General features: G+C 38.2%; 1 protein-coding gene across 1 annotated transcript; it reads left to right on the top strand.

Moving 5' to 3' along the window:
• Positions 1-11877: 11877 nt before the first annotated feature.
• On the top strand, positions 11878-116251 carry RSPO2 (R-spondin 2). The gene is made up of 5 exons (XM_062568378.1): positions 11878-11971; positions 65023-65211; positions 76576-76719; positions 78118-78306; positions 115526-116251. The coding sequence occupies exons 1-5, from the start codon at positions 11878-11880 to the stop codon at positions 115633-115635; spliced, it is 726 nt and encodes a 241-aa protein (XP_062424362.1). The 3' UTR covers positions 115636-116251.
• The last annotated feature ends 7953 nt before the right edge of the window (positions 116252-124204 follow it).

The raw sequence follows: 124204 nt of genomic DNA, 5'->3' as shown, positions 1-124204 counted from the left end.
TGCTTATATGCACATCTCCTAGCTCTTCGGTGCAGATGGCCAGGCACTTTCCTAAGTGAAAGCTAGCAAGACATGCATTCCCTCCTTCACTCACAGTCACTTTAACATTTGATCACAGATAGAGCGTGCTTGTGGTCGGAGTGCTCCAAAGGGAATGAATAATTGTGGGTTTTGAGCCTTCCACTGTGAAATATTTCTTTATCTTGACACATCTTACATTTTATACAGTAAGTGATGAATGTACACATATATTTTTCTGGGAGCAGAAACTGAAAACCCAAGAATGATTCTTTCCTAGCCTGTGGGTTCCTTTTTACTCTTTCTCTCTAATCTAACAAATTTTGATTTACTCCATGCACAGCTGCAATAGGAGTCGTATAGACCATCTCCTTCCTGGCCTCCCCCTCCTAATTACTCTTTATTCTGGTGCTTAGGAAACCTTCAGAGATGTAGATTTTGGTATTATCATGCAAATGAAGGAAAACAGTCAGTTATTTTACAATATGAGCATGCTATCATTGGTCATGTCTTTAACAAAAAAGTTACCGTAGCTGCATTTCGTGAGGAGACCATTTCAAGAGATTTTCTCAAAATCTGATTGATGAAACACACTAACAGGGCTAGGATAATAGAATGAATAAATGATACACATTTTATACTTGTTTTGCACTTGGGTTTTGAGAATGCTACTGTCAGAGAAGGTCTCCCCCTTTTATATTTCCTGTCTTGAGGTAGAAGCAAAACTCTCTTTCTGAAGGATCTTTGAAATCAAGAGTACTAAAGAGTTCAAAACCACCTGCCTGAGGAATAAGCGTTTTTTTTTGGATTTAAGTTCAGGCTAAATTTAGCTGCAGATTTAGCCTATAGTTCCCACATACCTTATCTTCTAATATTTAAAAAACATCCTAAGGTTTGAAGGCAAGACTGTGCTAAGGGGACGGCAACAGCACAAGCTGAATTCACTTCTAAAAATTCCTTTCCTGAAATCGTCCTAGCCACATTCCTCTGTCTCTCTCAAGCTGGGTAGATAAAATGTGGATTTTGATACCACAACAACTGCATACAATGCAAGCAGTTATTCCACAGAAGAACTGAACAGTGGGGAGTGGATTTGAGCCCAGTGTTATTGCTAGTTGTATGCACCAAGAGGGATATCAGTCAGGAAATATTTAGCTGCCAGCTGTGGGCCAAAGCAGGACTGAGGTGAAAGAAGGTTTTGGAGCATCGTGAGGACATTCCAGATGATCAGACTGAGCCATGCGATTTGTTGTATTCTCTTTGTTAATTGTCATGCTGGCTAAAAACCCCAAACCTTTTGTTTTCCACACCGGAGAGAAGCTGACATTAAACAATGAAATCATATCTGAGTTCCAACTAATCCTAAAATGTCAGTTAAAATGTAATAAAAACTTCAGTGCTGAGTCAAGGAAAGCAAAGCGAGATATCTGTGCACAGCATGGCTTCATTTGCTATCCTGCTTTCAAAGGGCTCAGTGAAGAACAAAAGAGAATTCAAAGGAAAGTAGAAATTAAAGGTGGAAATCAGCTGCTAGATTACTGTGTGTATTATTCTGCCAGCGCAGGACTGAGCCCTTTAATACTTTTTAAAGCCTTTCAATCCCTAAGGAGTGTGCTTTATAAGCTTCCTGCTGATCAGCAGAAGATAGGCATAGTTAAAGTCTAAAGCTACTTATGTAGCATGGTTGATGCTTTTGGCTCTAGCCGTCCCCTTCGCAGCCCCTGGTGTATTGTTGAACTGTCAGACACTGCGGTTTATCTGACTTGTTTTATAATTTAATTTTACTCTGAAGAATGGTAGCCTTAAAATTTTAGGTTTTTCCCTTATGGATCAGCAATATCTCGCTATAAGGACAGAAATAAGAGTCAAATTCTTATTCCAGAAGAAAGGTATACCATACCTTTGCAGAACTTGTAAGGGAGCAAAGTCTGGCAATCGGTTCCCATAGTGATTGGTAGGGTAGAGAGCCCAAGCAAAACAGGCTTCTAGTGTGGTTTATACACTTTTTAAATTAGAAGGTATATTTTGTGGCTCTTACTCCTGAAAATGTGTCCCCTGTACTGCTGTGTAAACCCTCTGACAAACCCGAATGTAAGCTATTTTCTCGCCCTTCCACCGAAAAGCTTCGTTTCTGTGTTTAGGCACTTCTCACAACATGTCAAGGGCTGGCATCCTAAGTGCAGGGAGATCATATGGCCGTTTCCTATTAGTGTCACTCTCCATTGCTCTGTCGGTGAAGGATTATCCACTGATCCAGGCTTTCTGGAGAGCTGGGCTAAAGGAGGCGACAGTGTTTTCAGAGAGAATGGTCGTGAGTTCTCTTTTAATTTGTTTTCCTGATCTCTGTTTGTCAGACAAATAAGACAAGGAGTAATCAATGACGTGCCAGTGGAGAAGTATAACGTTCTACAGATTACAGAAGCGTTTTAAACATACGCTTTTATATTAATGGAGGCCATTTTACTTCTGAAACTCACTGTACATCAACTACACAAGTTGTTAGGATTTTATCTTGGGATTCTTTACTGTCCAACATTCTTTTTAAACTCCCTTCTTTATTATCATTTGGCAGAAATACTTCTTGTATATTCCAACAAATATTGCAATCACTTTGTTGCTAAACAGATATTCTAGAGAAAGCATGTGCTCAACTTCACATCAATATTTAGCACTTAGCCTCTATATTTTCAAATAATGGCATTAAGCAGTGTAGGCCTCTAAGTTGCACAGAATACCTTTCCAAAAACAGTTACTAAAGTAGATTATTCAGCTGAAATGTTCTTGAATACCAAATGGATCTAAACTGAACAAGGAAATGATCTGCCTACTGACATTTCAATTAAAAAGTTTCCATCCTGTAACTCTCCCCTTTAAAAAGCATCATTTCCAGAGCTGCTTGTGGAAATCACTGATCATCACTGCTAATGCAGGAACAGTTTTGTGTTCACAATCATCTTTGCTCCTCTTTTCTTCTGTAATCAATGCAAAAATGGGGAAAACAAGATGTTTTTCTTGTAGAGGTGAAGCAGATCTTGAGGATGTCATTTTTAAAGTTTCTTAAAAATTTTCTCTGTTTGATGCACAGGTGACAAAGAAACAGTGCAATAAAAGCAAAGTATACACGTAAAACAGAATAAGCCTGCAAACTCATATGTAAGGGGGACTTATAAGAAGATGGGGTACACAGTGAAAGGGCAAGGAGCAGTGGTCACACCTTGCAACAGGGGAAGTTCTGATGGGACGTAAGGAAAAAATTCTTCACCATGAGGGTGGCCAAGCACCAGGAGGTTCCCAGAGAGACTGTGAAATTTTCATCCTTGAAAATTTTTGAAGCTGGACAAGGCCCTCAGCAGCCTGATCAAATGCTGAAGTTAGCCATGCTTGGAGCAAGAAGTTGAACAAGATGATCTTCCAAGATCCCTTCCAGACTCAATTATTCTATGATCCCATGTGCGTGGTTTTGTATATGTGTGAGAGATAAAGGAGTGAATTTGAATTGCGTAAAGCTTAGGGCAGGAGACATGAAATCATCTATGTAAAACTATGTAAAAAACTGAATCACATTTCATCTTTGCATTCCACAGGTCCTTATGAAGCCACTTTTACGAGGCCGTATTAGAGTAAATTCAAGCTCATACATACGTGTTGCAAACCTCTACTCTATAGTTAGAGTGTGATGAAAAGCATTCCAAAACAAAAAAATCTGACTGGCTTGGTATACATTAATTTTTCAGGCATTTTCTGATCTATATGCTGGCAAACTGAAATCACCACTCTCCAAAAGAAGCGGATTATCTGCAGCTGCCAAGCTGGAATTTGAACTCTTACCTTAGGAATGCAATATCCACATACTAGTAAATTGGATCTTGCACACTCCAAGAGAAATAGGGTGTCCACAGCTGGCAGACAGGAACTGGTTGTCTTATGCCAGTCCAATTTGGGAGAGGAGGATACACATCATTTAGAGCATATTTTTCTTATTACTTTTTCTGTGTCTTTTTTTTTTTTCTTTATAGAAAGAACTGGAAATTCACAGAATCATAGAATCGGTAAGGTTGGAAGGGACCTCTGGAGACCATCTAGTCCAACCTCCCTGCTCAGCAGGGTCACCTAGACAGGTAGCATGGTAGACAGGGTTGCATCCAGGCAGGCCTTGAAGATCTCCAGAGAAGGAGACTCCACAACCTCTCCGGGCAACCTGTTCCAGTGCTCCGTCACTCTCACAGGGAAGAAATTCCCCCTCACGGTCAGAGAAAACTTCCTGTGCTTCAATTTCTGCCCATTGCCTCTTGTCCTGTCACATGGAACAACTGAAAAGAGTTTGTCCCCATCCCCCTGACACCCTCCCTTCAGATACTTACGCACATTGATCAGATCCCCCCTCAGTCTTCTCTTCCCCAGGCTGAACAAGCCCAGCTCTTGCAGCCATTCCTCATAGGGCAGATGCTCCAGCCCTCTGATCATCTTTGTAGCCCTATGCTGCACTCTCTCCAGTAGCTCCATGTCTCTCTCATGTTGGGGAGCTGGATGCAGCACTTCAGATGTGGCCTCAGCAGGGCTGAGTAGAGGGGCAGGATCACCTCCCTCCACCTGCTGGCAACACTCTTACTAATGCACCCCAGGACACCATTGGCCTTCTTGGCCACAAGGGCACCTTGCTGGCTCATGGTCAACTTGTTGTCCACCAGCACTCTGAGGTCCTTCTCTGCAGAGCTGCTCTCCAGAAGGTCAGCCCCCAGCTTGTACTGGTGCCTAGGGTTATTTTTCCCTAGGTGCAGGACCCTCCACTTGCCCTTGTTGAACCTCAGGAGGTTCCTTTCCGACCAGCTCTCCAGCCTGTCCAGGTCTCTCTGAATGGCAGCACAGCCCTCAGGTGTGTCAGCCACTCCTCCCAGCTTGGTATCATCTGCAAACATGCTGAGGAGGCACTCCATCCCCTCATCCAGGTCACTGATGAAGAAGTTGAACAGGATGGGACCCAGGACTGAGCCCTGGGGGACGCCACTAGCCACAGGACTCCAACTAGACTCCACGCCACTGATGACGACCCTCTGAGCTCTGCCTTTCAGCCAGTTCTCAATCCACCTCCCTGTCCACTTGTCTAACCCACACCTTGCCTAGGAGGATGTTATGAGAGACAGTGTTAAAAGCCTTGCTGAAGTCAAGGTGCACAACGTCCACTGCTCTTACAAAAGTTATTTTGGAGATCTTAGCCCTTCTATCCATTTGCTTCTCTGAGCCCTTAATGAAAACATACACCTTTAATGAATTTGTTCTTTTGCAGGCAAAGTGCTCCTGGACACTACTGGAAGTTTTACATGAGCAAAGCCTGAATAATTAGATTCCAAATCAAGGAGTTTGATAAAGATGAAATTCTTCCATCCTCTACTCAATATATAAGAGAACTTAATTGGATTGTCTTCTGATCATAGCATTTTAACAATATCTGCAATCTTCTTCCACAAGGTAGGCGATATTTTTGTTGGGATAAAACATTTTAAAAAAATCAGAATAATTTTGCCACAGAAAATACTGAAAGCTCCATAGCCTGACAGAATAGCCCAGGATAGTTTTGCCTCACATGTTTTACAAAGAAAATTATTTTTAAAGATCCTTCATACCTTAAAAGTACAGTGACTGGACTTCTTCCCTTTGCTTCAAAGCCAAGAAAAACAAGAGTATGTTTCTTTGCATACAGTGGGTATTGCAGGTGGCCGGTTAGGCTGTGAAGGCAAGCTATGTGCTTCTGTCTGAAGGGTGCATGGGGTAAGCTCCTCACTCTACTTTGGAATTTCATATATTTTAAAGGGTCAGCAAATCATCTAGGTTGTAAGGGACCTTGGCAGGTCCCTCGTCCAACCTCCTTCTAAAAGCAGGGTCTACAGAATGTAGCCCAGGTTGCTCAAGACTTTTGAAGGAGACTTCACAGCCTCTCTGAAACCTCTTCCAACAGTTAGTTATTCTCACAGTGATTTTTTTTCTTTACATCTAGTGAGAACCTTCCCTGTTTTAATACATGAACATTGTATCCCATTATTCTGCCACGCACCTCTGTAAAAAGCCTGTCTCTACCTTTCAGTAAACTCCTTATAGGTATGGGAAGGCTGCTGTTAGGGAATCCTGAAGCCGTCTTTTCTCCAGGCTGAAGAAGTACCATTCCCTCAGCTTCTTCTCACAGCACAAGTGCTCCAGCCCTGACCATTTTGGTGGACCCCAATGGTCTCGTTCAGTTTTATCCACAATTTTCTGGAAGGATCCAAACAGGGCAAAATATTCCATATTTTACTTATAATTTTAGATCACATTTTGAAGAATTCATTAAATAATTATATATTATAGGAAAGAGAATTTAAAGGAGGTAAAGATTAACTTGGAGATAAAAAGTTGGAAGCTGGCTTGTAGATAATTTATTTGTAGTTTAGATGTAAAGCTCATCAGGATCACACATTTCTTTCACTGAAGATATACATCTCCTCTACTGTAGTGTAAAGCTATTTAGACTTCAGCATTACTGCTGGAGTTCCGGTCTTCGGAAAGATCATGACTTTAGCATACAGGAGACGAGTTGCCCAGCTACAGCAATATAGACTGATGCTGAAATTTCTTTTAAAATAAATACTGGTATTGTTCATTTTAAGATTTGTCTGCTGTGTAGTGAAATTAGGATGCTTGGAGATAACATTTTATGAAGTCCCATAAAGCATGGAAAGGTTCAATTACTTTATATTGCAAAAGCAGCAGTGCTTTGGCTTTAACAGTCAAAGTGTAGAAGGCAGGATTTTTCACAGTCAGTGAAATCTCTGTGGAACACAACATATAAAACTGAATTTTCAATGAATAGAACTCTAGTTCTATAAAATAATATAATTTCAAAACCGTGTACAATCAATCATTTCAGCACTGTTCAAATATATTAATTTGGTTGCTCAGACTTGAATAACATATCTAAAATATATCATTTTTTAGCTTAGCATCCAGCAAGGATAAAGCTGTTGCCCAGATTTTCATCATCTGGTATTTCAATTATCGCCACATCATCTTTTTGGGCCTTGACTAACGTATTCTTTCTATGACTGTGTCCATCAAACACACCATTGCTAAGATCATTTTCCCGGTTCCTTACTTTGACAATTCAATTTCTAGAACGTGTGCAGCACTTATTAATGCCCCCGGCCTGCAAGATGCTATACACACCATTCAGTGTCTGTAGAAAGTTCCTTTCTGGTGATTTCAGCGGGATGCCACACAGACACAAACGTCTACCCTATCCTGCAGAATCCATCCCACTTCCTTTCCTTCCACTGCTCTTTAACCCCTCAAGCCCCCTTACTCTTTTCTCTCAGAATGTAAGCACACTATGGTCTCTCCAGACTCAGCTTCAGCTTCTGAACCATTCTCCTCAAAATATTTAGTGATTTCATCCTAATCAAATCTCAAATTTACCTCCATTCTTCTTGATTTGTAGACTATCATAAACAGCTAGCTATGCACTTGAACTCTTGTGCACTGGCTTGTCCATGGTTCTTCTCATTCTTTTTTCCCTGTCATTCCTTCAGAAGACCTTCAATATTCTTCCTTATCCACCTTCCAGCTGCCTGATAGGAGCTGATCAGTGTCTTCTAAGGCATCCCTCTCTTTTTTCCTCCCTTTACCCTCTATTTCTGGGTAGTCTCTGAAAACACAAATTCTGGATTCCATTTCTGGAATCATGACCGAGTTACCTTTTTTCTGTCTCTTCATGCTAAAGCTAGTCTCTTGGTCTTTTTCAAACACTCACTCAAATAACAAAAATTTGTTCTGAGATGCTCTTCTGGTACCTTTAGTCATGGTCATTGTGAACAACATCATGTTATATTTGACAGTGAAGTCACTTAGTCATCATCTCAGATTTGCCTGTAGGCTTCATCATCTGATTACATCTGATTTATATCTAGAAAGTAGTTTTTTTTCTATGTAATCTATTTTAAAACACGAATTTCCATCCATTTATCCAAATTATGATGGAAATTATCATCAAATATGTTGCTTATTGTAACATATTCTGCAAATTTAAATGCGATTTTAACCTATTCTCTATCTAGAATTGTGTTCTTTGCCATTAACTTTGAGTATAATGGTCATTTTCTTGCATACTTCACTGATTCTCCCTCATAATAGAAGGATAAACTGCTTAGCAACTCCTTGAAAACACTTTTGTCTATGATACCTCATTCACTGCTAAGATCACCTCCCATCTCTATTTGATCAAGGATGCAGGTCTCCATTACTCAAATTCTAGACCTTTCTAACAAGTGCTTTTAGGCTGTCTTCCTAGCAGCTCATCCAGCTTGGGAAGAGCTCTTCATAAATACTAAGAAACCCTCCCCCAAACTAATTAATTATATACATTTAAAGCTGTCATAGCTGTGTTCCCTACAAATGTCTCATTTGTGAGGCATCTACCTATTACAGACCAATACTGTCTTGTTGTTTCCTGATGCTCCCTGTCAGCTGCCTCGACACAGACGACGCTGAGCACTCCTGAGGAGGGAGCTGTGCCCTGCATTTACACAGCACGATAGGATGCTCGTTCATGGCTGCTGCTGCCAGGTGTGACGGGGGCTGCCCTGAGGTGGTCTACCTGCTTGGCTCAAACTGGATGTTGAAATCCCAAGCTCCTGAACCACTGCTTACACCCACTCTCAAAGGCTAAGAGTTTCACCTAGAGATACTTTCCAGGTCTGGCAGACTTTCACTGGAGCCCAGACTGAAGGCTGAAAAGCCATTCTCCCTCGAGAACTGGGGAAATACCTGAGACCTGCTTTCCCTAATGCCATTTCCGGAAGTCAGTCTGTGAGACCTCAATCATCCTCAGCCATTTGAAGGTCCTTTTATACACGTCTGATGCATCCAGGAATGGTGCTATATTAGGGGGGAGGTGCTGATATCACTGTTTACACACAGGAGTCTGAGACTCATCTCCAGCTAATTGTACTAACTCAAAGCCCCATGACTTTGAGGGTTGGTGGGTATGTGGACCTAAAAACAAGATTATTTACAAGGTCCTGTAGTTCTCTCAAATGTGTAATTAACACCTCTGTTTGATTCTCCCAATCTCTTGTAGTTTAATATAGCTCTCCCTTGCCCTGCAATTTAGGAGAGTCTGTGGGGTGGTGATACACTTTCTATTTCTGCATCAGCAGATGGTAACTCTAAAGCTACTGCTAGTACAAAAAGTCTCAATCTTAGCTGTCTGCGGCACACGATCCATCATATAAAGTTAGAATGGATATGTGGACTATACATCTTGGGGAATTCTGGTTGACAATAAATATCCTCCATTAAAATAAATTATGATATCTGTTGCAACAAGTAATATATATATTTAGCCTCATGAGTGTTTCACTGTATAAGAAGACTGGAGAAAACAAAGACCACAAACCACACACATACATGCCTGATTTTTTATACTCTTTCCCTTAGCATCCACTCCAAATCCACTTGGAGGCCACTCAGGCAAGATACTGAGCTAGAATGACCTTGACTGACCTCGTTCTTAGGTTTTTGTTAATCTGTTGAAAGGTCCTGTCTCTGTAATTCTTAGATTATAACAACACTGGAATATATGGCGCTCTATATGTAACACAGTGGGATCTCACCCACTGAGACCCAGTAATGACAATTACAATAAAGAAAGATTTGACATTAGAAGCTATCGTTCTATATTGTGATATGACTTTCTAAAATCTTCAGAGCAGTTAAACTAGTTTAGTACTATTACTGTATAGTAGCTTAGTTTAGAGAAGGGCAGCCCAGTGGTCATGGTACTATCTGAGAAATACTTGGAAAACTTGGGATCAAGTTTCTACTCTGTCACATATTTGCATTATGATTTCAGGCAGGTTATTTGGCCTCTTTGTAACTCAGTCCTCCATCTGTAAACTGAGGATAACAGCACTCCTCTGCTTCCGAGGAATATTATCAGGACAAAAACATCAAAAAGTTCTGAGGTCTTGGGATGATAAGGTCAGGGAGGCCATATAAACACCATACAGTAAACTTCCATTTACCTGTGGTCAGATCACCGAGGCCCTGGGTAAAAAACCTGCTTAGGGTCTAACACATTTTATTAGTCAGGCACTGTGCCACGTGAATGTTGTCACGCTCTTTCTAGGGCCAGTTCTACTCTGGAAATAGTACATCTGCTTTTGTCGGAACCGAGCTGGCTCTGGCCTGAGGCAGCTTGGGTGTTTCAGCACCACGTTCCCACAACCAGAAGTGTTGGGCAGAAAGCAGCAGAAACTCCCCGTAGCTCTGTGCAGAGCCAGCTTGGATCCAGCTGGGTCTGTCAGACCTGGCTTTGCGCCAGCTGTGCCAGACCCAAGCTCCCTCTCCAGTTTTTACACCTGCTTCTCAGCGCTCTCAGCCCTCCGCGCCTCATTAGGTCCGGCACAGCGCCACATGAACAAACAGGTCCCGCACTGCAACCCCTGAACCAAGGTCTCTCGGCACCTGCAGGGCTGGGGAACAGGCTGCCAGCGAAAAGCAGAGAAACCCACTGGCTCTGCAGCCAGCCCGGGGGTGGTGCGGCCGATGCTGTGAGGAGATGGTGGACTGTCCTGGATGGGAGCTAACCTTACTCAGAATCCCTCGGGTGCTCCCTCCTTTCCTCTATACTGCCAGGGTTTTCCCTTTGCCTGGGAAAAACAGCTCTACATCTCTGACGGTAGAAACTGGACTATAAACAGTAGAAATCACTTACTAAAGTTACACTTCATCTTCCTACAGTAATGCAAACGGCACTTTAAAGAAGAGGCTTTTGGAACTAGATTGGATTTTAGAGACCCGGGGGGGAGGGGGGAGGGAGGAGAGGAAAACGAATTGATCTTAAGTTGGTGTTAAGAACATGCGTGGGGAAAAAATATATTTGATTCTGAAGCACTGCAAAATAAAAAATAAAAAAGAGAAGGCGCGAGCAGGACGCGGTTTCCCAGCGCTACAGAAGCGCAAGGAAAGGCAGCACGCCGCGGGGCCGGAGGGAGCAGCCCCCGGGAGCGCTCCTGCGGCGGCCCCGGGCGTTAGGACCGCGGGCGGCGGCGGCGGCGGCGCTAGGGCCGCGCGGCGGCGCGCGGGCCGCGGCATGGCTTGGGGCACAGCACCACCTACGTCCCGGAGCGCTGCGCGCATCCCCGCGGAGCCGCGCGGCCCCGCCGCCGCCCCGGCCTGACAGCCCTCGCGTCACCGCCGGGCGGGCCGCATAAAAGAGGCGGCGGGAGCGCGGCGCCGCCGTGCCGCTCGCCCCGCGCCGGCGGCACCGCATGCATGTGGCCGGCGGCCGCCGCCGCCGCTGGCCCCGGCGGGCGCGGGCGCGGAGAGCCGCTCCGCCGCCCTGCTGACGGGGCGCCTCGCGCAGGGCGAGCGGCGGCTGCGCCCCGCGCCGCGCCGCGCGGGTGGGCGGCGCGCGGACGCGCGGGATAAATAGAGCGCTCCGCTACCGCGACAGCGCATCCCCGCGGCGCACGGGGTGCCGAGGAAGTCGGGGCGGCCCGAGGCTCTGTCCCGGAGCCCCGCTCCCGCCTCCCCCGGGGAGTTTCTGCTTTCCGCCAGGCAGAGGCAAAGCGGGTCCGCGGGGGCGGCACGCCGCCGCTCTCGCCCCGCGCTTCCCCCGCGCCGTAGAGGAGATGCCGGCAGCCGCGGGGGGCTCGCGGCGCTTGCGAAGGGCAGCCGGAGCCGCGTGAGCCGCCGCCGGTGCCGCCGGCAGCCGGTGCCCCGCCGCCGCCGCCCTCCTCGCCCGCGGCCGCCCCGCGCCGGGCAGCGGCCGCCGCCCTCCGCCGCTCCTCGCCGCGGCCGTGCGGGGGCTGCCCAGCCCAGCGGCCCAGGATGCAGTTTCGCCTCTTCTCCTTTGCCTTGATCATCCTCAACTGCATGGATTACAGCCACGGCCAGGGCGCCCGCTGGAGACGCAGCAAGAGAGGTGAGCAGCGCGGCCGGCTCGCCGGGACGCCCGCCCGCTGCGGCAGCCCGGCGGCGGCCGAGGGCGCGCGGGGCGGGAGGCGGCGGCAGCCCCGGCGCCCCCCGGGGCCGCCTACCCTGCCCTGCCCTGCCCCGCGGCGGCGCGGCAGGTGAGCTGCGCCCGCCGGGCACGGCCGCCCCCGCCGCCGCTGCCGCCGCCCGGCGGGCTCGGCGGGCAGCACGTGGGGCGGCCCCCGCCGCCGCCGCCGCGCGGAGGATCCCTGGGCCACGCCGCCGCGTGGGGCTGCCGGTGCGCGCGCGGGACGCCGGGCGAGTGCGAGCCGCCGCCGCGAGCCGCCGCTCCTGAGGCGGCGGCGTCGGAGCCGCGCGCGCGGGCGGACGGGGGTCGCCGCGCGGCCGTTACGGCCGTTACGGCGGTTGGCGGCGGCGGCGCGCGGCCGGCCGTTGCGCAGGCGGGCGCCCCCCGCGCGCGCTTGGGCAGCTCTGCCGGGCCGTCCGCGCCCGAGCAGCGCCGGCTGCTCGGCGTTCGCCGTGCCTCGCGCGAAGTTTGCCTCCCCCTGTGAGGGGGGGACGTGCTCGCGCCTAGTGCCTTTGGCTGGGATGCCGGTGCTGGGATGAGCGGAGCGGCCGGTGCGGTGAAGTATGTCAGTACAGCACCCGTGTGGACGGAGAGGTTACTGCAGCTCTTCCCCGGCGTCAGCGCCGTGTGGGCTTTCTGGGCTCACCTTCGGTCAAAAATGTCCACTTACCCCTGATGCCTTAGCTGCCCCTTTCCCTAGTCTTCCCTCGGCCATGCCTCCCCCATTCCTAAAGTTAAAATTAACAGAAAATCTGGAGCTGCCACTGGTATTGCAGAAAGAATAGCACTGAAATGTTATGTAGACGAGGGAGCCAGCTAACGTCTCCAAGGTTAAACCAGTACAAATGCTAATAAAGCTGCAAAAGTGAAATGTTTTGCACTTTCAGGCATTTGTAAACTTCGGAGTAGGTACAAGTAAAATAAAGTTGTAAAGCAATTCAGTTTTGATGTCTTTTCAACAGATGGTTTCCAGAATTTAATTTTTGTGTGTATGGCTAAAACGAGAGCAGTCCTTTTAAAGTGACCAGACTATCTGTGCTAACAAAGGGTATACTGTGTCTTTAATTAAATGTGGAACTACTTAAAGTGCTGGCTAGACAGCGGAGGGTGATAGTGGCATTTCTGCTTTACAGGGGAGCTTAAGGACTGCATTGTGGGAGCACTGAAATGAATAGACATCTAACTTGAGTTGTGTGAATTGTCCTTCTACAAAAACTTAAGCTGGTTTTAATTGATCTCATATTCACTGATTGATCTTAGACCAATTGTTGTGCTTGTTGAACAATTGGCTTTTCCTTAGGAGATTGATTTAAATTAGTTTTTAGTTTAGTTATTGGATAAATAACTTTGGTATTGACAGTTGACTTACTGGCACTGTTTTGTTCTGTCACCTAAGGTTTTTGTTTTGTACTTTGAAGAATGCAGTCTTTTTTTCAGTTAATAAGTTTAAAGAAGCAAGCATAGCCAGTTTTAAGCACTGAAGGCAAAATCTAAGAATGTAGTCAATGTTATAATAGACATTTGCCATGACACATGCAGTCTGAAGTAATGCTTTCGTTCAGGACCCAAAATTCCAATAATTTCACAATTTTTCCATATCCCATCTGCAAATAATCAGGCATTCACTGTGGGGTACTGGCAGTTAAAATTTCTCTGGCATTCTGTTTTGTCTGTTATATGAGCTCAGATGCTCCATAATATCATTTTCTTAATGAAATAACATTTTTGGCATAGATTTAGTCTCCTGTGCGGTAGAAATCAATTGCATTCAGTCTGGAATCAGGGGCAAATGTATCATATGTAGCAACTTTTTTTTTTTTTTTTTTTTTTAAGAGCTGTATACAGTAAACTTCATATATTCCTGTTTTGAAGTGTTTATGGATTTGTAGCTGGTGTAGAATACACTAGTAAACAAGAATTTAGACAATCTGGGATGAAGTTTCCAGATTTCTTTATTCACTTCTGCTTTTAACCCTCTCCCCAACCAAGGCATTCAACACTGCAATAAAAGTGGAATGAAAAATTGAGGCTTAGAATGTGGTTCCTACCTGGCATTGATTTTTGTTTTATTAGTCAATCTTACTGAATTAAAAATTAATCTTTAGCCTCATGATAAAACATAGATTCTGCTAACTCTGTTGCTGTTCTTAGTTTCTTTTGCAGCTTATTAAAATATTGTTTTCCAGAGTCAGTCAGTTCAGTACCCTTGCTTCCACTGAAACTGTCCAGGACAAAGGCTTCCAAAGCTAGAATTTGCTAAGAAGGTAATTACGGTTACCAGCCTTTCCTTCGGAAGCTATTCTAAAAAATATTTTGGAGTTACATAGCTTAAGGGTCAGTAGACTTATCTCACAACTAGCTAAGCCTAATATCAAAGCACCTCCTTCCCCTTTCTCGATTAACTGCATAATCTGATTTTTCAGTTCTCTTGGATACCTACTCTCTTACATGCTTACTTCTTTGAAAATTTTTCTTATGAATTTTTCTTATGAATTCTTATGAACCTTTTCTTGGATTTTTTTCTCTCTAGCAATCAGTGTAAGATAAGCAGCTTCATGTCTTAGTATTTCACTGAATATCACAGGGCACATGAGACCAGTTTATTTTCATTGTCTTTGAGAAGCAATGATGATAATTTTCCCAAAGAGAATCTCAAATTAATATAGTAGTATGTAGAAATAAAGGTTAGCCTGACTTACTAGGATGAGTGGTAGTATTCTGCAAAAAATATTGACTGAAGGAATGTAGGGTTTGTTGTAAACTACCATCTAGAGATTAGTTGCTAAATGAGTTCTCTGGCAAGAAATGTCAAAGTGATAGCAGTGCATGCATTGACAAGGAGACTTCCTTGTAGTATAGAGAGGCTGTAATACCTCCTAGCTGGGGCTGATGAGACCACTGTTCAAATGCGGAGGATGTTGAATGGGACACATTCACACAGGGAGATCAAAAATTACCTCTATCCAAGAAGAACTCGAGCAAAATTGTAAATGGGGAAAACTTGTCATTCTATTTAATTCATAAGAAAAATGTTCCCATCTAGAATTTGATGCTTTGATATTAGGCTTAGCTAGTTGTGAGGAATCCCAGGATTTCCTGGATGTTATCTATCATTATATAGATGTATATAAAGAAAGGGGCTACTTCTATGGCAATAAGTGAACAGTAAACAACAGTATGGATGACAAAATATCTAGAGGTGGAAATAGGAAGAGTGTCTAGGAATGGAAATTCCCCAGGTGTCAAAGTGGTTCACTGTACTCTGGGTATAGTATTTGTATGGGTGTATGCATGTATGAAGGAACATATTAAGGTAGAATCAAGATTTTTTTTAATTAAATCCGCATCCTGCTAATGTAAGATGGGTGCCTTGACCATAAACCTGTTTAGGGGAGAATTAAGACAAGCCACACTTTCTGGAATAATTTCCCAGCTAATTATGATCCATAGTAAAGCAGTGGAGGATAGCTTCTGTTCCTCAGCACCTTACTGCTTAGGACAGTTAATTATAAAGTGTTCTCGATACACTCATCATAATATAACAGTAAGAAAATCCTAACATTGAAACTATTAAAAAGTCAGAACTTGAAAAAACATTTTGGCTAGTTATGCCTTAGTGTCCAATGATTTGGAGAAAATTTCTTAAACTAAAATGCCAGCAGAAATCAGAACTTCTGCTATCTTGAACAGATGGAAATGTGTATCACCAGGGCAGAACTCTGTTCATTCAAGAGTTATACAAAACCTCAAATAGGAAATTGCTAAGCTAATAACTGGAGTATTAAAGCTATGGCTTAATTTTCTTTGGTACTAGAGGAAAGGAGGAAAGCAAATTTGTCACTGAATTTTAAAATCTGGGTGGAGGAGTTGAGCATGTGGTTAGTTATTCATACTAGGAAAATTGGTTGATACTGGTCATACAGAATAGTATTAATATGTACATAATATATAAGCGAGAAAAAATATTAAAGCCATTGTAGAGATTTCTCACAAATACTGGTTCCTCAACAAATACTTTAAAAATGCTAAACTACCATGAGGTAAAAAGAAAGACTTCAACTAATAAAAATATAGCAAATAAATGATGAGAATGACTGATCAATTTTCATCCTGGTGCTGCTGATGCTGGAATTTTTTCAGTATGTTAATTAATTGCATGGGAAAGAAAGTATGAATGAGTGAATAACTACCTAGTAATGCAGTATTGCTAAGAGTATCAGTGCTAAAGCAGGTTGTGAAGATTTGTGGAAGAGCTGCTCAAATTGCCAAGAGTGGGATTCAGCTTGAAATTAGCAACGAAGTTTAGATGCTTGTCCATTAGGTATTTGATTCACTTGCCTAAAGGAGGTTTGTAGCGCTGTCTGTGATATTTTAAAGATATCTATTTGTGCCTGGCAACTGTGACATGGGATTTACATGATTATAGAGCAACAGGCAGGATACCCTGGAGCAAGTCACATGCATCTGAATGAAACCTTTAGGTGTCCTAACTCCCATGATAGTGGGAAACTGAAAACAGGCAGCACGTACTGGCACACTATTGCTGTATGTATGCTTTTCTGTATGCTTCTCCTTAGCTTTCTTTACAGGTCATCGTTGGGATTAGGATACTGGGCTATGGGTCTCTGGTCAGAGCCTGTAAGACTGTCCTTATATTCTTATATTCTTTTGTATTAAAACCTGTAGGAAGGATTTACAAAGTGAATGCTCTTCACTGTGATGGAGGACTTGCATTTGTCTGCTTGATAAACTTGGCTTAATTGTGTTCTTTTCCTTTTATGAGAGGTATGTTTCCCAGGGTTTAACTGAAATCTGATGCCAGAACAGTTTAAAATACACAACTAATACCAAAAGTGAGAATGTATACTAACACAGGAGAGCTAAGAATGATAAAAGCAGGAATGCAGTTTCACACTTTAATACGTCATCTACAATGTACTGTATACAGGGCAGCATAATTGTAGTGTGTGATAAGGTATGTTATTGTGGTGTTGTTTATATAGGTTGCTTTTACTGAAAAATGTGCTGTTATTAGAAGTTAAAAAGTTAGAGTTATTCACTATCAAAATTCAAGGCTTAAAGAAATAGACAGTGTTTTTTAACTAAGCATTCTTTTTTGTTGTTGTTTTTTTCTCTCACTGCGTCTACCAAAAGCCTGATTAACCCATGGAGGTCTGCATTCTGTTTTTGATCATCTAACTATTTTTTTAAATACCAAAAAACTTCTTACTTTTTTTCATAGCTTAGGAGTCAAACATGCTGGTCATTACAGATTTTTCCCAGTGGTCCGTACATATAGCTGAGCCATCTCTTTCCAAAAATGCATCCTTACTTTAAACTCCAGGGGTAGGATTTGTGAGAGTAGACATCCGTGTCACAGATAATTATGTTTATTTCTTCTGTTATAGTTAATGGAATGCTGATCAGTGCAATCCATGCTGTAGGTACAATTTAACTCACCCTGTGGTAGGTGTCTGCATTTGATTAGATAAAGCATATCTCAAACTCTGTTAAGTAAGATGATTAGATTGCTTCTAACTATAATTGAAGTGTAGATCAGATACACACATCTTCATTGTTGGCACTTGAAGTATGCTGAAACAAACCTCATATGAGAAGGGACCCACCACATCCTTGATCTTCTGACCTCTATCATTAAAATTATGTGTTTCTCTCCAGTCTCTCTTGTCCTGGGGAGCCCACAACTGGACACAGTACTCGAGATGAGGCCTCCCCAGGGCTGAGTAGAGGGGCAGGATCACCTCCCTCCACCTGCTGGCAACACTCTTCCTAGTGCACCCCAGGAGACCAATGGCCTTCTTGGCCACAAGGGCACGTTGCTGGCTCATGGTCAACTTGTCATCCGTCAGCACTCCTAGGTCTTCCTCTGCAGAGCTGCTCTCCAGAAGGTCAGCCTCCAGCTTGTACTGGTGCCTGGGGTTATTTTTCCCTAGGTGCAGGACTCTGCACTTGCCCTTGTTGAACCTCAGGAGGTTCCTCTACACCCTGCCCTTCCCTTTCCAGGGATGCAGGTGAGGTTGACCAGCCTATAGTTGCCTGGATCCTCCTCCTTGCCCTTTTTGAAGACTGGAGTGACACTGGCTTTCTTCCAGTCCTCAGACACCTCTCCAGTTCTCCAGGACCTTTCAAAGATGATGGAGAGCGGCTTGGCAACAACATCTGCCAGCTGCCTCAGTACCCGTGGGTGCATCCCATCTGGGCCCATGGATTTGTGGATGTCTAGCCTGCCCAGAAGGTCTCTAAACATATCCTCCTCGACCAAGGGAAAGTCTTCCCTTCTCTGGACTTTCTTCCTCACGTCCAGGCTCTGGGATTCCTGAGGGCTGCCCTCGGCAGTGAAGACTGAAGCCAAGAAGGCATTCAGTAATTCTGCCTTCTCTGTATCCCTTGTCACCAGGGCCCCCGCCCCATTCAGTAGCGGGCCCACATTTTCCCTAGTCCTCCTCTTGCTGCTGATGTATGTGAAGAAGCCCTTCCTGTTGTCCTTGACATCCCTTGCCAGACTCAACTCCAGCTGGGCCTTAGCCTTCCTCGCAGCATCTCTACATACTCTAACTGCATTCCTGTATTTTTCCCAAGTAACCTGTCCCCTCTTCCACATTCCGTGTACTTTCTTCTTCTGTCTGAATTTGGCCAGGAGCTCCTTGCTCACCCATGCAGGTCTCCTGCCCCTTCTGCTGCACTTCTTACTCATAGGGATGCACTGCTCTTGAGCTTGGAGGAAGTGATGTTTGAGTACTAGCCAGCTCTCCTGGACCCTCCTTCCTTCTCGGGCCTTAACCCATGAGATTCCTCCAAGTAGGTCTCTGAAAAGCCCTAAGTCCACTCTCCTAAAGTCCAGGGTTGCAATCCTGCTTGTTGCCTTAATTCTTTCCTGCAGGTTCCTGAACTCCACCATCTCATGGTCACTGCAGCCAAGGCTGCCCCCAACCTTCACATCTCTAACCAGTCCCTCTGTTGGTAAGGACAAGGTCCAGCAGGACACCCTTCCTTGTAGGCTCCCCCACCATTTGTGACAAGAAGTTGTCATCAATGCATTGCAGGAGCCTCCTGGACTGCTGGTGCCTTGCTGTGTAGTCCCTCCAGCAGATGTCAGGGTGGTTGAAGTCCCCCATGAGAACCAGGGCCTGTGATCTTGAGGCTACCTCCAGCTTCTATAGAAGATTTCATCAACTTTCTCTTCCTGGTCAGGTGGCCTGTAGTAGACACCCACAACAGTGTCCCCCATGTTGGCCTTCCCTTTGACCTTTACCCATAAGCTCTTGACTGCTTCCTCCTCCTCCACTCCAGGCAGAGCTCGATGCATTCCAGCTGCTCTCACATAAAGAGCAACTCCACCACCTCACCTCCCTGGCCTGTCTTTCGTGAAAAGCACATAGCCATCCATGGCAGCATTCCAGTCATGGGAGCTATCCCACCATGTCTCTGTGATTGCAATGAGATCAGGCCCAGCGACTGCACACAGATCTCCAGCTCCTCCTGTTTGTTCCCCATGCTGCATGTGTTGGTGTACAGGCATTTCAAAGAGGTGATCATGCCTGCAGGTTACAGCTACATTGCGTGGAAGTTATACATTCTCTTATGTTAGAAATGTATGTTGTTTCAGGGTTTTTTTATATATAATACTACATTAAATCAATTTTTTTCAGGCATATCTTCTCTTTTCACCTCAGCTCAGACACAGTTGGAGAACTTTCTGTATTTGTCTAAACTCTAGGTATTTGCTAATCTTTTTCCTAGTGAAAATCGTTAGTTCATATATATACTGACTATTGATAATGTACAGTGTGCAAGTGTAATGATTAGACCCTTTCATCAAGGTCTGCTTCACACATCAAAATTATGTACTATCATAGTGTGTACACTCAATGTTTGTGCTGTGCTTGCAAAGCAGATACAATGCTTTGGAAAGCATCAGATGGATACTGTAGAGTCACTTTGTGCATGCAGAGTAAACCCATCACTTTCTAGGGAAGTAGTATTAGATTTAAAGCCTATTAAACCTCTTTCTCAAATAAGTTTTAGTGTGGAGTGTGGAATAGTGTGGTGATATGATTTTTTTTTTTTTTTGATGTTTGGAGTCTGAGTAGCACGTCTGAGAAAGTGAAGTTTTAAGTGTCTCTTGCTCCTGAGCACAAGTAGATAGCTGCAGAGACTGGTTGCACAGCTATTTCTTGTGTCCACACTATGGCTTTGTCAAGCCATCTCCATGCATAACAGCTACTTATTGACTGAGGTTTATTTTTATGTTTGTTGAATATTATGTATCTGTGCTTAGTAAAATAACTTTTGAGCTTGACTCAAACAAGATGATACAGTTATGTTTTTTAGGTATGACTGGTCCAGCTCTGGCTTATCATGAGGTCCATTCTGTTTCCACTAATGCTTATGAAAACTCAGGAGGAACAAAGCTGAAATAGATAAAGGTGGTAGTCTCTCCAGTGTTTGTTGTTCCCCCGGCCCCTTCAAAAAAAAAAAAAAAAAAAAAAAGCAGAGACTAGTGCAAAAATGTATCAAACACAGGAGCAGCAAGAAGACTAATAAATATTTTACCTTTCCAGTGCAGTTTCTGCAGTGGAGAAGGGGGCAATTACAAAAAAAAAAAAAAAAAAAAGGTGTTTGTAAATATCACATTTAAAGACACAACTGACGTGAAAGCATATGTTTTAAGTGTGGAATGGAGACCACCACTGTAACTCATGTAAAATCATGGGAAATCACTTTTTTTTTTGTACAGATGTATGGACTTTCTGACATTCTCTAAGACTGCAAGGGTTTAGGACCTTAATTGTACACTTTGCCTTTGAATCATGCTGTCTCAGCCTCTTAATTTCAAAGCCTCTCAATTACAGGCCCTATGAAACTGTGGTCCACAGAGCAGGTGCTAGCATTTTCTGGACAGGTGCTGCGCACACTGCCTCATCCTTATGTTAGTAGTTAAATACTTTGAGTGTAACACTACACTGAATTTATGCAGCTTTGCTTTAATCTTACTATATTTTGATGGTATAGTTTGCTGTTAAACATTAAGTTATTTCAAATTTCTATTTGGGCAGTAGCATGAGAAAGATCAGTGATTAAATTTCCTGGCCTTTCCTCCTGTTTATTCACTTTAGCGTATAAACTGGAAGGAGTGAAAGAATATAAACCAAGGAATAAAATTGTAGTATAGGTCATAAAGAGCTGACATCTTAGGGGAAAGCAGAGAGGGAGCTAGTTTCCTAACTACCTTGATTATGTGTTCACAAAACAAGGGGAGGTTTTAAAGTTCCACCTGTCAAGATGCGATGAGTGCTGTAAAAAATGTTCATGATCTGCTTCATCTAATAGGAGAGGCTTAGAAACATCTTCTGATAGCAGGCAGTTTGTAAATCTTGGTGTCCAGTAATTCATCAATTATGTTTTTCTTTTGGATATACCAATTTCAGTACAGCCAACTACTTGATATATCTGTAAGCATTTGCCTTTCATAGGGGAATGGAATTTATACTAGGCTCTCAATCCTTTGCTTTTATGGGATGGTGTTCATATGACCGTAATAAGGAAAGTGTAATTATTTACAGCTAACATCTTTAAGAGACATGCAGTTCTGTAATTACACTCAGAATAAACACTTTTTAAACTGAATTATGAATGTCATTTGAGGAAGTTAACAGCAAATCTTGTGTACAATTAACATAGATTCAAAATGTTATGAAAATCCTTCCAATATGAGTTCCATTTGAAAAAGTAAATTTTGCTCTCTAGAATTTTTAAAATATAAATATAAAAATTATCCAGAGTGTATGGCTTAGGGAATATGAGTTTCAAATTTACCTCTCTGAAACTTTTATCTTTTTTTGGAAAATAATCAAGAGTTTTTTCTTCTTAATGGAAAAGCAAATACATGTTGAGATGTAGTGAGTTGGGGAAGGAACCTAAAAGATAAATACTGTTTGTAATGTCAGCTGTTAGGTACTGTCCCAAATGGCTTTATTATCATTATGTTATTTATTTATTTTTTATGCTGGGCTATTGCATGAACAGTAACTCCCAAGCAGACCACATGCAACAATGAAAACAAAGTCTGTGCCTTTTATTGTACTGTGAAAAAAATTGTGCTGACTTACATTGCAAAGGGAAAACAGTATTTATGTTGGAGAATTGCAGTGGTGTAGCTGGGTATAAATTCCTGATCCAGAGAAGTCTTTTTTTTTTTTTTTTTTTTTTTTTTTTTAGTTGAAATGTTGGCTGAAATATGTTACACAGAAAGCTATACTGTGCAGTAATGTATGGTCTTTTCAACCGTATGGTTGCCACCTTTGAAATACCAAAAAACCTCAAACCAGCCACATCAGACGAATGGCTGTTGTGCATGCACAGATTAATCTGCACATGTATAGCAGTGCTGACAACAAACAGCGTGTCCATACTAAAACTTGCTGGGCAGGTTGGAAACCACTGAAATAGCAACTCTGTTCAGTGAGGACAGGTGTTAATGATTTGCTCTCATATCTTTTTGAGTTATTACTAAATTTCTGGTAGATACATTTTCATTATATCTACTGATTGACTTTCCTGTAAGATCTACTGACAAGCATGTAGCTGAGACTTTTGAATGGGCCTTTCATCATCTTTAACATTATCTATACTGAGATAGTTTTTAAGGATATCAGCTGAGATAAGGCCCTGCAGTGCTGACACTGCTGGAGGCAATAACAAAGAAAGAATTGCTAAAGTTAGGTCCCCAGAATAGAGTCTGCCTTGGACTTCCCTCCACTAGCGAAATGTCCTTTGGCCTTTCATAACAGCTGCTTTAGACCATTTTATGAACTTTTGTAAATGGCCTCCAATTTGAAGAGCTTCTCTCTTGCCAGGAACCTAAGAACAAAGAATGTTTTGCAAGGTGTTAGTTTTATTTATTTAGCTTCATTGAATTACATGTTTTAATACCTTCATTGGGAACATTTGAGTTTTTACCTTTTTACCTGTTCCTTGTTCTTTCCATAATGAATCAATTTTCTCTCCCCTACTTTGCCAAACTGTCACTTGTGAGGAAAGTTGACCTGAGGAGGGACCTTTTGGAGTAAGGTGGTTATGTGCCTTTCCTGTCATTACTCTACTGCTATGGTAACAGATGATAATAGGAGAGTTTTTCAAGTGTAAATAGGATCTGTCAGCTTCTAGGCCATCAGAACTATACCTGGCCTGAATGCATCTCTTGGCAATTTTAGAGATGTCCAGCAAATGTTGATTGCACATAGGAAGATTGTCTGGGTTGTGTCTGTGTTGCAGGTCTGACATGGAACCGTGCTAGAAAATCTGCCTTGCTGGTAAGAGAGTGTGCTCAGAAATCAGATTTCTTTTATTGTTAGTTTTTCCACATAAAAAATGTATGCTTTAATAATGTATGCTTTAGGTAAATGTTTAGCAGCATTCTAGCATGAAAAAGTAAAAAAGAAATCATGGGAGTAAATAAATTAAAATATGTAATTGAAATTGTTTTTTGACAAGCATTTTGGTCTCCAACTGTATTTGGTACAGTAATACTGAAGTTTTCTGGACTGCAGTGATTCCAGTGATGCTAAAGTGACAGTGAATCGTGATTCCTTTTCATGCTAGTGAAAATGAAGAATTACAAGTGTTCATCATAACTCTCATATTCCATCTAAGATTTGCTGAACTACATCTGTTGCACTTGGTCTTCAAAGGTTTTTTTTGGCGGGGGGGAGAGAGAACTGAGTTTTAGAAAACACTTGTAGCTATAATTGAAAAATAAAATGAGAAAACCCTTAAACATTTCTGTATTGTTTAAAGTAACTTTTTTCTATAACGTTTACCTTGATTCAAATTTATTTCACAAAGTTACATCTTTATTTGAACAGAATCTGCAGGTCACCTAGTGCTATACAGTGTGCCTCTCTACTGTTGTACACATGTCTAGTAGTAAAAATACATACTTTTGAAGGGTTCAAGTAAACAAAATGGATGCAGGATAGGAGAGCAAGAGTAGACAGAACAGCCTTGTGATTAATAGCTTGAGGTGAAGTATGATGAACCCCAGTATCCCAGTTCTCCATACTTGTCCATATTCAGTGGTATATGCTGCCCCCTCTGTTAATGGCATGTACTAGCACTAACTGCTGTTTCAAGTTGAGGAAATACTTCATCAAAGTTCAGCTTCATTTTGATCTCTTTGAGCTGGCACAGTGACAATTCAACAAATCAGCAATCTTCCTGCTGTCTTTCCCAGATTTATGCTCTATAGGTTCTATTCAGCTCTGCTTTACATATTCTCTGCAACCCATGCAGAGACGTCTGTGTTGTGTCCAAAACAATGTAGTTCTGCTCAATTTTGAGTATTTCTGCTAAAAAAATGCCTTGTTGTCTTCATCTTATGTCAGCAGTATTCTGGATGGGTGCTTTGCAAATGTATCGGATACCTAGCTTGTACTTGCTTAGTTTTCAGTGATTTTAGGCAGCTGTCTCTCCTCAGAAACATGGAAAGGCTAGTTCCTTTGTAAATCTGTAGGGCAAATGAGATCATCTGCAGCTGTAATTACCTTAACACCTTTGGGTGTACTGAGATCAATCCAGAGGAGTTTTCTGGTATTCAGGAGTGACACAAGAGTTCCCAGCTTTGTCACTTCCCCCTCAACAAGAGTCCCGTTCTAGCAGAAGCTTTGAAATAGCCGCCATCCCACCTTCACACTGTATCTCGCTTTTCCCTCCTATGGACACTCATACAAAGAGCTGATGTTGATGCAGAGTGGAAATACAGGAGGACCATTCAAAGTTATAAAAACAAGGTTCTCTGTCATACTGGTTTTACATCATACAGGTTCCTTGCTCCTCCTTTTTTTCCATTTTATATATTTATACCAGAAATTCCATATTTATATCAGAAATATAAAATTTAAAATACCATTTGTTATGAATGAAATGATTAAGATACTGGAACTAACTCTGATTTCACTGTTTTTGTATGTCAGAAGAAAGTCTGAGGGTAATACCAGTCTGCATCAGATACAGCATGTACTTCTAAAATGGTATTTACTCTGGTGCATATTGTATTCTCATACACTACTACCCTCAGACTTGTTCAGATTCCACAGAAAGACTGAAAGTCAGGCAGTTCTCTTTTCTAAAAGCTGTAATTCACTTTGCTAATGCTATACATGACTTTTTCAAACTCTTTTTCATTCTTTTTAGTTCTTTCCATCAGACTCCTGGAAAAAGTCTAGCTGCTTCCAGCTTTTATTTTAGTTATTGTAACATTAGCAGTGGCATAAATACATATGGGTTTTTTTTCAGTTTTTGGAAAAGGATTGAAATGTGACTCTAGTAAACCTGAACCTGAAGACAGACTTGGTTTCATATTGTTTTCTCTTAATAGCTTTCCAAGCAGCCACTAAGTGAAACTACTGCATATTGAGTCTGGTGTAATATGAGGCTCATTGGGTAAAATAACATTAGTCTGTGCTACTTAAACACACTCTGGAAGGCTTAAGGAGAAGAGGAAGGAAAATATTTGAGGAGATCAACTGGATGTGGTCGAATACAAGTAATGTCACCTGAGAAGGATTAGAATTTGCCAAAGCTTGACCTGAACGAAGACCTCCATTTAGGACTTGTGTTCCTACATGGTAGTTTTTCATGCACAGTTTTCTACCAGCAGTCATATAGTGAAAGAGTCCAGTGATTTACTTGGCTTCTGTGTCTCAGCTGCACTAAAGTGTTTTTTTAAAAAGAAAAAAAATCCCAGTTTAACATTCCTTCTCCTTATTAGCTGCAGCTGGCTTTTTCTAATTATTGAAGTCATAACTTTTTTTTTCCATCTACACTCTGTTGCTTTTGTCCTCCCTGAGAGCTTAGTGTACACACTCTAGCTGATAAACAGCTATATGTGTAGTTGATATCCTTAGATGTGGAGAGCTTCAAAAATATACATGCACTGGCACTTTAAAATCCAAGAGAAAATCCCCTGGAGTGTTAGTAGCAGTGGTACTTTATCTATTATGGTCTTTTTTTTTCCTTTTCCCTGCTAGCCTATTTATGAGGGGTTAGCACACCCAGTAGCCTCATTGTTAATAACATGCTGATTTTGACAATCTCTGAAAACCATTTATTCTTCTGTTTTGCTGTTGCCTTTTGGAAGTGCTCAGAACCTTTTTCTGTGCATCTCTCTGAATTGAGGGGTGTCCCTTATATGTGTAGAAATTGGGTCCTGAGAATATAAAGGCCTGAATTCCTCTGTAAGGTAAGAGAGGCCTGCGAAAAACCAAGTCAAAAGAGATTTTTAACTCAGCCCTAATGTGAATGGGGATATGGGTAAAAGGAAACAAAAGGACTATTCCTAGATCGTGGGACTAGGAAGATGCTCATCATAGGAGGCTGTTAGTAGGTATTTCTGCTACATCTTTGATATCTGATCATTGCAGGTTAAAAATGAGAAATATTTTTATATGGAAATGAAAGCAATATACCTTTATTAGATCTAAAATTTTTAGAGGAGCTATTTAATCTTATGCTTCTGGATTTAGGTTTGAGTATTACAAGCTAAGAATACTTTAGTGTGGAAGTGGAATTTGTCTTTACCAATAAAAGGTTTCTTACCTTTCTCTGAAATACTATGACTGTTGATGGAGTTAGTAATGCTTTTGCTCAGTATATCAATTTCCACATAAAATTTTCATTACAAAGTTTTTCTTTTCAGAGAAAAGCAAAATCCATCAAATGGTAACTGATTCTAGATTTTGTGAGGTTCAGCATGGTATGTGCTGCTGGGAGGTTGATTGTCTTTTTAAAAATACCTTAGGTCATGGTTAAACCTTGCAGAAATGTAATGAGAAAGGCACATAACAATGACATGCAATGCTATGGAGGAATAACATGTCTCAAGAGATTTGTATTGAAATGAGTTGCTGTCAGAAGCATACAGTGTTATCCTTCAGTCTCACTACCATCTCACACTGCCAGCTTCTGATACTTTGTCTAAACCATTAACCATTTTATTTAGCCATAAACTGCATTGACTTGTTTTTCCATCACTGGTTGTTACAATGCTTTTTTTTTTTTTTTTTTTTTTTTTTTTTTTTTTGTCATTCATGCTTAGTGTGTAACAGAGACACTCTATTCTCCCCTAGTAGTAAAGAGGTAAAGATTCCCTAGATGTTCTATTTTATAAAATAATTTCTCTTTTTTTTTTCCAGGTATGCTTAGCCAAGGAGAAAGCTGACTAGCTGAATGTTCTTGATAGTATTCAAGTTCATCCTAAAGCTTTGCATTTGCTGTTTGATGTTTCATTTTACAGCTTTACTTTAAATGCTCTGCAGGGATTGTGGTTTAGTGGTAACAGCATGAAATTTGAATCCAAGGTGCCTGGCTTGCTTACCAGCAGAGCTGGTCAGTATGTTTAAAATGTCAAATTCTTCTACCCACCACCCCCAGTGATGGATTTTCTCATGTATGTCTGCAGTAAGTTCTCTCTATTCCCCCCAGCTCCCCATGACTACAGGGACTCTTACTATGAGAGACTGCACCTGATCTTCTCTTACTCCTCCCTCCCTCCCTCCCTCTCATAAACATTGAGCATTCGCAACTTAAATAGGAACTGCAAGTCCCCTCTGTATGTCTACTGATCTAGCTTTTCATTTCTGTGCCTCAGGCCCTCTGGTGCGGAGGGTACTTTTTTATTGCAGTGCAGTTTACCCATGTGAGTCACTGATAGAAATTAAAGATTCTAGAGTGTTGATCTCTCCAGGCAAATATATAGTTGTTATGAAGAATAGTAAGTGCATATAATATATATATATATATGCATATATATACTTTGACTGGACATTGACTGGACAGACATCTGCATGAAGAACTTTGCATTCATGGCAGTGATCCAAGAGATTTAGAAAATGTTTGCTGTATGTATGTAAAGTCTATTGCATTCTCATGTCCATCTGAGGTGAGATAGCAAAACCTATATGACCTTGCATTTCTGCTCTGTGGTACATAGAAAATACTGCAATTTCTTCATTACAGGTGATACATCAGAAAGAATATTTAATGGCGTTTTTATCCTGACTTATTTTACTAACTTTCAGACACAAAGGATGGTGCTTTTCATAGGTAAATAGCTATTTGCAGTAGACTGCGGTAATATCGGTAAGAGCAGTTACATACATGAAAAAATACTAAATTATACTTTATTCTATAGAAAACCAAGATAATTGTATGATGAAGATCTTGAAAATGACAAGAAGCTTCAGTCATCTCAGACTTGGATTATAAAATTAAGGTGTTTCAAAGATGCATGTATTTAGAGATACTTAGTTGAACACCTTACTGTTTTTTACTGTAACTTGTCTGAAAGTGGAAACAGCTTTAAAAATTTAAGGCATTCTCAAAATGAAGAAATGTTTGTCTTATCAAGCATATTTGTCTTTACCTCCACAGAGCTGCCTGTGTCCTTTCTTTAATTCTAGAATCCCTTGTTATTCACATTACAAACCTTATCTTTGTAATATGAGCCAAGTGGCTTTTAGCTTTTTTAATGAAGATATGACTTGTCAGTTTTTAAGATCATATTTGCATTTCTACAGAATTACCAAGAAATTCAGTAACCCTTTGCAAAATACTAATTTTAATTTCTGCTTGAAATGTGCTGAATACTAAGCACCATGGTAGCAGAGGTAAATGTAGTACATTTTTCGGTTATTTTCCTTATGATGAAATTATGATTTTTTTTTTTTAAAAAAAACATAGCCATTAAGTGTCATTCTTTCTGGATGAAACAGTCTGCTGTGAGTTAAGTGGATCTGAAACACAGAAGCTGCTTCTTTTTATAACATTTTCTAGGGGTACTCTTGCAAGATGAGAAGATAAATCTATACATATCTGAACAGTAAATGAGCTCTGTCTGTTCTAGCTCAAGATTTCTAGGTCTGGTCCTTCATCATTGTTTGTCTCAAACTCTCCTGCCTTGAGTTGACAACTGGGAGGATGACAGAAGTTTGGTGGCTTGTTTGAATGTGTTAAGTACATGCACGATGTAAAGCACAATGCTGTTGGGGTTGAATTAAAGGGAATTCTTATACCTCAGTATATGTTCGTGTAGTGTGGGAACAGTGAGAGTTCTTCTTTTCATACATCTTCTTTTAACTCTGAAAAGCTGCATATATGCATACGTTACCATACATGAACGCATCATTCTGATGTTTTCCCCACTATATTAGACTGAGTGTTTAAAAACACATGTTTTGCTTTTCTTCTTGATCCTTCTGACCTTTTTCCATTTTAAATTGCTGGCTTTGCTCCACATTCTGGCATTCATGTGCAACTTTTATATCATTTGTATCACTTACTTTTCTTCCATAGTTTTTTCATGTTTCTGTAACTTCTTGAAAAAGGTTTTATTTGTTCATCTTTTGTTTTGGAAGAAAGCTTTGTAGGAAGTTTTTAAATCTTTTAAAATTTTGTGATTTGATATTTTTTTTCCAGTCCTCTAGCTATCAATTAGATTTCTACAATGACTATATTCATTTTTTCACAAGATTGCAGAATGACTGCAATGATAAGGAACTGTCTCATGGTACAGAAGAACTAATTTCATTTCCTGACTTGCAGCCTGTGAGACCTTGGTGAAGCTGTTTCAGTCTACCTCCTGCCTCCACCTTTCTTCATCTGGAAAATGGGACTATAAATTTGCCCCTTCTCATAGATGTGTAACAGCACTACAATGGTGAAGGCTCTGCACATCTCTTGTAAGAAATAAATTCAGTTCTATTACCTGGTTCTCTCTGCTCCTACTTGTGTTCTTCTACATACCTTTTTTTGTTATGGTATTTATAATTTGGAAGTAATGTTCCTTAGTGTTCATTAGTTTCTACTTTTAGGACCTTTCATCCAAAATGTTGTTTGGAAGCTTTCTTCATGGGTGTCCGTTGCCAGCTACATAATAGGCAAACTCATGTCCTTGGGCTCTAAACTTGAGAGGGGTGTACTTTTGTCATTTAAACTGATCTGTAGGTTCTTTGAGACAAAGTTATAGGAAGAATTCTGACCTTACAAAGCGAGTGGCGTGTCTTCCATTGACATGAGTGGAATGAGAACATCACGACTGGTTCCCAAGTATTTGTGAAAAGCTGTGACAATTGGATTAGATTTGTCTGTGAACAAACTTTACTTATGCAGTCATTTTCATAAGTTCTAGTAGGACTGTGTTTCTCTGCTTGTTTGCACAGTACTTTGCATGTCTTATGTAGATTATAATGAGGTCTTGGATACTTTAGAGGAAGCTGAGGTGAGCTGGAAAATAGGCTGTTTCTAGTGCAGAGCCAAGCTTGTTACTAATGTTCAACAAAAATGAGAGAAAAGGATTTCCTTTAGGCTTCTGAATTATATTTACTTCTCCTGTCAGCAAAGTCTTAGCATGTAAAATCTTTTGGGCATGAATGAGACTTAGTAAAAACACTCTTGTTAGAATTGTTTCAGATTTGGCAGTAAATGGACTATACTCTTTCCAGCCTCTTAGCAGATAACAACTGCTTCAATATTTTATTAGAACACTTTGGCTCCTGACATGAACCTTAGACCCATTAATCCTGTAATATAGTGAATAGGACTGGAAAAATACAGGATGTAAATATGTTCTTCATTATGCTCTTTAATACCAACCAGATATATAGTGTGCTTTCTAGAACATAGTAGTCAGAATGTACTAAGCAACTAGCAAATTGTTGACAAGGCTCATCTGCTATTCGTTTATTCTGGGGTTAAGAGCAAAAAAACCTTAAGAAATGTCAACTGTTTAACGTTATGTATTGATGCCTATCACATCTTGCTCAATGTGGCTTAAATAGATAGAGCCAGTGGCTTTATTACCTTCAATTCAGTATTCATCATTGAAACCAGAAACAAGGCAACTTAAAGAATATGTGAAGAGTTCTTCAGTAAGCCCTCCAAAAGAAAGAGACCTCTCAATATTGTGGATGCTTACATTTGACAGTGAGGATCATAACAAAAAAACCCCTCTAACCAGTGAAGCAGTAAGTACTTACAAGCTCTTCTATTTTACCATGGTCTTTTAATTTGGGACTGCGTATTCTTCCAAAGTTTAATGGGCCAGATACTTGGATTATGTAAGATATAGGTAAGAATAATCTCATACTGATACAGTAGCATGTGCTTAAGGATCTTAAGAGGTGATGACCTCTACAGTCTCAGTAAATTAATGGGTGTTGCTCAGTGGGCAATTGGATCACAACAACCTCTACATTGAATTAGTTATATAAACATACTAAAAGAAATATGCTGCTTTGAAATACTGCTTGGTTTATTAACTCAAGAATGAGAAAACTGGATTAAAATCTTGACTTGTTGGTACTTTACATGTAAATTGCTTTTAATCATGTGATTGCTTGCATCTAAAATCAATGAATATCAATTTATGTGAAGTCACATATGTGTTTTCAGATTATGCTTCCTTGAAACATTGGACTTCAAGTGGCAATTATACTCTAGCTAAGAATAATTTGTTCATATTTATCTGTAACTCATAATATTTACTATGAGGAGCACTCCTGCAGAAAGGAAGCTTGAAGGCCTTTATCTTGAATACGGGTTTCATTCTGTCAGGTGATATTTTCCTCTTGTATTGGTACTTGCATTGTCTATGCTCTAGTGCTGCTTGAAATTTGTCAAAGGCAAAATATTGATTGAAGTTCTTCATTATCTGTGATGTTTCAACACTTTTTGAAGTCTGTGATTCCAGGAATGAATGACTGTGTGTTGCAGAGTTTCATTTTCTTCATACTGAAAACTTTTAAAAGTTCCCCTTTCTCCCCTGAGTCTGTCCTGAAGACATTGCAGTGCGTTGTCTTCTAGAATAGACAGACTTTCAGTATACTTGTGTAACTGAAAAGACAGTTCCTTTAAAAATTAAAGTTGAGAGATTCTTTTGGGACCACCTAACATTATTGGTTATGTAATAATGTGCAGAATTCTGGTGCTGTATTAGTGTGCTGCCATATCACTTTTTTCCCGCTTCTTAGAAGATGGAATAGCAGAAACCAGAACTACAGTAATGATATTTGTAAGAATTAGTTATGTTCCACTTCACTAGCAGCTGAACAGTAAAAGATACAGTAGAAAAAAATTTGCAGCCTTACTTTATACTTAACTTAAATCTCGAATCTTTTCTTTAAGACTGAGACCAGAATGCTTCTGCTGTATTGAAGTGAGTGTGTGCTAACTTGGGGAAACAAGTAAAGGATCTAGTGGATTTGGTGGAGGAAAATTGAGTTTTCCAGTGGTGGGGGAGAGTAAACAAATAGGAAGAAAAAAACTCGCTACAACTTTTTCGTGAAAAACAGATAGCTTTCATAGAAAGTATCATTTAGTAAAAAGAAAAAAAAATGCTGAACAAGACTTCATTGGGAAGTTTACAACCAGTCTTAGAAAACAGCGTCTAATTAATTGGCATGGGATTTTTGGGGTGCAGGTTTTATTAAGTCTGACCTGAATGCACTGTGATCTCTTTAGAATGAGACTTTATGAAAATATGCTAACAGCCTGTGCACAGATTCAGAAAGCATTCCTGCATTTGAAGTGGTTTAGCAAAATTCATTTATCCATTAAATCAAGAATTGTGTTTAGGCTACAGGACCTGATGGCCCACATAATGTTCACCGGGCTCCTAGCAGTCATATGTAAACTGTCTAATCACTCTCAGCTGTGTTATAACAAATAATTGGAAACTTAATATCTACCAGCACTGGTACCTGTAACAGTGGTAGACATTCCTCTTATTGTTCTTTAAAAAAGATGAAATCCCTCAGAAAGATGTTTAGATTTGTTTTTTCCCTGCTACTGTTAAACTTCTGTTACAGTTTGGCTGCCTGGTGTCCATGTTGTGTTGTTTTCTTTGAACAGAAGCCAGTAGAAGCCGGTCTTTTTTTCTCCCCCCCCCTCTTTTTTGGCAAGTACTTTGCCATTTGAACAACTGTCAGTAGAGAGAGATGCATTCGTTATGTTGAAACGATGATTTTAACAGGTTGCCAATAAAGCGAAGAACACTCCAGAAACACCTTGGATATAGAATTCCATGCTAGGAACTGCTCAGCTTGAATGCCAAGGCTTTGCACGGTGGGCAACTCCTACTGCCTTGTCCACTGTCTTGCTTTTTGTACTGGTTAAAAGAACAGCAAATACTTTTGTGGTAGCATTTCATGTTACTCTGTACTTACTTTGCGTAAGTCTAAATGTGTGCGTGGGATGCAAAAGCAATGAAAAAACTGCACCCTGTGTTCTGTAGAAAGGTTGTTGCTGTTTTTGTAATGTTACCTGATCTATTGGAATTTTCCAGATATTGAATTGAGGAACTCAGATCTGCTGAAATGTATTACAAGACCTGGGAGAGTAGCCTGAAGGTAGGATTGTGTTGGGTAGTTAATATAGCTGTACAGTCCTTTTAAAAAACAAAACAAGTTTTTATGTGAGAATCTGGGGCTAATTGAAGCAAAATTGTAATGAGATGTCTTGAAAACTATCATTGCACACTTTTGTTTTAACTCAAATATGAAACTTGCAGCAGTAATGAGAAATCAGTCTTTTTTCCTAAATGGCCATGTCTGAGCAGATGTTACAATTTCAGTGTTCTATAGTTAGCCCAGTAATTAGCTTGATTGCTCTGCAAAGAATCTAACAAATCAAGGAAATAAAGGGTGGAGTGATTCATGTGAGAACATTTGCTGTCTGCTATAGTTGGATTGTTAATTCTTGGTTGTACAATTACTATGAAGTATTCAAGGTTTTGTAACTACAGAATAGATATAAAGTAATAGAGCTGATTTTCAAAATGAAGCATTTTTTTAGGTTCGTATGGAGATGGTCTGTCTCCTTCTGTCAGAATAAAGCCAGCAAGCCCAAAATAGGAAGGAAAAAACTGCAGATAGTGTTGCTGCTAAATTGCAAATGATAGTATCTGCTTCATTAATCATTTAAATGGGAACCTTACATTCACCTAAGTCTGGCTTCAGGTTTGTTTAAAATATTTAGCAGGTACTTATAAATTTGTTGACTGCCAAAATCTTCTGCCAAATGATCGCCTGTTGGTCTCTTCCCCAGATGAACCCAAGCCCAGTATTTGTGTAACGGGCTCAGTGAGAATTGCTCAGAAGAGTGTCTTATGCTTAAAAATGCACCTTACATACTCTCATCTGAATGGCCGTGTAACAATCTGTGGGCTGCAGGCTGGCTTATGGGGAGACCAAACTGTCTTAAATGGACTGTCCTCGCTTCCCTCCTGTTTCCTTCAATTAATCCACTTCTAGTGACCAGTGTAGGTAGGGGGTATTATATCTGCTAGCTATCAGGTTCACCTAGAAGCCATGGCAAAAGCTCACACTTTCAGAGACAAATGTTATTATGTTCAGCTGAAAATGGTGGTCATATGGACTTGAAAATTTGAAGTTTTTAATAAGACAAGAGAATTAGTTCCTTGACTCTCATTTGTGTCTTTAAAAATCTTTCTCCTTAACTGCTTAAGAAATTCGCTAAACGTAATATTTTGGGGAGATTTTGACTGTTTTAAACTGCGTTTGCCAACAGTAGAGGGCTGACAAGAGATAGATCAGTCTTTTATACTGCTTTGCTTTATTTAGTGTCCTTACTATGAAGTTTTTAATCCACAATCTGTGTTTGCATAAGAATGTCTGCAGGTGGAATGCAGATATATTTTCTGAATCTCTCTCAAAACTGTGCTTCCTTTCTATTTGTTGTTTGGGTAGGATGCTTTGCAAGAAGATAGTCACTTGAACCTTGAGTGTATACCCTGGCCCTTCCCTCTGTGACCTTTTTTTATCATGGCCCCGATCTTGAAATAACATATATTTAGAGAGTCATGTATATACATACTGAACTCCACTGAGTTCAGGAACCACATCCAAGAGTGAGGCCTAAATACTTAAATCAGGAAGTCCAAAAGAGCATAAAGAAAGCGTGGTGGGGAGGGACTATGCTGATATAACCGCACTGAATGTGGCACTGAGAGGAAGCAACAGTGAAGGAGGCGGTTTTTATTACAGAATAGTGATCAGTTGAGCTGATTAATTTCAGATGTGGGTCAGATTCTTTTTTAAAATATTTTTTATAAAATTAAATGTATTTTTTTTTACCTGGGAATATTGTGGGTGAGTGTGGTTATGCTTGTGTAACAGAGGATGGATACATAAAAACATAAACTTTTCAAAGTATCATGAAATTTATAGAAGAAGCACCTTTTCTTTGATTTTGACAGCAGCTAAAATGTGTGTCTCTGACTAAAACTGGCATCAAAGTTACTTGTTTTGCATCAAATTAATCTTATTTTTTCAGCTAACTATAACAAATACTGTTCCTGACATTGTTTTAGTTTATAGGTGCTGATGACAGTCTGTGCATCTTATAAATTGCATGCAATGTGTAGAACTCTTATTAATTGGTGGTGGAAGTTACAATCCATATTTTAAATAAGTAGCATAATACAGCCATTCAGAATTACACCACAAGAAAGAGAGGGTTTTAATGGGCTCCATATGTATGCTTTTAGAACTGGTTGAGTAAAACTTTGCTGTACCACATAATGGTAAGCCATCAGTGCTATAATGTCTTTGGGGTCTTTTAAGAACCTTCTTTATAGACACTCTTCTGACAAAGATTAATTCATTAATGGATTCAAGCCAACAGTATTATGGTTTATATTATTACAGTAAACAGGCATCAATGCTGGTTGCATTGTTCCTTTAAATCCCTGAAAACTGAAATGCAATATCCCTCTTTTAAGGAAACCTCATTTTGAACAAGCAACTTTTCGAATACAATATCACTTGCATTTTAAAATAATTGTTTGAAAACTTAGTTCAGCCTCTAACTGTGTTTCTTTCAGACTACAATAAATATATGTATGTAGTAAAACTTACGGATATATAGTGCTGTCTTCCTGCATCAATTATTAGTTATTGGTCTATTTATACAGAAACATTAATTCTCAATAATTGTTCCTTGGCTAAGCATTTAAATCAACTTTATAATTTTAAAGGAACTAATGCTTAGTTATTAATGAGTGATTAACTCATCTCTCTCCTCCTTCCCCCCAAAAAAGAAAGAAGGAAAAAAATAAAAGTACTGAAGCTTGGGAGTATTTCAGAACCCACTGAACTTGGATACAATGGTAGGATTGCAGCTACATGCATCCTGCTTGGCCTACCCAGTTCTTTCATAGTAAAAATCACATGGCTGGATTCTGCATCTACATTACATGATGTGGGAATGTGCGCTCCTTTAATGTGGCTGCACTATTTCCCCATTTAGTCCTCACTGCATCTATCACTGTATGAATTAAAACTGCAGAACAGAACTGAAGACATCCACACGAGGCGTAACAAGCTATTGCTAGAGCCCTGGGACTGGAATTCTGGACCATCTGTTCACTTGCACAAATGTACCACTAATGAGACAAGCATGTTTTGGCAGAAGACAAAGGCCATGACTTTACTGAAAGGGCATACCCAGGAATCTGCTCTTCTAGCTTTTCATTGTGTGTTTTATAACTTCTTGTGCATTTCAGAAGAGTAGGTGTAAATGTGCATGTATATGTGTGAGTGGGAGCATATAAGGGAGTTACTCAGCATTGTTGAAGTTCTTACTAAGTTTTGTCTAGGGTTTCAAATGAAAATTTTACAAGTAAAGGGTGTATTAAAATGGTCTTTGCCCAGATTTTTTGGAAAAACTAAAATTGCAACTTTTTTATTAGTCTTTGATTTAATTAGTCTTTTCATATTAAAATATATTTCATATAAAATACATTATTACAGAATCACAGAATGGTTGAGGTTGGAAGGGACCTCTGCACTAACACCCGTAGTAAGAGATTGCTTCTTGGTGTGATTTCTGCCTTATGACTGATTCAGGATGGAAGGCAACTTTTAAAGCTCCCGACATTGGTCCAAATTAATCCCGCTTACTTGTAGCTGTTTGACTGGGGCTTTAGTTTGCCAGCCAGTTTGTAAGCTAACAAAAGCAAACTCAGCTGGCAGAACAGTCTCATCTTCCTTTTCCTTCTGTGATTTCTAACATCTGTATGGCCTTGGGAACTCATTCACTGAATACATTAGGTTTAAAGCTAAATGTTCTTTCACTGTGTGTAGTAACAATGCTAGGATCCATTTTTAATTCCTGCAGAAGCAGTGAAAGCACCATGGGCCATCTTGACAAGAGTGGTATCAGAGCATTGCCTTAGAATAATGAAGTAAAACAGTTTCTTTGGTGCTTACTGCAATTACTGATATTTCTGTAAAGCAAAGTGGGTAAAACAAAAAAGTAATGTATCTGTGGTCTTGCATTCATTGTGGTCTTGGTTCATGCATTTCAACACTGTTGTGCAGTCTGTCTGCAAACTCAGTCAGAGCCTGTTTCATCAGTTTCAGAAATCATTTTTTTCTTTTCAGAATAGTACTTTTTTCTGAGAGGAAAACAAGTGAATAATGGGATTTCTTTATCACAAAAACCCAGGAACTAGGGGTTTAGAATCCCACTAAATCTAGCGATTTAGAATGCTCCACTATTTGGCACTCTTTTTTGCATGGCAACTGGAACTAATTAATCTACCAGGCCAGTGTCCACCAGTGCATTTCACCAGAAAAACAGATTGCTACTGGAAGGAAGGGAATGATACATCTGTCAGTCAGAAAAAGACAGGAAAACTCTGATCTTATGGTGGTTTATTTTTAAGTCATTACTTCTGTTTTCTTAAAAGGCTGATTAATTAATTAAACTTAGTTGCTCGTCAGCCCACATTTGAAAAAGGGTAGTTACTCTAGAGGGAAACATCCGTTCATTATTTCAGATGTGGAGCTTTAATACATGCTCCCAGGTACCTTCTGCACATATGTAATACATTCTAGCTTTTTATAAGGCTGTTGGTTACAAATAGCTTTGAAATAACTGCCTTGCCTTCGAGCTATAAAACCCTGTAATAATTATTCATTATATCACCATCATTTTTATTATGCTAAAAGTGAGTCCTCTGCAGCCCCTCCCACAGCAGAATAGCGTTGTAGAAAGGGTTTCAGTTGCCCACATTATTTCAGGTTGTTCAACACTGCAATGTAGCTCTATCATCTTTGTTTTAAGAGAGACTGGATGAAGTGAGACAGCCACTCTATGAAACTTCAGTAATTGGATTCATGTTTAAATAATGTGTGGGCAAAAAACCCTTCAGCTTCCTAGCTTAATTCTTTTTATTATCTGTATGTAATCTGAGTAGGTTCTAACTAGAAGTTCTGTAAGAATTAGGCTAGCTGGCTTTATAACTATAATTTAGGCATAGTTATACATACCTCTGACAATTCACCACTTCCTGTTACATATTCAAAACATAAAAGACAAGGATGTTGAGATGGTAATTTATTTCTCAAAATTAATTCTGGTTCTTTCTCTCTCAATTCCCTCCCCTCAATATACACAAATTTTAAAATATTTTTAAAGCTTGGGACCTTTTATTTGTATTTATATTTTTTCTTTAAAAATAAGTTAAAATTATACTTTTTCTGTTAGTCTTTAAAACATAAAGTCATGTATGCTGCTATAATATCCAATGGCTTTAAAATGTTTTAGGCTTTAAAGTGCACTCATTTAAGCTGTTCTAGTTCCAGAGCATCTGATTTAGATACTTGTGCATTCATTTCTTAAATAAAGTGAAAGCATATTGTGTCATACAAGATACTTTTTTTTTTTCTTTTTTTTTCTTTTTTTTTTTTTTTTTTTTCATTATCTGATCCTTATGCATTTGAGCTTGGGCTTCTGTGACAAAGACACAGTTGTTTGTCCTCTGATTGAATTTAACAAGAAGCTGGTGTTCTCTGAGTATGAGTGCCTCATTTCCTATAGCATAACAGTACAATAATGCTAAATGTACATATGTACAAAAAAGCATTAAACCCCAGAAAATCCCCTTAAATCTTAAAGCTGGAAATTTAACCACTGAAAGGTAATCATACTGAAATTTAAGCTAAAAGTAATTTTCTTCTGTGGTTAAGGAGTTTTAAATATAATAAATAAACTGTGATAAAAGGAGTCTTTAAATGCAACCTAAAGGATATGGTATGAATTCATATGCACTGAACGATCCTAGTTTCCAGTTGAATGAACAGCAAAAAGTTTTTCAAACCTACTTTAAAATAATTTACAAAATAACCTTCTTTACTGCAGCTTCTCAATTATTGCTGTTAGATATTCAAATAAATGATGTGTTTTTAGAGCTGTTACCAGTGAAAAAATACTACTGGGAATCATCTGTAAATGTCTGCCTAGGCTACAAGTGTAGTCCCCTTGCAACGCATAGGTCATTACAGCAGACAGAGGATGAGAATGTCATAGAGTAAAAGTCTAGAGTGAGATCCATTCTAACTTTCAGATGGCTGAAGTTAAGTGGATTCAGTGTGACCTAGCATCCCTGCAGGGAAGTTCATCCCACTTAGCTTATAGGTTCTTTCTGTAGTCAGTGGAGGAAGACAGGCATATCCAAAAGGCAATTTGTCTTATCCTATCACGCTGGCCTCAGAGTGGATACTTAAAATTTTAGCAGGTCAAGAAGAAACTTCAGTTTTATGACAAGTATTTGATTTCATACAGTCTTCACAGCTTCTTTTCCATTTTTTATTCATATATTTTCAAAACTCTGAGTTTACAATAAGTATACTGGAGTCAATGTATCTGACAAAACCTGGTGTGTGCAAAGATGACATGGTTCCTATTGATGATGTCCCTTTTCTCATACCTGTCAATAAGCAGCATTTTTTTGACAGAAATGCTTAACAAATAAAGAAATCTGCCTGCCTCTTGTTCTGTTAAAGTTGCTGAAACATTGAAGCCTTTCCAGCAGTAGTGCTCCTGGAGAGTCTTGCTGTAATAGGATGAATTTCAGGTTTTCTGAAAAGCACATCAGGATATTCTGCCAAGGTCTTGAATCTCCATGTGTTCAATTTTGCAGCAATATTAACCTCTCCATTATATTCTTTCTATATCAATATGTTACTTTTCCCCCTCTGTTTCCTGCCTGACTTTGCCTAGTTACCATCTTGTTTGTCTTAAAAATTTGTTTTGATTTTGGCACTAATTTTTTGAGTGGCTTCTGTCTTCTCTTTAATTCCTAAATATTTTTTCTTTGCATTGTAATTATTGATCTTTATCACTTGTGGTGGTATGTTTGTTTCACAGTTCCCACTGTGTGCTAAATATTTGTTCTTTGTGTTGTCAGAAATGTTTACTTATGACTCTGAAAGTAGAGGAAAAAAACTAACAAAAAAGTGTACTTTCTTCCAGCATTAGTAGTCAACACAAAATACAGTGTAAAAAAAACACAGTTGTTTCAACAGCTTCTCAAAGCTTAGAGCTGAGTAAAGTTTATAGTTTCAGTGGGACTCAAGGGAACATACATTTTCTGCAGACACTAAAAGAACTTGAAAATGTGTTGAAATCTTATATGTATTGTATTTGTTTTGTCTGTGTAGGCAAGTGCTTCTGTGTGGCCCCTGCTTTTCTTGATATTCTCTACAGCTGACCTTGTAGGTGGGTTTACGTCTGTGGCGTGGATCAAAAGGAGTTTTTAAAATGTTTTTTAAAGTGCTTTAAGAGTTGATTTGACTCATGTTTCTTGGGTTAAAAGGATTTATTGAAGATATGTTTATCAAATTCATTTTTTTTTCTAAGCGGAATTATAATTCTGCTTATCTTGGGTGTTAGGTGTTTGTTTGCTTTTGATTTGTTTTTTTCCTCTTCTGCATAAAACAGTTTTCTGGTAGTATTTCTATCTGATTTAAATAAAAACCAGAATTTCCATTTTATGATCTAATTCTTTGTAACTGAACATGTAATTTTCTTGTGTTAAAGCTACTGGCCACATGCAGACACAAATACTTGACTTGAACACACCTGTATGTTAAGGTAGGATTTTTCGAATGAGATGTATGGCCATGTAACTACTCATGGGATGCTTTATTTCATTTGCACTTGTCCCTTCCCCCCCCTTTTTTCTGTAAATAAAGCTTTTATTCTGATTCCACAAATATCTATTATTAATGTTAGACCAAACCAATGAATGCTAGGGAAGGATTAAGATATTCTGCCCTGCCACTTGAGTTATTGGGGAGAAAACATGCACTTGCTATTTGGATGTCAAGTGAAAGAATAGAACTTGATTTCTGGGACACAATTTGCCTTTTGGCCCAATTTTGCTTATTTGATTCCATATATTGTCTGCAGTTCCCTATCATTTCACTTTGAAAATTACTTTCCAGACTTACTTTTCCAAGGAAATTCCAATTTGTACAGATGTAACTAATTTTAAGTATCTAATCAAGTGAGGCTTTTATCAGGACTATAGGAAGGAAGGAATACTGATGTATTTTACACTTGCACTCTGACATGATTGTTTTCATAGAATTGCTTTGTGAGGGAGTAAATCATTTCTATAAACATAAGAGTTCTTTGAAACGGTTCTGTTTTTCTCATTCTGTGAAAATGCTGTGCCTCATAAATATGTAAAGATAGGAGATCTCGTAGGAGTAGGCTTGAAACTGTACCACACAAATAAGCCAATGCTCTTTTGTGGTTCATAAACATTAAGTTGATATATTCCTCCCTTCCCCCTCCCCCCCAGCTGTATGCCAGAATTTTACATTTGCACACTTTCTGGATTTGGTCAGAAGTTGATATATCAGTTTAGCAAAAAAAAAGTCTATTCTCATGTTTTCAAGCCTAGTAGCATTGCCAAAGAATCAGATACATTTGGATGAGCTTTTTAACTTTGGATGCATTTTTTTTGTATGTATTGACACATGCTGTTTTGAGATTTTATGTGTCTGCAAGAATAGCAGGCCAAATGGTGAAGAGAGTAATCCTTAGTGTAAACAGTTCGAGGTCTAAACTGATACAGTAACTGTTTTTGGAGATTACAAACTGTCCTATTACTAAAATCATGTATTTTATGCTCTCCTATTTTGATAAATCCATTTTCATATAATGGTTTTACATATTTAAATAGGGAAATTTGAGAAAGAAGTTAAATGATTTGGGGATTACAGTAGGCATCAATGTCAGTCAGCACTGATCTTTGCATTTTTTTCTTCCAGTCTTACTGAGTTATGCTCCTTTCTTTCTATAGAAGACTTGTTTGTTAGCAAATGGTGGCATCTGCAGAGAGAGAAAGAGAGAGAGAGAGAATGGGTGTATGTGTACAATATTACCTGGAATTCTTCTTCCACTCTGAAAGAAGATTAGGGGCCCTAAGAATAAGAGAGTCATCCCTGTCCCAAGAGAGCAGAAGAGTTTTGCCTTCATGTTTTGTTATTGTTTTCAGAAATGTACATATTTCCATTTTCTAAGGATAGATAATTTTCTTCAGCCCACTTGCACTGCAGTATCTGAACTTTCCTACCAGCAGGTGGAGATCGATTTAAAAAGGCAGACCAAATGTGTAATCGTTACATCTGTGAAAGACAACCTTTTCAGAGATTTTCAGAATATCTATCATCATTTTTCCTATTCTAAACCCACTTCAGAATATCTTGTTGAACTCTATTGACTGGCAATATGTGCAGAAAAAGGTATTTGGAGAGAGATTTCCTAAGTCACGAGCAGCTTTCAGGAAAACTTGATGAATGGGTATATATGTTACAGTAGCTCAGCAGGAATCCAGTAACATTTTCTGTGCCTAGAAGAGGCTAGGGATTCTCTGACTTCCCAGCTGAGCAAAAGATCACTGAAATGTTCTCCACAGGGATAAAATCCCTCTGAGACTTCTCCAAGCCTTGTGAAAAGTCATCAGTTCCTTCATGTACACCTGACTGATTGAAAGGTACTGCTAAGTGAGAGTAGGGGTTTGGGATTAGCTCATTTGCATTTCTAATTTCAGCATTTCACAATTCATTCCCCAAAGCTTTTTTTTGTCTTCTATTTTTTTAGTCTTTATGGACTCCTTCTCCTCACTGTAGGAGATTTGATGGTTAGTTTTTTATTTAACATAAGGTAGTCTAGTTTTAACCACTGTAGGGGAATTAGATACCAGTTTTGGTTTTTCTCTTGGGAGACAGTAACAACAGAAGCTCAGGACAGCCTTAAGCTGTACAGGAGGCCTACCTCTTAACTCCTCTCACCCTCTGATAAACAGTAGTTTATGGTTCTGCCAACTCTTCCTTTTCCTCACTTGAACAAAACTGCAGCAGTCAGGTTTCAGCAAGTGAAGTTCCAGGAGTGGCAGATGCTCCTGTGTGTGAAAAGCAAGTGGTTGGCTGGTCAATGTTTGCTGGTTAGACGGCTATTTTCTGCTTCCTCCAGGGGAAAAGTGGTAAGCCAGACTCAGTTTGTTAACTTCCAGTTGGATCTTACTAGCTAGTCTGTCCCAAGAGTGTGCAGAACTGGCAGATGTCTTCTAGGAGTTAAGCATAGAGCTGTGGATTGTTAGAGAGTAGAAAAAATTTGAAGCATCTTTTAGAATCTTGTTTTTTGTAGTGTGCAGAATTTATCCAATAATCAGTTTTCAGTCCTGCATCTGTGACTGAGATGGCTGGGACTTGAAATCAGCCAGTACTGTGAAACAGAATATTTATGAACTCCTTGCTAGCTTTACCTCCGTGTTTGTTTTCTCTTCTCCTTCCCATAGAAGTTTTGTTATACATGCTCTTTTCCCCCACACTGCCTTCTCCAATAATCTTTCCTTGAAGGATGAGGAAATGGTTTAACATTGGTACACATGCATGCATAACATCCCAACAAAAGGAGCATGACTTTCTGTACACAGCAGGATTGTTGGAAGTGGGAACGACGTATTTAAAATATTATCATCAAAAAGGCAATTTATATTTCCCCCTATACCTATTTTCCCCCATAAAGCCCTGTGGCTTACTAATCTCCTTTCAAACTTGTTGGAATTCCTTCATATGCCCTTAATGTTCTCATGTGCATTCAGACCACTCTAGCTGTGGTCTTCTCAGATAAAAAGCTGTGGCAACCTGTTTCTGCACTGCAGAACACATTTAGGCACTTGGGCACATAAATATTTGAGTATCTCCATACACTCCTGTACTGAAGTGGAGAATGTAGGTCCTTGCCTGCTTGCAGAAGGGCTGTAGGAAGATCCTATGAGATAGCAACCGGGCTGCCACTTTCACCGCCAGGAAAAGAAAATAATAAGCAGATAATAGTACTACAACGATTTTTCTCATGGACTGGTTTAATGCCAGCAAGATCTTAAATTTGTCCCTGCAGCAAACCCTAGTGGTAACCGTGAATGCTGTAAAAATAAAGCTATGAGGAGAACCGTGTTCTTGTTTAAAAAGAAATGAGAAAGGAGAAACCAGATTGATCACAATCATCTGGATGATCCCAGAAAAACACTTTGGCTGACATTGTGTCAAGCAAGGCACTCCTTGTTGCCTAGCCAGATATTTATGGTGAAGAAATTCATGAAAAGAACTAGCCTCAAAACCACCATCTCTTTATCTGACACCCCTTCTGAGCCATGTGCTGGTGCAGACTTACAAGTGTGCAGAGCATAACTTGGACTGATGTATAGAAAGTTACAACAAGCCTTTCTTTCTCTCATAATCATGGTATCCTGCAAAAAGACCCCCTCCAATAAACAAGTATTGTTTTGTTTCATAATATGATAAACTAAGTTTTACCCTTAGATAACTTGTATGTCTCCAAAATTTTATTTAGATGTCCACATTCCTCAAAAAAGTAAACAAATGTAGTATTCCAAGCAGCTAACTGCAGCTTCCTGAGGTAGTAAGAACTATGGTGCAATTTGTAGCTCAAGCTTGTCTTATAAAAGTTATATAACACTGCAGCATCCACATTCAGTTTTACAGCGTTGCTTTGCTGTGTATCATTTGTTAATCGATCTTTAATGATACCTGGATGCAAAGCATGTGTCACTAGTTGGCTTATATGACAGAACATCACTAATTCATACGCTTTATGGTGCAGGCATGATGTGCCCTTTTTAGTTAGCAAGACTGTTTAACCTATAAATTGTTTACTATTTCAGTACATCAAGCAGTATTATAATAGCAAGTAAGCTCCAAACAAAAACAAAACCCCACAACCTGTACTGGTCAAAATATATTATCAAAAGGTGTGGGCAATGTTTCATCACTTTTATATTCATTCATACACTCAAAATGCACTTATTTTTGCAGAATATGTTTAAGACCCAAGGAAAACTTGTGTTTCAGTTTAGTGCTTTGACTCTTTGTATAAATTGTTTTCCTGGTGCCTGAAATCCTGCTTGCTCACACAAACTCTCTGTAAAAAGGGATCTGGCTGCAATTTTGTTGCCAAATGTGTTTAGAAAAGGCATCGTAAATGATAAATAATGGTTTAAAGTTCATTTGTCTGGGGCAAATCCAAACATAATATGTGTTATGTTCCAAAATTAATTTAGTAAACTGGAGACTAGAGGGGAAGGAGAAGAGTGAAATCATCATTTAGCAATATCAAAATATCTTATTTTCTTGACAAAATTATTAATATTTTAAAGCAATTTTGTCTTTGGGGAAGAAATCATTCACTCTGTAATTGCTGGCAATAAAACTAAGTAAAAGATTTAAGACATATGAATGTTACAGTTGGAGGAATCTATAATTAAGGCTGGCAAGACTGTTTCCTTAAGGAAATAGAGAATTCAGACAGCTTTTAAAAGGAGGTGGTAATTATTTTTCCCACTGAGCTTCTATGTATTGATAAATACACATTCTCCAGTCTTGAACCAGTAAGTTAAGCAGTAAAGTGACTCATAATTAACTTCATAATTAGTGTTTCCCAACATACTATTTCATTTCCAAAAGTTTTTTTCTAAAAATAATTATAATTTCTTCCAATTTTGAATCAATAATTTTATATTTTATATCTTACCTGCTGCTGAGCAAAAAAGAGAGGTATAGAACAAAGTCAATTTTAAAGGATGCCATCAAAAAATAAATTAGTTCTAAAGTACTCCACTGTACATGTATTTCTTTTCAGATTAATAATTATGTAGGTTTTGAGTGGGAGTGCTTCCAGTGAAGTCAGGGAGGCTCTATTGCCATTGAACACAACAGTAGGAAGATTGTTGGTTGTAAAGAAACATGGATGCAGATAAGAATTGCCAGTCGAAGGTCACTGCATGCATAATGATGCCTAGACTGTTCTGGGTGGCTGGAAAAAGCAGTCGGTGTTCAGAAGTTCTTCAGTGGCACTTTCTATACCAGCCTGGGCTCGTGCTGACAGGAGGAGGTGCCTTGGCTATGGCCAGCACAGGAGACCGCTCGGGCTGTGCTCAGTGTCTGCTACTGCTTTCCTGCCAGCTCACCCACTCTGCTTCTTAGTGCTTCCTAGGATGGCAGTGTGACAGCTGAAAATCTGGAAGTACTGGATGAAGGAGTTCCTCAACACAGGCTTCCCTGCACCTGCATTTTTAGCCAGGAGAGCTGCTACGGAGACTGAAGGCTGGAGGTGTTGGCTGGTCCTGAGCTTTGAGGCACTTGCTCTATCACGGTATTCCCATGCCACAAGGGTCTTGACTGCCCCAGGAGCTTGCTGGGCAAGGTGAGAAGAGCCAGACCGGCAGGCCTTACTTCCCGTCACTGGCAACTCCTCTTTAGCCACTAGGCATTACGGAAAGGACTCAAACAGCTGGGAAGTCTGGGAATGCCAGCTCCTGAGCTCCAGCAAGATTGTGTATGAAATGGGATTATCTTTTCCTGTACATCCCTACAAATGAAAAGAACTGATTTGTACCACAGGATTTTGAATTATCATAGATTCAGGTAAAGAGTTATACAATCAGGGAACGGAATACTCAAAAAAACTATTCGCAGAACATTGTTATACAATTAACGCTGTAGAAGTATGACATAACTTAAATTCACTCATATTTTATATATTTTTTTCTAAACAACCTCTTTCTTCACTGTTGTTACAGAATTGGCAGAATAGTTGTTTGAACAGCCAGGCATTTGTGGTGATTTTGTTTTATGTTATTTTTGATGGGGCAGAGTTTATGGCTGTCTGACATGTAACCAGATCATTTTGTATTCGAGTGAGTTTGTGTAACCAGATCATTTTGCAGGTGAGTGAGCTATCAGAAACTGGTTGTCCTTCATTAGAAATGTGTGCATGCTATGAAGACAAAGTGTAACTTGTTCATGCACTCCTTTCTCTGTTTCTCCAGATATTTACTGAGGTGTTGTTTTTAAAAGCTAAATTGAAATAGATGTACTTTACAGTGCTCGCAACAAAGCGGAGCTAAGTATTGCACAGCATTTTCCTGCAGGTATATGCCACAATTACGTTCTTTTTTTTTTTTTTTTTTTTGTTTTTTTGTTTTTTTGTTTTTAGATAAAGGAGGCAGGTTGTCAACAAGGACCACAGTGGAAAGTGTGGGAGCCTTGCTTGTTGTTTGGGAGGTTTGTGAATTTTTGGCATCTGCAGCTTTTTTCAGTTTCTTTCACGTGTAACCTATCCTAAAAAAAAGTACACAGAATATTAAAAAACAAGGTATTAAAAATGATTTTCCAGGTTGCAGGTTGCGTTTTAAACCAGATTTATGTTGTTTTGGTTCCTGATAATGTTTCTAAAATTAGAGACCTATCAGTGTTTCCGTTTGGAGTAAGGGAGCTATAACGGCTAGAAAAATACGTTCCCAGCCAAAGGATGGCATATGAGGTCATTGCTGAAAAGTAATTAAAATTTGACAGCTTTGAAATTAGAGGAATATCAACAAGACTGGGAAATTTGAGGCTTTCTTATACTGTTCTGCTTTCCTGGAAGTCAGAAAATGTACAATGATACATATAGGGTGACTATTTAGGGTGCTTTTATAGGTTGCTCTGTGCAGAAGCAGGTCTGGATGGATGATTTTTGTTCATGTAGATGTTTTTATTGTTAGATTTTGTCATGCCCTGAATGTCATTTGATAAATTATGCTCTTGATGGTTATTTTAACACCCCGTATCCATTTCCTAAATCTTGTGTGCAATTGGTCTTTTTCCTCTGGTTCACCACAGCTTTAAGTAGCTCCAGCACACTCTTCCAATTTACGATGTCTCCCTGACTCACCAGCTGGGCTCCACACATAGCCTTGGTGCTCCAGGAAGGAAGACTTGGCATCAAGTGGGCCTGGGGTTAATGAATGCCTGGAGTGGGAGGTTATAAAAATCAGATGGTTATAGTAATTGTAAGGGGCTATATGCTGAGTTTAATGGCTCCACAGGGAGCAATGATATATGAAGAGTGTAGGAGGAGAGAATGGGCGTAAGAAGGTGCTGTTATATGTATTCCTCTCCCCACTCCTATGTCGTTCCCTCTTTGCAGGGTATTTTGTATCTTTTTGCCAGAATCCTAGTCTGACAAGACTGCACTGCATCATTAAATATTTTCTTCTGTTTGGTGAATCACAGAAAGCTTGCAGAGAGAGGAAGCCCTTTCAAGATCCAATCCTCTCCTCTGGCTACAATGTATGGAAATATGTAAGTCTGATAATCAATGTGATTATCTCTCCTGCATTTTCCATGGTGATTCTAAATCATCTGCTTTGTCTTTTATCTTGATCAGATACTCATCTGTTTCATTCTGTATTCAGATAAACATGGCAGAAATAAGGTGGGTTTTTTAAAGGATAATAGCCACAAAGTTAGTATCAGCTTAATAGTTTTGTGTGCCCTGAATTCAGGGTAAGAGAGGGACAGAGTTCCAGTGCTTCTGCTCAAGTGGAAGGAGGGGTTGACTGCAAGCACATACATGCCGTCACAGGCACCTTCTGATGACCAGTATGGGGGCAGCAGTGCTAACCCAGGAGTTTACAGACGCTCTCCATAGCCCTGCTGGCACTGGCACTTGCTGCACGTACAGGGCTTGGTGCACTGCTGCCTCTGCCTTCATGCAGGTAATGCCAGGTTCCGGCTATTAGTGACTTGGACCATTGTGGTAATATCAGGTAAAATAAAATCTTAAAGAAACTTACATAAAGTCTTCTCTCTAGGATAGATTATTTTCTTAACCGTCTTGCATGCATTCCGTATCGTACTTAATTCATGGAATAAAAGGGTATTTGATTGTCTTTTGGGCTTTGTAAAGCCAACTTAGTGACAAAAAATGATGTATATTCTAGCTTGTATGTTTAAAGAATAATGAAATACATTTCCACTACTGATCTAGATGCTCATTTTATTGACATCCCTTTTTAATCAAGAAGGCCATGTTTTTTAACTGATTTAACAGAGGTTATATTGAGTACAAAGTCTTTGAGGGAGATACAAGCACCTTCCATGTCATGATTTAATTAGTTTTGTAGGCCTAGTTTTGGCAGAGAATATCTCTGTGTGTGTGTGTGCATGTGTGTACGTGACAGTTACATGTGTGCATCCTGTAACTCAAGTAAACTTTGTTCTGGAAGTCCTTGTGTGGAACACCACAATGTTGTTTTACAGTCATGTTTTAGAGAGGTGCTGTACTTCGGAGAATACTTTATCTGCATCAGTTATTCCATTTTTTAAATGCTTCTGTACTTAACGTTGGATAACTTGTTTTCTGTACACTTTACAATGTCAGAAAATTTTAAAAAATAATCTATAGAGATTGCCTGAGTAGCTCAAGGTACAGAGGATCAATACATACTTTAAGCATCAATGTGTTTACTACTGTTTTTTTCAGAGGCAAAAGTGTCATTAATTTCCTAAAAATTTGCCTCTGATGATAGAGGCAACAGTATGATTATGATTTCCAGCTGCAGCTTTATGTATTAATAATATCTCCTAAGATCTTAAGCAATTAAAAACTCAAGTAAATCTGAGGTACAAAATGAGAGATATAAGTAAACATTTTGCTTTCTTCCTGTGAAATAACTGTGTGAAGAAAATTGATTTTGAAAGTTTATTAGGAATTTATTCAAGGTAGCCCCTCTGTCTCAGTACATATGCCTGCTGTCACATATCAACAAAGTGAGTATAAATTTGCTGTTCTCAGTCCTTTTCGCTTTCAAATTAGAGCCCAGATCTGTTTACACCAATGCTTCTTTTTTACAGATAGTTACGTGAATGATCTTGAGGCTAAGATTTGCTTTTCTTCCTAAAGTCTTAGAAAATGACTGTGGATATATTAGACTGTGGACAGATATATATTAGAACATGATTAATACTGCTAATCTTTAGGAGACTCAGTTACATGCATTATATGCATATTACATGCAAGTTATGTCTTGGCGTTTCTTTACTCCCCTGCTGCTTTTCAGGCTCTCCAGAGGCTTCCTAACAGTCAAATGCTTAAAAAGCTTTTGTGCATCTTCATAGAAAACTCCTATTATCTGTCTCCAGTGGGAAAGTATGTTCTTTTTCTTCCAACTGCTTCAAGTCAGTCTAATAATGAGAGCTGTAATCATGATATGAATTAGCAGGCTGAGTAGCTGAGCCAAGGATGTACTACACACTCCTTGCATGCTGGAAAGCTACAAATATTTACCTTTCTGGAAACTGTAGCATGATCTCAGGTATGTAAGTTCTCCTGAATGCAATATAAAAGAGTTGAACTGGCACAAAGCAATTCAGTTCTCAGGGGACTAAACTAAATGCCACAGACCACAGCAGAGACTAAGGAACCGCAAAATACTTAAGGTCTTTGGAAAGGCAAGACATCAACTAAATGAAAATTACACAGACCATGCCAGCAGGTAAATCATGCTGCATGCTGCAAGTCTGTGCCTATGCTGCTTGCTACTGGGAGGGTAACAGAGAGCAGTGGGATAGAGAGGCTGTGGAGTCTCCATCCTTGGAGATACTCAAAAGTTGTCTCGACATGGTCCTGTGCAACGTGCTCTAGGTGATCCTGTTTGAGCAGGGGAGTTGGACTAGATGATCTCCAGAGGTCCCCTTCCAACTTCAACCATTCTGTGATTCTGTGTTGGTGCATAGTAGGTACACACGTGGAGCATATCTGCCAGTTCAGATTAACTTCAAGGAAATACAGCTTAAAGATTGCTTTGTAATGTGGACCAAAGCTCAGTCTACAGAGGGTGATTGGGATTACTATTTTAAAAGCACACTTATAATCCAAACAGTGAGAGACACTCACAGTTCACATATTCTGAAGTGATTGCTTGACATCTCCATGGGCAATACCTTTATCTCAGAAGTGGCATGAAAGCATATTCTCTAAGGAGAGGTAGCCTCTTTAACAAGATCCTCAGGCCAGTCCAAACCTGTTCCCATTCCCTTTCCCCCTACCTGTCTTCCAGGTAACATGTTCTGGTGTTTAATTGCACAGTTTTATTTCAAGACTTCAGTGCATTATCAGCGAGAGGGACTCCTCGGCTTCCCACTTCCTTCTCACCCCCTTTCCCTGGATAGTTGGTATTTATCTTTGTTCAGCTGTTGAGTTGTGTTTAGTCAGGACTTGAGCTGACTCTCAGTAGAGTCTACCAGTAAAATTCCTTCTGATGACTTGTTATCCCCCCAACTTTTTTCATCTGCAGATTATTGCAGGAAAAGATTTCATATTTTGTAGATTTTTTTTTGTAAGCATTGATGCTTTCCTAATACAGTGTATGCTATTATTCTAGTCTTTATTCACTGAGTTTTGAGATGTGATGACTTGGAGAGGTAGATGGGTTGTATCACTAATTTGTCAGTCATCTCCATTTTTTACTTGAATTATTTGCTATTTACTTCTCTATCCTTCTAAGCAGTGTTTAATGTCACTGCTAAGCTGTGTTTTGATGCCATTTCCACTTTTTTTTTTTAGCCTGAATGGTCTTTTGCCCTATATTATTTTTTTGTAATTTCTGGAATTGTAGCTTGTTATTCTTCCAGTAGAATATCCTTAAACAAATCTTAATTTTAAACCTTCTTTTAACGTCCAGTTTTTATTGCTGTAATTGACTGGAAATATGTAATTTAGGCTTCACAAAACTAATGCTTTCAAATTTTTGAATAATCAGAGTTCTGACCTGTGCTATGCATTGTTTGCACAGTGGAAATGTGCAGACCAAGAATCAAAGATACATTGTCAACTGCTAATTTTTTTGTCAGCAATTACCTGCTTTATGTCTTAAAAGTTAATCTAATATTGAATGCTCAATAGTAAGGATGCTAAGGATAGTGCTCTTTGTGCTAGGAATTCTTTTTCTTTAAAGCAACTCTAGCTATAAAGTTTTGTTAATGCTTGTATCAGATTTCTCCAATGCCAGCAGTTTCCTAGGATGCCATGTTGTTTTCTCATGACTGGTCCTGGTGTCTTTGGAGGGCTTGAAGTCCACCAGAATTAACTTCTTAGTTTTGTGAATAAGAACTTCATAGACCTTTGAGTTCCTATCTTCTATATACATCACTGTGACACTATAAACGGCAATTGTCTGGTGGGGAACTCTGCCCCTATCTCCGTTCAGCAGCCATTCTAGCCTTCTGGAACACTTGTTTTTAAGAGGTGAATTGTAGAGCCCCTTCTCCTCACTCTTGGTAATACAAAGCAAGCATCTGTCTCCAAATTCTTATTTTAAGAGTACAGATGATGAAACATCTGTTAGGATGTCGGAGTCAGGCGGTGTAGCTTGTCCACATGGGGAGGTCCTCTGCTCCTGGGGGCAGGATGCTGTCTGGCTGTCCTTCATTTTCTCTGCTTGTTTGAATGTAAAGGAGTCTCTAAGGGTGACTTCATAGGCTTTTTGGTCAATGGTGCATGTTGTCTTGTGCTTCTCTGAAATTCACCTATTTTTTGCTGAGCTGCATTACTACCTGTAGGCCTTTTCGTCTGATGAGCTTTAGCAAATTTTTCTCTTAAGATTTTGATATTTCCAGCTTTAAGGGTATCTTTTAGGCTCTCATATTTGTAATTACAACACATTTCTGATTCTTTTGTGTCTATTTTATTCTGTGATATTTGCTGCTTCTCTCTCTGGGATTTCTTATGATATTGAGCACATCTGGAAATCCAGAAAATCTTCCATATCCCTTTGTACTTTGTTCCCTATTCCTCAATTTCTTCTCCATTAGAACTATGCAGTACTTCATGTAGCTGAAGCTTCTTGCTTTCAAGCAAGAAATAGGATATGATATCTCAGATGCAGGTCATAGGATTACAGGATAATTCAGACTGGGGCCTCAGGAGGTCCCTACTCCAATCTCCCACTCAAGCAGGGTCAGCTGTGAGATCAAACTAGGTAATTTGGCACTTTATCTAGTCAAGTTGTGTCTTCTGTTGCCTTTTCATGAGCGTTGTGATTCAGGTTGGAGTCATGGACTTACTGAAATCGGGTATGTGTTGGAATAATCACACTTCCATCTAACTTTGAATTTGCTTTCTGTGAAAATGGGGAAGGGGAGAAAAGGTATCTTCCCTTTGTCTTTCTGGTGCTTCAGTATGGAGTTGGAATGGGTTCAGCATAAACACCGAACCTGGGAGCTTGTTAGCGGGTTTCCTAGCACAAAAATAATCACTGACTGATTTTGATCAGTAGCTGTGACTAAGGCAATGCAATGCTAAATCAGCTCTGTACCCAAATGCTTGCTTCTACAGACTCATCATATCTACCTGAGCAGTATCAAACTAATCCCCTGCAATACTGTGTGGAGCTGTTTTACCTTTGTGTGATCCAAGCTTCATTTTCAATCTAACGCCTAACCTGAAAGCAGGTTGCCTTCATCAGACTTGGACATTTGGCAAATCTATTCATACAGACTCCCACAGAAGCTCTGCTAGTAACTGCTTTTTGCTCAATGCAAGGACTTCTACAATATTTCTTCTGCAAGAATTTATGATATTGTGAATGCAACCTTACATGCATTTTTAAAGTTACCTACTCAGCTCTTATATCTGAAGCCATTAAATCTTGCAGACTCCTCCCAACTATCTACATGTAATGCATTCTTAGATGACACCTTTCAGTTTAGTGATGTTCTTTTTTAAAAAAGACAAAAAGCTACATTAGCATCTTGGTCAACCTTTCAGAAGTTTGGCATTTATGAAACATTAACCAGTGTGTTCACTGCTATATAAACTGTAGAAGTAAGGCATGTTCTTCACTATTACATATTTACAATCCACAGTCAAGTATTTATTTGTGTATGGCATTTCCTTTACATGCCAGTTTCCGTTTTACACTCATACAATAAAAATGTGACAGTAAACAATCATTAAGCATATGGTCATTAGTTTAGTGGTGCCTAACATAGCAATGCAAATGACCATGTAACATTTGCATTTGCTTATTTCTGTTGTAATGGCTGTATGCGTTATCTGGCTTCAGCATCCAGATTTGATATCTATCACTTGCAAAGTTGAATTTAATTCTCCAGGAAGTGAAAAGAAAGGCTTGAACCCTTTCTCTAAATACTTTTTGGATTTTATTTGATCTTTTCTAAATTTTTAGGAATTGTTCAGTAAATATATGAAATGGAGAAGCAGAGTATCATGCATCATACATAAATTCTGCTTGTATGTCATTGTACTTAAGCAGACTGTTCTTCACCTCTTTAGCTTTAATGCTTCCAACAGTGTTTTATCTTAAGTAGTTTGGGTGGATCTGGGTTTAGAACTTTGTTTTTGTTGGAATGCCTCTGCTTTGGATCCATGCAGTTTTCAGTGCTTGGAAAAGTTATAACTTACAATAGAAGACAAAGTAAACACACCATCAAAGGGGAAAAAATTAAATCTCTGTTTATTCACCTGCATGCTATAGATGAATCTTATTCACAGCAGCAAGCTGAAATATTCTAGATATTAAAAGGCTTGGACAAAGGTGAATTTGTTTAAATGCCTGGGACTTTGTTCCAATAGGGTTTGTGTCCCAGATGTTGATTTGCAGCAGCAACATGCTGGATGAAGTTTCCTGTTGAACGTGTTGTCACATAGTTGCACACAGGATATACAGGGGTGGAGAATAGATAAGTATAGCTAATAGCAGCTTGGTGTATGCATCGTTACCTGTGCATTTTTATAGTTAAGAAATAGGCTGTGACAGCCAGTGCATTTTGGAATGGGAAATAGCTTGGGAATCTGAAGCTGGGAGGTCTGGTGACCAGGTGAAGTTTAACCACCTGAGAGGTGGAAGTATGTTACCTCATGGAATCCTTTGGACCAGAACTCCTCCACCAGTATGGGATTGTGAGGAAAGTAAACATGGGTTTGTGTTTCAATTTTCTTTAGCTTCCAGGTGAATGCTAAGAGTTGGTCCTAGATATGCTGTATTTCTGGAAGGAATCTAGCTATTTTTTCTGTGTTAGAAATGGAACTAGCAGCCTATGTTTGAGCATTTAATTGTACTTCCAAATGTGATTTTTTTTTCAAAGGGAGGCAAATAAACTCCCCACTCTAAATAAACTGGAGACTGTTGTCATGTATTCCATTTCCTGCCCCCCTTTCGCTACATATGAGGCCCAGAAGTACTGTTATGAGATGTAGGGGAAAGCTGGGTGCCTTGGCTGAAGAATGTGATTTTTAAAAGCCCATTTGGAAGAACATGTGATTGGTTTTGAAAAATTCACTGATTGTTGCTCTAGATACTTTAATGTAGCCTCTCTGCATGAGCTGAGATCCCAGTGCTGAGCAGCCTATTCCAAAAAGCAGATAAGCTGCAACTTAGAGCAGCCTGGCTGAGTTGCACTTTAACAGTGAATTCACCTCAAGACAAAACATCTGCTTCAGCTTCAGTCTACAATTTAAAACCCTCGCCTGTGAAATAAGAGGCATCCTATAGATGAGTGTATATGCTCTTTCCACTTAGCAGCCCTCAGGAAAGTTGTGACTGGTGAAGGATAGAGGACCGGGCAGGTGGGGAGGGAGCTGTAGGCATCCCTGCTGCTGACACTGCCCTGCAGTGCCACTGAGAGTGCCAGAGCCTGCAGCAGTGTGAAAGGTGTGTGGGAGAGGTCCCCGCTGCGCAGTGCCCTGCACAAACACTAGTGGAGAGCAGACCTGGATTCTGGTCTCTGTCTCATGTGCTGATTTATGCAGTTTTCATTATATGTAATTAATCTGCACTGTTGCCAAAGGTAATGACTTGTAGTGCTTTGCCTGCAAGTCTTAATTCCTGGGGTCTGGGGAATAACCAAGAAAGTCAGATGTGATTATTTTCTTCTTTTTAAGTGATGGCTTTAGGGGAGTTTTACAATTTACTCTATAGAATGATAGAAAACTAAGAGTGTAATTAAAGCAAAATTTAAATAGCAGAAATCAGAAGGCAAGTTATCCTCCAAATGTATTCATGTTAAAAATTCTCTCTCTCTCTCTTTTTTTTTTTTTTTTTTTTTTTTTGAGGGTGCTATACATGAGGCTTCCAGCATTTAATCGAATTACCTGGCATTTATGGAATATCCTAAATCATAAATCTGCCTTAAAAAAGTTAAACAGGTTACTTTGTGGATACAACTGCAGAGACTGAAGAGATCAGATAAGACAGAGAATTTTGAGATTTGGAGTAGGCAAACCTGTCCACAGCTGTGCAAACAGTACAGAGAAGGACATATATTGGCCATGTTTCTATAATGCTAGACTACAGGGTTCCTAAACCATCTTTCTGGCAATCTGTAAATGAAACAGAGGTCATTTTACAGGGACTGTTCTCAGCATGATGACAACTGAAGCAGCCACTTTACAAATCAACAATGTGGATCAATTAAAGGAAATGGCTGGTCTAGGGCAGGGTTAGTTTGTGTAATGTTATTTCTTGCCTAGTAGTACTATAGCTGAAATGTATTGGCCTATAAATTAAAACTCAGAAAGGAGATTGACAACATGGATCATGAATCACGTATGATTTCTGAGCACCAAACATAAGTTTTTGTGTGGTCTAGACTTAGAGATAGATGAACTGTGAGATGTATTTGTGATCCAATTGTTGATTAGTAAGGCTTGCTTTTCTGAACAGGATTTATTTGATTCTATTTTTTGAAAGCACTGTGTGACTGTGATGCTTGAGCCTTTTATTATCCCTGATGTTTCAAGTATGAGTGTTTAGTTGCTGCCTGTCACTGAGTTCAGGAAGACCTAGAATAAAAGTGAAACTGGTGAACTTGTGAATAGCAAACAAATAGCAGTAGAAGTTAATACTTCCTATGGAATTTGAACAGAGATGGCAGACTTTCCTTTTTCTGCCCATTTCTGTACTTGATTTTAGGATGACCAGTGATGAAGTGGTGGCTGTGACCTGCAACAGATCCTGTTTTTCCATCCTGTAGCCAGAAGGGACTTCCTGTGGATGAAATATGAATTGTTGGCTGTGCTGGATTTCTGAACCAGGAGGACAAATATAGTCACTGGGGAACACTAGGGAAATTGAATAGTTCTGAGCAGCCAGATTGAGGAAGCTCTGCTATTCCATGTCCAGGGGGGAGAGGAACTGTCTCCCAAGAAAAAGATTGTGGAGGATGATTCACACCAGCATCAGAAGCATGAAGTAGTGTTCAGTAGGGTTGAAGGGAGGTGAGGATCAGTAGGCTACAAATAACGGGCAGAAGAGAACTGGGAGAGTGAAAAATTTCCAGTTGATAGCAGTCATTAGGAGGTAAACTGTGAGAGAGGTCTTTAAAAGATCCAGATGGTTAAATGAAGAAAGCTGGCTGAGATACCTCTGTGGATGACAGTTCAGCCTAACCTGAGAGAAAGAAAATCAGGAATGTCCTCAAAATATCTAAACATCTAAGACCTCTTGAAAAAAAACCATATAAAATGTCACTCTATTGACAAATATGCTTCTGAATTTGGTAGTAAGTATTCAGTGCTGATGGTGCCTGAAGGCACTAAATGTTGTAGACTATCTCCCAGCACATAGCTAACTTCTTGAAACTTCTGTAGGTGCTGAAGGAGAACAATATCTAATTAATCTTCTCAGTGATTCTTCTTACCACATTAGTGGGGAAAATATAGTACAGAAAATTCTGGAAATAATCAGTTGGGTAGCTATATGGTAAAAGTAGAATGTTTTGATTTAGTGGAATGCTATTTCACTTTCTATTGGATATATATGTATTAAAGACCAGTCCTGTGAGATCTAAACTAGAATAGTCAGAATGACATTACATCAATAATAAAAGAGTAAAAAGAAGTGACAAATGGCAGTATCTTAAGCATACAATTATGATATTGAAAATATAATTAAAATCTCTTTCCAAAGGAAGTAAAGAAATGGTTTCATAATAACAAGCAGGCCAAAATTGTTCATTTAAGAGCATAAATTCAATGAGTGTGCTGTAAACCTCACTGAAGGGAAATGTCACCCCACAGTTCATCTACCTACCACGGAAGAATGACACTCTCTTGAATATGGGAGTTTTCTGAGTTGTTGACAACTTGGGAAAAAATGATCTTGTGTGTTTTAGGATCAGTGCCTGAGAAAGGTAACACTTGGTGATCTCTTGCCTAATTCAAAAACATGCTGGAGAACAAAATGACCAGCTTCTTAAACAGAGCTGTATGATACTTGGGAAGCCATGTCTCTGTTGTCAAAAGACCTTACAACACATGAGTATTTCAAGAGACTAATATCCACGAATATTAGGTTATATTGCTTCTGTATTTGGCACTGGTAACATCACTTTTCTATTGCTGAGCTCTTTTTTGGTGTCCATAAGTCTGTTGATAAAATGGTAAGGGTTTGATCAAAGGATTGGATACTTTGCCTCGCAGTGAGACATTCTGGAGTCTTGCTCTGTTTATCTTACCCCTGAGAAGATTAAGAGTTGACCTGATCACAGTGTCTGTATTGGGAAAAAAACACTGAAAAACTATTAACAATCTGGCAGACAACATTTGTAAAAAGGTCCGGTGGTTGCTACTTGAAGTTCAAAATTTCATTGCAGATTTTCAGCGGTGAGAGTGATTAGCCTCTGTGATAGTTTAACAAAGATTATGATGGTTCCCTCACCACTGACAATTTTAAAATAAAGATTGAATAGTTTGTAAATAATATGTTTTAGTAAAGCATGAGTTCTGTGGCTTCTTTGTGTAGGGTATTAGACTAATTAATCACAAAAGTCCCCCTTGACCTTGAATTTCTTAATTCTGTTAATTCAAGACAATGACTAGAATCAAGCTAGTCAAAACTTTTCATACTTCGATTCTATTTTTTTTACTGAAGTTTTCTGTCCAAAACTTACTTTTGCTTTTGCACAGTTCTAGTAAGAAGTATGCATTTTTCTTGGCCAGCTCCTAGTCATAGTCCATCAGACGTTTTTTTAACTAATACAACATGCAATCTTACAGTGTAAGCATGTTGGTATACTATGTAATATTGGTGTTTATATGTGGCTTTTTTATTCTTTGCTCCACTGTTTTGTGCCCTGAAGATATACACTAAGCATGACTGTATTTTAGTTTCTTTTACTGAAATGGAGGGATAGATATGAGATGTCTTTATATGAATAACATCAATTAAATTCAGGATTATATAATCTACTTTCCTCTGCAGTAAATGCAGCTACTTGTAGTGGTCTTTTAGTCTTTTGAGTTTCTTCTGTACACCCCATGTTGCTATTGATAAGTGATTGTCTCAAAGACATTTCGGCTAGAACTAAACTAAAATCCCACTACCAGCATTTATGTAGCTGCAATCCCAGTCAAGGCAAGAGTTTCATTAAGCTGTTCCTTGTACCAATAAGCCCAGTTTCTGACTTCAGAGAGTTCAAACAACCAAAAGCAAAGACTGATGAGTAGAAACACAATGAACAGGCAGTGGTAACCAGCATTCCAGTCTGGCCTTCTAAGGAAATGATTTTTAGGTAACAGCATTTTCTGTTACTTGTTTTCTCAGCCAGGCCCTCCTCTTTCTCCAACTGTTTTTTGAATCCATTTTTCAGTTTCAGTGAAGTATTTACATAAATGTTAAAATACCAAGTTCTTGTAGTGAACTGCAATATTACACCAGGTTCTGAAGAAATTTGTGACAGCTAGCAAGTGGGTAAACAAGAAAGACAGATTAACAGTGTTTTTTCTGAAGTGTGCTGTAAGATGTTAAAATCCATAGGAAATCAGATGCTGTTAGTTCTTTTGCTCACAGAACAACTGGTATTATTGTGGGGAACAGACTAGACTCATTTTGTACTGTTGATTCTCTTGTGATTTCAAATAGTCATAACAGTTCACTTTAAGTGATATTGTTGAAGCTTTTTCAACAATCTTGATCCAGACAAGAGTTAAAGTAATTAACTGACACTTTATTTTACTTGATATGGATTGAAACTATGAAACTTTGAACACCCCTAAAGTTCAGGAGTGTTTCATTCAATATTTGGGTACTAGTCTGTGTTCTCAAATAAGCTTGTTGAACTTGCCATATTTAATCCCAGATTTAAAATTAAAAAAGCAACATAGGGAATCAAGTCTAGATGCTTTTTCTTTCCATATAGAAATGCTCTAGGGTATGGTTGCAGAAGCAGCAAGCGGAAGGAAAATCTGTGTAGACGTGTGTGTGTGCGTGAGGTGTTCACACCCACATACCTACTTGTGTGGCTATACAAAACATTGCTGCTGCCGCAAGGAGCTTACAACCTTAACAGACAGCCAGGGCAATAACGCACTTTGAGACCCAAAGGATGGTGATAACTTAGAGCATGTGTGCATTTTTAGTTTTACGATGTGACGACAGCAGCGTTCTGAGACTGGTTAACATTTGTGGGCCTCATGTAAGGAGTGAGTTTTCCTGAGGGAGTCAAATGGAGAAAACCTGGCTGCCTGCACACACAGTCAAGGAGGGTGCTCCAGGCAAGATAGGCAGAGTGGAAATAAGTATGTGAGAACTGAGATAGTAGTGTGATGTAGGTATGCTGATGGTGCATGATGCAAGTGGTAACTTAGGATATGAAAGGCAGCTTGGAACCATGTTATTTTCTCTTGCAGTCTAGTACAGAAGGGGGAAAAAAAAGAGGTTATGAGGGAAGCCAAAGGGGAAAGTTTAGATTTTTCTGCTGAATATAGAGAGACTTTTCACTTCCTCATTCAAAGAGCAAACAGGTGAGAAACGAAAAGATGTGTGCGCTAAGGAAATACTGTATTTGTTGTGTTAAGAAACCAATGTGGAGAAAAAGAAGATAGCAGGGTAGAACTTTGTAGGGTTTGATTACAACCTGTGTCTACAGGGACAAAGAAAGAAAGTTAAGTTGATATCTTCAAGATTACATGCCAATGTGACGCTGAAAACAGTACTAGAATATTTTGATTCAATAAAGAATGTGTTCAATGTCGAAGTAATTTAGATACGGAATGTATTGTGATTTTTTCCTGTTTTGTGACCAGCTGAAGTGACAGAAAGGATGCAGTAGAAGTCAGTATAATTCCCATATAGCTCTGCCAAAAATGAAAGCAGCAGCAAACATGGAATGAAATAGATTCTGTGACATGCGTGTCACAGTACTTGTTGTGTGGCAGATGCTTGGCAATTGATCAGCTTGGTGCCTAAACAACACAGTAGTTCTCAGGTTCTTTTGTAAATTTTACTTACTGTACTACAGAATACTGATCAAGTTCTCTTTCCTTACCTCCCTACGATGGCTTTTTTTGCCTAATGTAGTAAAGAAAGAAAATAAGTGTTACGTATTTTTAGTTGTTTTATTACAACCTGGTGACTAGGAGAGCAAGTAAGAGTCATTACTGTGACATCAGCTATGTGACCATCTTGACCTCTATATGTTATCCAAAGTCGATGGGTCACAGTTTAATAATCGGTCACTGAAGTAGCAATAAACATATCACGTCTCTAACACTTCCCATCTGAGAGTTTCAGAACAGTTTATAAACGTTAATGAACTGAATCTCATAGCATTCCTGTGAGAGAAAAAATACAGGCACAGAAATTACAAGTGATTTGTTGGGGTCACCCAGAAGGTAAGAGTCGAGATGTGATCATTTGGGGAATCTATATACAAATTAAACTTTCAGAATAAATATATACAATTTACAAAATTACTTTATTGTGGAACTTTTGCATATATCTTATGCTGACCATAAACTATGTGGCCTTCATCTCCTAAACAAAGGACAGTAGAGGATAATGGAAGACTGTTTTATGCTGTCAGTTCCATTTCATATGAAAGTATGTTAAGAAAGTGTTATAGCTGAAGTCCAGGGAAATCAGCATAATTAAATATGTCTGCAGAAAGAAAGGTTATTAACAGACATCTAACCAGAACTATAAAAGAGAGGAGAGTAATGTGGACAGCGTTGGAAAAAAGTTAGAGACACCAGAATTGAACTGAGAGGCATATTTTGTAGCTGAGAGGTCTGAAATTTAATGTGGGTCAAAGAGGGGAGAAGAACATGAGACCTACATGGATACTACTAATTTATCTGTTCCAGGGGATAATTCCTGCTCCCCAGGCCACACTACTGAAAGTAGTACCCTTTCAATCAGAGTGGCCATGTCCATGCTATGCAGTCGTTCGTCCTATGTTTCTTATAGGCTCTGGGGAGATGCCCTAGGTCATAATCATAATATTCTTATCTCTGTTTAAAGTTTCTGAAATAATGCAATGCAGCAAAGCCTATGTGGGTAGTGTTTTTTTACAACAGCTGTTGATATTGGGGGGTATGCATGAGTGTGAGTGGGAATCTTTGAGGGACTCTGCTCAAGGCTTCTAGGAAAGGAAGAAGGAGTCCCTGGAGCAGACAGTCCCCAGAAATGTATACAGGTCATTTTTTGGAAGGAGATAGCTCACTCCAGAAGGAAGCATAGGACTTGTGTGATGGTTCCAAAGTGGGAACAGTAAAGGCTGAAACTTGAGGTGACTGGGGAACTTGAGATGAACTTGACACCAGTGCTCTTTAGCTGCTCAAGAAGAAGAGAGGGTAAAAAAAAAACCACCCTTAATTCAGGGATGAAACAGTATGCTGGATATGGGATCCTAATGTCAGCTGATTTGAACTCCAAAGAACACTTGCAAGTGGTGGATTAACTGAAGTGTCTTGCAGCTTGCCTTTTGCTTTGTTTCCTTTAATTCTTTTGTTAAAGTACAGGGTTCTTTGGGGAACCTTGAACAAGTCGGAGGTAAGAGTGAGATGCAAGGAGACCAAAAGGGGACTTAGAGGTCTGCAATCTGTAGTTGCAGATACGCAACCTCTGCCAACAGTGAGATGAGGGATGTTTTCAGGCCTAGCTCATCATCTGTTTCTTCCCTTCTTGTATGTCTTTGAAGATGCAGATTGTGGATGAGACTCTTTATGAGCTGAACTGTAGGGAAAGCTGTGTCCGAGGTATTATGGAAGCCAGGAGATGAGCACTGCTTCAGGGATTTAGAGCAATTGATTTGGTAGAGCATATTATTGCAAATGGGTTAACAGTACGTATACCACAGAAGGAATAGATGCTGTTCACATTCAGAGGATCTTCCTAGCCTGTGAGCAGGGTCAGGGGACTCCAGCAATTGTACAGGTCTCTCTGGCTGAGCTGTTTCATGCCAGATCGCTTGGCTCCCTATCCTGCCTGCCACCTACTAGGATTGCTTTGTACAAGATAGAAGTTGAATGCTGTCATGCAGAATTGATGAGGCATGTGTGGCAGATGGGAGCAGCAAGAGAGTGAGAATGTGGTGTGCAGATGTGTGAAGGTGAGAGTAAAGCTTATCAGCTACTGGTTCCAGAGGGTGGTGGGCTTTTTTTTTTTTTTTTTCTTTTCCCAGTTCTACTGGTGAAGCCAAGTCAGCCATTGAATGATCCCTATTAAGTATTCATATGGGATAAAAGTACCAAAGTAGGGTGTGGATAATTTTAATTGTTTAAAAATATAACAATTAAACATAGTCCTTGCCCTCTTGGCAAGCTGCCATCAGAGTTACTGCCATTGAAAAGCTTTTGACACCCTAAAGACACTTCCCTGCATAATGTTTCTCTTTGTTTCTGGTAAACCAGGTTTGAACTGGCAAATTTCGGTGAGGTCCTGTGGCCAACTAAATATTCAGAAGGGACTTGTTAAGTTCTGGTTTCAGAAGCCTCTTGAGCTATCCTCCCTCTGCTAAGCGCTGTGCTGACTCAGCGCCTGAGAAAGTTGATGGCATGTGGAGATGGGAGCGTTGTGCGACTCCGGAGAAAGGCAGAGTAGCAAGAGCTTGTAAGAGCAGAGCGGTGCAGTTCAGGTTTGTGTTGCAGTAGCATTCAACTCAGAGCAAAGGAGAGTATGTAGTAGCTGAAAACACAGCAGCTGGTGACCTAAGACGGTAATCTGCTCAAAATGTTCCTCTTTGGTAATGACTATGTGTATGGATTTCAAGCTCGTTTTGAGTAGAAACTTGCAGATAAAAGCTCGTGGAAGCTAAAAGCGGCTTCTCTCCAGTTGGAAGTGATGATCTTGACATTCTCATTAGAAAGACCAAGCAGTGACTGCAAGGAGGCAGCCTCTGCAGCACCCCAAAAGATAGGGGGCAGCACACAGATGCCACAGTTGGTGCTGCTGTTGCTTCTTCTGCCCTTTTTTTGCAGAGCAAGTTCAGTAAACTTAGTTACTCTGTGTTCACAAGGCATACAAATGTATCCAAATGCACTATAATTTTTTATTTCAAAGTGACATTAGTGTGGTCTCTGGATTCAATGACCATGGCATTCCAGGCAGATATACCAGGCTGCTGATGTTCAGTTTATGTTTTGCTGCTGTTGTGGGCTTATGTGCTTAACTTCAAGCTAGAATTCAACACCAGGGTTTTACTTCTGTTACTTTTTATTCACCTTGCTCTCCAGTTACCTGCACCTTTATGAAAGAAGTGGCACCATTTCATTTTATCATCAAGTGGCACCACATATTAATGAAAGATATAGAGATTGCATTTTTATTCCCTGGCCAATGCAGATGCATTAAAATGAGTGTGCTTTCAGAACCTTCCTTTCAAAACTACTTGTAATTATGAAGTAGATAAGTAAGACTTTAGAGGGAAGAGGACCTCCAGCCAAAATAATTTTCAAAATGATCTTAAAATGTGATTTATCTTCTTATTTTGCAGCTAGCTATGGACCAAATCCAATTTGCAAAGGCTGTTTGTCTTGTTCAAAGGATAATGGGTGCATCAGATGCCAACATAAGTTATTCTTCTTCCTGCGAAGAGAAGGAATGAGGCAATATGGTGAATGCTTACATTCCTGCCCATCAGGGTACTATGGACTCCGTACGCCAGATATGAACAGATGTTCAAGTGAGTCTTTTTTTAAAGTTTACATTCACTTTTATAGAAAAGCCGTAATTCATGCTCCATTTTTAAGATGATATATTGTGGAACATAAAGAGATTTCCACAGATGTCTCAAGATGATCATAAAACTTATTTACTAAAGAACATCTCACTTATACCAAGATATACAACACTGAACAACTTAAATAGTGTATTGGCCTAGTTTATTATTGTTGTTGTTGTTATTTTAGTTAGAAGGGTAATTTGGGAAAGAATGAGAATTTAAACAGATATTCCAAGTTTTAACAAACAAATCCCCATTATATGAAATTAAAAAGGATTAAGCATTAATTTAACAATGCCTCATGTGGCTTCTAGTCCAGCATATGCACTTATACATGGGTGGGCAGAACAAGCATGGCTTCTTGTCCTCTTTGTTCCCACATAAATTTCATGTGACCGGATATCTCACCCGAGACCTATTTTAATATGTAAGTGCTGCTATTTTAATAAAACAGATGCACTATTAAAAACAAACAACCTTTACTTTTAATGCTATATTTTATTTTGAGATTTACAATCTGCTAATGTGCAACAGGATTCATATTTTACATGTTTGTGCTTAAAAGCACAACTTTTTAAATCAATGAATGCTCTGGTATATTTACATGTCATTTTACCATCATCTGGTAGTTGTGACTATTTGTGTGGATTTTTCTGTATGCTCAAATATGGGGTATTACTTGTATGGATTATTAATTATTGCTACTGCCTCTAATTTGTATACATGCTTTTATCATGTTTCATAGTCTAACCAAAATTAGATTGCCAAATCTAAGAACTTGAAGGGAGAAATACCTTGTTTTGCTTCCTGACGTAATGAAATGTGCATTAAATGCATGGCACTCTCCCTGCAAAGCACTGCAGCACCTCGCTGGGCTGCACTGTGTTGTAAGGAAGTGTACTGTCTTTCAGTTGACATGTAATCTTGAGGTCCGTGTGAGGTCGTTCTGTGCCACTTTTCACTAGAGTAAGAGCATTAACTGCAGTGCTCTGGCCAAGTTCCAGCTCATGTAATGACATCCCGCCTGTTTTTCTAAATTCCCTGTGTGGTTTCAGAGAATATGGTATTCTTGACTTTGTGTTCCCAGCTGTTATGTAATGTTGCTGAGCACTGCCTAATACGTGCCAGGTGGCTAGGTTTTGATGAAAAATTAAATGAGACTAATACATAGTTTATATATGTATATATCCCTTTTGTAAAATACTTAGGTGTCTTGGCCTTTATTTTTCATAACACAGTTATGAATTCAGCAAATTATCCACTTTAAACCTTTCACAGCTTGGCTATAAGTGCTTACCCATGTAAAATAGTTTTTGAATGCTAGTACAGTTTGGGGAAATGGATAAATTCATCTATCTTAGCCTCTACTGTGATTGTGCTTTAAGAAATGTACTTTTGTATTGCAGATCATTCTTTACTTTCTTAAAAAAAGGTTGTGTGTGGAGGATGGATCATGAATAAAACATAACTTTTTTATGTTTTATAACTTATAGAAAGTGGCCTTTTTTCCTGAACTACGGGATACATTTTGAAAAGCATAAATGTGAATTGTGTCCAACCCATATTGGCATGTGTTGAGTGCTAGATATTTAGCTCATCCCTCATGCCTTTGACAGTCTTCTCCTTTGGGAGTAACGATTTATTATTCTCTGACATTTACAGACCAGTTTTGGTTCATCTCCAGCGATTTTTATATTATATAATTTTCTTTTGGTGTAATTTCCAACTGATGTATTTAGAAATCACATCTTCATTTTTGCACTTGGTTCGGTAATCTTGCATGGTTCATGCTTTGTATTGTGGACACACAGACGTTTTCTGGATTCAAGCTGAGTTAAGATAAATATTCTTAAAAATAGAATAGTTTTGCTTAAAAAATAGAATAGGCCTACTTCATGTTAGATACTTTTATACATAGTTATTTACAGGTTCTGTTACTCAGATAGCATTTCTTACCATTTTTAACTGAGAAAATACTAACTATGTGCCTCAGGGAGTTAAGCCTCTGACTTACATATACTAAAATGATTTTTGCCCTATTAATGTCATTAAAAACACAAAAGAAAAGCTGTTTAAAATTTTATTGCTCTGTACAAATGGAACATTACTATGGACAAATGAGTTAGGGAACCGCTAGAGCATATTTTTGTGGAACACGTTGACATTATTTTAAAAGTCAAACATAATTAGTGCCAAACAGAACATGATATATACTACAGCTAGATGTAACAGCTCCAGAATTATGGAAAATTTGAATTTCAAGATTAATTTTCTTTCCTACATGTAAGCAATATGTGCATCTTGAATTTGCTTAGCGGTTCTAGACTTTCTTTCTAGTAATGGCAAATCGTGTAATTTTGAGATTTCTTATCTCTAGAAATCAATGAAGAGATTCCTGCTTGATAGAAACTAACTTCTCTAGGTAGCATGATTTTCATCTTGAACACTGAAGTATGACATGCGCTATGTTTGGAACGTGAAATGGGAAAGTATTTGTCCAGTCTTTTCTGTAGAGGAATGCCCACAAACGACATTTTGTTTATTTTCCAATAACTGTAATAATTAAGTAATTTGAGCTGAACTGCCTCTACAAGAGTAATCTCCCAAGAAAAAACAATATTGAATTGAAGAAAAAACATGAAATCCGTCACTCAGTGGCTGATGTAATATCAATCTGATTAATGTATCAAGACTGTCTTGAACCTTTCAACTTACTCTGTATCCATAGTAACCTTTACCATTTTAGGGAGAGGAAGCACTTACTAGAGTGTAGTAATTACAGTTCCCTTCGGCTTTGATAGGCTATTCCATTTGTTTAGGTTCACCTTTTCTTCTCACAGGAGGGCCTGACATTGATGAAATTGTTATTGCCCATTCCATGCACCTTAAGTAAGAATAAGATAAAGAGAAACTTTTAAACAACTCAAGTATTTATTAAACACACATAAATTCACTGTATAAAGAAAGGTAATGATTTTTTTTTAAACATTGTTACAAAATAACAAGGCTCCCTTAGTATATCATGACTTGGCTACTGTTTATGTAATGTAACAGGGCATACCAAGTTTTAAGATTTTTGTAGCCAGTACATTTCATAACAGATTGTCAGTGGGTTCAAGGACCTCAAAGACAACACACTTAACTTTAAATAAAATCACTTGTCTGAGTTTTTAGAAATAGTTTTTATGACTTTTGCATTTGTTTCCTTCAGGCATGACTATCTTTAAAAAACAAGCTTTATGGTTGCAATGCAGCATTTTAGATTTTGCAAATTATATTGGAGAGCTTGAGGTTACATATAATTATTTTACAGACACATTATTATTATTATTGTCATTCTCATATTTTCCACTCTTTTTCCCCCTCTAAATCTTTCTTGGTAAGGATTTGGTCATATTCTTAATTTATTGATTATTGGCTTTACTCGGTATTTTGTGAGAAGAGCTTCCTTCCATCTGGCAGTGAAAAATCTTAATAGTGCTTTGAATTAAGATTTGTGAAATCTGTGGTCAATTTAAATTTAATAAAATAATTGTATATTTGTAAAATACTAATTGAAAACACTGTGGTTTGGCATTTATTTAAAAGATATCAACTAATAATGAATCAAGGTTAGAACATACTTTGCTGTATTGCTAAGTGTTTATTAAGTGAATTCATTAAAAGTACATTATAGTATTTCATTGTTAGCATTCCATATTCCAAGTATTGATCTCTCTAAAATGGCTGACGTGTGGTAAACTGCAGGAAGTGTTATAGTCAAGTGGCTGTGTGTATCATTCTCTCATCACTCATGCCATAAATCTTTGTTCATTTAAAAATGATAAAATGCTACAACTACCAAAGCCACTTCCATTTCGGAATTTAAATATACCCCTGCCTTTATAGCTATTCTCTTGTAGGCTGAAGCTCATTTGCTTGTGATAATTTTCCTCCTTTCCTTACTGTCCCTTCAGTGACATTCTTAGAAGTCAGCTGACATTCTGGTCTCTGTTCTTTTTCCACTGGTTGTTCATCTGATAGTCCTTCCCCTACAAAAATTGTTCTCATGTCCTAGCTCTCTTCAGCTTTGTCCATCTGTCTTCTATCAGTGTAAGCATTAACATGCTCTTTGTCTCAAATGTGCCCTTTGCTTTTGTCCTCAAAGTGCATTTGAAATGTGTAGTCTGTCTGGATTTTTTTAATTCCTTATGCCTTAAGAACTTAAGAATGCAGAGAATTACCCTAAAGGTGATACTGGTCAAGGGGAGTGTGCTGTGGAGTGCCAGCAGCCACACCAGGATGGTAGTATGAGATTAAGTCTGTAGCACCAATGCTGTTTTACTGAGCAGCAGAAAGATGGGATTGGGGAGGCATTTAGGCTATGATATTTGGAAGAAGTGAGTGTAATAGGAATGTGGACAGTTTGGGCATAGGTGAAGTGTGGGAACCAGTCTGCATTAGAAGAGGCAGAGGGATCTGATGCTAGAGGCATGGGGGACTGTGAATCAGGGTGCCCAGGGTGAAAGACTTGATGTATTAAGGGCTTCAGACCAAGCAACAATTGTGCGGTTGGTCACCCCGGAGGGTAGCAAGTTATGGGACTAAAGACTCCTCTAGAGTGATGGCTCAATGGAAAAACTGATTTTGCACTTCAGAAAGAAAATCCGTAGCAGATCATCATCTGATATCACTTTGACTTCTTAGACAAAAGGAGACACCTCAGGCACCTTCAGTGCTTGGACATATGCACAGACTACCAGGCCCTTTAATTTAGGAATGCCAAATTTCTTTCCCCAGTCTCAATCTGCAGTTTCTCTTTAGAAAATATTATCATTATTGCTCCTTCTGTAAGTTGTTCAATACTGTTCTCTTTCTTACTTTGCAGTTTGATGGACTGCACTCATGCAGATCCCCTCACGTGCATGTTCTCACTTTCCCATACTCAAGTGATGTTCATTGGTGTCTGCTTCTCATGTGCTGCAGTATTCCCTGTGAATGGTTATTTTTTATTGACCTTAGTAGAAATTGAACAGCTGTTTTCTCTATCTTTTCTACTATGTGTACTGCAGAATATCATTGCTGTGAAGGGAGTTATGGCTGAATATTCAATCTTATTGTGTACATTTAGAAAGAAAGATGCTAACACTACAGGATATGGATCTATCACAAAAGCAAAAAGAGGGTAATGTAAAATTTTCAAATTATGCTTATGAGTAACCGTACTTTACAAATGAGTAACCCCTCTTTACAACTCAGAGAGGTTCTCTTTTGAACTTAAAATACATCATATGAGCACTTTTATATTAAGCTGCCTTCTTGTTAAGATTGTGTAAAAATAGAAAGCTCACACATCTCAATATGGAGCATTTTACACTTCACTTTGAGCTTCAAAGGCAGTATCTTTCCCAGCAGGCCAGCTTATTCTGTATCACTTTATAAGCTGGTGGTAAATTTACTATGGAGGAATAGTCTTTGGTTTAGTAATGTCATGCTCTCTATAACTCTGGTAAAGAATGAAGTCACTGATGAGAACATGCATGCACTCTTTTTTACAATAACAGACAAATGCATCTGGGTCCAGATTTAATTCAGTATCTGAATTTTGTGTTTTGAACTCATAGGCTTTTGATTTCTTCTCTAAAATGTCAAGTCTGTAAATTCTTTAATGATTATTTTGAAAGATGAATTACTGGTAGTAGCTTGTCATGGCTGTCAGGAAGTCAAAACAGGTCAGGGAAATCTTTTAATATCACTGTGGTTCATCTGCTTAAACTCTCTCTCTAATTTGGGCATAATTTGTAATCCAGGCTTTTCCCCTCTAGAGTTCTTTAATGTACCATTTATGTAGTTTTCTATAAATATTTTAAATTTCATCCACCTCAATCAGATTTGTTTTTTTTCTCTGATACTCAAGTAAATGGCAGATGAATATTTGGGTCAGTGTAAATACGATTATAAAGTCTAAATCAAGTAGTTTATTTCTTATAGACCAGATTGGTTGCCCTAACTTTGAATGAAAACATGGTTCAGAAAAATTAAAAAAAAAAAGTCTATATATATAAAAACACTTTAGAAGAAAATTATTTCTGAAGTGCTACAGAATGCTAGAGTACCTTAAAGATTAAGTAAAAGGGGACTTTGGCTCTTAAACCCCTTACACAACTTTTCTATTGCTGTCTGTTTCAGTTAGCAAAGTCTAAGATGTTTTAAATTTCTGTCTTGACTCTTTCCTGACTGTGGTGTTTTTCAGAGAAGGAAAGGAGGCTATGAGGAAGAGATTATAATCCTTTTTCTTCTCTGGAAGAGGAGAAGATTCTGACCTAAAATATTTTAATGCAATTCAGTCAAAGTGTCTGCTGGAAACTCTACAGGATAAAGAATTTGGTCCTTCAGTTCTGTGAGTTTCCTGGCCACTGATGGAAGAGTGACACAGTCTTAACTCAAGGAGTTACGTTTCTTTCTTGAGCATATACTGTTACTGTAACTGATTTCAGGTATGGAGGTGCTCCAGTGTACTGTGTTCTGCCCTTCTGTTGCAGTGAATTCAAGGTCTTATTCTGCTGTCATGCTAAATTAAGAAATTGCACAGTATCAATAGACTTTCCATTAGAGAAGATGTATATGATTATTATCTTTGCTCTTGCCTCATAAATCAAAATTTCAGAGCTTTGCTGGAAAGGTAAATTTTCATTTAGCTTTGTTTGGTCTAATAAAGCTAAATGAAGCTGAAGATACTTGAGCACTTCTGTCTAATTTCAGCCAAGCTTAGCTTCACCAGGCAAAGCAGTGACTTCTCTTCCACCCTCTCCCCTGAGAAGTGAAATCATGGAGCTGTGATTTATAATCATTCCTGTGACAATTTATAATTGAAAATAAACTTCTAGAAAGTTAGCTTTTCTAAGTTTTAGAGTACTGTTCTTCTTTAGCTCTCACTTTTTAAAGGCTAAGTAATTTAAATACATATTTATCATGAAAGATTGTATTTTTAAGGAGTTTTAATGTCTTTTTTTGCCTATTCAGATGCTTATTGTGGGATCTGATCTATCTGGTGGGATAAGAAAGTTATTAGTGAAAACTGTCCTTGCTAAAGCAGTTAGGACCTCAGACACTGATTTCATTTGAGGCCAGAATTTCAGTCTTTTAGTATTTACATGTAATTCCTGTGGGAAGCTTAGTGCAACATTTTAACAACGGTCATCTTTTTAGAAATAGAAGGTGCTAATGAGACATAATGTAGAAGGGATTTGAGATTTGGTGGGAAGCAGACCCACCATGAGATAGATAGTGGAAATTGAACACAAGGGAAGGAAAAGATAGGGGCTCAGAAGCATCTGCCTCTAATCATCAGACCCTCTTGTTGCTAGTTAAGGAGGAATAGCAGCAATAAAGCACCTTTTACTTCTGTAGTCTCAGGTTGTTAAGATTAGGCTTGCTAGCTTAGCGTTGTTATTGTGCGAGTATGGTAGGCCTATCAAAAATATTTGGAGTTCTTCTATTCTTCCCTGAGCACCAATCTTTTCTTTTCCACTTCCTACTTCTAAAATCTCTCAGAAAGTTATTCCTGTATAACTGGAAGTGGGCACCGTTTTCTGTTTATTTTTAGAGCAAAATTCAAAGCATTTTTAGGTAATAGTATGGGTTCTGCAATCTCTGTGTCTTTCTTTTAAAGAACTCCTAGAATCTAAAATCTTAGCTATGCTCAAGTCTTTTGGTCCTGTTTCCTTTGCTTTTGTTAGTGTGAAGTTCTAGGTAATCTTCTAAGTAAAATAAAAGGATTATACCAGCAGCATGCTTTTGGTACTGAAATTTTATAGAAAATACAACCATATTGAAAAAAACAGGTGAAAAACAGTTGGATCTATAACCAGTAAATTGAAGTCATAAATTTGCTTTCGACAAGCGTCTTCTGCACATGTAAGAAAAGTATTTCCTATATTTCAATTTATTACAATTATTAACAGGGAATTAACTGATTAATTTAAAGATGAAAGAGGTTTACGAAAAGTAGAAAAGTTTTGCTTCTCCAAAATTAGGCATCAGATGCTAAGATCAGCAAGTCTGTGTTGAAAACTGTGGCAATCAGAAAAAAGCAGTTCAGTCATTAACTTTTATTTTCTGAGGTTTTTATTACATTAGTTTGTGTAATAGATAGATCTATTTTTTAAAAGTGCTGTTTTTCTTAATTATTGTGTATGATGTCAGACACTTTTTCTTTAGGTTTCTTACTACATTATTTATTATCCAATTTATTATTTAAATAATACTAAGCAAACAAAATAGTAATTGGAATATACTTCAGTTAAGATTTAAATATAGTAAAGTGTATATATAGATAATTGTGTTGGGTAACAAAAAATACAAAATTTGGTACAAAGTCACATTTGGTTGCAAACCAGTGTATATTAATGTTTACAGCGGAGAATCAGTGCTCTTCAGGAGTACAACTAAAAATGTGTACACTTGTTTTCTCTCTCCATGCAGCTATATTTAGGTGTAAAAGCAAAAGAATTAAAATAATTCATTCATTCTGATTTACTATTCTCATTCACCATTAAAATCATTTATTAATAGCACTTTGATTTTAAATATGAGTAAAAGCAAATTTGCCCTGACATCATTTAAATTGTAGAATAAGATGAAATCAGGCACCAAAAATAATAAATCCACTAAAATCTTTATTTGTTGTCAAAATCAATGGTAAAATACTTGTTCTTCACCATGGTTGCAAGGGCACAAGAAAATATTTTATTTCACTGGCAAAGTATCCAGCTTGGTGAAGTTGCTACAAGATTTTAGAGCTGTGCCAGCACCCTTCCTATTCTGAAAAAGAGTATATTGAGGACATCAGAAAGGAGGAGTTGTCACTCCTGAGTGATCTTCAACTACGATATGGTCAAAACTATAATTACGATTAGAACCCCAAAACCCTAAGCGTTGTGCTGACTCTCACTCCAGTGCATTAATGTTTGAGTTTTAAAATTCTTAAAGTAATCCTAGTAATTTTTCAGTATTTTCCTCTAAATTGCATCTGATATAGATTAAATCATATATATTTCATGTTCCGAGTGATTTATCTTTGTAGGAAAAATTTGAAAATAAAGTGCATTGGTGGAAACCTCAGCTGAACCTTAACCCTGGAGCTGCTACTGGTGCCTCCAAAATATAATTATAGTGGCAAGGACTCTACTATAATGCCAAGTAAAGCTGCCATAAAAGGCAAAGGAAATTATATAAATAGGATGGGAGCTTTGAATTATCAGGAAACAGAAAGAAGAAGAAACATTAAATTCATTAATTTAATGTTTAAACACAGGGTATTCACATATGTGTGTTAAATCAGATCAGTGGTGGCTTTATGGAAGGTATACCCAGGATCAGGTGAGGCAGGATTTCACTTGATAAATGTATTTATATATTATCAAAAGACAACCAGTGCCAAAAGTCTTTCATTTAGTCTGTTTTCCACTCCACAGAGTTCAAATGGAATAAACTTAAAATAATTGCTCCCTATCATATATTCAAAACAATATTTCAAAAATACATTTGCATCACTTGGATGCGAGGGAGGATCACATGATACTATTTTTTCTTTTAATGTTCTCTTCTGCACCTCATCATTGGACTAAATGATTTGGAAAAACCTTGATGTCTTTTCAAACTGTCTTGTGTGGGTGGGCAAGAGGCAAATATTTTTGTGAATATTTAAACACACTGAATGTTTGATTCAAACATTGCAATTAATAAAATATTTGCTGTACATCTTTAGTAAAACACACCAGATTTACAATTAACTATTGCAGGACATCTACAGTCCTCACCTCACCTTATGACTTTATCTTGCAGACACACATTAATCTAGGGAAGAGATTTTGCAGATCAGACTCTTAATAGTTTTTCTGTGTATATTAAAGATAAAGAATTAATATCTCTGACCAAAACTCATTCATCGTATGGTTTCAGAGTTCTGTGGGCAGAAGAAATAGTTTATATGATCCCATTTGGTGTTTTGTCCAAGTAAGACAAATCTATTCCTTGGAGGGCAAGGACAATATCTAGGAATTTATTTGGAATTGTGGTAGACATACGTCATCTTCCCTTCTTTGAAGATCAGTCAAACCTTGTGAAAAAAGAAATGACAGTTCCTGGAAATTTCCTGTAGACTAAACTGTGTATAGGAAGCCAAACTTCTGGTGCTTGTATGAACCAAAGTTCTAAATGTAACTTAGAGAAATCTTGGACACTAGACTTTATAGCAAATGGGTTGTGTATTATGACTGAGCTCTACTTGTTGATTTGTTGCTGATGTCTGAGATCTGATTTTTAAGTTCTTTAAAACAAAAAAAAGATACTAGCATTTGAAATCTTTATTTACTCCATGCAAACTGCCTAATTTGTATTCCAGTATCACAACAAATCTGTTCTAAAAAGCCTCATACTTCCCTAAAATTCCCTATAAAGAATAATTTCTCACCACCACCAAGTTTGTGTAATGGTATGCCTTGTTTTGGCCTTCTGAAAATCACAAATAAATACTAAAATCTGTTTTATAAAGTTTAGCTAATTTTATAGTGTTCTTAGGGGAATTGCTGTTATTTCAGAAGATATTCACGTATTTTGTGAACTTTTTTTCTTTAGAAAGAATGAAAAACAGATGAAATGACATAAGTGACCACAAAGACTAGTACATTGTTGCATGAAATGAATAGCAAATGCTCATTGTTGTAACTTCAGGTAGCTGATAACATGATACAGTTAATGTAGTTATGTTACATTATATTACATTATAGTAAATTATATTACCTGAAGGATTTATTTTTATCTTTAAAAAATATAAGGTGTTCATTACTGTTCCAATATAATAGCTTTTTTCTCTGTAATCTTTGGAACATTTTTCTGTGACTTTTTTTGTGGGTATATGTTTACATTGAACATTTTTCCTTCAAAAAGATGTAATCAATTCATCACTTAATTAGAAAATTTATGTACAGTTTTCATTAAAAAGTAGACATTCCAGCTTTTTACTTTAAAAATGCTGTACTCACTTATCAATGTTATTATTTCTACTATTTATTCAGTTTCCTTTGAGAATGTCTTTATACAGCAATTCAATTTGACTTTTTCCATTTTTAATAAGAAATTGAGCAGAAGGAAGCGGGGCGGGGGGTTAAGTGGTGCTTCCAGTTAACTTTAATTACTGTATATATTTGGCAAGTTTCAGGTTGACAGGATTCCCTTCAAAGTGCTTTCCATTTTGCCATTTTTTTTTGTTTTAAAAGCCTTTTTGTTTTTAGTTTTATCTCAACTTAAACAGTCATGTTGTTTCTTACCATCCTTCTGGTTTAGGATGCCGAATAGAAAACTGCGACTCCTGCTTTAGCAGAGACTTTTGTACCAAATGTAAAACCGGCTTCTACTCACACCGAGGCCGCTGCTTCAGAGGATGCCCCCTGGGATTTGCAGCCTTGGAAGAGATTATGGAGTGTGTGGGTGAGTGTTCCAGCGCACTGATGCTGCTGAAGCAACTCTTTTGCCAGGAGGCCAGATTCAGATACTTACATCACTATTATAACTTTTTGCTGATGTTTAGCATTTCCTGTAAAGAAATATTTACTAAGAGATTGTGCATGGGTCTCTTTTTCCCTAGTAATAACTTTTTTTCCAAACGTTGAAAGAATGCATTGCTGGCAATGCTGCCATTGTGTTATTCTGCACCTAAACACTTGGCCCTTTTCACTAGAAATCACCTGTGAGTGATTAGTGAGGGCTTAATCTCAGAACTTTTAAGTGTTCAGGAAGGCCTTTTTTACACTAGAGCTTTAAATAAATGACATTTTCATTGGAGTTTTGCTCTTATACCTGCCTGTTCAGTTTGCCTTTTACCAAGCAGAGGACCCAGGGGCAGGGCAGATTGAATCTCTGTAAAATTCACTTCTAGTTTCTCAGGAGCTCTCCTCTTCTTGGTTTTACAAGTTACAGAGAAGCAAAGAAGGAGCTTTTCATTCTGATTCCTTGGAAGTTGCTGAATTGTGTTACTGTAACAACTTACTGTTCCCTGTGCAAGCTGGACAATCTACAATCAGCAATTTCTGCTTTTAGAGGAGGAAATAAAAAATGCGTAGTAAGTGTAAGCAGGAATATATATAGGAAGTCAGATCCATATGTAGGTCTAATAGGAAAGAAAAGTGGATTGGCAAAGAGAGAGTGGGAGAAACTGAACTCAGTCTTCTACATTTTGAGTGTTTCCCTTTACAAAAGCATGTTTGTTTAATATTTGTTTGTAGACCCTGTAAAATCTGAAGCACTGATTCTTGTCATCAGCTTGTATTTATTTCAGTAAGGAGTGAGTCTCAATATAAACCACCAAATAAGCGTTTTTAGTGGAAACTTACTTTATAACGCTGAGCCAGCATTGGCAGTTCTCATGACTTTTTATATGAGCCTCATAATTTGGTGTTTCATATGAGCCTCAAAAACAGGGGAATTGTGTCAAAAAAGACCTTTTCAGAAATATTTTTTTGCATTTTATGATCGAGAGGAGCTGGAAACTCTTACAAATCTAGCTAAAAACCAAATAGTATTTATTTATTAAAAAGAGAAAAATTTAAATCAATCTCATGATTTTAGGAGGGTTTTTGAATGCTTGGAACTGACATTTCTTCACAGACAAACTGATGTTTTGACTGTTTTGTGTTTCGAGTGATATAGACTGAAAAGATTCTTTAAGATACTGTAAGATATTTTATTTTGTTTCTAACCTTTTGCCTAGTAACAGTAAGCTCATAAGTAGTGCTTTCCAATTATGCATTTTTGCTAATTAAAAAGAAGGGAAAAATGTAACTGAGAATCAAAAAACCTGCTGAATTGTTTTTTCTTTTGCTTTATCAGAAGGCTGTGAAGTGAGTCAGTGGAGTGAGTGGGGAACTTGCAGCAGAAATAATAAAACGTGCGGATTTAAGTGGGGCTTGGAAACAAGAACAAGACATATTGTGAAGAAGCCTGCTAAAGACACAATACAGTGCCCGACCATTGCAGAGTCCAGACGGTGTAAAATGGCCATAAGGCATTGTCCAGGAGGTAAGTGTAGTCCATGTCCCCAAAGTCTTTGAGCTTTCCTTAACTCAAATCCTATTTCTAGCTTAAAACAAGAGTTACTTCATCCCACCTGAAGGGAAAATCCTATTTCCACTCTGCCCCAGGAGTCTGAAAAGGCAACAGTATCACTGCAGTCGTGATGTGTGCAGCAAAACTGCACACATTTATCACACTCTGCACATTTATCCACTTCAGTGGATAGAAACAACAAGTAGATAAATTATCATATTTCTTTATCATGGTTTCAAATTTGTGTTCAGTCTTGTAGAGCCCAACATGGAGAAATACAGATTTTTCAGTAAATTATAAACCTATAGAAGTCAGCATGTTTTACAAAGCTTCTTGTTCTTAAGAAGGAGAGCTAATTCTTAGGAAAAGCATATCTCTAGTCTGTTTTGCAGTCTTTTATCAATTGGCAGTGATTTTATGGTGGACACCAAGGCAGAAGAATATCAAGATGTTTTGAAAGTCAAGGAAATTGTTTAAGAAATTAGAGGAGGGAGAAGAAATATTCTTGCAAATAAGTGAGCATAGAAGGAAGCTAAGTGTTCATAGCAAGATGATCAACAGGTAATAAAGATGACATTCCTTTTGGAATCATAGGATCAAAGGAAAATTTGGACTGCAAGGGATCTCAAAAGATCTCTAGTCCAACCTCCTGCTGTGAGCAGGGTCAACCATGAAATCGGACAAATAAAAAAAGGGGTTGTGAGTACTAAGATAAAAACATGACCTGATGAATTAAGTGAAACTGAAATGATCTAAAAATAGATACATGAATAAGTATGGTTTGTATTCTGGAATTTTGGGGGATATCCCTCTTGGCATAAAATGTATGTAAACTTTTGACTTAAAGAATAAATCCATGCAAGCTTCATATTTGTCTCTAGTACCCTGATACCTTCTGGAAGAAAATATAAAGTTGATCCTCTGTTACCCAGGATAATCAAGTCTAAGTTATGTGCTTTTCTTCCCTGTCCCTCTCCATATACATGCTTGCATGCACATGTGCCCATGCATTCCTATATATGCTTGCAGTGGTGCTGGAATGCACAGTGTAGCATGCAACCAGGCATACTTATTCCTGAATCAAAAGCAACTAAGTCCTCTTTGACCCATGTTGGCTTATCAAGGCCACTGCTGTTGGATGTAAAACTGTCTGAGCAGTTTTATCAGGTTTTGTTTGGGTCTAGCAGGGCTGGTACTAAGCAGTATCGACGCTGTGCCTTGGCTAATGGTTTAGCCAGAGCTTAGTTGGTGCTTTATATCTGTATCACAGTTAATCTGCAATCTAAATAAACCTCCAGAAGACATTAAAGACTTGACTACAATGATACCTTATTTTATTTTATTTTATTTTATTATGTAAATGAAATGCAGACACAATTCTAGCAGCTGAAAAACAAATATGCAAAAAAAGTCATATTCATAAATGAAAAATGAAAGGTAAGTATCACTGTCATATTATACACTCAGTTTAATTCTCAGTTACATGCAGACCTCCATGAGTAACAGTGAAAATGGACTTAAACTACTACTGTGTCCATTATAAGACATCATAAAGAAGCCTTAACATAGATGAGAATCATTGATTTTTTTTTTTGTTGTTATTGTTCATTTTTTGTTATTTATAAGTGTTTGAGAGTTAAATTCAGAAAACTGACCAGTAGGGAAGGAAGGAAGAAGTGGGTAAAAACATGGTCTAATACTGTTGTGTTCTTAGAACTAAGAACAAACCAAAGAATTATGAGCCAGAGCTCTGCATGCCATTGCAATCTGTTTTATCCAGCCTACCTTCAATATTAAAATGATGAATTCTCCTACAGTCTATATATTTGGTGGTATAAACTCCCATCATCCTAATGCTCCCTGATGTGGTATGCACCTTCTCCCTGTGTACTACAGATTTTCATGGATTGTGTGTACAGAGATTCATCTTCTCATATGGTGTACACTAAATCATGCACTGTTACTCAGATTAGTTACTGTATGTCTTTTTATGTCAAGTCTCTATGTTGCAGTTAAATGTCTTTTAGTATGTTCATTGAACGTGGGCAGTCCTCTTTGACTGTGTCCTGTGGGTAATATTTGCAATACATTGAAATGTGAAAATCTTTATTTGTAGGTTTTACTGTCTGAGTATTACTCCTTTGTAATATGAAATACAAAGAAAATAATTTGAACTCTTAATACAAGAATTCAATAGCATTTGATTAGTATGAAAAACAGCATGCAGCAGGATGGATACCAACTTTATGGTCAGCTTATAATAATTATTCTGAACCACTAATGTTTTTTTCTGTATAACTAGTAGCAGAACTCTCTTTGAAAATGATCTGAGTTTACATTGTCAGCAATTTAAATGTAGTCCAAACAAGATATCATATAGACTTCTTATGCCATATCAAAATGATTTATATTATATGCAATATACAGCCCATAATGCTATCTTTTACATTATTTATATTTTCTAAAACTTTGTTCTTATTTTCAAGTTAATCTGTTCATTTTTAATATATGCAATATTATAAAGTAGTTTATATATTAAAAAAGGAGAAAACATTAGTTGTCTAACAGAAAGACTGGGTGTAGTATGAGTTCTATCAGGAGAGACCAAATGAAATGATGTATCTAGAGGTGAAGCAGAAAAAAAGCTATGAAATGAACTTCTCTGGAGGAAGGACAAATAAAAAGGTATAAATCAAGACTGAACTGGGCTGTCATGGTATTTAGCTCATGCTGTCTTTATTGTGAGTCAGAAGCATCTATATCAAGGTAGCTGTCAATGCTTGCTAGTGTTTGCAGTCAGCCTGCAGAGGTACACGAGCTGGTCCTGCTTATTCTAACAAACTTTGAAGCTCAGGTGATGGTAGCAATGAGATCGAACAGCAAAGTGTTTTACTGCTAAACCAGAAGGAAGCAAAAATAACCTATGTGAAGTTCCACAAAATCTACAACCAGTGCTTTGGTCTTTTACCTTTCAGATGCATGAAGTTTAGCTTGCAGTGGAGAATTTGAGAAAACTGCTGAATATTTTTGGTTCAACTGCAAATGGTGGAGATTTAGTTATATGATTTTTCCTTCCTTACTTCTGGTTTATGAATACAATGGGCATGCAGGGAGTTATTTTGTGGATGTAATATCCAGCTTTTATATAAACTCCTGGCAAGTAGAATGTCACAGGTATGCTTTTAGCCTTGATGATTTAGGCAGGATCCAAATTACTCAAATTATTTTAAATGGTTTGAGACGTGTGCTTAGTGGACTACAGTATTTATGAAAGCTATAGCATGTTCATGATACTGTAGTAATTTGAAACTCTTGGACATTCATACTATTTTATAGCCAAATTCTCTTCAGATGTTTCGGATCTTCTTGTCTAGAAATTCAGGTCACTGATTAGATTTATATTCCAAATTTTGACTTTTCAAATGCATGCTGGTAGGCATTCCTAAAAGTTAGGAAATTTATTGTGTAGTCTGCATCGAAAACTTTGACCAAATCTCTGTATTTTATTCAGTATATAATCAGAAATATTTTTGCTGCAAATATAAGCTCAGTCTGAAAAGCCCATGGTACTCTTTTATAACTGTGGGTTCCTGTAAGTTTTAAATATTATAGTTCTCTCATGTCACTTTGTGGAATTCCCTGCCCATATTTTCAGAGATAAAAACTAAAATGTATGTAAGCGTAAATTTGAACTCTCCATACTGAATACCAATGATTAATATTACTTTTATACTATCACGTAAAACGTTGGCCAGAGTATAAACTTCCTTCTCTCCTAAGAAACTCCCGGGAGAGGGTGTGTTCGTGGTATTTTCAGTGTCTGAAGAAGGTTTCCTTAGGCCTGGTTACCTTTGTGGGTGAGGAAGCTGTTAGGTTTGTCCTTTTGGAATCTTGTGCTTCATAGTATGTTTTAATTATGATTATATACACATTACATCTAAAATGCCTTCCCTTTATCATATTTCATTAAGTTATCAGGTTTCTGCATTAGTCATTCAAAATGTTTAGCTACTTTTTTAACCACTGTGAAGTACCAGGAGGCAGAAAAGTTGCTTAAATGGAAGCTCAGATCAAGTACAGCCTAGCTCTTAGAGAAGGGATTCTTAGTTTTTTTGTTTTTTTGTTTTTTTTTTTTTTTTTTTAAGTGGCATTTTTCTAATGTTAAAATTTGTAATTTAATTTTGAACTTGAGAAAATAAAAGAGTAAGAGCTAGTAATTCACAAAGACCATAATCCCTGTAAATGCCTCTTGAGAAGCTATGTTAATAAATCCTTTCTTACTAATATTCTCAGTACATAAACTCACAGAAACATATGGGATAAGTATTAGATTGTACAGCTAAGATGGCTGTAGATTGTGATGGATTAAATTGAGGACAGGAAGTAAGGATATTTTTGGTGGTTTAGGGTCAAATAAAGTGCTTTTGACATATGCTTTCTATTTCTGTACATTTTATTTACACTTCAGTTACTATTTGTGATCCACATTACACAAAATCTTCTAAACATTTTTGTACATATTTTTACAGCTCTTTGCAGAAGAAGTGTAATTTAATTTAAGTTTTCCTACTAACTACTTCAGTTTCATATTCATTAGGGTTTGAGATGTTGCCCATCTGGCCATATGGCTAAAATACAAATCTAGTTTGTGAAGAGGAATTCTTTATCATTTTCTCAGCATTTGCAGAGTTCTGGAGGTATGAGCTGGAATGCAAGTGAAAGATGGTTTCACTTCTTTCCTACTGAAGCCAGAAACATAAAAGAGGACATCTGCCAATAATGCAGAGCCTGGCTCTGTTCTTCTTGATGACCTTGTCATAAATATTGAAAAGCTCTCCAAAGCCTTCCCTTCGCCTCACTGAACGAACCCAGTTCCCTCAGCCTCTCCTTACAGGGCAAGTGTTTCCTGGCAGCTCTCTGCTGAACTCTTTCAAGTTTATCAGCATCTTTCTTGTACTGGGGAACCCAAAGCTCTGTGTGGTATTCCAGATAGTCAGCTGTGTGTCAAAGGGGCAAAATCACTTTCCTCCATCTGCTGTCCTAGTAATACAGCCCAAAATGCTGTTGGTCTTCCTTGCTGCCAAGGCGAAGTGCAGCCTCATGTTCAGCCTTGTCTTCAGCATGACCCTCGGATTCTTCCCAGCAGAGCTGCTCCCTAACCAGTCAGTGCCCAGCCCGTATTGTTGCAGGGGTTTCATCCTTCCCAGACAAAGGACTTTGGAGGTTCCTTTCAGCTACAATGATCTGTTCTTCAGAAATGAGAAATGGAAAAAGAGCTCAAAATAAAAGCAGCGTAAGAATTCAACAAGTCATTGTGATCCTTTTGAGCTTTTTTTAACTATGTCTACACTTGAGTGGCATACCTTGAAGTTCATAAACCAGGCTGCTGTTGAGACCTTTATTCACTTGTAGTCAGTCTCAGTTTACAATACCTACAAATACTAACTGCCTTTTGAGAGTCAGTGCTAGAGCTCTGCCTAGGTGGGACTCTGTGAATATAACCACTATGTTTTATGTCACCTATTAGATGCATTATACTGCCACAGGAACAGATAGCATAAGTGGAAAAGACCTGTCCAACCCAGAACAGCAAAAACAGTCTTTTTGTTCATGAGGACAGTCAACCATTGGACCGGGTTTGTCCACTAGATTGTGCAGTCTCTATCTTTGGAAGTTTCCAAGACCTGACTGGACAAAGCTCTGCGGTCCAAGAGGTCTGGACCCTACTTTGACCCAGAAGTTGGAGCAGGGATCAACCTGAATGATTCTATGATTATGGAAGAAAGGCAGAATATGCTGTGGCTTTAGACTGAAAGATTTCTTTCTGTTTGGACTTTTGAAGATTTCTGATATATGATATTCCCAAATAGCAAGAAATTAGGATGACTGCTCATAGAAAAAAAAGAGCAAAACCAAAACTTGATCATGTTTGTTTCTAGGAGTGAGATCTTTTTATTTGGGCTGTTTTAGTGATATTGAAGCAACATACAGAGTACATCTAATGTTTTGAATATAATGCTAGTCAAGTTGCTAACTGTTGCTTCATGCATTTCTGGGTTTAGGTTTAATCAGGATGAAAATGCTCATATCTCATATCTTAGTTTACTGTTGACCTGTTCACTTAATTGTCTTTGACTGAATGCCACACACTTGTAGTTTGAAAAGCTCATGTAGTAGCCAAAAGATACTTGGTACAATGCACCTTTATTTTAATTTAATGTACTATGACAGTATAAGAAAACATTGAAAGATCAGCATAGGTACTATAGAGATGCAGATATTAAGCTATGTATTAGTTTTAGACTTGCTTTGATTTTTTCCTAAGGTCATTTCAATCTTAAACAAAAATCCAGCCTAACTTGTTGAAAAAGCCGAACTAGGCTTTTTCAGTAACTTGAGGATTTCATTCAGTTATTAAAGTCATGACATAAATATACGTCACGTGTTACAGACAAAAGAAAATGATCCTGCTTTGAAAAGATTATCTTATATGTTGAGGCATGATCTGAAGAGGGATAGTAGCAAACATAGAGCATTGTCGTTTTAGGAAAGATGGCAATATTTACAAAAAGTAAGATCTCATTGCTTCGGTTAGTGTTGCACTAATTGTGAAGATATTGGAATGATATTTATCATGGTAACACTAACAACTAAAGTAAGACTACAAGCCCTACTGGCATTTTAAATGAGACTGCAGCACTTAGTATTGCAGCAACATACTTTCAATGCCTGCAGCGCTCTGTTAGTTTTGCAGCAGGACCATGTCTACCTTTTTCTTTACCCTCAGCAGAAAGGTTAAAATCACAAAAAGCACAGCTCTGATGAATACTGTCTCTGCTAGAATTTTGGTACTACCAAGCAGGCTTGCTTCTCTGATATATTTTGTGGGCATCAATTATACTCTGACCGAGAAGGCTTGGCTTTAGCTTGCCTGAAAATATACCACATAATTTTCAGTAACAAACTGAAGGTTTCTGAAGCAAAAAAACCCCACCTTTTGGAATCAGCAGGTAATTTACAATAAATAAACTCCATCAAATATGTTTATTTGCACAGTACAGGTTGGGAAAGTAATTACAATGAGCAAATATTTACATGGTTATTTTACTTGATAGCCATTCTGCACATTTTATGAAGGAGCAGCAGGTAGAAGGAAGGACAAGAAGAACATGACTTGGAAGCTTTCCAGAAAAAAAGAGCTCTTTTATAGTATGGCTTAACCCTCAGAGCCTGGCATGCTTGTTAGTGCATTTGTTCAGGAAACGAGCTTTTGTCAGCTGCAGAATTTGCTCATCTGGACTGTTAACATCTGCTTCATATGTGAGCGTTGTCCTGAGAGTATTAACATGTTTTTCTTTTTTTTTTTCTATTCTTTAGCTGGTCACATTCAGTTGGATAATAGCACTAAGACTGCTGTGGATGAAAACTAATTGTAAAAGAAAGCTTGACTGTAAAGAAAACTAAATCCATAATTTCTCTCATTACAGTGAGAGTGCCTGCAATAATGTGACTTTGAGTATTGTGAATTAAGGTACATAGGTGAGCGGTATAGCTATATTAGCAGCTTCTAAAAAGAGCGCAAAAGTTCTCATCTATATTAATTGAGAATCTAGCATATTAGAATCACAGAATATTTCAGATTGGAAGGGACCTCAGGACATCATCTAGTCCAACCTCCTGTTAAAGCAGATCATCTGTGAGAAAAGCAGGATGAGCTCTGCCAATCCTCAAAAATGAAATATTTTCCCTTTTGGGGGCATAGCTGTACTCCACTTTATATGATCACTTGTGAAATGTTGGTTTATAAATGTTCAGGAAAATGGTGTTATTTTTCTCTGTTTCTAAGTGGAAAACGTAGAAATGCACAGCAAGTTTTAAATTACATTTTCATGACATTTGTGTTCATTAACATTTTGATGTAAAAGCTTTACATTTGAGTGTTAGTTTGTGCAGCCTTTTTGACACAATACTGCGTGTAAGGACACAATATTATGCATATAAGTATCTGTACTGGAGGACTTGCATAATTAACTGGTGCCCCTTAGTTTTGCAGATAGTAAGCTGTGCACCTCTCAGCCAAAAGGATCCTATAAAGTAACTGAAATACAGTGAAAAACACTGGTCGTCTTTTCTGCATAAAGCCAATCCACTTATTTTGGGTTATCATTTCTTAAAAACTTAAGAAACAGAACCTGTGTTCTTGTTTCTCATATGTAGTCTTCTTTTCCCTCCTGCAGCAGGGGTAGGAAAAGGAGTAAGATATTGACAGAAGAGTCTTAGTCCTCCATATTTCAATATCAAAGAAGTGAAGAAAACTAACTTAAGTGAATGATAATACTAAAAGTGAGCAGATATGTTCCTTCCTTAGGGCTGATGAATAATGAATCTATTAAATCCTGACAACCTCATATTACATGTTGATGTTCTCACCTCTTAGGACAGAGATACAGTAAGATCAATACAAGTAGTATTTTTCATATGGTGTTGTTTGTGTGTGGACCTTTAGTCATATGAATGATAAAATATGTGACTGAATGAATTTTTTAAGTCCTTTTCTAAAACTTCCTTGCATTGGAAATCTTTCTTTTGAGTGTAGGTAACAGCACTTTTATTAAAAAAGAAAAGAATACATGCAGAAAAAAATATGAATACAGATTTGTGATCTAAGAAATGAAGTAACTTTATTCTATGTACACTTGATTCAGACTCATTAAGCTGAGTTGAAGTATAAGCTTAGTGTGACTTTTTAAAAATTGCTGGAAATTATTTTTCCATTATGTTGTTGGAAGGAATCTATTTCTTAGTTATCTTCTAAGGGAAAATGCAATCTGATTAGACTCATGCCTGAAAAGTAGTTAAAAATAATTGTTTAAATGCTATATCATGTCATTTTAAGTGGCAGATATGTTTGATTCTGAAACCAGGTACTATCCAGCAAGGACCAACTTCCATTTTTTTTTTTAATGTATTTTAGAGGAATAACTCTCTTTCCTGTGATTAAATTACATGATCTTGCTTGATGGTCTAGATGGCTTTCACAGCTTTGTGAGCAAGGTGCTGCTGTTGATTCATCTGTCTCCATTTTCTGTGTATTTCAGATTAGGCTAAGCAATTAAGTGACCTGAAAGGGCTGCTGATGAATTGTGATGTTTTTTATTTGTCAAAGAGGGAGAGTATATGATTTCTGTAGTCATCACTTGACCTTCTAGGGAAAAGAACTCATGAATTCCTATGACTATAAAATTATTGAAATAAAATATTTCAGAGCTATTGTTTTTACCCCCCGTGCTAATGCCAGTTGATTAGGCAATTCTTCACCTCTAAGAAAATGGATAAAAAGAAATATAAAATGGGATGCAACATCCTGAAATCTTCATTCTCGTGTTCCATTGCATAAAACAACATACTCTTCTAATACCCATTTGAGTAGTCAGAATACAACTTAAGTGACTTAAAATACCACTTGACAATTGTCATTGAGATGGATATGTTAGATGTTTAAAGGGCATAGCTCTCTTCTCATATAACCCTTTCAAAAAAATTTAACAATTTTTTTGTTCTTTGGTCTAAATTCAGACTTAAGTAAGAAGGCTTTTGCATCAACTGAAAAAGTAGTTTTCATAAGGACTAGTATTGTTACCTGGCCGTAGTCCTAGAAGAAGCTCACTGGGCAGACTGAATCTACACTTGACAGAAATGACATGTTTGTCATGTCAGTGGACCTGCCTCATGCGTCCCTATATCAAGATCCCTGATGAAAGGCATCACTTTCCACCTTGTATTTCTTGCCTTAGAAGATCAACAGGTATCATTTTCCACCTTTGTATTTCTTGCTACCATTTGCATAGCATAGAGAAAGAGATCACTCAACGTAGTTAATATGTTTTCCTTACCCATGTGGATATAGAAACCACAGATAATACCATACCTGTGCAAAAGAGGCTCTCATCACTGCTTATGATATATACATGACAAAACATCCCCTAATGTTTGTTAGATTCACTGTGAACTACTCCTTTAATGTGGAACATCAAACTCTGACTCATACAAAGAAACTTGCAACACTACAGTATATTTTTGAGAGCAGCAGCTGTACCTACTTTGCAACTTCATATGTAGAATCAGGAGTTTAATTTGGCTCTGTAATTGTTGTTGCCAGGTCACCTTTATTAACTTGTGACTCTGATATTATTGTGACTTAAATCCTTTTAGATCTACTCTCCTTGTATCTACTTCAGTTTATTTAGAAAATTATTAACAGAATTATTAACCAGGAGAAAGTTTATTTTATGAAAAAAGAACAAATCTGATCTTAGTGTTCTATTTTTTATAATAGTAAACAAGTTAGACTTTAATTTTGGAAATCTTTTCTCTAGGATAGAAATACAGAAGACTCCCATAGCTTCTAGCCTTCAGAGCTATAATTCATCTTGCTTGCAGGCAGAGATAAAGGCCGCATTTTTTCTACGGAAAAGTAAGCATGGCTAATAACTAGTTAATACTCATAAGAATGGGCAGAAAAAGTAAAAACAAGTTATAACACAATAGTATTTGCTCTAAGAGGCTTCATTCTTTTTGACTGAAGTAGAACTTACATGCCTATGTTCCTTTATAAGGCTAAAAAAACCTAAGTCTGTCATTTCCTAAAGTTGTAACCACTTCTTGATTTCAAACCTAGAGCTTATCGAGTCCATTCTCATTTGAAAGTCTGTATCCATGAGACATTTACAGCTCCATAAAGTAAGTCATTGTATGATGAGTAAAAAAGGTTTTCTGGAGGTCTTTGGTTATAGTAAATATCTTATCTCAAACCTATTAAGGCCTCTGTCTGTCTTGGAAGGCATTTAAGATAGTGACCTGTAAAGTCACTGTCTACCTATCATTTCATAGAAAAGGGTTGTGGTTATCTGTTACCTGTTTTGTTTTTTCTTTAATATCATTGCCCAAAGCATCCCCTGTAATGGGCTATATACACTTGAGTGCAAGGTTTTAGCATTATTTGGCTTCTCAGGACAATTCAGCCTGTGGAATTTATATGCTGTTTTATCATATTGCATCATGATAAATTTTCAACTTACTTTCAAAGGAGCATCAGTGAATTAATGGTAGTACAGGAGTGCCAACTCAAGCACATTTTCCCCTTTCCTCTGAATACAAATAATCCTTCACTTCTCTATTTTAATTAAATTAGAAGTAAAAGGAAGTATTTTGCTGAGAAAACTTTCATGTAGTTTTTCCAGTCAATAAGAAAAGTTGTATGCACAATTTATTTATAGCCATTATATCTAGACCAGATAAATACTTTTAACATGCGTATTTTCTTAAGTGTATTGCATTTCAGAAGCAGCATAAGTATCATGTAATGCAGTATTTCCTATGGGATTTATCTGTTTTTAGTGAATAACTTGAGTAGGTACCAAAGTGCAAATCCTCATAAATGACGAGAGTACAAGTTAGAACTGTCCCATGGTAGTTCAGAATTGTTTAAAAAAGCTGAAAGAGCACGAGATGCTAATCCACATGGAAATAAAATTATTGAAAATGGTTGTAGCTGATCTGTGTGTACAAATTATATTTCTACATAAAAGGGAACTAACAAATTTTTTTGTGCATGCCCTTATGAAATAACTCCTTTTAGATTTCTCTTTTGCTCACTCTGAAACAATAATCCACCTGTACAAGGAAAAACTAAATGCTCATTTCTGATTCTCAGCCAGACAGCTATATCTGTATGTTAAAGAATTATTTTTTTCAGTCACAACAGAGAAACTGTCACACCTACCCAAGATTATTTCTTTCTTCTTAAGGGTCAGTAAAGCACAATTCTATTCTCTCACACCACAGAGAGTGATCTGCTTTAGGTGCAGTGGAGAGCAGTCTGCCTAGCTTATTTTTAAAGATTCTTAAGATTCACTCAGTCCTTTCTTTACACAGAAGTCTCTTTTTGAGTAATAAATGTATTTGGTTATATAGGTATTACTTACTTTCACAACAGTGATGCAGGACCACATTCAAACAGAATTTTCAGTTGAGTGTTTCTGATACTTCTCATCTTTTGTATAGTTAATCTTTTCAGCAGTATGTGTACTAAGTATGGCAGTGTTCAGATATTGGAAGTGTTATTCCATAACAGCACTGAAAGATAAAGATTTCCCCATAATACAATACTTAGACAATATGTGGTATTTATCACTCTGCTTCATGATCCTTAAGGAAGCTATAACAAACTACCTGTATGACTGAATGTTGGGCTATGTTCTGCAGGTCTTCTTGGTAATCTCTAAACAACTAGATCATCACCAACTTATTTCTAATAGAAATAAGATTCTTTGGATGCATATGAGTTTACCAACAGTTAAATCATCAGTTTAAGTAGTTAAAGCTTTTCTGCTGAGCCATACATAACTAACTGTGTGCCTACTCCTTGCACAATACCAAGGCAGAGTAAATCATTTAAGCATACATCACCCACTGTCTTGCAGCAGTGTACATGCAGTTAAATACAGCTGCTTGGCTGATAAGCTACTAATTCTTTAGGTTACTATAACTGGATTGCATGTAACAGCCTGCCTACATCCTTTATAATAGTTTTCTTATTATAGAGAATCATTTTGAATGCTCCATTGCCTACTTGCTAGTGGCAAATTAAGGATGGATTCAGACTGAATTGAGCAAAAATGGGATGGCTTTGCCCCATCCCACAAACAGAAAGGACAACTCTGAATCCAAGAGGAGAGAGGAGAGAATCTAAGAAATGGTTCATTGTGGCCTCTTTGTGTTATTCTGCTATTTAGACAGCAGTACTGAGAAGAAATCCACATGAGCATAATTGGGTCTTAGTTAATGGGTTTGCTAATTGAGTACAAAAGGTAAAGTTTATCCACACATGCTGCTACTCTGACTGCTTTCCATTGACTTAAAATCTGATGAACATGCCTACAGTAATGTGCAGTTCAGAAGCTCCAGAGTTAGTGCTGAATAAGATAGCTCCAGAAAGGGAAATGGTTTTAAAGTGTCAACATAATGTTGTACATGAATTAATTAACACTACTGAGAGATGGGATTTACTGGATTGGCACAGTGCTAGTTGGATACAATGCTTTCAGGACATTAGGTAGGATGTTGGTGGTAAAGAACTGTGATTTGTTGTGGGCTATATAGCTCCTAAGTGTTAACTTTGGGTCTCGTTCTCTTGTGTGGTGAATTCTTGTCAAATAATTATCACAGAAGGGCTGGTAAAAATTCTGGAAAGGGACACTGCTCAATTCATAAATGCAGCAGCTTCCAATACCCTGCTGTAGGCCAGATCAAATTAAATTAACTGCACCAGCTGGCTACAGGAGTCAAGGGGGAGGCCACCAGTGAATAGGTGGAGGAGCAATCTCCCCAGCTGCTCTCATGTCATCAGCTCACCCCTAGTCTTAGAACTAGCTTGGAATCAACTGCACTCATTTTTAAGGATGTATTGTGGAAATCCTTCATAGAGATCATGCATGTATTTCTGCATCTTTACTTCTTCTGAATAGTACAGAACAAACAGAACAGAGAATCTCTCTCATCTCTTTTTTCTGTTATTCTCTTTCAAGGTTTTTTTTTTTGACCTCAGATAATGTTTACCTCAAATTGGAACATTTGGACACTGATTTCCTTTAATACTTACGAATTTACTTAACACTTCAGGGCAGAGTGACAAGAACCTCCTCTTGAACTGTTTGAATTTCGTGTTTAATCTGAAGCATTACATCATGACGGCAGACAATGTTGGTAAAGGAGTGGGAAAGCTAGCAGTGAAGAAAAGCAATGGAAAGTAAGCACTGCTTATGAGGAGCAGGGCTTCCCTATTCTACATTAGTAATACATACTGCTTATTTTATGTGTCTTTATAGCTTCTCATTAAAGATGGGTGTTTTTAAAAAATTTTCTGGGAAAGATCTTTAAAAAAAGCCCTGAATTCAGTTCAGTACTAAAATGAGTATTGATATTTAAAATAGCAATGCAGTAGCACAGAGATAGCTTAGTCTTCAACCTGTGTCAGTGTAACACTCTATCCCATATGATCAACCATGGAAGCAGTATTAATTATGAACACAATATTGCACTAATAAGTTTGATTCCCAAGAAAGCTTATGGAATGCCCATCTAGCATTCTGGTAGCGTTGTGCCATATGGATATTCCTTTATGCCTTAGCAATCACATTTAGACCCATTTTGGGGTCTGAGTTGGCGTAACTTTGATTCTAAAGATGCACATAAAGTCTAATTTAAAGTATCCTGCACTGTATTTAAATCTTATGTCGTCTTTGCTGTTTAATATAAGAGTAGATCAGTATTTCTTTACACACAGTGAATCAAGTATAAGGAAATAGGAGTTGAAATTAGGGCTAGGTTTACACATCCTTACATATCACCTCCAAGTCTGGCACTTCAATCTTATGTCCTGCACATCTATTGTCTGGAATATTTTCATGCAGTAGCAAAGTGTTAATACATTTTTTTAAGACTGTTCATTTGAAATCTGTCTTCTTGTAGAACCTGATTAGCTTGCGTGTTCATATATTTGTCAATTTATTCCTTTTTACTCAAATTATAATTTATTGGTTTCCTGTGAGCATTCTTTGGCATTCTTTACTCATATCGGAATAGTAAGTCTGGTGATTTCTGAGAACATAGTATTAAGTCAGACTCTGCTAGATAAAAGAGAAACATGCAGGTACTTAGTTGCAAAGCTCAGCAGCAGCAGGATTCTAGTAAGAGCAATCACTTTACAGAGCATCACTTTCAAGCATCTATGTTTAAGCTGCTTTATCATGTGACATAAAGATCACTGGTATTTCCAAGGATGTTAATATCACATGATGATACCACAGCACATACTATAATGAGTTCCTGATGAAAATTACAGCCAACTCTGTTGTAATTCTGCTTATCTGTCAGACACAAATGTGAATATCTTGAATGGGTTGCTAATAGTTCAGCACATTAGAAACAGTACTGTAAAAACTGTCAAATCTTTTTCCTTATTTAATTACTTTTAGGGCTGCATGATGAAACCTCAGCTGTTGACTAGAGATGCAAGTTCCAAGTAGCTTTAATTAGATCTAGCATAATTGTTTTGAAGCTAGATTATATGTAGTTTTAAAACTATAGTACGTTTGATATTAAGAAAATTATTCCATTTATCTGCTACTTGCGATGACTAATGCCTGAAGGGTTTCTAAAACAAAGATAATTAAACTACCATAAAGATGGTTAAATTCCAACTTCATGTTTTTGCTCTGAATTTATGGACCAGATTATTTTGTTACCTCTTCTTTTACCATCTGTTCCTTATATCTAAATTAGAAGCAACAACTTTTATACAGCCTAGCAAAGAAAACCCACAATTTGGCACAGAGAGTAAATTTTAAGCAGTGCAAGAGTGTACCCAAGAGACAAACACTAAAAATCAGTTTTACAACTCTACCATATAGCGTTAGGACTAATATGTAACTTAGACTCGTTAACAGTCTACAGAAGAAGAAAACAGAAGAAGACAGAACAGAGAGAAGAAGAAGAAGAAAAGACAGTGTATTTATTAACTGATGACAAAGGAAATTTCTGGGTCATAAAAAACTCCGTAGTTAAAAAAAACGTTATGAGCAAGTCCTGTTTCTGGCTTGGAACAGATTTTTATTGCTCAGACTAGACACCTATAATAGGAGATGGAAGGTCTGTCATTTAAAGAAAGCACTATAGCAGAACACAGAACAATAAGTCTTGAAGCAAAAGGAAGTCGATTTGGAAGTCGTTGTGGACTGTGTCAGCTTCATGAGACAAAATACTGGCATTCGGGTGCCAGAATCATTTTTTCATGATCATTGGAGGTGATTAAATACATATTCTGCAGCACTTATGGATAGATGCTCTCACCTTTAATATGCAGCACTCAGTACAGGATTATTCTGCCACCACCCTCTCCTACTCAGCTCTGCAATCCAATGCCAGTTTGAGCATTGGCTGTAGTAATGCCTCTTACCAGAGTAAGAGAAGCCAGTGGAGCAAGAGTCCATTGACATATAGATGGAAAATTATTGTGAAATAGGGTTCATTTTTCTTGTAGCTGAGGCAATGGAAAGGAGAACGGGGACATCATTTCCCCAAAATTCAGTAATAGAGATGGCCTAGAAAAGGGCAGTGTGTTTCATAAGAGGTTTTATAACATGCTGAATATTTCTTTCCACTGCATTTTTTTCATTGAGTAAGTAGTTTTCCTTAAAATTTCAAACTCTAAAAAATGTTTATTCATGCATCTTTCTCAGAATAATGTTTTTGGGTGGAGTCTGTTGTGAAAGAATAATTACTTCTTTGTCGTCTTTTCCTCCAACCATTTGAATTGTTTTTTCAAGGAGCTCAAAGAAATCTCTGTTTCTCAAAAGGAGAACCTCCTCCCTACGTATTTTTTCAGTGTCATATAATGCGGCTCTGTTTTATGAAGCATCCACATCCTAGTTCATTGTATGATGTCCTCATCTGGAATAAGTCAGTGTTCCACAGATTAATTCCTCTTTAACTTTCATAGCATTGATGAGCCTGATCATCTTTATGCCTATTACATGTGATCAAGAGAAGTTCCATTAAAGCCAGTAAAGTTTTGTTGCTACCGGATTGATTTAAATGAGAATAAAGATGACCATTTTATAATCATTAATTAGTCCACAGAATAATAGGATCTCGTTATTTGTTTTCATATATGTATAACATAGAAATTATAAAATCAAGAAATCCTTGATTCTTAGAAATTAAGATTGTGAATTTGAAGTAGGAGACAGACTATAACTACAATCCTTCTCGCTTTACTCAGCAATTTTGGAGCCTCTGTCTATTTCAGAGAAGGAGAAATGGCTAACAAGTAAAAGATAAATAAAGGAGAAATGGTAATAAATAATACACTGTCCCACCACACACATTCCCAGCCTGGTGAGTATAGAGAAATAATATAAATTAAAAAAAAAATTAGACAATTGCCCAAGTCAACTCTCCATATCACCTTTCAGAGCTATTAAAGCAGTATGTAGGATCTGTTGATAGGTGTGCATTTTATTTTTTCTATGAAGCAGTATTTCATCCAGTTATACAATAACTTATGTAAAGTTTCTAGAACTGTCCAATATGAAGTAACAGTATCATGCCAGTTTACAGGCAGCTGAGCTGCTTTATCTACCTTTTATGCCACTTATGCTATTTTGTCTAATTGTTTAGTTCTAAGACAATATTAAACAAGAGAATAGAGGGAAGGCCTAATATAAGAAGAAAATTTGAGCTTCTAACTCAATCAAAAATGACAGATGATGGTAGGAGACTTCTTTTGGAAATAAAAGATGCTCCTACTGTCATTATTCCAATGCTTTAACAGTGGAAAGGAAAAGCACTCTGTCTCACCCTGCAGGGGTGTTCAGTCCCTCATGGGCATTTGGAGAAGCTCAATTCCTTCCTTAGCCAGAACTCTTAACATTCTAGAAAGTTAGCCTGTGTCCCTTTTATTTTAATGGTTACTATAAGGCTTTATTTTTTTTTACTTTCCAAGACTTTTCAGTGAAAAGATTAAAGTAGTAATGAGGACATTAGTGGGAATCTCCTATATTGCTTTCTCCTGTCATTTTTGTCACTGATTTCCTGGTATTTATTATTTTTCTTAAAGTTCAGCTACTGGAATCACTTGATAATAACAGTTTTGCCATTTTAAGCAATGGTTGGAAGAAAATGTCTGAAAACACAGACCCCCTCCATGTTTCAACACCAGAAATCAAATAAAAGCACAAGAAATGAATTACTCCTTTAAAATCTAGTGGTTTTACATTTCATTCATGATACGGAGGCTAGCTCATGATTTTTGAATTAGTGGGATTGTCAAAACTACACGTGACATCCAGTACAAAAAGGAACTTATTTAAAGGTACTGGTTTTGAGTTTCCAAGGTTGGTCTAAACTCTGTCTCATTTAGGTATTCATATGAAAACTATGATGTATTTCAGTTTATGAAAAAGCTTGGCATACATTTTGTGAAGAAGGGAATTTTGTCTTGTAAGACTAGATCTGGCATATTTCCAAAGAGCTTGTTTTCATTGTGTTTAAGTAAAACCTAGTCAGCAGCAAAAAATCAAGTGTTATTACTGAAAGAACATTTCAATGCAATAATCTAGCATGCTAACTTGAGAAGACTGGAAATTCATATTCTAGTTTAGACCCTGAAAATGCAATAACACAATACATTGCAAACAAGCTAAATAGCTGGTAATTTGCTTCTTTTTTTCCTGTCAGCAGTTTCATCTGTGTTAAGTAGGTATAATCTTGTGTACTCAAAGGGAAAGCACTAGATCCAGTTTTGGCAGAGCCAAACTTTCTAGATCCTGTATTAATTTCCTGATAAAAATCTCTAGTTATCTTTAAATTCTGTTAGTAGAACTGTAACTTTCCTTTAAAGATATGTTACATGTAGTCTTCAGAGTCAATTTGATTATACAGTTATCCTACTACTTTAGTGTTCATGTGAATGTGGTGTTCAGGTGAGCAAATTTAACATCAGAATGTGCACATTTTAAATGTCACTGGATGGTAAAGATGCCACCCTGCCACCAAGCATATCAGATTTTGAAAGCAACGCTTTTTGATTGTTTAACAATTCAGTGTGGTTGCAAGGGAAAAGTATAGGAGATTTCAATTTTAAACTATTTTACAGAAAATGAAGTGATAACAGTTACTGCTGTTGGCCATATGACTCAGTAATAACTCAGAGGAAAATTGTTTATGCTTGGCAGAAGTTAATGCTAAACAAGCTTCATAATCTCAGTTTTCCTAGCAAGCATGTTTTCCTTTTAAAAAGAAGCTAAAATGTACTTACAATGATCTTACACTTCTAAAGATAAGTGCAAGAAGAACTTTGTCGGAACTGGAAGTTTTGGAGTATTTTCCTGCCATATTTAAGAAATAATAATGATCAGATCTGGATGTCCCTTGCTTGAAGCTTCATACAATGTTTATTACAGTCTGGCTTTATTTTGAAGGAAAAAGAGCAGGAAATTGAATATGTAGTTGTGTGTATAATACTAAAATTTAGAAATGCTTTTGTTTAAGTTACTGTAGCTTACAAGCCAACATTTATTATTGTGCTTTGATTTTTATAACTCTCAACACATTTGGCTAAGACATTAGAACATAGATTTTGTATGTGCTTATTTTTCTTTTGAATAGGTTTGAAATCTCTCATGTTCTTCATTTATACCTAAAACTTACCATGTCATCCACAAAAGTCAACACTCCACTTTAGATAGGTCGGATCAATAGTTGTTTGTTTTTATATAATATAAAGTGCATATGTATCAAAATAAAATCTTTGTATACATTCCCATGTTTGCAAATATTCCATAAATCAGGAAAATACTTGCAGCTAGAATAATACAAATTTTTAGCTATTAGCATTTCTTTTACACACAACTGTTGTTGTTCAGACTTTGAAAAGTTCACTAATTCAAGTTCACCAAATCAAACTACTAAGTGCTGAGCACTCTTGAAAGTCATACTGAAATTTGTTTTAAGGAGTAGTTCACTACTTGAGTTTTTGCTACTTAAGAGAATCTTTTCAAAAGAATGAGTGTATTTTAAGAGATTTTTTTCAAAATTCCGTACTGACTTCCAGTTGAACTGGCTATCCTTCATCCCTCTGGTGTTTCTGAAAATGTCCATCTTAATGCTAGTCTTTTTTTGTTCAAAGTAATGATACTATAGAGCTTGCACTGTGGGATTTTTGCAGTGTTACATTATTACATATTAGCACTCAAGGTTGCAAAAAAACTGTGTTAGTAATAATATCAATAATGTGATAGAATTGTATTCTCATTTTTTTCAAAGTAACCTAATTTATCAAATATTTCTGAATACACTGCAATTATACTTATTAGTGCAAATGAGGCAAAAAGTGGTCACATACTGAACCTAAAGGAATACTCTGTGAAAGCAAGGACGCTGTCAGAGGTGGAAAGTTCAGAGTTTTATTATTACTTCTATCATTTTCTGTTAATAAGAACAAGTGATACAACGTGTGCCTTAGTGTTATGTAGTTTAGAGCACTTGATATTTTAGTTTAACCATAGACATTGCCCAACTAGAGAGGGGCAATTTATATGACTAGAGGTGAGCGCTGGGAAGGCCCAAACATCACTGGGACATCAAGGACAATTAGAGGGGAAGTGTTAGAAACATGGAGAGAGCTATGGAAAAGAATTTTTTAATGAGAAACTACCTAGAATATAGTAATACCAACAGAGTATCTTCAATTTATCAAGAGGTCGAATATCACTCTTCATTACACTATGGGCACCTTACAGTGCTAATATACAGGGATATTAGCACCTCTTTTGTCTCATTTTACTGTTCTAAAACGTGCCCTCCATTTTACATGATTGTATCTGTCTTTGGACCTCTGCAGCAGCAGCAGCAGCAACAGCAACAATAATAGTAAGTAACTACAGAACCTGAAAAGATTCTGTCGTGAAATGTCAACATAAAAGCCTGAAATTCATTAGCAAACTGCCATCTTGATTTCTAAGTCACCTTACATTTTATCTTTTCAAAGTAACATTTACTTCTGGAAGTTGGCAGTTTGGGTTATTTTTCTGACAGGTAGTCACTGTATTCAAAATTCTTTTTTAAAAATGTTCTTCTTTTATGTGTAGTTTCTCAGTGTGAGAAAACAATCCTTCATGATTTGACTGCATTATATTCATCTGAACATCTGCAACAAACTGTTAGAATTTGCATTATGACAATGACTGACTAAATAACTGAGCATCAACTCAGAATATTAAAGATGCCTTTCTCTTTTCTGACCCCCTTTAAGCACTAGGAAAAATATTTTTTATTTCCTTTCCTAAAGATGATAGCTCTTTGGATTCAGAATATGGTCTGATGGTAGCAATTTATAAAAGAGGAAATCTTAAAAATACAGGTGTGCAAGAGAGGGAATGAGATTCTGCCATCTCTCCAATTATTTTATCTGAAATTAGTATCTGCGCATGCTTTGATCTGTTGGAACTAACATTCTGGGCCAGACTTTGAAAACCATAAGTGATTGTAAGCCATAGCAAAAATACTTAATCACCTTCTGTAACCATAAGCACAGAATAATTCAAATACGGACACTGTGCACCTGATTAGTAAGACATTTAAATTAGACATGGAGTAATGCACTATTTTTTGGATGATTTGCCACTGAGCAACAAGTTTTTCAAAGGCAACTTTTGTAAGAATAAGCAATACTGGAGGCTGACATTGCAAAAGATGTAGGTTCGTTTCTGTCATATCAAGAGCAAGCTGGATGCAAGTGCCCTTGCGATAATAGATATCCTGATTTTAGCATGAGACTTCTGTTACAATCAGTTGAAACTCTACTCTTTTTTCCACTTTGAGGCTCATCTGGTAGACCCATCTGGTCTAAGTTTTCCTTCAGCATTTCTGACATGTCAAGTCTCATGCAGTATATGCAAGACTTGCAGGTTCAATGCATGTCTCTTACTTTTTCCTTGCTAGGCCTACATTTCATCCATTTTCAGTGCCATGAAAATTTGGCCATCTGTTTTGTGTGAACAAAGTGATTCACTTAATCAGTTAATCAGCTGAAAAAACAACTGAAAAATTATGAGCCAAATGTTTTAGTTACGTGATCCTAACCAGTTTTGCAGGGTAGGTCATGCAGTAGCAAACAAGTGGCAGAAGGGCATGTAGTAAGGCCTTCACTTCTAAGATATCTGCCAGGAAATATATTCCCCAGCAAAAACATGTTTGCAAGCCCTTTCCCAGTAAATGTCTCAGTATGGCCAAGTACATACTTTTGGCAGGCTTTATGGTGAAAGCTCGTGCGAAAGAGAGCTTATAGGTTTGTCCAATTCTTGCACCCATTCCTCATGTGTCTGTTTTGGGCCTGTGTTACAGTAGTGGGCTTGGTGGATCCTTGGCTGATCCAGAGCAGTCCCTTTCATCCTCTCTCTGAGGTACCAGTCATCTATCTCAGCCAGTAACATTATGTACCTCTGCTTATAAAGATTTGTAAAATTTGAGAATCAGAGCATTTTAGACTTATGGGCAGCACAGAATGAACAAAATTCTGCTAACAGTAATGTCATACATCTGATCTGTTGTTTGAGAACCCAGTTATTATCCCAGGTGGTAATTCTTGCATGTAAGAAGAGAATAAATCAAGTTTTCAAAAAAGGCCATATTTTTATTGCCAGATGAAATTTCATAACTGAATCACTTATCAAAACAGTGTTTTGGTGCAATGATGCGATTAGGCCAGTAAAGTGTCCATTCAGCAAGACTTTCTCCTCTCCACCAAGGCAGGGTGACCTCAACTGTAGTGCTTACTGGGAACAGCTCGTGACCCATACTGCCCTGACCCATTCTTGGGAGAGTTACTAGTTGACACAGGTCAGAAATATGGTAGGAAACCTGCTAATAAGTGTTTCAGAACAGTATTGAAACCTGTGCTCTGGGCCGCTTTAGTGATAAGATGTAGCCTTTGTGGCCAGTCACTAGTTTGACAAGGACTGTGGCTCGTGCTACTGTCCCTCGTTCAGGACAGGTTGTCTGGCAGCCTGCATGTCTACCAGAAGCAGTACCTGTGGCCTGCAGAGAATTGCTAGCATGAGGCATTTGGTTTCTAACATCAAAATAAATAGATCTTGAACAGTTATGCAATGTCTTTAAGCTAATACTGTAACAAAATAATGAAGTAGACATCTCATATCCTTCAGAAGCTCACCCAAAGTTTCTGTAAGAATGTGATGATATGGAGCAGGAATATCATATACATTTATGTTTTTCATATGGTTAATTAAACCCATAGAATCATTCTGTACATACCAAGATTTTATTGGTTTTATTGGTATTAGAATAAAGAATTTCTTCTTTGGAAAAAAAAAAGATAATTACTTCTGTCTGTGCTTTTAATCAATAGTCTTTGATGTACATCTGTTTTTTAAGTACATCTGTAACTTCCAGTCAGGAAAATCCTTTTATGGCAAGTGGCCTTTAAGCTACATACTGTGTTTATCTCATATGTTCTTTTACTTCTTAAGAAAGCATTCACATTTTTTTTTTATCAGTGAGTATGTACCAAAAAATTATTTATGTAGGAAAAAATAATTTTTCAGTATCATTTGGACTGGTGATTTAAATTGATGGTGGAGATTATGGTTCTATCCTTGCCGATATATATCAGAATAAGAAGCTAGTTCTCCATTCCATATGTATTATTAAATACCATGTTATATTGCTTCTTACATCATGCAGTGCCAAGGCTGTATTCAACTGCTGTGCATGTGATGGAGAAAGACAGCGATGTGCTGAGAGCATGTGAAGCACTAGGCTGCCATAACAGAGATGCTGCAGACCATTCATTCCCCTGATGAATCCATGTCTGCCACCTCAGAGAGGGAAATGATGTATTTTTGTTGCTGTTCTTAAGGTCTGTGCTGAATATAAAAAATGTGTGTTTTTAAATAAAATTTATTTTAACATTGATACAAGTAGGGTTGAAATAAATGTTCTACACTCGGTCTGTTTAAGCACACTACACTTAGCTCATGTGGATAAAGTTATTCTCAAGGACTTACCTCAGTTAAAAAAAAATCATTTTAAGTATACTTTTGTTCCGTTTTGCATGTATGTTGTATCTGTAGACTGCAGTGCCCCACTCTTAAGTGCTTCTGCCTCTACAGCTGTGCTAGGGGAAGGACATGCGAATACTCTTCTCTCAGCTTTGTGCAGTCTGTTTGGTGAGTTTAAGCATCAAGGGAGATAGCCTGAGCAGTCCTGCAGTTTTTGTTCTGAACTTAAGTGGTTTAGCAGTTGTTCACTTGTGCCCACAAAGCTGTGAGAGGGATAGTTGCCCAGCGGTGGGCGCTGACGAACAGCTGGAGCAAAAGTGTCCTCAGCTGCTCCAGCTGGATGCAGAAAAGGAGCACCCCCTCCAACCTCAGTAATACTCATTTTTTTGTGGTAGATAAGACCTTGATTAAAGGCATGTCTCTGAAATACGATCTACTCAGGTTTCTCATGTCTCTTCTAGACATCAGCACTTACAGTCAAGGTGGTTTCTTGGCACTTTCCTGGATGATCATATTTTATTGTTTATTTATTGCTGCTTCTCACATAAAATTAATTAGAGGCAGTTAAGCGGCACCAAGGGTTGTGTTTTGTTTTTTTTTTTTAATCTTATTAGCAAATAGTATATCTGAACAGAATTCCTTTCAAAATAATGAGGACTGAGTCTGTACATTCATTTCTAGAAAACTTATACATAATCAGTTGATGATTAATATTTGGGTTAATATTTACATCTATAGAAATTAAACAAAAATTTCACAGAAGTGCTAGGCAGGAATAACTACCATGCTTCAAGTGAGGGTGTTCAAACTTGAGATTTACCTCGTTCTATAAAGTTTTCTTATCTTTACCACAAGATTAAATTAAAGCATATAGTGGTTGGATGTCTAGTAGAAATTAATGGTGGCCCTAATATATTTGTTTCAGTCAATTATATAAAAATATAAATCATACAATTATATAAAGCTATATTAAAATAATATACAGTATGGTTTAAATTTCAGGATAATACAAAGACTAGCATAATAGTAAGAAATAAATACTCTAGGGTAGACCTAAGAAAAATCCAGATTGCTTTGTTAATGAGTCCCATTCAAAGTTAATTTTAATGTAGCTAAACATAAAGTTATACATGGAGGAGAATTAGTAGATGAGTAATGCGTACCTCCAGGATGAGGAATTGCACCTAGAAATGTATCTAGTAAAGTTTCTGAGAAGAAATATTAACAGGAGACCACTGCAATGTTGAGAGACATCTCAGTGTTGAGAGACATACAGTTCTTGCTTGTCAAACTTAGGTAATAATGAAAGAGCAGAAGAAAATGTTTTATCCTATATATGGGCTGAACTGTAACATCCAACTAGGGACCCATATTTTATAGAATATACTGGAAAACTGAAGAGGGTGTGGATAAGAGTCACAAACTTTAGTTGAGGGCTAGAAAATAAGTTTCACAGTAAGGAGCACAAAGACTGCCGTATGTTTAACTTCTCAAAAAGATGATGAGCAGAGATTTTTCTACAGTGTATAAAACCTGAATCCTTTAATCTAGCAGAGAACAGCATAACCAGAAGTAATATCTAGATATTAAAATTTAGGTTGGGAATTTGGCAGATATTTCTAGCAGTGGAATGATTAACTGCTGAAACAATTACCAGAGGAAGTGATGGATCCTCTTTCTTATCTTGTCTTCAAATCTAGACTGGATGCATTTCTCCAACAAATTGTTAGCTTCAATACCATATGAAAATAATAAGTCTTTTGGCTCATGTTTATTTAAGAAATCTCACTAGATACTCTTGGTCCCCTCCGTCTTCTCACTTGCAGTCAATGCATGTCTTAAGTCTTAAGAAATAAACAATATTTTGAAATATATTTATTAATATAAAGAGAAAGCATTCTTGAAGAGACATGCATTATCTAATTTTGCTATCTAGATCTTTATTATTTAATGTACAGACTTTGAAAAGGTTTGAGATAATCTTGGTGCAGTGAACTTCAGATAAGTGGTCCGTCTGGCTGGCTTCAAGGCAAACAGGACACTAACTTATTATGCATAATAATAAACTTTTAGAAGTCACAGGCTATTTGGTTTATGGCTTGTCCTTATTATATTCCCAAGTGCATCTGCGGTAAAATTTAATACATAATATATTATTTCAAATGCTGCTATTTCATGCAACCTTGAACTTACTTGGAAATAAAATACAATATACAGTAATTTAAAGAAAGTGTAGTACACACAATTTGCTTGTACATGAATTTCCTTATTTTAAATAATCATAACTTTGAAACCACCTGTTTTATTTCCTTCTGATATGAGTCTTTCACTATGAAAATCTCCAAGCATGTCAAACTGGATTTTTATGCTTTTGGCTGTTTTTGTACTATATTCTGATTGAAACCAAAGAAAAAAATGCTTATGAATAACTCAATAACTGCATTAGGGCAATAAATGATATTAAATATTTTAAAACTTGCTCACTAAAACTCATTAACTAACATATTTTTTAAGGCTCACAATGCCTTGAGCAAAATTATTTTCTCCAAGGAACAAGATTTTCATCAGCTTAGCACCTGGAGGACAGGGAGTTAGGTGGTCCAAGAATCTGTTTATGCATTACTTTTGACAGATCCTAAAAGAAATACTTTTAAGCTGGGTTTATTTTATCCTTAATCCTGATTTGCTGGTATTTCCTACTGTCCTGAGCAGGCTCTTGTTCAAGCCTCCAGTGCCAGTCGATCAAAAAAGGTTAGCTAACACTACTTTACAACCCAGTAGTGGTTTAAAGAGGGTTTTTTTGTGGTGGTGAAGGGGGCAAATGTGCAGACTTTTTCCTGTGGTATGAATTATGCAGATAGTTCAACTAAATGCTGCCCAAACACTCAGAAAAAATGCAGGAGAAAGTTTGAAAAAAATTGACTCAGTAGTTTTAAATTCATGATGAATATTTGTAAAATTTAATGGTCCAAACTTTGAGGTGGCCCCACAGATTCTGTCTATGTGCCAAAAATACTGACAGAGCAGGAGCCAGAAACACAGCAAGACTCTAAACTCATGATATATGAAAAAATAGGCTTAATGGTACTTTTTTATAAAATAAAATAAACAATAATACAAATAGCAGATTGCTATACAAATTCTATCTTCATGTTCCAGACCCAGTCTGTCAGGCAGCATGAAACAGTCATTCATTGTCTAATATTTTAGTTTGAATACATCTTTAAAATCAAACAAGTTACGCCATTTCTGTGTCCTCACCCTTAAATCTAGCTGTTCCTTTCCCTGGCTTTCTCCATGGCATGTCTGCAGCAAGAGAAATAGTATCACAGTGACAGGAAAAAGCCAGCAACATCCTGGGAAAGCTGTGCTGCCACATACTGAGTATGCCATAGACATCCCATAATGTCTATGGCACCCCTTCCAAAATGCAGGAGTTAGGGTCGAGAACTGCTCCCACTAGCATGCTTCAGATGTAGTGGTAGTGCTTTGGAGACTACCTGCCCTCCTAAGCCCTGTTCACTTCCTTGTAGACCTTCCTGTGCGTTGTTTCTCAAAGAGGAAAGCAGAGCTTCAAAAGATAGTCCATAGATCATAGAAGAACATAGTCAACTAATTTGTGTTCTTGCCTTCATTGTAGAGTATTCTCCACACGAACAAGAAACAACAACAACAACAAAGAAGTTTTTTTACTGACATGGTCCAAAAAGCTGTTTCTAAAGTTGTGACAGCAATTTGATTATACTGGTACACAAACAAATGCTGCAGCAAGGTAAAGAGCAATGAAGGACACCATACCTATTTATTTTTGTTATAAATGGCTATGCAGTTTTATTTTTTATATCAGTGGAAAAGCAGCATCTGCCTATTTGAAAACAAATAAGAATTAGGGAGAAAAGTGCCCTTTTCCAGCTTCTGATAGTGAATAAACTTTCTGTAGATATATGCTGTGGAACTGATTGGTTACGGCATAAATAGTCCTGGCACGTTTAGGAGTATTAGTGGGCTTCAGGTGTGCAGTAGGTCAAAGAGCCCTCACAGTCAGCCTTGAGAAAATGCTCTTATTTAAGCCAAAAAGAAATTTACTTTAATACATTTAGGGATAACACCATATAACTCAGGTCATCCTTTAAATCCAGATGACTATGGCTCAAAGATAGCAGCTACCTCTGTACTAGTTAAATAAATGTACTGATGAACCAGCACAGAGCAATCTGTGTCCATGTGACTGTTCTCATCGCCTCCAAAAAGAGGACCTGCCTGCTGAGGGCAGTCCCTGGCCCAAGCTGTCTCTTGAGCAGAGCCTGGCAATCGCAGGGAGGGTGCTGCTTGGCCCGGGTCAAACTCAACAGCACAAATGAGTGTCTGAAAATATTCTCTGGTATCATGTAGAATGTTGCTTTTGAATCCTGGTTCAGCCTCTGCGTGGGTTAGTTCCTCAACCTGCCTGAATGCTATAGTCCACACAAGGGACCGACTGGGAACAAGCAGCTGGGAGTGGAGTGAAAGCTGGAGGCAGGGCAGCTCCCCTTTTTCAGTGGCTGCATTTTATGGTGGAGTCAACTGCCTATGGAATTATGGTCTCAGAAGAATTATCTGTGGTTGCCTTGATAAACAGCTGAAAAGAAATCCTTTTATTCTCTGCTTCTTAGGAGACGTGAATCTTTGAAAGATCAGTAACCACATATGCAATAACCTTGAGCACCATTCAACAACTTACTCTCCCAGATACAATGACAGTAAAACCAGTAAAATTTCTTAACAAACTTAAAGTGATTGCCAGGGAGAAGCGTGTGACCACAGTGTGTGTGATGTTCATGTAGGAAGGGAAGGGAAGTCCTGGAAGATAAATTTTCATCATTAGGTATAGAGAGTGTGTTGTCAAAGATTGTTGTCTCTATAGATAAAATACTTTTATACATGGATACATATTTTTGGCTGTGTATAAACATTTTTATTATTTTGAGATTTAGTTTATATTTCATTTGAAAGGAAGAAAAACAAACCCTAATCTTCCATCAGAAATATTTTGCTTGGCTCTGATTGCAAAGCATGTGATCTGACATGGTGGTGACTAAGATAAGAATAGTAAGTATCCTCTGTGCAACTGATACTCATATCATTGAATTCTGAGCTAAATCTATGTTAGATTAATATTTTGGCTACTTTGGAGACCCACCTGTTTTTACATAAGCATGACTGAAAGGAGTACTGGACCCATTATTTAAACATCCATGCTATTGAGTTAAACATATGCTGCCTACAGGAATTTTCTGAGGTGTTTTCACGTCACCTTGAATTTCCTGGTTCTCCTCCTTCCACCAGTGTGCCTTCTTTCTCTTTATTCTATGAGTCTGCATATGTGAGGTCCCAACTGTAGTATTAATATTCTTTAATAAATAGGATCACTTAGTTTATGGCAGAGTAGACCATAAACTCTAGGTAGAGCAAATTGCTGCTTCTGTAAAGAAAAATTAGGAGGTTAATAATTGGGAGTGCAGGCCTGTTTTCATATGTCACTGCCATCTACTATACAAACTGTAGAACCATAGTGTGGAAAATGCATTGTGTTTCACCAGTGTGAGAAGACTTTTTTCTCACTTAATTTACTTGAGTTAATTTAACTCAAGAAGGGAAAATCCATTGAATTCTTGTTCTTTACATAGGAATCAGTATCTCTTAAACAGATGACGATGTCTGAAGATACTCAGTGCTGTCCAGAAGGAAAGAACATCAGATTTTAGTTTTGCTTACATAGCTTTTATTCATGGCAAATGAAAAGTGGGTATTTACTTTGTGAGGAAAAGTGTGTTGTACATTAGTTTGCTTATTTTTGCCCTAATTAATAAAACCTTTCATTTCTTAGCAGATGTGTCAAAATAAAAGGGATTAGACATTGACAAAGCCAGTGAGATAGACATACAGATATGGGATCGATTAATACTTCTTTTGGTTGAGGAATTATTCTTTGATTCTTTTAAATTAGCTTTCATCTCAGTAGCTGATGCTTTGTGCTTCTACACAAACACTAGTTACACGCAGTGTTATATAGAATGGGATATAATCATTTATCCAAATTTGTGAAGTGATTAAATGACAGTGTTGAAAATAAAATATCAGAATTCTGGTTGAGAAGAACTAAGTAAGTCTGTTTTTCTAATAGTTTTATTAATTTTAAAAGGCTAAGAACACGTAATATATTCCATTAACTATTACTACTGTATCAGAAACTATGGAAGAACATCAGTTGGCTTGTAAAATCAAGCACTTCAAAATTGAGGAAATGCCATCATTTGCTCCTTTTTTTATCAGTTATGGTACAGGATATAATTACATTGTTTTTAACTCTTTTTATTCAGTAAATATTCTAAGGCCTAATTTGCTCAACATTATTCAGCCCTTGCAGATGAAGAAAGAAGGATAAAATAGTTCATGGCTCTTCTATGGTGTCCATTGTTACTGTATTTCAGTACTTTGCAAATATTCATTAGTCCATCTTTATAAATTCTGACATTTGGGGATTAAAAGTGATGTTAAGAGAGCTGAGGTACTTTACATGTTCAAAGCATCCTTTCTGTCATCTTCAGAGGCAAATGTGAGTATGCAAGTCTTCTTTGAATGACCTCAGAAATTCACCCAGGAAAATGAGGAACTGTTTTCTGATACTTGACCTATTCTGTCCTCAGCCTATCTCTCTTCTTATTCTGTGTCTCTGCCCAAGCCCCAGTCTCTTCTGTTCCCTAACCAAAATGGTTGTTTTACTTTGGCTGTTTTCCCCCAAGTCTTCCTGTAGCACACATTGAGCCATTTTTAGCCTAAATTTGCTAGTGTTAAAAAACAGCCGCAAACTGGAGTCTTACTAACAAAATTAATGTGAATTCTTCACAACAGGCAGCACTGGTAGTGATAGCTGAACATCCAGTTTGCTGCATTACAAAAACTCTGTACGTTCTCTTCCTGAGGGCCACTTGTCAGTATTGGTTTGTAAATCACACTTTTGAAAGAGATTAACTTTGTAGCAAGGGAGCTTTTCATTCATTCAAGATATATTTAGAAGTTTGCTTACAACTTGTGCATTCCTCTGGCAATTTGAGTATCCAAAATATAAATATTAAGTCTTTGATACAGGTCCATGTTGTGTTTTCATCCATCATTCAATAGAGTAGGACTGTGATCCTGATTATGACTACTCTATGCAAGAAATAATTATATTGGCATTTACTGAGTTCATTTCCCCTGCTTCTGCTGAGTATTTTCTTCTTTACACCTTTTTTGACCACATCACAGTCCTTTTGTGTTTTGTTCATTCTAATATTGATAGCACTGCTTATTTGGTACTAGTTGGCTTATGGCTCTACTGCAGGTTTCTCAACACAGCATAACACTGCAAGCACTGACCTGTGCTTAAGTGGCTCATAATAGAATTACCTCCTTCTGACATCTGCCTATATGCTGGAGTCAACAGAAAGACACGAAAAAAAGCCAGTAATTCTTCAACTTCTAACCCAGCTGAAAGCACCAGGAAATAAATTGCCTTCGGAGAATAAATGGATATACACATGAGCTTCCTTGTTCATTTATGTATTTTAGTCAGTGCAAATACTCATTTTACTTGATTAAGTTCCACTACTTCTGGGCTGAGTCCTTGGTTGTTGGGTTTTTGTTGTTGTTGTGGTGTTTTTTTTTTTTTTTTTTTTTTTTTTTTTTTTTTTTTTTTTGCAGTCACTGTTTATGTATAGGTTGTTGTACCCTGCAAATGGAAAGTTATCCTGTCAGAGAGGGCATCTTAAGAAGTGTGCATTGGCTATATTTTTCTTGATTTTGATCTGACTGGTTAGTCCTCAAGTGCCTCTGTCCTATTTCCACTGTTGTCATTTGTTCACCTGCTGTCTGCTCTCTTTTAGTGATACCACTTGAGCGTGGTAACTTTTCTTGCTTATCATGTGGAGAAGATGCTGCCACCCACAGGGTCTAAGTTATAACTGCAGCTATATGAGAATAATTTATAAGTAAACAGCATTTAGCTCCTAAAAAGATAAATGAAAGGGAGAAAAGGTCAAAAGGTGTCTTGCACAAGGTCTGTTATTATCTTGAGTTACCATTACGCCTTTGCTGGTAGCAGTGGAAATTCTACATATGAAAACATTGAGAAGAGAAATAGTCACACACCTTTAAGCCCCATTATTCAGTAGTGATCCATAGAAGATAAAAATGTTTTAAATTAAGAAGGAAGAATTAAATGTTTTGATAGCTCTAAAATAAAATAATAATCCATGTGTATGAACACTGAAAAATTGTGAGAGAATTAAACATCCTCTACAGCTGCAGATAGTCTTTTTTTTAAAGCTTTAAATTTGAATTCTTATTGCCCTCATGTGGATGTATACTGTGTTTTTTCAATCTGTTGAAAGTAGAAATGGACAGATTCCATCACGAGAGTGGGAAATACTGCCATACATTTGCCTAGGAAGGACAATTTGAGAACTAAACTGATACTGTACATCTTAGGCAAGGATCTCAAGCAGCATGGCAGTGATATATTCTGTTACTTTTACATAGAAAAAATGCCAATGACAAGCTCTTGTACTCTCTTTCTTTCCCTCTGAATGCATTTGCTCTATTTTCTTTTTGAAAAATCAGGAGTGCCCTGAGTGTTAAGACTATGCTGGCCAAGCTGTGTCCCTGTCCAAGCTGTGTCCATCCAGAGGGAACATGCAGTATACTTTGAACTCAGGATATGAAACAAAACAGGGAACTGAGCATGAACTCTCTAATGTTCTAGCATGCTGCAACTGTAGGAGCAACAGAATGAAAAAGTATAACAACAACAGAAAGAGAAGAAAAATGCTCTACAGATCAAAGTGCCAAGTTAGAACTAATTGCTTTCATTGCAGTTACTCTCCACTTTATGGGCAATTGCTGTTAAAAAAAGTTTCTGTCTATTAGTGTAAAAAATATATATTTATGTTTGTACATATATATATATATATATGTTTCAAGAACTCATGTTGGAATTGTATTATTACTTCTGTGTTATTGTACCATTAAAAGCTGGTGTACCTTGTTAGCTAACAACAGTATTTCATTGAATATTAGTGGACCATCCACCAATCATGGACAAGTGAGTAATCCAAGTGAAAGTTTCATGAATAACACTGTAAAGATACCATTGTGATAACAGTTGCTTAGTAGAACATACAGACTTATTCATTGGCATTCTATAAAGCAAACAGCAAAGCTGAATTTGTAACATATCTTCATTGCAATAAAGAGTTTGACCAAATGGCTTTGCCAGTCTTTCTTCTTTAAAATAGTCTGTGCGGAAAGATGAGAGATACAGAATGATCGATAAGCTTCTAAGGATTTTATTTCCTAAATAACTGCACAGCAAATCTGGCTAAGTTTCAGATCTTTCCTAGGCCCTACATATATTTCAGTGTAAACACAGGACTCTGCAGAGTATTAAATAAATCTGTAAATTATGTTCAGAACCAATTCAGACAGTAACAACTGAGGAACCCCTTTTTAGACAGTGGGAGATAAAAATGCTTTTTAAGGAAAAAAAAAAAAGTAGCATTAATTTGAAGAAGTGTTTAGTTAACATGCAAGGGAAAAGGTAATAGGAATATAGTAACTGAGCAGTTCGTGTTCGGATATCCTGCTCTTCACCTGAATTATTTGTATTTGCTCCCATTGCTGTTAACACCAAAGACTTTCAAGGATAGATTGTCCACAGTAATAAAATAAAGATTGAAAATCAGACCTGATGTGGAAGCCTATAATTTAGCAGGTAGAAACAAGGCCTGTGGCTATCCACCACACAACAAGCAGGCGAGTTACCACCAGAAATGATGTAATGTCACTTCAAGGGTGCTGCTGGCAGCAGGTCCCAGACTGCTGTGCTGAACGAGTTGCTCACTGGAGTTCTGTTTCTGATAAGGAGGATTTTATAGGCTGTATGGATCAGACTCAATATCGGAGCTATTGTCAGTTCCTGTCCTATGTGGTAGTACTATAACCTGCTGCTGATAGCATAGCCTTGGAGCCAGACGGGAAGGAAACACTGAGGCCCATGTTGCAGCCCTTGAATAGTTAGTTAGTAGTTAGTTAGCTACTAACTAACTAACTGTGGTAGAGACCAGTATGAGGCTGAGAGCCTCACGGGAAGTGTGGAAGGAGTTGTACTTTGTTCCCTTTTGAGTAGCCCTATTTGTACAGTTTGGGCTCTGGAGGTTTCTGCAGTTTTTACAAAAAAATTCCTCATTCTTCTGAGGGGCACCTTGCCCTCCTAGCCCACACCAACGGCTTTTGCTGAGCAGGAGCAAGAATGATCATGACTATCTCATCCATACTCATCATATCTATCTTATCCATCCCACTTCCTCCAAGGGCAGGGAATCCACAAGGTGGGTTGTAAAAGCCTTGCAGGGAGACAGGGTGCTCTCCCTTCTCGTTTGCTTCAGAGAGCTTGCTGTAAGCCAGGAGTTTCCTCCTGGGTGGTAGACTGGGAAGTCAGGGTGGGGAGGGGTTCCTGGCAACAGCAAGTTTTGTAATATAATAAACTGTGGATAAAATCCACTCCTTTTCAGCAGCCCCATCAAACCCGAGTGCAGCAGAACAGTGTTGTTTCCAATGAAGAAAGGGGTCTGGACGCAGAGCTCATGCTTTTGGTAGCTGCAAGCATGTGCAAGGGGTGGAGGAGCCAGATGAGGATCCTTGGCAGATAGTGTTCTCCAAAGAGCTGAAGACACCGCTGCCTCATGGCCGGGGTAGCTCACTGGGGCCCTGCACGGATGCCTCTTCATTGGCCTTTCCCCCCACTGCCTTCCCTTTGGGGAGCTGAGAGACGTGGCTGTTGGATCTTTGGAGATCCACTTTTTGCACTGTAAACGTGTTCTTCAAAAGAGTAGCCTGTAGCAAGATATTTGGAAGTTACTTCTGTTCACTGTGCTTTTGCTGATAAGCACAAAGTCTGAATTTAATAAAAGTTCTTGTGCATGGGAACCTCAGCAACACTTTGTTTGAACTCTGTAGTCTTTATAGTCACCTTTTTTTCTGCTAATCTCCAATCTCTGTTGCATTCTAGTAATAGTATGGGAACCAATTGCTAGCCAGGAAATACCTTTTTGCATTCAGTTTTCTGGTTAAAATAACAGTTGGAATTTGGAACCGCATTAGCCTCACTAACCATTTGGATTTTTTCTGTGATTTAATATTGTCCTGAAAACAAGAGAACCCATTCTGTACTGCAGGGCACTTGGAACTGCAGTGAGCAGCCAAAGTTATCGGGTATCAGCTGCTCAGTGGTTGCTGCCTCTGTGCAGGTTTTTATTCCATGCCCCACGTAAGGAAGATAAGCTGCCTTCTCTGTGCCTTGGGGTAAAAGCAGGTACGGGGTAATTACGGCAGAGCCGCTGAAACGTGGTAATGTCTTTGTTGTACAATGACATATCAAATCACTGAAGTCTATTACAGTTCATTTCTTTTTTTATTTTAGAATATCACATTGGGAGCTCACTGGCAATTTGATTTGATGTTTATGTTAGAGCAGACTGCTTTATATGGCTTAGAGAAATAGATGGCAAGTGGGCTGTGTGCCATTTTATCTGGACGTTTCAGAGTCTTCAGAGAAAAAAGAACAGCTCTTCTATTAATTTAAAATTACAGTAAGCATTTGCTTTACTTTTCTGGAGGAGAGTATAGAGAAAACTAGATGTGGCACTAACTGCAGATTAATTTGTTTGTTTGTTAAATGATCTGTACAGTGAAAACACTCAGAATCTAAAATCACTGACCAAACATCATAGCAAAACTCCAGGAAAGCTCTAATTGATTCTGTTGATCTTCTGACCAGCAGTGTTATCAGTCATTCCAAATTGTTTTCCCTTATCTACTACTTAATAAATATTTCAAAGATTCAGGTTAAAAAATTTTGAGTATTTAAAGTACAAGGTAGAATAATTGAAACCATCTTGTAATGCCACTTTGTGTCAAGTATTCCATCTCTCGCTGACCTCATTAGGTGTGCCTAGTTATTAGATACAGTGTTACTGAAGAGTTTTAACTTAAAAGCTGCTTTGATTAATGATTGGTTGAACTGAGGTTTTACTGTGTAGGATTAACTAGGTTTAAAAACGGCAAAATGCCATAGTAGCGTTAATGCCAGACTTTAATGAGAAGCAGAAGTAAACTAAACTCATGTTCTCATTACTTTTATGTCCTGTCCTATTGCCACTACTATTCCTAGTGAGTAGTAGCCTAGATAATATATTTCTTACAAATATGTAATTTTAACTATAGCCATATACTTTTAATGAATATTAAATGTTGTTAATTTTAAATTCAGATTCATTATCTCAGTCTTGCTATCCAATAGAAAAAAATGTCTCATGTTGATTTGGCCTTTTAGTTAAGAAACAATATGGAAGTAAGACAAGATCATACTGGCAAACATTTCTCCCAGTTAAGACTATCAGTGTAGTCGAAAAATACACTTTAAACAGTTTTATGTTGTCTGCTACTTGAATTTTATTTTACTCTCATCTTCATAAGCAAATTTCGATCTCCTGAAAGTTTGTAGAGTTGGTAGGCTAGTAATTATAGACTTAGTTTTTTCATTGATCACATATTGCAATATATGATACTGCTGATAAAACCTGGACAATTCTCACTCAAGACAGTGTTCAGTCATTTCCTTAAATCCTAGTAAAGTAGATAGAATTTAAGTGCATGTTTAAAAGAAACCAAATTGCAGTGCTGAAGACAGGTTTTTTGTATGTAGCAGATTTTCAGTCCATGGTGTCTTTGCTGGGATAATCAAGGGGCTCTGAACAGGAAACAGTTTTCTCTCAGGAGTTTGAGGGTGTTTTTTTTTTTTTTTATTTTTTTTTCTTTTCTGTATTGATCCTAATTTCCTGTTTCTCAAAAGCAGTGAATTTCAAATATGGGACTGTTGGACAAAAAATGTGTAATAAGGTTTTGGTTTCTGCACAGTAACATACTGTGAGAATTAAGCCCTGAGCACTCGTAAGCAATAGTAGCAGCTCTTCACAGAGGCAGCGTTGTTTCTGCCAAAGCGTGTAGGACTACCTCCAGCCAAATACTTGGGCTGTAATGCCTGATTTCTCATTGAAATCATGGATATATTGGACTTGACTTAAATAGGATTACTCACTCAAGCAAATTTACACAAGGGTCTAAGGCACATATCCAGCTTTCAGTGAGTTAGGAGTCTACGTACATACTTGTTTGGCTCTGGGCCCTCGGCCGAGACCGTAACTTAGCTTGCGTGAGTTATTGTGTTGAAATTGAGACCTACATAAACATTGTTACTTGTACCAGCAAAACTGGGTGTGTGGACAAGTGCTGACAGTCAGGGATCCGACTTCATTTTCTACCATATTGAAAATGTCTGTTTCCAGCGATGATCAAAATCTATTAACTAAGCATTACATTTGCACTCCCCGTCGGTAATTCCCTGATCACAGAGTTTTTTACCTGTGTATTCTTTTGTCAGTTGACCTATTCATATTATTTTGCTTTTCCTTGCCTAGGAAGAAGGACAACAAAAACAAAGGACAAGAAAAAGAAGAAAAAGAATTTGATGGAAAGGGCTCAGAAGCAGCACAGCATCCTTCTAGCTACAGATAAAACAAGCCAGTAAAGACTTAATTTTTTTAATATATATTTTGCAAAGTGCACAAAGCTGCTATATGCTCCTGCCCATGGATGCACTGCGATTCAGCTGCTTTGACAGTATTGGTGGCAAATAACTTGTGAAAAAAGCCCACAAGCTTGTTTGTTTTATTTATATATTTTTTATTTTATTTTTTCCCTCTTATTTTTGACCTGAAGACTTCAAGGTCAGGAGTGCACTGAGCTGAATCAGTGGAAGTGGTGCTGAAGTGTGTCAAAGATTTAGTCTGAGTGCCTGGCCCATGTGTTGACATGGAATGGAAGCAAGAAAGAAACCTATGCATCACTGTTGGGCGGACTTGTGCATATTTAAATAACAGAGCAGAAGTCTCGGAGGTGTAGGTACTCTTGCATTTATGGCCTTTGTTTCCTTTGTTTGTACATTTCAAGAGTAAATGGATATGACTTATCTTCCTAGCATTAACGTGCATTGTTCTCAGCACTCATTAAATGAAACAGCTGTATAATAAAACTGCTTTAAGACAATATACCGCAGGAGTTACTGCTTAGAGTTCCAGAAGCACAACAGATCCTATGTGTACATATTACTCTGTATACATATAAATAAACATATTTACTGTACATCTATGCATTTTTATGTATAATACATTATACATGTTTAAAGTTATGTCCTGTTGGTTCTAGTAATATACTTTAAAATATCCAGTAAACGTTTACTTTTTACTATGTTTTAAATATCTTTAAATATTTCTCAATAACTACCAACCAGATTTTTTCATTTGTAAAGCACATTCGGATGGCTAAACTACCTTGTAGTGACCCTCACAGTGGACCGTCAGCTCTGAAATATACTTGCCAGACTTGTAAACTCAAGTCTTTTCTGCTATTCTGCTATCTCAGTCCCTACGCTTCTCACAAAAAGGAGCGGAGCTCTTTTAAGATGACAGGCATGATGATGATAGATGTTTTGAGTGTCAGGAGGAAATTAATATGGAAAGCTCTTGGTATCTAAGATTATATGTGTAGCTTTTCAAATATCATACACAGTATTATTTTTCTGTTAGCCCTGATCAAGTCAGATGCAGCAATTGAGTACCCAAATAAGGGAGAAATACAAGAAAAATCTGTGTAATTTAAAAAGTGTAGCAAACACTAGTCCCAAGTCCCAGTGTTGCCAGTTATTTATAGAAGTTCAGCATATTTAGTCTGCATCTGTTCACTTTTGCATTTTCCTTGTAGGGAGGTAAAAATGGCTCAGGATGTGTGAACTGTCTTACATTATTGGGCTTGCATTCAAGGAGATTTTTTTAAGGTCTGCCCGTAAAAGTCCACATGAAAATGGCTGTAAATTCTACTGTCACTTATAGAAGTTACTCCACTTCTAGAACTGAAACTATAATTGCATTGTTACCTTCACAAACCAAGGAAAAGGTAAAACAGACCCCTAAAAATGTTTTTGTCATAGATTTAGAAAAATCCCACAAATATCACAATTTTAGTTTCATTTGTTTTATGCTTTATAAATAAACTAGGGAAATAAAGCATCTATAAGCATAAATATATCCATATGTAGCTAGGAGAAATGTTGCTACAAAAAAGTGCAGTGGTTAGTCATGTATGAATATTCTCTACAACTGCTTGTGGACTTCCATTAACCATGAAGTTTTCACCTTCTCTCATTTATAGTATGTTCATATTTACCTAGAGCATAATATTGTTAAGGACAGTGAGATCGTTTGATCCTGGGCTGCTGTTTTGGACTTTAAATGGTTTACTTTAAAAATAAGGACAGTAAGAACTGTGGCTGCCTGTTTGCTTACTGTCTGTCTGGTTATCAAATTTGGCTGCGAGTGCAGTGCAAATCCACATAAAATCCTTCTAGTAGTGGTCACAAATATTGTATTAGGCATGTCATGAAAAGAATACTATAAAATACAATAAAATGTTGTCGCAAGCTTCTGAGTAAAATATTTTTGGTCCTTTATAATTTAAGGAGTGTATTTCTTCTGAGTAGAATGTGCATAGAAGAGTCAGAGAAGGTGTATGAATGCAGATTTTCTCCCACTGGTGTGGGAAATTTAGGGGTTTTCCAATCAGATATTGTGGTTGATGCTTACACCACATTTGAAAAGGTTACATCCTTTCTGAAGCAGGCACTGTATGTTAGATACACATTGCGTTCACTTGTTCCAGTCTTCTTCATACTCAGTTTCCTTGAGTGTAGACCAAGAAACTCATCTGTAAGTGACAAGTGTCCTCATGTGTAGTTTTTTTCTTCACCCTAGACATCCGTTTTCATCCTGCCCAGTGGAATCCATCAAAGTATTTGTAGCATTGGAGATTTCATAGAACCATACCCATCCTGAGGTTGGGAAGGACCTTGAGACGTCATCTAGTCCCAACCCCTGTTTGAAACAGGTCCAACATCAAAGTTAAATCAGGTACATCCACAAATGAGGCTTTCACAAACTCTCTAGTCCTTGTTCCATTGTTTGACCATCTTCACAGGGAAATTTTTTTTCTTTTTTTCTAATTAGAATTTTGCTGTTGCAGTTTGTGGCCTTTTGCTGTGCACCTCTGAGAAGAAGTGGGCTTAGTCTTCTCTATAACCCCTGTTAAGGAAGCTGAACACTGCAAAAAGATTTCCCTTTAGCCTCCTCTTCTCCAGGCTAAACAACCCGAGTTCCCTTCACCTCTCTTTGGATGCTTGTTGCTCCATCCCCCTAACTGTGTAGTGGCCCTCCACTGGATTCACTCCAAATCTTGCTTATACTGGGGGTCCGAAACTGCACACACTACCCCAGAGGTGGCCTCCTGGGTGCTGAGCAGAGGAGACTCAACCTCATCACTTCTCCTTTCCCAGATTCCAGGAACAGTCCTCACAACTGTGGCTTTCATACCTTGGAGATGCCTGGAGATGCTTGGAGAAACCAGGCCCCTGGTTTACACTGTTGTTTCCAGATCTTCAAACAGATACTATTTCTGGGTAAAGTGAGGATAAAAAGATTTTGAAAGCCGGATATCACAGAAACAGCCTATGCCACTCCACCACTTAATTCCTTTAAATCTGATAAGAAATAGGTTTGTAAAGGCCTTACTTTCTTCTGGTAAGCAGCTTACCTGGTACAGAGTCTACATTTTTCCCAGTTCAGAGCTATCATTAACTTGAATCTTGCCATTTCTCTCAAATGCTGGAAAGATATGGAAGAGGTGGAGTTTTATGGAATATGCAGGTTTCGCATTATTTTTATGCCTATAATTTAGCCATTACCTACTGGAAATTTGCTTAAAATTGCAAAAAAGTTGAAATTATTGGGATAAACAATCTCTGCTATAATTAGCAATCAAAAGAAGTATAACATTACAATGATGTATAAAAAGTTCTTTTTCCAAAACACAGTCTTTTATATCTTTTTCAACTTTCCCAAAAGAGACAATTGCATAACCTGCTCTTTACTGAGGACCCCTGTATCCTCTCTGTGCCCTGCCTTATCCTGGCTTGCTAGTATGTCTCTCTAAAAAAAAAAAAAAAAAAAAAAAAGAGAGAGAGAGAGAGAGAGAAATGAAAAAAGCAGAAAGCAGGTGAAATTTTGAAGAGATTATTTATATATATATATTTATATATATATTATATATAAAGTGTTATATAGTGCATCTCAGCTGTTCCTGCCAGTGAGGAATTACTGTTACATGTCTCTTATTTCTGGGGAAAAGAAGGTTGTACTCCGCATTATGGCAGGGCAGATCTTCCATGTTACAAATGTCAGCATTCATAAGTTTTTCTCCTAGAAATGCTCATATATGAATTTTATGTGAAATGTGAATGAGACCAATATTCTTAAAATAAACACTTCTACAAAAGAAAAATGAATACCTGTAGAAAACTGTATACAACAGGGCCTCCTTTAGCAGTGTGAGTTTATAGTACAGAAAACTGCACAGGAGAAAAATATTTCATTAGAGTTGGCCCCTAAAATGAAACAAAAATCAATTAAATGACATATTAACTTTATTATTTTTTGCTTGCTTTTTTGATAGATATAAAACTTTTTGAGAAAACCTTGACTGAAAGCTTCTAAATGGAGAATATTTTTACAGACAGACTTCAACTGGATTATGTTGATATAATAGTATATATTTTTTTATGAGTGATGTTACCATGTGATAACATGAAATGGATTTCACAGAGGGCCTGAGAGATTTTTTAATTCAAAATGCATGTCTCTATTACCTCACCAACAAAGTGTGCTTGTCTCTGACTCTATTTCACTTTCCCTTATGATAATATAAGCCAGGATAAATTCCAGTAAACTTTATGCTTTTGTTATTTTGGACTGACACCAACAGGAACAAAATGTACCCTTTGAAATCATATCCCACAAACCACTGTCAGGTTTTTGGTTTGTTCTTTATTGAGGACTCTGCACTCTACCTGACAACAATTTTTTCATGAGATGTCTCTGCCCAGGACTAGGCAGCTATGTTCAACGTAAGTATTAGACCAGCCTGACTTAGAGGAATCCTAAGAGAAGGGTAGGTCAGTGGGTTTAAGTGCAGTTGCCCTCAGGAATGAAAAATGGTATTAGGAAAATATGTCTAGAAAGAGCATCCTAACTGAACCCAATTACTGTGTAACTTTTCTAGACTTCAATTGATTTTTATATAAAAACTGGCTCTATTTATGCCTAATGAATTCAACCTGAACTCAGGTGAAGTTGGATCCTTTCCCAAACTGGCCTCTGACATTCCATTTGCTGCAAAAACACTGTTCAGACTCTTTATTTTCAATTATATCTTCAGTGACATTCATGTAATCTTGTTGATTTTAATTGTGCAATACCAGTGGAACTACCTAATAGCTTATAAACCACAAATGAATAAACGCTGAAAATGAGGCTGGTTTGTTTTTCCTCTGTCACTCTCAAAAATAGAAATGCAGCTCAAGAAAACAAAGTGATTGCCCAAACAGTGGCAGTCTGACAATATGTCTTGGCCTGAAAATATGTCTTAGCTTCCCTGTCAGACTTTCAGGGGCTTTATGGGAAAGATAAGAGCATAATTTTTCTCCATCAAGTCCTCTTTTTATCAGAAGTTTTGGTGAGCAACTCTTTTTGCTTTCTCTTTCTGAGTGGACTTGAAGGTACTGATTGCCATTTACAGAAACTAAGGCCCTCAGCTACAGTGGGGCTTCTGATCTTTGCTCCAACATTGCTTCAGTCTTTATCTGACTGCTGTCTGGTGATATATACACAAAAAAACTTAGGAACACAGACTGAAACCACAGGATTTCTCACTCCCAGTTTGGAATTCTCCTTTTGGCCTTATGTTCCTTGTTACACAGTGGCCTTGCTTCAGCAGGAGCAGTAAACAGAGCTTCTATCACAAATGTCTTCTACTCCAGTTGTTTTGTTGCATGTGGATTCAAACTTTCTCAAGCTGGTCCTAATCATTTATTTTGTGATCATATCTTCTTCTCCCTTGAAAGTTGAAGACAAGCATCAGAACTGGCAAATGAGTTATGAGAGAACAGGATTCAGCTGCCAATGCAGGTGAATGAGTTCAGGATATGATTTCAGCCTGTAAGTCGCATGCTCACATTTCTGGCACACCCCATCCTTCAGTCTTTGCTTGTGAATGCCTCCTCAGTTGTTTTCACAGAATCACAGAATGGCTGATGCTGGAAGGGACCTCTGGACATCATCTAGTCCAACCCCCTGCTCAAGCAGGGTCACCAAGAGCACATTCCACAGGATCACATCCCGGTGAGTTTTGAAGATCTCCAGAGAAGGAGACTCCATAACCTCTCTGGGCAACCTGTTTCAAGGCTCTGTCACTGTCACTGTAAAGTTTTTCCTTATGTGCAGGCAGAACTTCCTGTGTTTAACTTTGTGCCCATTGCTTCTTGTCCTGTAGCTGGGCACCACTGAGAAGAGTTTGTCCCCATCCCCCTGACACCCTCCCTTCAGGTACTTGTACATGTTGATAAGATCCCCCCCCCCCCTCAGTCTTGTCTTCCCCAGGCTGAAGAGGCCCAGATCTCTCAGCTGTTCCTCACAGGGCAGATGCTCCAGCCCTCTGATCATCTTTGTAGCCCTACGTTGGACTCTCCAGTAGCTCCATGGCTCTGTTGTAGTGGGGAGCCCACAACTGCACACAGTACTTGAGATGTGGCTTCCCCAGAGCTGAGTAGAGGGGCAGGATCACCTCCCTCAACCTGCTGGCAACACTCTTCCCAATGCACCGCAGGACACCATTGGCCTTCTTTGCTGCAGAGGCACATTGCTGGCTCATGGTTAACTTGTCACCCACCAGCACTCTGAGGTCCTTCTCTGCAGAGCTGCTCTCCAGAAGATCAGCCCCCAGCTTGTACTGGTGCCTGGGGTTATTTTTCCCTAGGTGCAGGACTCTGCACTTGCCCTTGTTGAACCTCAGGAGGTTCCTCTCTGCCCAGCTCTCCAGCCTGTCCAGGTCTCTCTGAATGGCAGCACAGCCCTCAGGTGTGTCAACCACTCCTCCCAACTTGGTATCATCAGCAAACTTGCTGAGGAGGCACTCCATCCCCTCATCCAGGTCACTGATGAAGAAGTTGAACAAGACTGGACTCAGTACTGACCCCTCTTGGACACTCCTAGCCACAGGCCTCCAACTAGACTCCACGTCACTGAGCACAACCCTCCAAGCTCTGCCTTTCAGCCCGTTCTCAATTCACCTCACAGTCCATTCATCTAGCCAGCTTGAGCTTACCTAGCAGGATGTTCTGGGAGACTGTGTCAAAAGTCTTGCTGAAGTCAAGGTAGACAACATCCACTGCTCTCCTCTCATCCACCCAGCCAGTCGTTCCATCATAGAGAGCTATCAAATTGGTTAAGCAGGATTTCCCTTTGGTGAATCCATGCTGACTACTCTTGATCACCTGCTTGTCTTCCACATGCTTGGAGATGAAATCCAGGATGAGCTGTTTCATCCTCTTTCCAGGGATGGAGATGAGGCTGATTGGCCTGTAGTTTCCTAGGTCCTGCTCCTTGCCCTTTTTGAAGACTGGAGTGACATTGGCTTTCTTCCCGTCCTCAGGCACCTCTCCAGTGCTCCATGGCCTTTCAAAGATGATGGAGAGCGGTCTGTCAACAACATCTGCCAGCTCCCTCAGTACTTATGGGTGCTTCCCATTGAGGCCTGATTTGTGGATGTTAGCTTTGCCTAAAAGATCTCTAACCTGATCCTGCTCGACCAAAGGAAAGTCTTCTTTTCTCCAGACTTCCTGTCTTGTCTGCAGGCTCTGGGATTCCTGAGGGCCTGTCGTAGCAGTAAAGACTGAAGCAAAGAAGGCATTCGGTAGTTCTGTCTCATCTGTGTCCTCCATCACCAGAGCACCCACCCCATTCAGCAGCGGGCCCACATTTTCCCTAGTCTGTTTTCTGCTACTGATGTTTTGATGCCATTCTTGTTGTCCTTGCCAGATTTAATTCCAAATGGGCCTTAGCCTTCCCCGTTGCAACCCTGCACTCTCTGACTACATTCTTACAATCCTCGCAAGTAGCCTGTTCCCTCTTCCATATTCTGCATACTTTCTTCTTCTGTTGGAGTTTTGCCAGGAGCAGCTTGCCCATCCATGCAGGGCTCCTGTCCCTTTTGCTTCACTTCTTGCTCATAGAGATGCACCACTCTTGAGCTTGGAGGAAGTGATCCTTCAATATTAACCATCTCTCTTGGACCCCTCTCTTCCTTTTAGGGCCCTAACCCATGAGATTCCTCCAAGCAGATCACTGAAGAGGCCAAAGTCCGCTCTCCTGAAGTCCAGGATTGCCATCCTACCTACTGCCCTGCTTCCTCCTCACAGGATCCTGAACTCCATCATCTCATGGTCACTGCAGCTGAGGCTGCCCACAACCTTCACATCTGCAATCAGTCCTTTTTTATTGGTTAGTACAAAGTCCAGTAGGACACCTCTCCTCATTGGCTCCTCCACCACCTGTGACAAGAAGTTGTCATCAATGCATTGAAGGAGCCTCCTGGACTGCTGGTGCCTTGCTGTGTAGTCCCTCCAGCAGATGTCAGGGTGGTTGAAGTCCCCATGAGAACCAGGGCCTGTGATCGTGAGGCTACCTCCAGCTGTCTGTAGAAGGCCTCATCAACTTTCTCTTCCTGGTCAGGTGGCCTGTAGTAGACACCCACAACAGTGTCCCCCATGTTGGCCTGCCCTTTGACCTTTACCCATAAGCTCTCGACCTCCTCCTCCTCCTCCACTCCAGGCAGAGCTCGATGCATTCCAGCTGCTCGCACATAAAGAGCAACTCCACCACCTCGCCTCCCTGGCCTGTCTTTCCTAAAAAGCACATGTCCATCCATGGCAGCATTCCAGTCATGTGAGCTATCCCACCATGTCTGGTGGGATATGAGATCACGGCCCTGCAACCACACACAGATCTCCAGCTCCTCCTGTTTGTTCCCCACACTGTGTGCATTGGTGTACAGGCATTTCAAAGAGGTAATTGAGGATGCAGGTTTCGCAGGAGGGGTGCAAGAGGATCCACCATAGCCATGTCTCACAGGCAGTTTTCAATCTGCATTTGGGAAAT

Source organism: Rhea pennata, chromosome 2, assembly GCF_028389875.1.
Source record: "Rhea pennata isolate bPtePen1 chromosome 2, bPtePen1.pri, whole genome shotgun sequence".
NCBI lineage: Eukaryota > Metazoa > Chordata > Aves > Rheiformes > Rheidae > Rhea > Rhea pennata.
Note: the sequence above shows the minus strand (reverse complement) of the source record. Positions and strands in the feature narration are given on the sequence as shown.

Coding starts and splice junctions, on each gene's coding strand:
- RSPO2 (XM_062568378.1), top strand. CDS start 11,878: ATGCAGTTTCGCCTCTTCTCCTTTGCCTTGATCATCCTCAACTGCATG. Junction 65,212..76,575: donor AGATATGAACAGATGTTCAA/GTGAGTCTTTTT, acceptor CTTCTGGTTTAG/GATGCCGAATAGAAAACTGC. Junction 78,307..115,525: donor CATAAGGCATTGTCCAGGAG/GTAAGTGTAGTC, acceptor TTCCTTGCCTAG/GAAGAAGGACAACAAAAACA.